Source organism: Malania oleifera, chromosome 5 (assembly GCF_029873635.1).
Source record: "Malania oleifera isolate guangnan ecotype guangnan chromosome 5, ASM2987363v1, whole genome shotgun sequence".
Classification (NCBI taxonomy): domain Eukaryota; kingdom Viridiplantae; phylum Streptophyta; class Magnoliopsida; order Santalales; family Ximeniaceae; genus Malania; species Malania oleifera.
In genome coordinates this window covers 47090205-47234383 of record NC_080421.1, presented here as the reverse complement: position 1 = coordinate 47234383, position 144179 = coordinate 47090205, and the positions used below count along the sequence as shown (strand labels likewise).

Here is a 144179-nt window from a genome sequence, read left to right as displayed (position 1 = left end):
CTGGTTTACTCGAGGAGTTTTGAGGAGCACGAGCATCATTGGAGGCTGGTATTGCAGACATTGAAAGAGAGAAAGTTGTATGCAAAATTCAAGATATATGAATTCTGGTTGAGGCAAGTTTCTTTTCTCGGTCATGTGATCTCTGAGGGTGGGTGTATTAGTTGACCCGAGTAAGAAAGAGGTAGTGATGAATTGGGTGAGACCAGGGAATGTCCAAGAGGTTAGAAGTTTTCTGGGTTTGGCAGGCTACTACTGACGCTTCGTTGAAAGTTTCTCGAGATAGTCAGGTCTGCTGATGTGACTCACGAGGAAAAATGTGAGGTTTGAATGGACCAATGATTGTGAACAGAGCTTTCAGGAATTAAAGCAGCAACTGGTCACTGTCCCTGTGTTAACAATTCCAGCAAGAGAGGACGGGTTCGTGATATATAGTGATGCATCCCTGAAGGGACTTGGGTGCATATTGATGCAGTACGGTAGGGTCATTGCATATGATTTTAGGTAGCTTAAAGAATATGAAAAGAACTATCCTATGAATGATTTGGAACTGGCTGCAGTAATGTACGCTCTCGAGATTTGGAGGCATTATCTGTATGGAGGGAAATGTGAAATCTTTATAAACCACAAAAGTTTAAAATATTTCTTCACTTAGAAAGAGCTAAATATGAGACAAAGAAGATGGCTGGAACTTATTAAAGATTATGACTGCACTATTGGCTATCATCTAGGGAAAGCTAACGTGGTGGTTGATGCATTAAGCCGAAAGTAAGGGGAGCAGTAGTATCAACAGTAGAGATTCAACATCCTATTCTGATGGATTTGGAGAAATTAGGCATGGAGCTAATAGAGGATGATCACCCGTCATTCATTGCTAACTTGGTGATTCAACCTACGTTGCAAGAAAAGATTAAAGTCGGCCAAAAGGTTGACCCAAAGTTAGCAGAGTTGATAGAGAAAGCGCAAGACAGACACAAGGAGGATTTCAGCATATCAGATAACGGAGCCCTACGGTTCCGTACTAGACTTTGTGTTCCTACAGATGCCGAGATCAGGAGAACTATATTGGAGGAGGCTCACAGGTCCCTATACATCATACATCCGGGTAGTACTAAAATGTATTGGGATCTACGCGAATCCTTTTGGTGGAGCAGTATGAAGAAGGATATTGCTGAATTTGTAAAGCAGTGCTTAACATGCCAGCAGATAAAGGCTGAGCACGAGAGACCCATAGGGCAGTTGCAGCCACTCTTCATTCCAGAGTTGAAATGGGATCACGTCTCTATGGATTTTTTTACTGGACTACCACCAGTGCGACAAGGATTGAATGCAATTTGGGTGATCGTTGATCATTTGATGAAGACAGCTCATTTCATCCCTATTAAAGTTGGCTATTCCATGGATCGATTGGTAGAAATATATGTTCAGGAAATAGTTCGCATCCATGGTGTACCAGTATCTATAGTATCAGACCGAGATCCTTGGTTTACCTCATGATTTTGGAAAAGTTTTTAGGAGGCTAATGGAACACAGTTAGCATTTAGCACTACTTTCCACCCTCAAACGGATGGTCAGACTGAGAGGACAATCCAGATATTTGAGGATATGCTTCGTGTATGCAAGCTAGATTTTGGGGGTACCTGGACCTAGTTTATGCCGTTGGTTGAGTTTGCTTACAATAACAGCTATCATGCTAGTATCAGCATGGCACCTTATGAGGCACTGTATGGTAGGAGGTGTCATTCTCCTCTTTTCTGGGATCAAGTAGGCAAGAGGCGAGTTTTGGGTCCAGAGATAGTACAACAGGCATATGATAAAGTCCAACTAATTAAAGAAAAGATTAGTACCGCTCCGAGTTGACAGAAGAGCTATGCAGACACTCATCGCTGGGAGTTAGAATTCAAAATGGGAGATCGAGTATTCTTGAAGGTAGCTCCTTTGAGAGGGATTGTGAGGTTTGGAAAGAAGAGCAAGCTAAGCCCTAGGTATATTGGCCCTTTTGAGATACTGAGAGAGTGGGGTCAGTATCCTACAGGCTATCTCTGCTACCAACTTTGTCTAGAATACACGACGTATTCCACGTAGCGATGCTGAGCAAATACGTTCCAGACCCGTCCCACATAATCAATTATGTAGAAATAGAGCTTAAAGATTCACTAGCCTATGAGGAAGCACCAATACAGATCTTAGACCGAAAGACACAAGAATTGCGCACCAAAGAAATTTAGCTGGTGAAAGTTTTGTGGAGAAACCATGCTATAGAAGAAGCTTCATAGGAACTTGAGGAAGAAATTAAACAGAAGTACCCCCATTTATTTAATGAACTATAGTAGTAGTCAGTGTTGTTTAGATAAAGATAAAGTTTGTTTAGCGTAGAGTGATATATATATGGTTGTATTTTAGATTATAGGATGGGTAATGTTTTGGTTTTAGGAGAATTTTCTTTTTGAGTATGGTTGTAATTTCCCAAGACCTTGAATGTAACCACAGTATTCCTCCGCAAGAAGTGAGGGTAATTAATAAAATAAGTAGCCAATTTTCTTCAGAGAGTGGTGTATGATACCGATAGTAAATTTTGAGGATGAAATTTTATAAAGAGGGGAGAATGTAATAGCCTAGATAATTATTGGAATTAAATAACAAAGAAAAGAGAGTGGCCGCATTCGTCGACGAATTGTCAGCTTGGGTTCGTCGACATGGACGTGTGTCTTGTCGACGAGAATTTACCAAGAGGCTATTTTTTAGGGTCTAAAATTCGTCAATGAGGGCACCATTTTCGTTGATGAACTACCTTCATGGACTCATCAACGAGGTGACGTGGCTTGTCGACCCCAACCAGCTATAAATACGCAAAAACAGGTTTTCAGTGAAAATTTCTTCTTCTCTCTCATTTTCTCTCTCTAGAAAACGCACCCTCTCACTTCTCTCTAGATTTTTGACTCCAATTCTCCCTAGTTTGACGATCAGAAGCTACCACGATGATCCTGGGGAGATTCTCTACAACTTAGCTGGAGCAGAAATTCAATTTGAGCAGTTTGAAAACCATCCTAAAATTTGGGTAAGTAGATTTTTAGGTATTTTCAGTATTACTAGTATTATTTGAGACCATATTTTGTATACTGTGAGAGTATATTGGTGGTTTGTGGAATAAATTTGGGGTGTCATATTTTCAAAAATAGGGTGTTTTGGGCCCCTATAGTCATGGGTTGAGGACCCCAGCAAGTATTTGTTCAGGAATCCAAGTAAATTATGGGTTAAAAGAATTATGAATAGGTAATTTTAAGAATTATGGGTGTTGATTTACTAAAAAATATGTGAATATTAATGTAGGTTTTTGAGATTGGTGCACCGAGGGTGAGAGAGTGGAGTGTTGAGTGGAGGCTAGCCTCTCAGTCAGATAGGTAAGGGAAATATGTTATGTTAGGAATTTTAGAAAATTTACCATAAAATTATGTATGTATCAATATTATTGTTCAATTTTCCAGAGTTTTATTGTTATATCAGGAGATGCAAATTTTAGGACATGGAATTTAATTACTTTATTATGTGGCATGAGTTTATTACAGTTTAGTATAACATTTATACAGTTTTACAAATATCATGTTTTACAGTTTATTAGCAGGAAAATATTGATATCAGTTTTCAGAAAATATGATTTAAAGTATTATTCAGAATGCCAGACTCCAAATCCATAACACTTAGTTATTCAGTTTATTCAATTATTCAGTCAGAAATTCAGATTATGCATATCAGTTTAAAGATGTTATGGTTATTTCAATATCATGGTAAAAACAATAAGATAATTATATATTCATATATATATATATATATATATATATATATATATATATATATATATATATATATCAGTACTAAATAGTATTAGACTATGTGAAAATATTCAGTCAGATTCAGACATCAGAGCATGGTACCGTTACTATTTTATATCAGAGTGCAACCACATATCTCAGATGGTGTGTGGATTTTGTCTAGCCGTGCCAGGAGCGATTACAGTGGGCCAGATTATCGATTGATAGATTCAAGTTGACTTACCTCATAGGCCAACCAGAGTAAGTCCCGTTTACGGGCCGCACAACCCTGTCATGAGGGGGTTAAATTATGACATTCAATTCTTAAGGTATTATCACCGATGTTTCTTTATATATACAGATATACAATGCAGCGGCAGTTTTATTATAATATTAGAATTATGTGTGACTAGAAAACTCAGATATCCAGTTGTATTTTAAACTATAATAATTGTGATCTGTACAGTATACTAGACTAGCAGCTTTATAGTTTCAAGTACTATATTCGTAGATTAAATGTGTAGCTCAGTTGCCACACATTAGTAATAGCATATTTCCTCTTACTGAGCGTTGTCTCATCTCAGTAACTTATCATTTTTCAGGTGATCCAGTTAGGCGAGCAGATTAGGCTTGCGGGTAGAGGAGTTCTTACGCTACCATGTCTGGAAAGGTAAGTGCTTCTGTGATGTTAGTGGTTGGGGGTAGATCCCAGAATTTTGGATGATGTCACTGGGTATTTGTGATGTATATTTTGGGACTTTTTAGATTTCTAGTACGGTAAATATCGTTTATAGTTTTATGTTTACCACTGCTTAGGAATGTATTGCGTATAGAGTTTTCCTCAGTGCTCCCTTGGGCCTCAGATGTTTTTAGCAGGTAATTCAAAGAGATTGGCTATATATTATATACATATATGTATAAAAAAATGGTTTTTAAAAGCAGGTTGTTACATATTCTTTCTTTCAACAACTCCATTTTGTTGAGGAGTTTGAGGTGCTGAAAAATTGTGATTTATTCCATGTTTATTACAAGAATTTTCAACTTCTTTATTGTTAAATTCTCTTCCTTTATCACTCCTTATATTTAAAACACCATATCCTTTTTCATTTTGAAGTCTTTTGCCCAAGTTAATTAGCATCTTGCAAGCTTCATCTTTGGAGGCTAAGAAGAGTACCCAGGTAAACCTAGAGTAGTCATCAACTATGACAAAAGCATATTGACTTTCTCATATACTTTGTATTCTAGTAGGACCAAATAAGTCTAAATGGATAAGTTTTAAAGGTTTACTAGTTGAAATATGTTTCTTCTTTTTAAAGCTTATTTTAGTTTGTTTTCCAAGTTGGCATGCATCCCAGATTTTGTCTTTTACAAACTTAGTACTGGGTAGTCTTTTGACTAAGTTCTTTTTAGCTAATTTTGATAATAGATCCATACTTGTATGTCCTAATCTCCTATGTCATAGCCAACTAGCTTCATTCATGGCTGTTAAGCATGTGATTTCTTGAGATATTAGATTTTCAAGGTTTATACAATACACGTTATCAACTCTATTTTTTGTGAATAAGATATCATGATTTTCTCTATTTTCAGCTATGCATTTGTCTTGTTTAAAGATTACATCAAAGCCTTTGTCACTTAATTGACTAATGCTAAGTAAATTATGCTTTAACCCATCTATTAGTAAAACATCATCAATGGTTAAGTATGGTTCTTTACCTACTTTACCGATACCGATTATTTTTCCTTTGACATTGTCTCCAAAGGTGACATATGCACCCTCCTTAAGCATTATTGTGGTGAACTTGAACTTGTCTCTAGTCATGTGTCTTTAGCACCCACTATCCGAGTACCACTTGTCTTTTGATAGGTTGGTCCTAAAGCATACCTACAAGAAGGGTTCAAGGTATTACTTTTTTGTATCCAAACCTTCTTAGGTCTTTTAGTTTTAGTTTTGGTTTCAGCTTTTACTCTCCATACTTTCTTGATTTTAACATTTTTTCTTTTAAACAGATAGTCAAACTTTATGTATCCCTTGTTCATGTAGTATGTTCATAAGCACTAGTAGAAGATGTGCTTGCATAATATTTTGATTCCTTTACAAAGTATCCTATATAAAGTTTCTTTTTTTTTTTTTTGTATTTTCACCTCCATTGTATCCAAGTCCTTCTTTTTCTAAGGCTATTCTTTGGGTTCAAATCAATTTTTCAAAGTTTTCCTTTTCTTTTGTAAAATTGTAGATGATTTTTTTATTTATCCTCAACTTTACTTTTAAGGTTACTTATTTCTAAGTCCTTCTTTCTTTCACCATTTACTTGTAACTTAACTAAATCTTGAGACATCTCATTTATTTTCTTCATAAGATCATCAATAAGTGAGTCTTTTTTCTTTTTCAGCAGACATTGAGGTTTCAAGTTGGTTCTTTAGCTTTTGATTTTATTCTTTCAAGGCTATATTTCTTTTAGTTACTTTTATGAACCTATTATGTAAGGCAAATAGTTCAGCTTGAATCTCTCTATATGAAGGCATGCTATCACATGAATCATTACAAGATTCATCACTAGATTCTTTGAATGAATTAAAGTAGGAGTTTACCTCAGCATCTTTAGCCATGAAGCATATGTTTGCTACTTCTTGATCACTTGATTCATCCTTTGATTCACATGAGCTTGTGTCATCCCATATAGTGGCTTTCATTGGCTTCTTTTTCTTCTTCTTGTCTTTCTTGAGCTGTGGACAATTAGGTTTAATATGCCCAACTTTTTTTACAATTATAACAAGTAAGAGGTTCATTTTTAGTTTCCTTTTTACTTGTTTCCCCTTTGTCAGATTTAGAACTGTTAAATTAGGTGTAATCCCAAGAGGGGGTGAATTCGGTATTTTAAAAATTACTTAAGATTATTGTATCACTTAATCCCTATTTTAAGATTTAACAAAATAATCACTAGTTAGGGAATACTTAGACTTCAATTTATTGCACTATCTAATAAAATTAATTAAAACTAATATCTCAATAAGCTCCGTGATACCCTATTAATTCTCAAGTGCACGTAATATTTAGCAACATACATACATATAAGATTGACAATTAAACGTAAGCCGAAATTAAAAGGAGATGAGGGAAGAGAGATGCAAACATAGATTTTTACGAGGTTCGGCCTTCCCTGGCCTACGTCCTCACCTTGAGCAACCCACTCAAGGATTCCACTAATCTGCTCATTTAATTGGGACGAAACTTACCTTTAAATTCCGCTGCTTACAAGAGGCGTAGCTTCTTCCTCACCCCACTTCACAACCCAAACCATCAATACAAAAAAATGATTACAATTCTCTGCAAGCTCAAATGCTCCTCACAAGCTAATGAGTACAATAAAATCCTAAAACATACTCAAATGCTATAACTTGAAGCTCAGTTGAGTGTATGTAATATGTTCAATGAAATCCTTTGCATTAAATGATGAATAACCGTTGTATAAAAATATGTATGACAAATATGCTCCAAATTTCTAATCAAATGTATGTTTATAAAAATATTTGAACGACACGTTTGCTTCAAAGATCTAATCAAATATTTGACCTTTATAAAAATATTTAAACTATTAGTTTTCTCCAAAGATCAAATATATTTAACAATAACAAAGCTGGGATGAAATCTTTGAATAAAGAATAAACATGTTAGTGTTGAAAGATTCAAAACTTTACCAAATCCTTTTCTTAAAGAAAATATTCACGTAACATATATATAAGAACTCAAGATTTGGCCCTCAAATAATATTTCACAATTAGTTTGTGAGAGAATAAAACTTTAAGAATAAGATTGAATATCAAAACACACACACACACATATATATAGATATAAGAACTCAAGATTTGGCCGTCAAATAATATTTCACAATTAGTTTGTGAGAGAATAAAACTTTAAGAATAAGATTGAATATCAAAACACAATACTTTATTTACCAAACCTCCAAGAACACGATCTTGATTGCAACAATATGAATGAATGCCCTTTGATTTTTAAAATCAACATAGAGAATGCCTGAAAAGAGTTTGAATTTGATAGAGTGTAGGCAAGAGTGTTCAAGATTTGTTTTATAGGGTTTAGGGTTTGGTATATATAAATACTTTGGACCTTTGATTAGATTTCAACCGTTGGATTATTTAATTAAGAAGTTCTCGTGCATTTTTGCATTGAAGCGCTGTTCTCCACCATGGATTCGTCGATGAGTTGGACACATTCGTCGACAAGTGTTCAACACTCATTCGTCAACGAGAACAAGGGTTCGTCAACGGGTGGACTGTCTGAGATTTTTGAGCTCTCGGTATTTTCTCATCGACGAGAGCAAAACATTTATTGCCAAATGGCCTTTATGAATTCGTTGACGAGGCCTCTATTTTTCAGAATTATTTGCCTTTAAAATTTTCATCCAACCTAGAACTAATGTAAATAGATTTTTTCATGAAATGCGTGAGTCCTAAGGTTGGACTATGGTCTTTTTGAACTTCCAACTACATCATATGAGATATGTAAATACAAGTAATACTAAATACCTATTACAATTGAAAACTTGAAGCTTCTTCATCCTTTTGCTCTTCTAATTCCACGGAGTGTGCCAGGTTGTATACGCTTTAACTTCCTCATGGCTTCCATGACATCCTTACCTTCTGTGCATGCTAAGTAATGATCTTGTTCACAATCTTAATGCACAACTAAGATACTATGCAAGTTGTCATTATCAAAACGGGATTAGACTCATAGAGTCAACAATTTCCCCATTTTTTATGATGACAAATACACGAGTAAAAATAGATTAAGTCTAATAATATGGTAATGTAATCCAGAAAATATTACTAAAAAATTTTGCTCTAATAAATTTCCTCTCCCCCTTTTGACATCAATAAAAAAGGCATACAAAAATATACAAAGTTAAATATTTCTCCTCTTTGTTAAAAAAATTTATCTCTCCCCCTTTCTAAATATATAGTTGTTTTATGAAATCAAATTTCATGTTTAACATACAACAACATTTCAATCGACATTGATATAGGTAATCAATTCAGTTCATTAAAGTCCAAATATCACGTGCATATCAACATGTATCATATATCCATAAAATATTTAACATGCAATAGTCATTACCAAATTTTAATTTAAGTTGCTCCCCCTCGGTTATGTATTCTAATATATCTCTAGGCAACTTCTCTACTGTGCATTAGGCCTAATTCACGTCTAATTTGGATAAACCTATCATTCAGAAGTAGTTTTGTGAAAATATCTGCCCATTGTTCATCTGTGCACACAAACTGAAGTGCCACATCTCCCTTTTGGACATGGTCACGTAGAAAGTGATGTCTAATTTTTATGTGCTTAGTTCTTGAATGTGATATGGGGTTCTTTGAGATGTTTATTGCACTCATATTGTCACACTTTATAGGAACAGATTCATAGTGCAATCCATAGTCCATTAGTTGTTGCTTCATGTATAGCGTTTGAGCACAACAACTTCCAACCGCCATGTATTCAACCTCGGTTATGGATAATGCAACTAAATTCTGTTTCTTGGAAAACCAAGAAACTAAGGCTTGTCCTAAAAAGTGACAAGTGCCGCTCATGTTTTTTCTATCCACTTTACCACTAGCAAAATCAGCATTAGAATAACTAACAATTTCAAGAGAAGTGTACTTAGGATACCATAATCCAAGTTCAATAGTTCCAATAAGGTATCTAAGTATTCTTTTAATTGCTAATAGATGTGACTCTTTAGGTGTAGCCTGAAATCTTGCACACAAGCATACGCTAAACATAATATCAGACCTGCTAGTAGTCAGGTATAACAGATTACCAATCATTCGACGGTAGAGCTTAACATCCACTTGTATACCTTGCTCATTTTTATCTAATTTGGTAGAAGAGCTTATAGGTGTTCCTAAAATTTTACCATCTTCCATGTTTAACTTTTTGAGCAAGTCTCTAATGTGTTTTGATTGGTTTATAAAAATTTCATGTATTGCCTGTTTGATTTGAAGTCCTAGAAGGAAGTTAAGTTCACCCATCATGCTCATTTCAAATTCACTTTGCATGCATATGACAAACTCATTACACAACTCTTCGTTTGTTGCTCCAAAAATGATATCATCTACGTATATTTGTACCAGGAGCAAATTATTATTTCTAGTTTTTATGAAAAGTGTTGTGTCAATCTTCCCTCTAGTAAACCCATTATCTAGGAGAAAACCACTAAGCCATTCATACCAAGCTCTAGGAGCTTGCTTCAATCCATACAAGGCTTTAGTCAAATTATAGATATGATTTGGAAATTTGTGGTTTTCAAATCCTCGAAATTGTTCAATATAAACTTCCTCATTAATATAACCATTTAAAAATGTGCTTTTGACATCCATTTGATATAATTTAAAATTCTTAAAAGCAGCATATGTCAATATCATTCAAATAACTTCCATTCTAGTTACAGGAGCATATGTTTCCTCAAAATCTATGCCTTCCTCCTGGTTATATCCTTGAGCTACTGGTCTAGCTTTATTTCTAACTACTATTCCATTTTCATCTTTCTTGTTCTTATATATCCATTTTGTTCCAACGACTATATGATTATCAGGTCTAAGAACTAATACCTAGACTTTATTTCTCTCAAATTGATTTAATTTCTCTTGTATAAATATCACCCATGTTTCATCCTCATTTGCCTCTCTCACATTCTTAGGTTCTTCTTATGATAATAATGCAAAGTGGCTAACCAAATTTCTAAGTGAAGATGGCTAACCAAATTTCTAAGTGAAGATCGTGTAGTTACTCCATGCGATGGTTCTTCTATGATTTGATCATTGGGGTGATTCCTTACATATTTCCATTTCCTAGGTAGCCCATTAACCTCTCTTTCTACTTGATTATCTTCAAAAGATGTTTCCTTAACTTCATTGCTCTTATCTGAATTATTTTCAATAGATAGTTTTTCTAATCCCTTACTTATCTCAATTTCATCCTCATCAGGTTTTTTGGAGAAGGGATTTGACTCATCAAACACTACATGGATGGATTCAATTACAGTCAACATTCTTTTGTTATATACTCTGTACGCTTTACTATCTAATGTATAACCTAGAAAGATAACCTCATCTGATTTGGCATCAAATTTTTCTAGGTGTTCATTATCTCTAAGAATAAAACATTTGCAAGCCAAAGACATGAAAATATAAAATATTTGGTCTATGACCATTCCACAATTTGTAGGGAGATTTATTTAGAGTGGGTCTAATTAGAACTCTATTCAATACATAGCAAGCGGTGTTCACTGCCTCAGCCCATAAGTACTTAGGTAGTTTATGTTCGTTAAACATGGTTCTAGCCATTTCCTGTAATGATCTATACTTTCTCTCAACTATCCCGTTTTGTTGTGGAGTCCTAGATGCTGAAAAATTATGAGATATTCCTAGTGAGTCACAGTATTCTTCCATACCTTTGTTTTGAAATTCTTTACCCCTATCACTTCGTATATGTGTGATCGTATAACCTTTTTCATTCTGAATTCTTCTACACAATTTACTAAAATTTTTGCATGCTTCATCTTTATGTGTAAGAAACAGTACTCATGTGAATCTAGAATAGTCGTCAACAATGACGAATGCATATACTTTACCACCTAGATTTTGAGTTGGATTAGGACCAAATAAATCTAATTGCAACATTTGAAGTGGCCTAGTGGTGGAGATAACTTTCTTCTTCTTAAAGCTAGATTTTACTTATTTTCCTAGTTGACATGCATCACATATTTTATCTTTCACAAATTTTGTCTTAGGTAATCCCTTAACTAATTCTCCTTTAACTAGTTTAGATAATAAGTCCATGTTTGCATGTCCTGATCTCTTATGCCAGAGCCAACTAGCTTCGCTTATAACAGAAAAGCAAGTTACATGTTGAGAAGTAAGATTATCAAAGTTAGTGGTGTAGACATTTTCATGACGATCAACAGTAAATAATATTTTATTTTCAGATTTATTCTCTACAGTGCATTTGTAATGTTCAAATGAAACTCTATAACCTTTATCACATTCTTGACTTATACTTAACAGATTATGTTTTAAACCATCTACTAATAACACATTATCAATAATAAGGGAAGGTTCCTTACTAACCTTACCTACTCCAATGATTCTACCTTTTGTGTTGTCGCCGAAGGTAATGAATCCTCCATCATTAGGTGTGATAGACGCAAACTTGGCTTTATCTCCAGTCATATGTCAAAAGCATCCGCCATTCATATACGATTTATCCTTTGAAGAGGATGATCTCAACCACACCTGCAATGGACATTCAATTGACTAATTTTGGTACCCATATTTTCTTGGGTCCATGGGGGTTAGTGCTCAACTCTCCTTTGACTTTCTAGACTTTCTTAATTTTAACATCTTTGTTCTTAAAACGACAGTCAAATTTTATGTGACCTAGCCTATTACATTTAAAACATGTAGTATATCTATAAGAGTCTTTAGTTGGAACATAAGACTTCAACTCTCTCACAAAGTATCCCATGAAAAGATGTTTCTGTTTAAGGTTTTTTTTTTTTTTTTCCATTAAAACCAAGACCTTCCTTGTCAAGAGAAATTTTTTGAGCTCCAAGAAGTCTTTCAAAATTATTTTGACCCTCTGTGAATTTATAAATAATTTTAGATTTGTCTTTCAAATTTCTTTCTAACTCCTCAATTTTCAAATCCTTGTCTTTTATTAAAGATGCATAAGATTCATTTTGTCTTTCGAACAACTTTGAAAATTCCTTTAATTTCAATTTCAAATCATAATTTTTCTTAGTCATTTTCTCAAGCATTTTAAGAGTATACAAATATTCCTGTTGCAATTGATCATACGAAATCATGCTATCATCATTATCATAATTACTAAAATAATATGATGAAGCGGAACAAAATGATTGTACCTCATGGTCTTCGTGAGCTATTAGACATAGATTTGCAATATGGTTGTCGCTAGATTTAGAGTCTGAACTGTTGGTGTTGTGAGTGTCCGAACGGACCTTTAGTGCTTTCATCTTCTTTTTGGACGCTTTCTTTAGCTGGGGACAATCCGGCTTGATGTGCCCAACTTCTCTACAATTATAGAATGTAGGAGGATCATCTTTTTACTTCTTTCTACTTGACTTTCCCTTTTCTGTTTTTGATTCCTGGAATTTTATGGTATACTTTCTGTTCTTTTTCAGGAACTTTCCAAACTTCAATGGAATTGCTGGTGGATGCTTTGACGGATGTTACTTTCTTAGTTTTATTCTGCTCACTCAATCTTTCATTTATTGTCATCTCGTATGTGATAAGTGATCCGATGAACTCATTTAGTCTCATTGCTTTCAGGTTTCTTCGTTCTGCTATGACTGTAGCCTTTGCCTCCCAGACTAGTGGTAATTCTCTAAGAATTTTCCTGATCATTTCATAAGTGGGGGTCAGTTTTACCAAGAGCATGCAATGAATTCATGATGTGAGTGAACCTGGTGTACATGGATTGGATTGATTCACTAGAAGACATTTTAAAAGCATCGTATTCACTTGTTAGCATATCTATTCTACTGTCTTTTACATATATAGCGCCTTCATATGTTGTAGAGACCCGAAGAATTATAGTAATTAAATAATAAAGAAAAAAGGGAAAAAAAATTTAAAAAGGGGATTCAATAGGGTTTCATCGACGAGTGTAGAGTGCTCGTCGACAAACAGGCTTCTTGGGCTCGTTGATGTGGACGCGTGTCTCATCCACGAGACATTACCAAGAGGGCTGATTTTGGGGCTTGAACTTCATCGATGAGGGGTAAGTGTTCCTCGACGAACTCCCTTCATGGACTCGTCGACGAGGTGACGTGTCTCGTCGACAAATTCGCATTTTATAAATACACTAACCTTGGGATTTCAGCGTGAATTTTTCATGCAAACTTCTTCTCTTGCTCTCTAGAATTCGTCTCCCCCTCGTTCTCTCTAGATTTTCGACTTCGTTCTTCACCGGTTCAACGATCGGAAGCCACCACGCTACTCCTAGGAAGATTCTGTACAAGTTTGCTGGAGTAGTTTGTTGGTTAGGCCAACTTGGGCACCATCCCAAAATCTAGATACGTTGGTTATTTTGAGTTTTATAAGGTATTTGGTATTTTTGGACTGAGAAAAGTGTATTAGATTAAATAATACTAAAGTTTTATTGGGGAAAATGTAAATTTTAGGGTATTAAGCTGGGAACAACATGGGTGTAGATTTGGGTTTAATTGTAGACTTCTCAATAAGTCAGGTAAGGGGATAAATTAAGTCAGTATTTTCCATGAAATCATTTATTGTCATACAACATTTATTTTTAGAAAAATACGTATGTTATAGAATTATGTTTGGAATACTATTGTTGAACATGGAAATGGTTTTAACACATTTTATAAGAAAGTATGATTTTAGAACAAATTATGAGTTTAGAAGGCTACTTACATTTGTGTGGCACGAGTATGATATTTCCATGAAAATTATGTTGTATTAAATATTATGATTTTTCCAAGATAAGCATGTTACAATAGTTTTTAAGAAAAACCATTAAAATAGTATAGTAACTAAGGTTTTAAGAATATTATGTTAAATAGTGAAACATTTTCATGATTTTTACGTTATGAAATATGTCGGCGTAAATGCCATGATTTTTACGTTATGATATGACGGCGCAAACGCCGTAATCATGTATGTTATGTCAAGATTCAAGAAAATATTATAATGCCATGTTTTACTCTGAAATATAAAACTCTTATGTTTCAATATCAAGAAATGTACTATATGTTATGAAAACCAGGTTAACTTAGTTTAGTTTTACGAAGCACGGTACCATAGCTATATTGTAACAACCTATTACTTATATCATTTTTTTCCATAATATATATATATAAAACATATACCCGATCTGTCTGCAATACTACTGAAACATCTCAAGCCCAAAAAGCATTGAGGAAACTCTGCACACCATACATTTCTAAACAGCGGTATACAAGAAACTGAAAACATCTATATACAATACCAGAAAACTATGATTACCAAAATACATACATATATATATATATATATATATCACAGAATACCTAATGACGTCATCAAAACTTGGAGTCTACCCCAAACTACTGGCACCAAAGAACACCTACCCTTTCAATAAGGGCAGCGTAAGCAATCCTCTACCCGTGAGCCTGATCCGCTCGCCTAGCTGGAACTCTTGAAAAATAGTAAGTCACTGGGATGAGACAACGTTCAGTAAGAGGAAATATGTTATTACTAGTGTGTGGCGGCTGAGTTACACATTTAATATACAGATATAATACTGATGCTGTAAAACAAATATGCTGGTATACTGTAAAAAACTCTCGTAATATAATTTAAAATACAATTGTGTATCTGAGTTTTCTAATCATACATACTTCTAATATTATAATATAACTGCTACTGCGTGATATATCTGTACATAGGAACTTCTGAGATAATACCCTGGGATCTATATGTCATAATATAACCCCTCATGACAGGGTTGTGCGGCCTGTAGGTGGGACTTACTCTAGTTGGCCTACCAGGCAAGTCATCTATATCTCCTATCATTCACCAATCTAGCCCACTACAATCTCTCTGGGCAATCTCCATATCTATCTCGTTTAACTGGCCACCTCATCCCAGCTTACTGCGGAGACTGCAATCTCTCCTGGCGCGGTTAGATGGAATCCACATACTATCTGAGTTATGTGGTTGCACTCTATCTAAAATAACATCGGTACCGTGCTCTGCTATCTGAATCTGTCTAAAATTTCTTTAGGGATCTAATACTGTGTAATACTAGTATATATATTTATATCGTTTCTTTTAACATGATTTCAAAATAACCATAACACTATAGATCTGAACTAAAATATCTGAAATATATGACTTAAATATCTATAATATCTATTTGAAATATCGATAATTTTTTTCTGAAATATCTATAATATCTGTTTGAAATATCTATAATATCTATCTAAGTGTTATGGTTTTAGAAATCATGTCATTCTGAAAAAGAAATGCTATAAATCATACTTTTTGCTAATATACTGTATAACTGAATACCTATAAAGTTGTTTAATCATCATACTAAACTGTAGTAACCTCATGCCACATATTTGAGTAATTAAAATCTCATGCTCAATTTCTATAATTCTACTGTAATACTAATAACAATAATATTCTGGAAAAATTGATCAATAAGCTGATATATATACATAAACATAATCTTCTGACATACATTCTAAAATCCTTAGCATAACATATTTTTCTTATCTGATTATTGAAAAGCCCCTACTATGTCTGGTCCTACACCCGTAGGATTCCCCGATAAACACCTTGAAAATAACATCCCCCAGAACAAAACTTCAGTATTTCTCTATGTACTACATTTCTTATAACTATTGTAAAGCCAAATATTGGATAAAAGGTTTTACCTTGAATTTGGGTTGAAATCCAAGGAAGTCCCATCAACGATCCACTCCAACAGACTTGAAGAGAACTTCCCCAGGAGTGTCGTGGTGGCCTCAGATTGTCAAACCGGGAAGAATCCGGCCTGAAAACTTAGAGAGAAGATGGGAGAGACAAACATGAGAGAGAAGAGGGGTTTTGAGCGTGAGATTTTGGTTGAAAATCCAAGTTTAGGCTATTTATACACTGGCCTTCGACGATGAGCCACGTCACTTCTTCGATGAGGTCAAGAAGAAAGTTCGTCGACAAATGCCTACTCCTCATCGACGAAATTCAGAACTGAAATATAGCCCCTTGGTATCTTCTCGTCGACGAGACACGCCCCCGTCGATGAGCCCCTCATGTGTGCTCGTCGACGAATCCCCTGTGTTCATCGATGAGACCCTATTTAATTTTCCAATTTTAATTCCTTCTCTAATTCTTCTTTCCTCTCCTCCTTCTGTTATTAAATTACAATAATTATTCGGGTCTCTACATATATGTTCACAATTATGTTTATGTTAGTGCTACCACACATTTTATGTAGAGTGTGGGAGATGGCAGTCGATGTGGCTATATGGGAGTGTCGTAGTTCTCGTGGTAGTTTAGAATAGGTGGAATAGGCCCATCGTACTTACACACCTATGTTTGACTTAGCATGGTCGGCCAGCCATTGCTAGGTCCCACCTATGGGCCACACAACCCTGTCATATGGGGAATAAGACATGACAGCAACTAGTTATCTATCCTTGGTAATATTTCAGTACGGTATAGTTCTATGAGATGATTTTCCTGTACAAAAATTCAGTATGTTAACCTAGGTTATGACAAATCATGTTTTATTCAGATATGATACGAGCTATTTTTACTAGATATGAACTATGTACTATTTATATGTATAACACAAAAATACTCATGTTGTCACATACTGATATTAGTTTATCTCCCTTACTAAGAGGTGTCTCACCCCAGTCATACAAACATTTCAAGAAATCCAGGTAGAAGGGCGGATAAAGCTCCGCAATGGTAGGAGTTGACCAAACTATCTTGTTAGTAGGGTAAATAGGTGAGATAGGGTCAAATGGGTTTTTGTGATTATGACCCTAGGATACTTTTTGGGTCTTTTTGTGGATGACTGTATATATATGACAGATGTAGAACCACTCCGGTATGGTTTCTGGTGTTGTATGACATATATGTAATTCTATGTTTTCCATTGCTTAGGTATCAAAGTTGTATGATAGGTATATCCCTAGTATTCATGGGTCCAGGTTGATCATGATTATGACAGTTTAACAGGATGTTAGAATTATTAATATTGTAATAACGTGAAAAAAAATAATATGGTAAAATAGGCAGGTCATTACAGTTTAGTATCAGAACCTAGGTTCTTAGATTCTGTAGACTCTAGAGTGCAGTGGAAACAATACCAGAGTATAGGAAAAGGGATTTGAGATTTTGTTCTGCAGTTTGGAAGTAGGACTTCCATGGTGGTTTATGTGTCTTTCCTGGGGTGACGATCTCAGGAAAGTCATAGTAAACTATTGTCGAGTAGTGTTTTTAAAGTGTAGGGCTGAATCTTAAATTAGGATATGGATGTCAAGATAGAGGGAAAATATGAGATTTTGGTTAGACACGTAAATTATAAGGAGGGTCCCTAAGTTATGTTTATTGTCTTTCAGGATAGACCCTAGTGGTGGGAATGCTCATGCGAGCAGTACTGACGGTGCAAGGCCCTCAGGTGCAGGCGAAGCTAATTCAAATGCGGTCTAACACAGTGTAGCTCACTAGGTCATGACTGAGATTGCACGGAGCTCCAGAGAGCAGGGATGCCCATTTACAAGTCATGGGTGTACGATAGAAAAATTTACTAAGACGAACCCTCTGGCATTTTTAGGAGGAGCTGATCCGACAATTGCCAAAAATTGGATGCAGGAAATAGAGAAATTATTGGCGGTGCTACAGTGCACAGAGGAGAAGAGACTTTTATTTGCCACCTATAAGTTAACAGGAGAGGCCGAAAGATGGTGGAGTGCCGTAAAACAATTGAAGGAATAGAGGGCGGTGCCTATAACTACGACTTAGTGCCGGTTTAAATTGTTCTTTGATAGATATTTCTTAGCCACTACTAGAGAAGCCAAAGTAGAGAAATTTCTAAATTTGAAGTAGGGACAACAAACAGTCTAGTAGTATGTGGCGAGGTTCATAAAGTTGTCTCGCTTCACCCCATATATCGTTCCCGATGAAGCAAAGAAGACGAGACAGTTTGAATGAGGTCTAAAGCAAGAAATTTATAAGCATGTAGCAATGTTGAAAGTGCAGGACTTTGCTGAGTTGGTAGATAGATCAATTGTGGCTAAGGCCAGTGAGTGGATGGGGGCAGAGGAGCAGGGACAGAAGAAGAGGTCCATGCCTTCAGGCCTTTAGCAGGGATCTAGTTAGGGCCAGTGGAGGAGAGGAAATTATGGCAGAGGACAGAAGTAGGAGACAGGGGGCCCTGAGGTTCAAGGAGTGCAAACCTACCTTATATGTCAGACATGTGGAAAAAGACACTTGGGAGAATGTCGAGTGGGGAGAGGCACCTGCTATCCTTACGGTAGACTAGGACATTTGGTACAAGATTGCCCTATACCACCTGGTACCGCTCCTACTCCCAGACCTTATCAGGGAGGTTATCAGGCGCCTCGTGGAGGCCAGCAGAGGAACGTAGCTCTGGCGAGGGTATACGCTTTGACACCAAGAGACGCTGAGACCGCGGGTGACGTCGTGACAGATACCTTTACTACTTTATCATATCAAGCTATTTTTTTATTTGATTTAGGTGCCACCTATTCCTTTGTGTCTGCGGGACACGTTAAATTGTCTAGTATTGAGATACAGTTATTAGATGTTGAATTATCGGTAGCAATGCCAATAGGGTCAGTGGTAAGGTGTCGTAGGGTGCTTAGGGGCTATCTAGTAGAAATTCAGGGGAGAGTATTACCGGCTAACCAAATTGGGCTAGATATGCATGAATTCGATGTAATACTGGGTATGGACTGGCTGGCTACTAACCATGCTACTATTGACTGTCATCTGAAAAAGGTGATATTCAGACCACTGGGAAAACAAGAATTCATATTTATGGGATCACGGGTGCATTCCCTACCTCAGATAGTGTCAGCTATACAAGCAAAAAGACTACTTTTGGATGGATGTCAAGGGTTTATGGCTTACGTAAAGGAGGTGTCAGGAAATGAATTGAAGCTTATCAGTAGACCAGTGGTAAAGGAGTTTTCAGATGTTTTTCTAGGGGAATTACCTGGGTTGCCTCCCGATCACGAGATAAATTTTACTATCGACTTACTTCCAGGGACAAGACCGATCTTTAAAGCTCCTTACCGAATGGCTCTAGTAGAATTGGGAGAATTAAAGGATAAATTGCAAAATTTATTGAATAAAAGGTTTATCAGACCTAGTGTATCACCTTGGAGAGCTCCAGTTTTATTTGTGAAACATAAAGACAGGACTATGAGGATGTCTATGGATTACTTAGAAATAAACCAAGTAATGATTAATAACAGGTATCCTCTACCCGTATAGATGACTTATTTGATCAGTTTCAGGGTACACAGGTCTATTCCAAGATTGACCTCTAGTCAGGTTATCACCAGGTGAAAGTTAGAGCAGAAGACGTTTCGAAGATAGCTTTCAGGACCAGGCATAGGCATTATGAATTTCTAGTTATGCCATTTGGTTTGACAAATGCTCCTACTGTATTCATGGATTTGATGAATAGAATTTTTCACCAGTATTTAGACTAGTTCATTGTGGTTTTCATTGATGATATACTAGTCTACTTGAGGAGTTTGAAGGAGCATGAGACACACTTAAGGTTGGTACTTCATATGCTTAGGGAAAAGAAATTGTATGCCAAGTTTAGTAAATGTGAATTCTGGTTAGAGAAAGTTGCATTTCTAGGGCATGTTATATCAGGAGATGGAATCTCAATAGATCCCAGCAAGATAGAGGCAGTGGTGAATTGGGCCAGGCTGAGGAACGTTCAGGAAATTATGAGTTTTTTTAGACTAGCGGGATATTATCATCGGTTTGTAGAAAAAAGTGGAAAGTATTCTAGGATAATTATCTAAGAAATGAAGGTATATTTTCAGTAAATAAACGTTAAATGTTGGTTGACTTATTTTACAAGCAATGTATGAACTTTTCTGCTAAAATGTGTAGCATGAGTGGATAGTAATGTTACTTGAACATATGTTATATGTATGAGATGTAGCCATGTAAGAAATGCACTGTTAATGAAATGTTATAAGGACCATGTTGCTTGTGCTTGATAATGCAACCATGTATACAATGACAACTAAAAGGAGTTGTAGACTAATTGATGACAGTTAAAAGGAGTTGTGTTTGTAGATTCTAGCGCATATCTATATGGACTAACTGATGTACAGTTAAAAGGAGTTGTAGTACAAATGAATGAAATGAAAATGAAATGTAATGTAAATGTGAATGAAATGGATATGAAATATGAAATGTGAATTATGTAAAATGTGAAAGGTTACGTAAAGTGAAATGTAATGAAATGCTAAAGTTATGAACATGAACAGTTATGATTAGTTGAATAACGACAAATAGAATAATGTATTATGGTATTATCTAGTATTTATGTTAGTAGAACATGTTACGTTAGGGCAGGGCAAACTCTTCGTCTGAGGGCTTGCCGAGAAAGGCGAGTGCACTAGTAGTATCAGATGTCGCAATAGGCTGCATAATGCACTAGGGCAAAGGGAAACTATTTGTATGGGCGAGTAGATTTCCCTATTCTTGGGGGCCTTCGCTGGTAAACTTTTGTATGAACTGTGTGAGTATGAGATTAATCTATCACTTGAGAGTTTACTCAGTAAGGTGAGTACCCTGGTATGCTTTAGTTGTGATTTTTGGGTTGCCTAATGTATCAGGACAGAAGGGTGCTACTTGTATAGGTGGGTAATCACCCCTATCCTTAGGTAGTCTCTTGGGTGAATATTTTGCATGTGTTTGATAGGATTAAGAAAATGATTTCAGAATTATGTTGATGGTTTTGCAAATGATATTAAAATATTATTTATGATTTTCATGTTGTCCACATGCTATTTTAATATATATTGCTTCTTCCTTACTGAGATGTGTCTCACTCGTATACAAATTTATCTTTTTAGGACCACCATGTAAACGAGCTTAGAGAAGCTCGAGGTTGGTATCATTTTTGTGGTTATAGAAAGAGAAAGGGTATAAATATTTTGATGATATTTTGGGATGTATATAAGTTATGTTTTATGTTTTATGTTTTAAGTTTTTCTTGATTTTATGGATGGTTGTGAAACATACTGGTGTCGTGAATACTGAATATTTTGGAGATATGTGTATATATGGGAGTACAGGTGATGATGGCTATTGTGGTATATGGATAGAATTAGTAAACTCTGGTATTATTTATTTTTATGATTGAGGATCATATTTATGTTTTTCGCTGCGTATGTATGATTTATTTATGGAATATCAGGTATAACACGCCAGATCGAGTTGAAGGGTTCGGGGCATTACAATTTGGTATCAGAGCAATAGATTTTGGGTTTTATTAACTTAGGGATGATTTATACCAGAGTATATGAATTAGTTAGGATAAGAATATTAGATGAATAGGTTAGGTGTTGAGAAGTAGGTTTGGTGTAGGAAAGTATAGGATTTTGTTTTGTAGTTTAGAGGCGGACGTACGTCGATGATTTCATGTGATTTTTCTAAAGTAGTCGATGGCCTCAGAAAAGCCACGATAAACCTTAGATGATTTCATTTATGAGCTGTGAGACTGGTCCTTATATAGAGAACTTGGATGTATATTGGATTAAAATTGTATAATATTGTTGTTAATATTATGATATGGAATTCTTATCTCTTTTCTGTCCTATCTTCAGGATGGATCCTGGAGATGAGAATATAGAGGCTGAAGGAAGGGAAGGTTCAGATACTTCCAGTGAAGAGGACATTGACACCTCAAAGGTGTGCGAGGTATAGCCCGTCAGGTGAGGGCAGAGATGAAGAAGGATCCAAGAGAATAGAACTATCCATCTGCAGGTCAGGGCTGCAGCATTAAGAAGTTTATAAGGATGAACCCTTTGGCCTTTGTAGGAGGACCTGATCCAGTGGCCGTAGATAATTGGGTATAGGAAATAAAGGAGATCATGACTGTACTCGACTCCACGGACAAGCAGACCTTGTTTTCATGTCATTTAAATTATTTAAATGACCAGTTACATTATTTGTGTGCTTAATTGCTTTATGCTTTATGAGCTTCCCATTTTGATCCATATTGGACTGTTTAGCTATTGTGGGTAACTGTAAATTTAAACTCAATCAGGCCATTTTTATATAGATTGTTTTGGGAATTGATCTATGTTCAAAAGGCATACTGCCAAAATTTCTCAAAAACACTTTCACAATCATATCTTGTATTTAAATGCTTCATACTTCATGCCTTGCCTATCGGTTTTAAACTTATTATAGCCCTTTTTGCTATTGCCAAAAGAGGGAGAAGTTAGGCAAAATTGGGTACCTTAGGAAAATGTGTTTGAACTTTTTGAACATTTAAAATCTTTACATTTCTCTTATGCATAGGTTCAGGGGGAGCTTTTCTTGGCTGTACTCACTTTTGCATAAGGTATTTGTCATCATCAAAAAAGGGGAGATTGTTGACCTTATAGGTCAGATCCCATTTTGATTATGACAAATACCTTGGTACCTAATGTTTGATGAGTTTGTGTGCAGGATCAATTGGAGGTTTCTATATGATGCATATGAACTTTAAGAAAATAAAAACCCGGAATATTTATCTATTGTATTTCTATTTTAATTGGGTTTGTAATATTTAAGGCATTGTGGTCTATAATAATTAATGCATATCATGCATGATAGGGTTTAAGCTCAAAAAGACCTAGACTGACCTTAAGTTCCCCATGCATAAATGAATGCCCTATCAAATTTAAGTTAATCATCATATGAATAGGGGCAGCATTTCAAAGAGAAAAGGACTGAAAATGCCGAAATTGGCATGTTTAGTCAACCGAACTCAATTACACTGAGATCCTTGGTCGATTAAACCCCAATCGGGTCAACATGTTAACCTCTTGGTCGACCGACCAGAAGTATATTGGCAAGACCTGGTCAACCCAACCTCCCTGGGTCAACAGGTTGACCGCTCGGTCGACCGACTAGAATTATATGAGCAATGCCCTGGTCGACCAAATCCCTATATGGGAAATGCTAACAGCCCGGTCGACTGAACCTCCTAGTTCAAAATGACCTGGTCAACCGAATCGCGCGTATTTGGAAAATCGCCTCTGAAACCCTCAAGATGGTCGACCATACTTTCAGTTCATTGTTTCCCTAGTCAACCAAACTAGACACTACGGTCAACCGAACCTCAAGTTCAGTCGACCGAGCCTCTCGGGTTGTTGAATTTTTACCGAGAGTTAAACTAGGTTAACTTTAATTAAACTTACTTAATCTTTTTCAAAAATACCCAGCGTGTCCCCAACGACTATATTTTTTCCAAAGTTTATATATAGCCCTTCATTTGCAAAAAATTAAGCATGATTAGGATTTGAGATTATGAAAAATTCTCCGAAAATATCTTTGTCCAAAATCTCTATATCTTCATATCTCTTCAATCCTATTGCAAAAATCTACCTCCTATACTCATTTAGTCATTAATCTTGAGAGAAGGTAGTGTTCTTCATACTCTTTGTATAAGCTAAACTCTCCTTTGTTTGTATTTGATTATGTGTTGATTTTTGGAGAGTTAGCTAAGGTTTTTCCCATAATATTTCATTCATAAATATTTGATTGGGAAAAACCCTTGTGTGGCTTAAGATCTTGCATCCTCATTGCAAGTTTTCATAAGCTTGATTTGTGCTTTGATGAAAACATTTTTAGCAAGGTTGAGAACCCTATTATCTACTGTGCTTGATATTTGAGAAATATTGTTTGAGATATCTGTTAGGGTTATAGAAAGCTTATGATTAATCACATTACAAGCATGTTAGCTTGACATCAAAAGCCTCACTCTCACATACACACATTGATTTACATCCAGTTTGAGAGTTACCACATCGGTTAACAAAATCTCACTTGAACTTGATATCCTATCATATGTGAGTGCATTACTTGGTTGAGCATATTGGTATACATCTGCTTCGTTTAAGAAGCATATTTGGTCATACACAAAAAATTTGTATTTCATTATTGTATTCCAGGCAATGGCCTGAAAATGGAGACTAACCCTGGCAAATAGTCCCGGATTGACTTTGACTCGGTTAGGAAAGTTAGGTGCACCATCTTGTTAAGGTGTGTTTATGTTGAGGTCAGCCTTGCTAATTGACCTGGTTGTAACCGGTGCTGCTCCACCCGTTAAGTGAGCAATAGTGGTAATCATTGTGCTTGTGAACCAAGGCGAGGGCCTAAGCTGTATTGACCTAACCCCGATAATATATCGTGTGTGCTTTTATTTTTTCGCAAATTTATTTACTGCACATGTATGTTATAATGTGAATGTTGCACAGGATTTACTTTCCGCATATTAATCTTATCTGCGCATTTGATATTGCTTAGAAAGACCCTAGGTTGCGAAATAATACTGATATCTTACTTAACCTAGGATAAAAAGTTTAAAATTCCAATTCACCATCCTCTTGGGAATATACCAATCCTAACAGAAGATTGTGCTTATAAATCTTATTTTTGCTCGATGAGGCATAAAAATTTGTATGGGATTTATTAAGTGATTTTGAACCTTTTTTGAAAAGATTTTTCTTTTTAAGACGTAAGGATTCATCATCTCCCACTTCTCTCTCCTAGCAGAATATTTTCAATATCTTTTCAATCTTTTTCTTTTCAAGAATGACATTACACTCTTTTAATTTGTATAATTGTTTAGCCAACCTTTTGTTTTGATTTTTCAGGAAAGTTTTATGATAAGACATTCTAACTAGAGACTTATGAATTTTAAATGAAACATTTTCTAGTCGTCCATTCAATAACATGCTTTCATCATAAAACTCATTGCATGATTCAATACAAGATTTATCTCTATAACTATCATATGAATCAATGCATACAGTATCATCATCAGACACAATCAATGATTCATCATAACATATATCACAAATTTTTTCATAAGAATCATCACATGCATTATTAACAGAACTATTATTATATTCAATAGATGATTCAGCATGTAATATATTACAGAATTCGGCATAAGAATCATCACATGCTTCATTGCACGAATCAGTAAACGAGGTAGAGTAAGAATCATATACCTTAGTGTCTATTGATATTGCTAGCCCATGATTTAACTCCTCCTAATCACATAAGCTTGGAGCATTTGGAGGAGTGATCTCCTTCTCTTTGGGCTCTCCATATTTCTTTTCTAGCTCATCCCAGATTTCTTTTGTATTGGAACATGTCACAATCTCAAGTAGAATATTAAATTCTAAAGCATAATACAGTAAATCCATGGCATGTGAATTTGCATGCATTAAACTATTATCATTTTCAACTACTGGCATACAAATTCCTTTATCAATCACCTGCCAAGCCCTCTAGTCCATAGATTTTATAAAAATGCTCATTCTAATTTTCTAGGTAGTGTAATAAACACCACAAAACAATGGAGGACTGGAAGGTGACCATCCCTCTTCAAATGGGGATACACCAATTTGAGTCATCCCGATTTTTAGCAAAAATGTTTAAGTCAATGCTATGAGGCTCTGATACCAATTATTAGAATTGGTGTATTCCCAAGAGGGGGGTGAATTGGGTATTTAAAATTTATTCTTAGATATATCCAAATCAGCAGCAGTAATACTCAACCTAGGGTTTGTCTATATACTCATAAACCCAAATGCGTAAATAAATGAAAGATGCGGAAATTAAATCATGCGCAGCATTCACACAATAACATACATGTGTAGAAACATAAATTGCGAAAATATAAAACAGGGCACATACGATATGTTATTGGGGTTCGGCCCATACTGCCTACATCCCCGCCTCAGCTCGCAGGCCAGAGAATAACCACTATTGCTCACTTAATGGGTGGAATGACACCTTTTACAACCAGGTCAATTAACGGGGCTGACCACAACCTACAACTACACCTTACCACGATGATGCACTTAACTTTCCTAACCGGGTCAAAGTCAATACGAGTCCTTTACCAGGACAAGTCTCCCTCTTCAGGCCCACACCTGGAACACAATAATCAATATGAAATTGTGTACGATTTAAATGCTTCTCCAATAAGCAGATATATACCGATATCAATCAATGCACAGCACACAGATAAGAACTATAAGCTTAGTGCCGAAGAAGTGTAATCACACTCAATCTAATGTCAACAGACAATCAAGTGCAAAAGTGTATTCTCAGACTATCTTTGAAACAATATATCAATATACCTCAATCACAAGTAGGGTTTCAAAAATATCCAAATATAATGATCAAATATCTTAAAAATGATTTTTGAAAATATTATGCACAAGAGATATTTAAGTATAAGCTTGTAAAAATATTTTGTTTCACAAATCACAATACAAGCTTAGGAGTCTTGCAATAAAAATGCTAAGACTCTCAAGCTACCAAGTTTTCCCCATGCAATAGATTTATTGATTAAATTAGGGGGAAAAACTTTGGGCTAAACTCTCATTCGAAAAGCAATCGCACAATCAAAACAATGAGAGTTATAGCGTTGTAGGATCTCTCAAGATATACTCACTCAAAAAGATTTTGCAAGGGAATAGTAAAAGGATGAGTATTTGACTTAATATATGAAGAAAAGACTCTCAAAAATTCAGAGGATATTTTTGTTAATCAAACTCCTAATCATGTCTTAATTTTTGCAAATAAGCTCATATATATAGACACCCCCAAATTTTTGACTGTTGGGATATAGTGGAAATTATTAAAATTGTTTTAATCCAATTTAACTTAAATAACCCCGTGTTACTATGGTTAAAAATATAGTAACCCGAGAGGTTCAGTAGACCCAATTGCTAGGTTTGGTCAATCGAGGCTTTTTTGAACTGTAGGTTCAGTCGAAAAAACTTGAGGCGATTTCAGAACCTGCGAGGTTCGGTCGATCGGACCAAGTTTGGTTGACCGAATTGGGATGTTTGGTTGACCAGGTCATTTTTCTTCTTCAAGTTCGGTCAACTAGGGTGTAGGGGTTTTCCCACGTGCCAGTTTGGTTGACCAAGGCATTATAGTTCAACCAACAGGTCAACTTTTTTACCCTGGAGAGGTTCAGTCGACCAAAGTGTTTCTATGTGTTGGGGTTCGGTCGACCGAGCGAAGTCAATAGTTGACTTCTACCCGGTTCGGTCAACCAAGGCATTTACACTGCCTAGGTTCGATCGACCGAAACTATTCAAAAATCATTTTTGGCCCAAATAAAACCTAAGTTAAATCCCTGTTACTATAAGTTATTAACCTTATTAGTTGGAGGGATTCCTATAGTCATTTTATGGTCTTTGAGCTAACCCTAAAAATCCAGTGTCGGTCGACCGATCCCTAAGGTCCATTTGTGGTCTTGAGCTTATAGTTCCTACCATGCATAACATGCATTAATTATTATAGACCAATAGATAATTATTACAGACCCGAATGATAAATATAAAAATACAACTTAAAATAAATGAAAACTTCATGCTTTGCTCCTTTGCAATTTCATGGAATGCGCCGAAATATGTGCTCCTTTAATTGCTTCTTAGCTTCCATTTCTCATCTATCATCTGTGCTTAAAGGTAGACATGTTCATACACTAAATACACAGATGAGATACTGTGGTTTGTCATAATCAAAACAGGAGACAGACTCAAAAAGTCAACAGAACGGCTGTGTCTCTTTGTGTCTCAACCTCTGCAGCAGCAGCAGTGGTTGTCTTCTCTAATGGTCCACCATCGATTCTCAAATTTCGTCTCTCTCTGTCTCGGTTCTCTCTCAGCTCTCTCAGTCTCTCAGATTCTCTCAGTTCCCTCATTGTCTTTGTTCTTCTCCGGCATCTTTGCTCTTTCTAGCGTTGAGGATCAAGATCTGAACAACAGCTTGCTGTTGTGCGAACCCGATGACTGCTATAGTGTTCTCTCTTCTCCAATTCCTCTCTCTCTCTCTCTCTCTCTCTCTCTCTCTCTCTCTCTCTCTCATCTCATCTCATCTTTCTCTTATCTCTCTCATCTTACATGTTATTTTTTAGTATTTCTTCTTGAAGTATCTTAAGGCTTAAATTTTCTCTTTAGTAGTATTAATTTTTAATTTGTGTCCCACTTAAAAATAATTATGCTTTTGAATTTTGTTTGGGATAGTTCAATTTAATTTGTCTTTCTTTTATTTAAATACTGTTTTAAGTTTCAAACAATTTCTTCGGGCATTTTATTAATAAAGTCAGTGTTTTTATTCAGTAATCTTGTTAGAGTTTAATCCTGTTTAATGTTGTCATTAAATTTTGTTTATTTATTTAGTTAAGCTTTATTTAATATCTAGTTTAGTTTGCTTTTATTTAGTTGAGATATTGCAGGGTTTATTTATTTCATCATTCTTGTGTTGAGTTAGGTATTTAGTTTTACATTAAGGTTGAGTTTGATTTCGTTTATCCTTGTTTAATAGTGAGTTGATTGGTTAGTTTCATGCATGTTAATTCTTTAGGGTTTACGTAGTTCTCTTGCAAAAAATCTAAAAAATTCCAAGAACTAAATCTAAACTGTGTTCAGTAAAATTTTCTTTTCTTATTTTCTTTTGGGTTTACACAAAAGTTTGGAATTAAGCTGCATTCCTTGAGAAGATGATCTGACTCTTGGACTAATTATTACACGACTAAACTCTTACACTTGGGATAGCCTTCGCGCTGCTCATTTTTAGAGTGAGTCGGTCCACTTAGGACTTGTCAGGGCTTCATGAATATTGGTGGGAACACTATCCGGGGAGAGTTTGTATACGAATGTCTTGAGTGGTTCTAAAAGCCTCTTTTGTAGACACATAGTTAGTAATTGGATACTTTGAGTTTCGTCCTCCAATGTCTAGAGAGTATCTGTTCGATGGTTTTTCACGATTATGCCTGAAAGGTAAAGTGTAGCCAACATGGATATCTATATCATTAGAGTTTGAAGGTCTAGGAGTGTTTACCTCAAGGATATTCTCAAGAGATGGGTCGTCGGGTACCACGTCGTGAGGGGGGTTTTCTATTTCAGCTTCAACTTCAGGTGATGTAGACATATCTCTAGAACCTATATTTGCTTTTGAACTCACACCTTTTTCTGTATTGGGTTCCTCATTGCCATAAATTTCAATGTTGTGTTCATTTGGCCAGTCAAAACTCAACTAATTTGGCTCGTCATTACTGATCTCCCCCTAACGAGGAGAATTGGGCAAGGAAGAGAAAAATGTCTCGGACTCCAAAAAAGTGACATCCATGGTCACATAGGTGTGTTTGGTGGCCGGATCATAGCATCAATACCCTTTTTGGTGTACTGCATATCCCAATAAGAGGCATCGAATGGCACACGGATCCAATTTCGTGCGCTGATTTTTATGAATGTGGAAAAATGCGACACATTCGAAAATCCGAGGAGGAAGCATCAAGATCATAGGTAAGGGACCATAGGTAGATAAGGTCTGTAACAGAGACTTGAAATTCAAAACTTTGGAAGGCATCCATTTGAGGAGATGTACACCCGTAGTAGTAGCATCAGTCCAATAGTGACTAGGCACATGAGCCCCAAGTAATAGGCCCAAGCAGTTTCAAGAATATGATAGTTCTTTTGCTCAGCGACACCATTCTACCGAGGAGTCTGTGTGCAGGTGGTTTCATGGATAAGGCTATGATGCTGAAAATAAGCCTGAAACGGTTGATTCGCATGCTCACCACCATTATCTGATCGAAGAATCTGAATCTTAGTTGAGAATTAGGTTTGAACCATTGTGTGGAAGGACTAAAATACAGTCAGTACTTCGTTTTTATGTTTCAGTATGTAGAGCCAAGTCATGTGAGTACTGTCATCTCCAAATATCACAAACCAGCGGAAACCAAATTTTGTAGAAATTGGGGAAGGATCCCATACATCTGAGTGAATTAAAGCAAAAGGAACAGTACTTTTAGTCATACTTAAAGGATAAGTAGCTCTATGGCTTTTAGAAAGAATGCAAGTCTCACATTTCAAATCACATATTGAAATATTGGAAAATAAATCTATAAACAAATATTTCATATTACTGAAGGATGAATGCCCTAACTGACGATGCCAAAGCCAAATCTATCACTCGTTTTTGTCAACCGGAGGACACATATGATGTGCACGACCCATACTGAAATCGTGAACATAATAGAGCCCCCCTTTCTTAGTACCATGCCCAATGATCTCCTTGGTAAGAATATCTTGAAGTAAACAAAAAGTAGAATACATTAGTACAACACAGGTTAAAGCTTCAGTAACTTGGCTCACGGATAGCAGTTTATGGGAAAGAGAGGGAACAAGTAAAGTATTAGATAAGGATAAAGTGGGTGACAAATCCATGATTCCTGCCCCTGTAACTGGAGACATACCCCATTGGCATAAGCAATGCAAGTGTGCCGAGGTTGAAATGTTTTGGAGAAATCATTTTCATCGAATGTCATGTGATCGGTAGCTCTCGAGTCAAGTATCGACAAACTTCTGTCACACTCGTGTGACGAACTACAAAAGCAGTACCACAGTTATTGGGTTCCGAGATCGGTGGATCGCCCTAGGTGATCTCCATGTGGGGTGAGTGAGGGTCGTTGGATTTGGATATGGGACCAGCAGGAGGGGAAACGACAGTAGCTCACACAAAACAGTAGCAGCAACCTTCTCAAGCTGACAAGCTACTGAGAAAGAGGAAGAAATGGTCTCGGTATAGATGCATAATTAAGCTCAACCTTCTCAGGCTGACAGGCTTAGGAAAGGTAGCTAAACAAACAAGCTTCACCAAAGTCGTTCCAAGGTAAGCAAGGGCAACTTTAACAGTAGTACCAATTGAATCATACTTAGATATCGGCGTGACGGAGTAGTAGACGCCGTGAGAACCAAAGGTGAGAATCCCATAGTTGAAGAAGTGAAACACCGTCAAGTTCAGATTCGCTGCCAAACGAATTTAAAATATGTTTTTTTTGGGTGCAATGTAAAACTAATTAAAATTTATTCAAGAGACAGATTTTCCAATCACAGTGTAGAACCTAAGAACTCTTCATCGGGGGAGGGGGGGCTGGGTATTGCTGTAACGCCTCGAACCCTTAAACCTGGGTCCGATGTGTTATACCTGATAAAATCCTGATAATCCATGAATCAATATATATGCATCGTAAAACATAGCATAATCTTCATATAACATAGTTCTACAATACCAACATTCCATAACACCAGAGTTTGCTATAATCTAACTAGAAATCCATAAAATTTATCCATCACCTGAATTTTCCATAGATACATACATCTCCAACACATTTTAGTATATTCACAACCATTTCTCTCACAACATCCTTAAAACATAACAGCATAAAACATAAAACATATATATTTACATCCAAAACGTCATCAACATATACCCTGTTTCTCTATATTCCTAAAAACTAAGTACCCTCGAGCTCCCTAAGACCAACCTCGAGGATGTCCTGAAAAAGAAGCAATCATATTCGGGTGAGACACATCTCAGTAAGGGAAGAAACATACATATTAAAACAACGTGTGACCAACATGAGGTAAATATATATCATTTTAATTACATTTGCAAATCATCACGTAACATTGAAATCGTTTTCTAAACCTAAACAATCACATGCAAATATTTAACCCATGAGATTGCGCAAGGATAGGGGTGACTACCCGTCCATACAAGTAGCACCCCTCCGCTCTGATACTTAGGTAACCCTAAGGTCACCACTAAAGCATACCAAGGCACTTACCTTACTCAGTAAGCCCTCAAGTGTTAGATTAATCTTGTACTCACACAGTTCAACAATAGCTTACCGGCAAAGGCCCTAAGGATAGGGAAATCTACCCGCCCATACAAGTACGTTCCCTCTACCCTAATACGTTATGCGGCTACTGCCACATCTGAAGCTACTAGTACACTCGCCTTACTTAGCAAGCTCTCAGGTGAAAGGTACACCTAGCCCAATCATGTTCTACGTACACACATACTTTTAAAATCATAATACATCATTCTTTCTATCATTATTCAATCATACACATATGTTCATATTCATAGCTTAACATTGCATTGCATTTCACTTTAAGTGACTCTTTCCCATTTATATCATTCACGTTTCACATTTCATTTCATTGCATTGTCATTTCATCACATAACGTTTTCATTTCATTCCTTCGTACTATAGCTGGTCTTTAGCTATCATCAGTTAGTCCACATAGAAATGCGCTTGAATATGCTAATATGACTGCCTTTCAGCTGTCTTACATTTACATGGTTGCGTTTAACATACACAAGCAACATTATCCATATATTTATTCATAAAACTTTACTTACTTAACCTGCATCTCATACATTTAACATATATTCGCACTGAATCTCATGCCACACAGTTTAGCAGTAAAATTCATATATATATATATATTCCTGTAAAATTGGTCAACTCACATTTAACATTTATATGCTGAAAATACATTTGATTTCTCACATAATTCCTCGGAAAATATCTTTCACTTTCATTCATTTACTTTCACATGTACATAACTATATAACCATTCCTAGGCTCAGAAAACATATTTTAACATGGTTGGCATTTCAAATCCACATAAAAATATATATAAATAAATAACACATAATCCATTTTAATTCATGAAAAACCTGATTTAATACATAAATTTCTCCCTTACCTGACTTTCAAACTATGTTGGCAGGATCCCCGAACCAATACCCACAACGTTCACTTGGATCCTGAATTCAAAAATCCTATTTTAATTAGAATAAATTCCAACTAACTCAAATCTTAAGAAAAGCACTTATTTACTACTTCCTAAGCTCCAAATAATAAAATTCGTTAAGAAAATCCCAAAATAATTCACTTACCCTGATTTTGGGATGTTTCCCAAACCCCTCAAACCAACGATTAGCTCCTATAGCCTTACGGAGAATGATCCTACGAACCTCGTGGCGGTTCCGGATCGTCAAACCGGGTCAAATTCGACCCAAAATCGAAGAGAGAAGGTAGAAAAACGATTTTTAGAGAGAGAGAGAGAGAAGAGAGAGGTTGCGAGTTTTTAGGCTGAAAATGAAAAGCAACCTATTTATAGGCAAGGTTTCGTCGACGAGATACGTGGATTCGTCGACGAGGCACTGTAGAAACTTCATCGACGAGAAGATACCTTCGTTGACGAATTTCAGAGTTTCAAAAAATCTCTCTCGGGATTCCTTTGTCGAAGAGGAATTTGTGGTCGGTGATGCTCTTAGAAAGGCACTCGTCGATGAAGATAGGACATTCGTTGACAAGGCCTGCTTTTCTTTTAAAAATCCCTTCTTTTTTTTTCCCTTATTATCCATTGATCCATTTTATTTGTTGTATTTCCTAATTATTTTAAATTCTAGGTTATTACAATTGCTGTTGGGCACCCAAAAATAGCAACAGAATGCTATTGGGTGCGGTGTAAGGAACACATATGCTTCGTCGGAGGGTGGGACACATAGAAACAGTAACAGAGCTCAGTTAGGTGTGGCGGAAAGAACACCAGTGCTTCATCGGAGGGCTTGAATGGGCTACCGGCGAGCAATCCCTGAAGTTGGGGATCTAATAGCAAAAAATAGTCAGGAATCAAATAGCAATAGATCAGCCCAGTTCACTAGGATTTCGGGAAACTGGAAGTCGAGGCACTCAAAGGGTTTGGATTTATGATCTTCAGGAGATGAAGAACACTTGTTGAAGCAGTGGACAACTAGATTCTTGACACACACCAACAATTTTGTCTCCTTCCAAAATCATAAAAAATTTTAAATTACAATCTTATTGCACTCGCCATATAGATACATGAAAAGTAAGGTGTATTCCCAAGAGGGGGGTGAATTGGGATTTAAAAAAATTTCTTTTACATATTCTTTTAATAAGTTTCGTTTGTTAGTTTTGAATCCCAATTTATCTTTCTTTTCAGCTATCATACACAAACACAATGATTAATAAATCCTTTGAACTTTAACCAATCTTAATCACATAAGAATAATTTATTTGCAATGATCAATACTCAATCCAATCAATAGGATAAACTTGTTTTCACAATAAAGTAAAAACTTTCAGCAAGCTTCCAAAATTTATATTTTGATATCAAACAAGTTACTTGTGTTTAAGTTGGTTAATAAACTTTGATGTTTATCAACGTACTTCCTTTAATCAAGATTTCCGCAATCAACGTACTTTCTTTAATCAAGATTTCTGCAATTATCAAAGCCAAATTAATTTCCAGCAATTAACTAATCATCCACGTAATTTATAAATGCAAAAAATTAAAGAGAGTAGGGTAAGGAAAGTGACACCGTATTTTTACAAGGTTCGGTCAAAGACCTACGTCCTTACCCCAAGCAAATTGCTGTGAGGACTTTCCTTTCTAATTTTTTTATTAGGCCAAAGTTACGACCTCTCTAACAAGAATCCCCTCTCGTTAGTACAACAATCCAATCCCTTGAACCGTCAACAAGTCTCCCTAGCAAGAATCCCCTCTCGCTAGTCCAACGATTCAACAACCTGAACTGTAAAAAACAACAAGATACAGTTTGTGTATAATGACACTCTCAAAAGAACTGATTAGTACAATTGAATGCACAACAAAAAATACTTCAATTAAATATCAACATAAAAAGAATTGAAACTCAGAAATTTATCATCGGATTCTCTGTTAGATTTGAATTTCTTAGTAAGTGAACCGTGTGATTTGATCAGCAAGAATTTCAATAAGAAAACTTTAGCAGAGTGTATACAGTAAGAGTTTGAAGAGTATGAACAATATTGCTTGAATGCTGATTTTTATTTGCTACTTCAAATGAATTTAATTAAACACTAGCAAGATTCAAACATAGAATTAAGGAAAGTTGATTTTGGACTTGTAAAATTGAAAAAGTAGTTAATTTTTTATTTTGTAATTTATTAAAAAACAAAAATAAAAAATAATATTTATATCTATATATATATATATATATATATATATTCTAAACTAAACAAACTCTAAATTTTTCCGCACTATTGTCAATTTTACTAATTTCTTATTTGTTTTCCATTCATGGGTATTATTATTTTAATTTAAATATAGAATTTCCTTTTGCATTTTTTCTGCGCCAAACATAAGCCTCTCGCTCTGCAACGTCTGGCTAGCATTTACTGTCACTGCGCGGAAGAAACGACAGCGTTTTAAGAATTTTTTTTGTAGCTACTCTGAAAACGCCGTCGTTTTAGTGGCATAGCTTGCACGTCGTCGTTTTAAGTCGGACACGTCTGTCCCTCTCGCTTCTGGGCTTGCTCTGAGTCTTGTCTTCCCATCGATTCCGATCCTCCCACCAGCATATCGTCACCCATGTACTAGGTTTCCTGCCTTCATTTGGAAGCCCTTCTCTTCTCACTGCAGTCTGCACCTGATTTTTGCGCTTTACAGCCACAGGGACGATTGCTATTTGAGTTATTGGGTTCTTTTGCCTTTTTCGATCTTCAATTTGAGGTTTTGGGTATTAGGAATTTATGGATTTCTCGTAATATTTTGAGTCTTTGCCTCTAAAATTTTGTTCCAGCTTTTATATATTTGGGCAAGTGCTGTGTTGAGGTTTCAGTTTTTTTGCTTTCCGGGCAGCTCTGGTTTTAGTTCTTTTGCTTCTTGACCTTCTACTGCTCTCACTCATTCATTTGGTGTTGTGTGTCGCAGCCCTGATTTTACTTCGAAATTTTTGTATTACTCGCCAAGTTTCAAATTAGTTTGACGTATTTGGGTCAGTACAGCTTGGTTTTCGGTTCTTCAGTTCTCTATTTTCTCTGCTGCTTTCAATCCTCATTTCTAAGGTTTTGGGTTTTTTGACGCTGCTCACTCTGAATTTTGGGACTATAAGCTAAATTTTGAAATCAGTTGGGCATTTGGGTCACTGCTCTTTTGGATCCTCTGGTTCTGAATTTTGCTGTAGCTTTCAAATATTATTCAAAGGCTAGCTTTGCGGACAGTGTGTTGAGATTTTTGGGCCTGTGTCTTTAAAGTTTTGGCTTTAGATTATGGTGGATGAGGTACTGTTTTTGATCGGTTTCAAAACTTAGGCTGTTATGGAGAGCAGGAGAGATGGGAATATTTGATTATAAGAGGGGAAGTAGTTAAACCAGATCGTTGTAAAGCTGGTCGAATTTTGCCACTGATGGAGAATCCACAAATGATGCTCGGCCCAACGGGCCTAATAAAGAAGCATGAATTTGTTAGAGTCATTATTCAATGCCTATATTCTTTTGGTTATGCAAAGTCTGCATCTTGCTTGGAATCAGAATCCGGTATTTCATACAAATCTACAGACTTCAAAATGCTTGAGTCGCAAGTTCTTAGTGCGAATTGGGATGATTGCATTCATACCTTTAATGGAATTGAAGATTTGATGGATGACACAAGATGTTTGGCATTGTCTCTGGTATTTAAGCAATGCTTGCTGGAGTGTTTGAATCGTGGGGATGATTCTTTGGCATTGGCAGTTCTACGGAAACGGGTTTCTGCATTAAAATTGGGCAGAGAGAAGATTCACAAGCTTGCTCTTTATATTCTTTCCATAAAGGAGACGAGAATGGACAAGCTGGACGACAGTGACATCTGTGAATTGAGAAAAGGGCTGTTGGTAGAGTTGGAAAATTTGCTTCCTCCGCCTGTTGTGTTGCCTGCAAGACGGTTGGAGCATTTGGTTGAAATGGCTGTTAGTGCACAGATAGATTCATGCATGTATCATAATTTGGATGATACCGTTTCACTCTATGAGGATCATTGCTGTGGTAAGGATCAGATTCCGATGGAGACTGTTCAGGTGTGCTTATTGTTGCTTCTTATTGCTGCCGGAGTTCAGATATTTTAGTTTACAAGTAAATTAAATGAAAGAATTCATATATTTAACAGCAAATAGTTGGAATAAAGGTTTATTTGTGAGCTGAAATGAGTTTTTCTAGTTGATTGAATTGAATTAAGGTATGGAATTTGAATATGGTAACATAATCATGCATGATAATGGAATTTATTGAACTGTAGTCTGTACCAGCTAGGGTCTGTTTTGTTCATGGCAATATATAGTTTTTTGGTAAATAGTGATCCTATTTCCTTTGTTTGGTGTCACATGCCAATTTTTTATTTGCAGGAAAATAGATTCCATCTAAGAGTTGAAACAACTACCCTTAAAAGAACCCCCCCCCAAAAAAAAACTCTCTCCTAACAAACAAAGGAAAATTAAGGAAGAAAAAAGTTTTTTTTTTTCCTTGGAAAATAATGTTTCATTTTATATGAAAAAATATCTTCCATCTAGGAGTAGAAAACAACTTCCTAAAGAAAAAAAAAAAATGATGATCTCTCCAAACAAACAAAGAAAAATAAAGGAAAAATTACTTTTATTCTTGGCAAACATTTCTCTTATTTTCTGCTGAAAAATATTCCTCCTTCAACCAAATGGAGCCTTACTTTGGGTTATGTAATTGTCAGGTGTTTCATATTATCATTAGTTTAGATTCTTGCATGCTTTACTTCATATATATGTATATATATAATTTATTTGAGGGAGGAGATGCACAAAGCACAAAGCAGAGGATAAGATATCCTTGTGAATACCGCAACGAAGAAAAAAATAAAAGATTTTAAAAAAAAGAAGGAAGCAGAAAACATCATGTCAACAAAGCCATCATCTCTCTTTGAAAGTCGAAAAAACTGAATCCCATTATAGCAACTAGATGAAAAAACCCAAAGAGTCGCGGGAAACTGAATTCTGTTCAAATTCTTTTGAGTTTGCCTTCTTTTGTTTTTTGTTTTATAAGTTGGTGATAATTCAGAGGAATGAAAAAGAAACTATAAGTTGAAGTTGAAAATTCATTCTGAGTAGTGATTATTATTGCTCAAATATCATTAATTCTGAAGAAGAAAATTTGGGAATCTGTCTTGTTTATCACAGCTTTTAAAGTTAAACTAGTCTTTGGAATGTATAATTTTTAAATTACTTGACAATAATAGGATTTGATGATTTGTTTTTCTATTTGATTAGTAATTTCTAACTGATAGATTATAGCCTCGAATTCCATAAAAAAGTGATTTGATATTGATTTGTTTCATTGCCATAAGGTACTCCAATAGTATGCAAACTTTCATATTATATGGCCCTTTTGTGATGAAAGAAAGAAGATGCAAGTGATATTGTCAGTTGAACTAATCTATTAGTGCATATTCCTGCCTTATTCACCACACAAAAATAGAAAGAAATAGATAAGGAAAGCGGTATGCATTAGATATTTAATGAAATCACCCACCCTCGAGCAATTGTGTGATCATCAATAAGTAAATCATAGTCAACTGGGTTTATTGCAGCAGTTTGAAGTTTCTGTGAAATACTGGATGTGTTCTCTCATGCCTGATTTTCTTTTAAAAATAGAGATTGAAGAGAAGTTTCATTCAACAACTGATCATTGGTTCAAGTAAGACAAAGAAATAAACAATAGATGGCAATTGGGTTAAGTTGCGTTGGTGATTTTGTTCAGATGATGTCCCCTAATATTGTAAATGAAATTTATAAATCTTCCTCACTGTGAGAATTCTTTATCTAATATGGAAAACCAGGCCCGCTGAGCACCGATTAGCTAGAAACACTGGGTTCAAAAACTTTAAAATTTAGTTATCCTACATACAGTTGATCTTGTCCTTCCCTAGTTGTTTTGGAAGCGCTTCTGTTTTTTCACTCTTTCTTTTCAAAACAGAAAGGGAGGGGGTTGGGTAGGGATAAATTAGCATTCAACCAACCACAGCCACCACTTAGCATTTTTATTTCTACTGCCTTTATTTTTTAGATATGCTTTTTTATTAGTTTCCCAAACACATAGCATAGGCATTCTTAGGGGCATCTTATAAAACTTCCCTTTTAATAATGATATTCTACAATGACACAACATGGCCAGAGCACTTGTCCATTTTAGGCTTTTAGCTAGTCCAAATTAATTCAATGTATGCATTCTCAATTTCTCTTTTAGCTTCTATAATAAATCCAAGGTACTGAAATATGCTCATAGTAGGAATTTCTTGACCATCAAGTTTAATATTTTATTTTTCACCATTATTTACCCAAGATTGACTGAAATTACATTTTTCGTGTACTCTGATTGTACTTATCTTCTCTGGATAAGAGAGAAATTTTATTAATAACCAGGTCAAAGTACAAGAGGTCAGAGGACTAGGTGTCCACATAAAGCAATGAACAATGGTCAATAACCAAAAATATTATAGAAGAGCTGCCTTCCAATTCCTTTTTTGAAGTTCAGGCAATGATAATCCCTGCAAGAAACATAGAGAATGGACCCAAAACGAAGCCAAGAATATTCTATCTCATAATGGATGTGGGCAAGTTAGGCGTCCCCTTTAACTTCTTGAATTCCTCTCAAGCCAAAGAGTTCAATTGATTGCAAAGCTTCCTTGTTCCGTAAAGTGTGTGTCCCTTTCTGCTTGAACCAGTTCACTAGCAAGAGTTCTCTCACATTCTGAGGCACAACCCATGCTTCTCCGAGATATGAAAAGAGAGGATTCCAAAGGCATGATGCCACCTTACAATGAAGAAACAGGTGGGTGTTTGTTTCATTGGGATCACCACACATCAAGCACATATCAGGATTGAGAGACATGTGGGGCCTTCTTATTTGTAACGTGTCATAATACTATCCTACAACACAACCCAAATGAAGGTTTGAATCTTCAAGAGAACCTCAAGCCTACCAAATGATTTGGCTCCAAGGGAAGCATTGGGAGAGGGTGCTTTTAGGAGACGTGAGAAAAAAATCTAGTGGAGAACAACCTTGAGGAATCACCCTCCCATCTCTCATCTTTCCTCGGAGGGTCTGATATGGAAAGCAATTTGGTAAGATCTTCAACCTCTCCTTTATTGAGATACTTAAAAAAGTTGAGATCCCATGAAACACCCCTCTCCCAGAAGGAAAGAATGAATTGATTGGTGCATAGTGAAGAAACAACCGATGCACCTACAGCTCCAAAGAAATCTCACCCACTCAAACATCCTCCCAGAAAAGAACTTTGTTCCTATTGCCCACTTTGAAACGGATTATAGGGAAGAATTGACATGCTACCTGGGGTAAGAACTTCTTGGGGCATGCATGAGAGATAATACTACTTTCCTCTGGCCTCCCACCCATTTCGATGGGGCCCATATTTTCTTCTTGTGCGATAGGGAGTTCACTCCCAAAGGAAGCCTTCACAACCATTTACCAATTAGGGAGATTTTAAAGTTTCTTTTCATTATTCCAATTTAGATTCTATTCCACCTTTTGATTCTAATTCCTAGCATTTGGCTTCCAATTTCTCATTCAGATTCCCATTTCATATAGAATTAGATTCCTTTTATAGCCCAATTTTCATTCTAGCCTCTACGACTGGAATTTTGGCTCCTTCCAAAATCATAGAAAATTTTAAATTACAATCTTACTGCACTTGCCATATAGATACATGAAATGTAAGGCGTATTCCCAAGAGAGGGGGGGGGGGGGTGAATTGGGATTTAAAAAAATTTCTTCTACAAAATTCTTTTAATAAGTTTCTTAAGTTAGTTTTGAATCCCAATTTATCTTTCTTTTCAGCTGTCACACACAAACACAATGATTAAGAAATCCTTTGAATTTTAACCAATCTTAATCACATAAGTATAATTGATTTGCAATGATCAATACTCAATCCAATCAATAAGATAAACTTGTTTTCCCAATAAAGTAAAAACTTTCAGCAAGCTTCCAAAATTCAGATTTTGATATCAAACAAGTTACTTGAGTTTAAGTTGGTTAATAAACTTTGATGTTTATCAACGTACTTCCTTTAATCAAGATTTCCGCAATCAATGTACTTTCTTTAATCAAGGTTTTGCAATTATCAAAGCCAAATTACTTTCCAGCAATTAACTAATCATCCACGCAATTTATAAATGCAGAAAATTAAAGAGAGTAGGGTAAGGAGAGTGACACCGTATTTTTACAAGGTTCGGTCCAAGACCTACGTCCTTGCCCCAAGCAAACCACTGTGAGGATTTTTCTTTCCAACTTTTTTATTAGGCCAAAGTTACGACCTCTCTAACAAGAATCCCCTCTCGTTAGTACTACGATCCAATCCTCTGAACCGTCAATAAGTCTCCCTAGCAAGAATCCCCTCTCGCTAGTCCAACGATTCAATAACCTGAATCGTAAAAAACAACAGGATACAATTGTGTACAATGACACTCTCAAAAGAGCTGAATGGTACAATTGAATGCACAACAGAAAATACTTCAATTAAATATCAATATAGAAAGAATTGAAGCTCAGAAATTTATCACCGGGTTCTCTTTTAGATTTGAATTTCTCAATAAGTGAGCAAGGAACCGTGTGATTTGATCAGCAAGAATTTCAGCAAGAAAACTTCAGCAGAGTGTATGCAGTGAGAGTTTGAAGAGTATGAACAATATTGCTTGAATGCTGATTGCTATTTGTTGGTGTGTTAAATCCTTTGGTTTCCCATGTATTTATAGGAAAAAAAAAAGTTTCTATTTCGTGTTCCCCAAGTTGCTTTGAGTATTTTCCAAGTTTTCAAAAAGTTTGGGGTCCAAGAAATCAAATTTGGAAACTTTTCTTTGTTGTTTAAATTTGACCGTTACGAAGTACAATCGACTGCACCTATTGGGGTCAGTCGCCTGTGTTTTTAAAAACCAGCAAAATTTTAAAGTCAGAATGGGTTCAGTCGCTTGTACTCATGGGGTCAGTCGACTGTGCCTATTCTGTGTTCCCAATTTATTTCAGCATAAAAGTACAGTCGCCTGCCCATACAAGTTCCGTTGCCTGAACTTACCCCAACATATGCTTTTTCAAGTTTGTTTCCAAAAATTTTTGTTAACTTTTATACTTGTCATATTGCTTTAAGACTTTTGAAATATTTTCCGAGGTTTTCCAAAATTTGGTCTCTAAGTCAATAATGAAACCTAAGAGCTTCAATGCATCCATATCAACATTAAATGAAGTACTTACATAAGACTCTTTAAAACTTAAACGTTCTAAGCAGAAGTCTTCATGCTTGTCTTTCTTGAGTCCATCTTGTCTTCAAGCTTCAATATGCTTTAAGCTTCATTAGATTTTGCTATCTTTGAGTCCATGCTTTAAGTATGCTTTAAGCTTTCATTTGACCACTTGTCTTTGGAGTATAATCTTTCAACAAAGCTTGTGAGCACTTGATCTTGATCTCATATGCTTGATTCTTGAAATATCATCACTTAACCAAAATATATTAAGTTCCCTTGATTTGTTATTATCAAAATAAGATTTGTAAGCCTTGTTAAGTCAACAATCTCCCTCTTTTTGATGATGACAAATAAGGAGCAAAAAAATGAGTGAACCTTAATAAGACTCCCTCTTACAATAAGCATACTCTTAACAATATTTGGAAAGTAAAACAATCATTCTTATGATGGTATATCAGATAGTAAAAGAGATAGTTTCAAATTCCATGTAAGTACATTTTTCAAGATCTATGGTCAAACAACAATATATGTCTCAGCTGTGCCATATTTATATGTCTTAGGTTTGTCGTAGTTTTGCTCAAAAAATTCTCGCCCTTTTGACATCAATCAAAAAGAGATAAAGCAATAAGCACATACATACTAAGACAAATATTAGAATTAAGCACAAAAACAGAGAATACCATTTATCATGTGATAATCAATAAGTCCTAAACATAACAACATGACATATCAATAACACATGCTTCAAAAAGATAAGCAATAAGAGTAATAAGCAAAAATAAGTCACAAAGTTGTTTTTAATACAAATTCAGTATAGTCAAATAACAAATAGATCTAAGTGTCTCCAGCATTATCATCAGACTCATCATCTCCCCCTTCATCTTCATCTCCTTCTTCACTTCCACCAGACTCAGCTTCCATTGGTGCCTTTCCACGTGAAGAGGAAGTGTCGGTCATATGCTGCTCAATCCGATCAAGTCTCTGGTCTAGAGAAGTATAGTTTGCCTGAAGAGTGCTGTAGTTAGCATGCATTTCTGTACTAAAGTCCGTGAACTGCTGATGATAAGACATAAACCATGAAGGTGCATCAAGCAGAGGTGCTGATTGCTGATCATGAGGTGCAGCTGGTTCAGCCGCTTGTCTTGGTCGTCTTCCACCTTTTTGAAACCATCCTTGCTCGTGTTTTTCATATCTTATTTGCCTAAGAGTTGTGGAGGAGAAAAGATCATATCGAGTACGTTTGATAAACAACTCAGTGGGAGAGGTGACATCGAGACGAGCAAAGAGAAGGTTAAGAACTCAACCAAAAGGCAGAGTTATATGAAGAGCTTCTAATCTTGAGAGCATCCACTTTAGAATTAAACTTGATAAATCAAGCTTCTTTTCTTTCAACAAGCACCACATAACAAAACAATTCAAATATGTCATATGGTCATGAGAACCAGTGTGAGGCAAAATATTATATGTGATAATCTTTTGAAGAATTTGTGCCTGGAGGTTCAATTGCTTGTATAGTGAAGGATTTCCAAAATAAACTGGAGCTTTAGTCATGATAAGTGGCAGAAATTCTTTGGGAGTAAACCCTTGTTCCATAATCCATGGTTGCCCGAAATTAGGACACTCAAATTCTCCTCGGCGAGTACGGAAAATAGGAGCCAAGGTTTCTGGAGTAAGGGCAATGGATTTCCCCATTACTTTGGTAGAACTTACCGACTGGCCTTGAACTAAATTGGCGTAAAAGATTTTAACCAAGTTTGGAAAAACACCCTTAGCTTGATAAGTGACAAATTGCTTCATCCAAGGGTCTCAAACATAGGTAATATGACATGATATTCAATGTTGAAGTAGGTGGTATCCAGAATCTTACCAAGGATAGGTTCCGTAGATGGAAGGTGATTGCGATACCGTTGTTTGGCGTGAGGAGCAACAAGCCACTTCTTGATGTTATCGTCATCTTTTCCTAAAGTAGCACCACAATGTGTAGTGTTTTTCGTTTGTGGCATTTTGATTTCAAAAGAAATAAATGGTGAAAAACCCTAGAAATCGTGAGGGAAGGATGTGGGGAAATGATATTCTCGATTTAATCGGTGAATATTGAGTGTAGAGACACTAGGGATCGAAGAAAAGTGAGTATGGGCGAGTGAAGAGATAGGGTCAGTTGATCGTGGATCTGAAGAGTTAGGGTTTCGCGCACTTTTAAGTATTTAAACACCCGTTAGACAGTTGACTGTACTTAAGGTGCAGTCGCCTGCCCTTTATCATATTTTAATTTTTCATAGACAATAGCATGTCAGTCGACTGAGGCTTAAGGCACAGTAGCTTGTCCTCACCTATCTTTCAAATTTTCTCTTAGCACTCATCATGAATCCTTCTAAGCAACTCTCCTACTGTGTAATAGGCCAAGTTCTCTTCTTATATATATGAATCTATCTTCCTTCTTTTATAATAGTGGCCTTAGGTTCCCATATTGGAGGAAGTCCTCTAAGGATTTTTCGAATCATCTCATAGGTTGAGTAATTTTTTCCTAAAGCATTGAGGGAGTTTATTATATGAGTGAACCTAGTGTACATACTGGTAATAGTTTCATCTGGATTCATCCTAAAGGCCTCATACTCGCTTGTGAGCATGTCAATTCTACTATCTCTAACATCAATTGTTCCTTCATAGGTTACCTCTAATTTATCCCATATTTCTTTGGCTGATTTACATGCCATGACCCTATTGAATTCATTTACATCAAGAACACAATATAATGCATTCATAGCACTTGAGTTTACTTGCAACATCTTATGGTCATTGTCGGTCATCTCTTTTTCTTTTTTAGGTATTTCTTTACCATCCACAATTTTAGTGGGTATAAGGTCACCTTGTGTGACAACTTTTCATGCTTTCCAATCCATAGTTTGTAACTAAATTCTCATTCTTTGTTTCCAAAAGGTGTAGTTTACACCGCAGAAAATAGGTGGTCTAGATAAGGATTGACCTTCAGCAAAGGGAGATACACCTAGGTGTGCCATATAGATCTTTATGTAGCTTCTAATTTAAGATTTACTACAACCCCGCTCTGATACCAATTGAAAAGTAAGGTGTATTCCCAAGAGGGGGGTTGAATTGGGATTTAAAAAAATTTCTTTTACATATTCTTTTAATAAGTTTCTTTAGTTAGTTTTGAATCCCAGTTTATCTTTCTTTTCAGCTGTCACACACAAACACAATGATTAAGAAATCCTTTGAACTTTAACCAATCTTAATGACATAAGTATAATTGATTTGCAATGATCAATACTCAATCCAATCAATAAGATAAACTTGTTTTCACAATAAAGTAAAAACTTTTAGAAAGCTTCCTTCCAAATTCATATTTTGATATCAAACAAGTTACTTGAGTTTATGTTGGTTAATAAACTTTGATGTTTATCAATGTATTTCCTTTAATTAAGATTTCCGTAATCAACGTACTTTATTTAATCAAGGTTTCCGCAATTATCAAAGCCAAATTAATTTTCAGCAATTAACTAATCATTTACGCAATTTATAAATGCAGAAAATTAAAGAGAGTAGGGTAAGGAGAGTGACACCGTATTTTTACAAGGTTCGATCCAAAACCTACGTCCTTGCCCCAAGCGAACCGCTATGAGGATTTTCCTTTCCAACTTTTTTATTAGGCCCAAGTTACGACCTCTCTAACAAGAATCCCCTCTCATTAGTACAATGATCCAATCCCCTGAGCCGTCAACTAATCTCCCTAGCAAGAATCCCCTCTCGCTAGTCCAACGATTCAACAACTTGAACCATCAAAAACAACAGGATACAATTTGTGTACAATGACACTCTCAAAAGAGCTAATTAATACAATTGAATGCACATTAGAAAATACTTCAATTAAATATCAATATAGAAAGAATTGAAGCTCAGAAATTTATCACCGGGTTCTCTTTTAGATTTGAATTTCTCAGTAAGTGAGTAAGGAACCGTGTGATTTGATCAGCAAGAATTTCAGTAAGAAAACTTCAGCAGAGTGTATGCAGTGAGAGTTTGAAGAGTATGAACAATATTGCTTGAATGCTGATTGCAATTTGTTGGTGTGTGAAATCCTTTGGTTTCCCATGTATTTATAGAAAAAAAAAGTTTCTATTTCATGTTCCCTAAGTTGCTTTGAGTATTTCCCAAGTTTTCATAAAGTTTGGGGTCCAAGAAATCAAATTTGGAAACTTTTCTTCGTTGTTTAAATTTGACTGTTACGAAGTGCAGTCAACTGCACTATCGGGGTTAGTCTCCTGTGCTTTTAAAAACCGGCGAAATTTCAAAGTCAGAATGGGTTCAGTCGCCTGTACTCATGGGGTTAGTCGACTGTGCCTGTTTTGTGTTCACAATTTATTTCAGCATAAAAGTACAGTCGCCTGCCCAGACAAGGTCAGTCGCCTGAACTTACCACAACATATGCTTTTTCAAATTCGTTTCTAAAAACTTTTGTTAACTTTTATACTTGTCATATTGCTTTGAGACTTCTGAAAATATTTTCCGGGGCTATAAAAAATTTGGTCCATAAGTCAATGATAAAACGTAAGAGCTTCAATGCATCCATATCAACATTAAATGAAGTACTTACATAAGACTCTTTAAAACTTAAACGTTCTAAGTACTAAGTCTTCATGCTTGTCTTTCTTGAGTCCATCTTGTCTTCAAGCTTCAATATGCTTTAAGCTTCATTAGATTTTACTATCTTTGAGTCCATGCTTTAAGTATGCTTTAAGCTTTCATTTGACCACTTGTCTTTGGAGTATAATCTTTCAATAAGGCTTGTGAGCACTTGATCCTAATCTTATGTGCTTGATTCTTGAAACATCACCACTTAACCAAAATATATTAAGTTCCCTTGATTTGTTATCATCAAAATAAGATTTGTAAGCCTTGTTAGGCCAACAATACATACACATATGCATCTATACACAACACATACATATATTTATGAATGCACGCATTGCTAGATAAATGCATCATATGCATAACAAATCCACATATATATATGTATACAGCGCGTGGAGAGATAAACAATCGATAGATGGCACCCATTATAGAGAATACAATAATTTTTAAACACCACATAATAAACTCGGGTAACAAGACTAGAACCCAAGACCTCCTCGTTATCAGCTCCCATGTCAGAATATCACTTCACCTCAAAGCTTAAGCTATTAGGTTGTGGGCCAACAATGCATATCAAGCTTTAACAGGTTTTGATTCCAATCATGAGCCAATCACCAATTCACCACTTTAGTTTCATCATAAACACAATATCATCTACAAACAAAATGCAACATGCAACTGCATTTTGGATTTGTTATGTCTAGTAAGTTCATAACTAAAGGAAAAGGAAAAATACTTAAGACATACCTTGATGTGCACCTTCTGTGATTGAACAATTCCTAGGTTTTTGCCTGAATAGTGTTAATACTAGTTGTAATCTGTTTCCTAGAATTTTTTTTTTTAAGTCAGTGAAGAGATAATTCATAAATGGGCACCAAGGGAGTGCCACCCATGCACAAGACAATTAAAGGGGGAGAAATAAAAAGATGGGTCAACAATGTGATAGTGCATCCAACTATCCAAGAGATAAAAAATTGTGCGTCCAGCATCTACTGCCCACTAAACCATACTGCCCACTAAATCAACTTGAAGAGTGCGCCATCTATCCTTGAGTATTGTGGGAGAAGAAGTTTTTCCGTCAAAAGGTCTAGTATTTCTCTCTCTCCACACAATCCATAAGATGGCGATTGGGATCAAGGACAAGGCCTTTTTCATTTCTCTTTTTTGTAGAAATATCCTTCCATGCCAGATTTCCTTTTCCCACAGTTTCTGCAGTGACCCAGTGCTACCCCATAACAGCACTGGCCAGATCCAAAATTTCCAGTCCAGGGGCAGTGGAGCAGCAAGTGATCTACAGTTTCAACATCTTCTTTGCATAGAAAGCATGTATTGACTAAGGTAAAACTGTAAGGTTCTTGAGAGTGAGGATCTTCCGAAAGAGCAAAACAAAACAACTTCCGTTGGTGCATGAGTTTCCCAAATAGCTTTTTTTGAGAAATTAAGCTTGGCCTCAGAGGGGCGGTCTACTGCTTGTAGAAGAAGCTGACCGTGAAGAAGCCATTTTTGTTGTGATTCCATAAAGGCACATTCAGATTGATCCAATTGGGGACATTTTTGTAAAGACATCCGTTAAAATGAGCAAAAAGATTGAGCTCCCAATCATGGGCATTTCTAACAAAAGGGATGTTCCAAGCTGCCGCATTGACAGAGTGCTCTACATGCATATTCTCTATAGCATCTTTATTGCAAGCAAGATTGAAAGTAGCAGGAAATTGAGAACCGTGATGAGATGAGTCGCTCAAGCTGTCATGCCAAAACAAATTATTGTTCCCATTTCCAACATGGAAGTGGATGATTGTGAAGAAATCCTGCCACATTTACCTGATTGATTTCCAAATGCTTACCCCATAGGGTTGGTAGGGCTCTTTGGATTCCCACTCATTGTGATCAAAGTCGAGCTTTGAGGCAAAAATCTTTCTCCCTAGTAACTCCCTCTCATTTGTGCATCTTTCGATTCATTTACCAAAGAGGGTTTTGTTGAGAAGCGTGAGAGATTCGAGACCCAAACCACCTCTTGGACTTGGTTGCAATTGCAAACAACATCCATGTGACTAAAAAGAACTTAACAACCTTCCTCATATTTTCCAAACGAAATCTTTTTTCTAGAACTTACCATAGGACTCCCTCAAGTGCATATCATGATCTTCTCTAGGTCATAGTCAAGATTTCAAGGGGTTCTGTTTCCAATGGGATGGGTGTTGTTGTCGGAAGGGGTTTGGAAGGCGGTGTTTGAAAAATGGGGACATGACTGGAATTTTGAATTTGTTCAGAACTGCTTTTTTGGTTTTTTTTTCCCGAATACTGAAAACCTTCAGAGCAAGGAACCATAAATTAGAGTCAGCGAGTAAGAATGACAAGAGAAATAGAGGGAGAAGAAGAACAAGAAGAAGGATGAATAGGGAGACGGGAAGAAACCTGCAGAGGAAGATATAAGAAATTAGAGAGAAGAATTGAGAGAGAAACTGAGTAAGAGGAGAAGAAGAATTAAGAAGGGAGGAAACTGCTGTAAGTAGAAAAGGCAGCAATTGGAGAACAGAACATTAAGAGAATAAGAAGAAAGAGAGAGACAGAGAATTAGAGACAGACAGGAGAAGAAGAGAAGGAAAAGAAAGAAAAAGAGAGGAGGAAGAAGAAGGGAAGAAGAGAACAGTGAGGGGATAATGGGTAAAATGGAAGAATGAAGATCAAATTTGGGCTTTGATTCCAAATGTTGCAGGGGCAGCATCAAGGTTCTGCAACCATGGGAGAGATTAAAAGAAATAGAAGAGAGGAAGAAAGGGGAAGGGAGAAGAGAGGAGATGCAAGGGGGAAGCTCATGTTCACTTCAATTCAAATTCAACAATTGCCTACAACATGACTTTCACACTATTTATAAGAAAGCCTCCAAACACATGAAATTACACATATACCCCTAAAACTACATTAAATAAACATAATCCTAGATGCACAAATATTACAAACAAGCCCCCAAATACACGTAATACTATCGTAATTAAACTAAATACATAGTAAGCTACTAATTCCCAACAATTCTCGATCCAATCCTTTTGAAGTATTCTCCAACAAAGATCTTCTCAAGGTCTTGCTTCTTATCTTACGTCACCAACTTTGTGGGGGCTGCAATTTTCCAAATAAGTTTCCAAGGGAAATGGTTGCTGCACTGTGCCCGTGAGCTAAGGTGTTTATAATATGATCTGACTGTGAAGTTTCCATCCTTGTTCAAAGCCCATTTGGGCTTATTGGAGGGTGGCTTTGGATTTTGTTAAGACTGCTGTAGAAATCTGTTAGTATCAAACTCCCAATCAAAAACATTCCTAATCATGGGAATATTCTAGAACATCCCTTGATTAGTGAACTCTAGGTGTTGGTTAATGAGCGCATCTTTGTCACATGCTATCCTACAATATGGAAACAACGTACACTATGGAACCTCATTTTGAATACTCCTAATAAGTTCATCCATCACTAGAGCAAAAAGATAAGGGATCAAAGTAGATATTGTGATTGGAAATTTCCTTACCACCAGTAGTCCTAATGCTAGTCATAAATGACTGTAGTATACTTACTGCATTCTCACCTTTTCCCCCCTAAAACTCATAAAAGAACTTTCCTAGGTACCCTATTGTAGGCTTTCTCTAAGTCAATAAAAACCAAATGCAAGTCTGTTTTCTCTTCCCTAGACTTTTCTATTAATCTTCTTAAAAGATATATTTTCTGTAGTTGATCTCCCATACATAAAACCCAAATTGATTTTCTTAATACCCCTATTTCTAACCTTTTTATCCTTTCCCACAGTTTCTTTGTATGACTCATAATTTAACTCCATGATCGTTATTACAATTTTGAGTATCTTCTTTATTCTTATATATAGGTATTAACCATTCATATGGCATTTCTTAGTTTTTATAATTGTGTTAAATAAATTATCTAACCATATAATTTCATTATCACCTAGGCATTCCAAACTTCAATTGGATTGTCATTTGGTCTCATAGCTGTTCTGCTTTCCATCTTATTAATGCAAACTTGACTTCATTAACTCTAATTTTTTGAATTAAATCTCAAAATTTCAGCTTTTTCGTCGTTTGTCAATTCTAAGTTCAAGCCTTATCCTTGGTTTCATTAAATGGCTTGTTAAAGTAACTTTTATGTTGTCTTATTTAAAAAAACACTGTTATCCTCATTTTACATTACCTAAGTTCTTGCTTTTCTTTTTGTAGTTCTAGCATGTTTAAATATGTCTTTCCCCTTCTTTTGTATCTAATCTAGCATATAAATTATTAGATGGCCTAAGTTTAGCTTCACAATTTTTTTTTTTGGCATCTTTTCTGCCCTCTTTATACTTTCCAAAGTTTTCTATATTTCTATATTTTTGCCATTTTTATTCCAAATTCTTTGTCATTACGACCTTTTGGACATCTTGATCCCACCACTAACTACCTTTGCTAGCCGAGAATCTTCCATTCACCTAAAATCTCTTGCGCTATCTTTTTAATAGAGCTAGCTATCCTACTCCAAAGAGTGTTTGTGTCTATAGTATCCCCTATTGTCCAATCACCCGCTTTTATCATTTTATCTTTAAATTTTATTATATTTTTTCCTTCTGGGTTCCACCACCTAGCTCTCTTGCATTTCTTTCTGTTCCCCTTTCTCTTCCATTTTTTTTAATACATATATCTAACTCTAGAACCCTATGTTGTGCAGTTAATACTTTCACTTGAGATAACTTTACAATCCTTACATGATAAACGATCTGCCCTCCTAGTTAAGAAACAAACCTGTTTGACTTTATTTTCTTCACTCCATAGTTTTTAAAATTGGCCGATAACAGCTATTATGGCAGATGCATAATAGTATTGATGGTTTTGAGACCATTATAGGGCGCAATATCTTGGAGGTCTTTTGATTAACGATCTTTACCGTTACATACCCTCATAGGCTGTTATGGGCCGTTGTAGTGTGTTAATGACTAAAAATAAGTTTTTGAGTCCTTTTTTTTTTACACTCCCTTTTCCCTTATTGAAGCTTGAAACTCAATTTTAAGTTGGTTTATTTTAGTTAGTAAAAAAATTCATTTTTGTGTTTATTTTCTTTGACATTTAGTACACATTTTTTGATAACTACTATTCAAATAAACCCAACTTTTTCTTGTTCTTATTCTAAGTCCTTTAAATTTTAATTATTGTGTTTTTATTACACCTAATTTGGAAACAAAAATACGAGCTATGCATTTTTTTCCTTGTTTAATTTATAGACTCTATATTTTGTCTTTTGGATAACAAAAATTCCATCAAAGACTAAGAGAGTACAAAATATGGGATTCTATATTTTATATTTCTTTATATTTAGGATTTTTTAGTTTAAGTTTGACTTATAATCAATAAAATAGTGAAAAAACAGCAAATGCATGCTTTTTCTCAATGAGCATGACATCCCATATTTGTAGTATATGTTACATTTAAATTGATTAAAATTTTTCAAAATCATCGAAATATAAGATTTTGGGATTGGAACTTGTGAGTCTATTGTTTTTAATAACTTTGCTGATGCCAAAAATGAATTCACAGAAGTAGTATCCATTACCCATTACATAACATCTGCAATGGCTGCAACTGTTACCGTTAGGCGGACTGTCACCGTTATTTAAAACCATGGTCCATTCTTGAAGGTTGTTAAGTTTTCTTCTCTCTTCTTAGAATATCTATATCATATGACATGCAGAAGTCTAAGATAATATATCCACTCATTTTTATCTTCATATCCATCTCCTCCATGTATTCTCTCATAGATAACCTTTATTGTGCTTTCCTATGTGTCCATATCCACTCATTTTTATGTTCATATCCATCTCCTCCATGTATTCTCTCATAAATAATGTTTATTGTGCTTTACCATGTGTCCATTCAAATAAGCTCCAATGAAATTATATATATGTATATATATACATGTGTATATATATATATATATATATATATATATTTATTTATACATACATACATACATTAAGATTCCAGAAAAAAAGAACACCTTCGCATAATATTTGCATATTCCGTTACCATGATAAACTGAAGCCTAGTGCAATGATGGATGCTCAGTAAAATATTATTAAAATTCAATGACCTAAATATTCTAATTTTGGATTTTAGAAACAAAAATGCTAAGATTCAAAACAAGCCGACGCTAGTTAGTAGAATCAGGTAGTTTAATTTAGAGTTGGACTTTTTGGTGTGTATTGCTGTCCTGCATGTGCGAAGAGCAGCTGTTTTCTTAGGGGCAGCATGTTGTTTGTATATCCCCCTCTCCTTTCTCTTGTGCATTCTTTTTTCTTAACAAAATTATATTTTCATGCTTTTGTTTCAAATTTTTGTATAATTTTCCTTACAAAGTCATTAACAATATTAATGGGAGAAGAGTAATTTTTTTTTTTTGGCATCATTGAATTCCCATAAAATTTAGATTTTGTCCAATAAAATTTGAAATTTTAACCAGCATATAAATCAAATTAAAATAAAGAAAACATATGTCCTACTAACAAAAATGAAGTAGTGTTTACCAAATTATTTGGAATTGGTTGGACTTTGTGTGTGTATTGCTGTGTTGCATGTATGAAGGGCAGCATTTCCTACCATCTTCTCAGGGGCAGTTTGCTGCTTGTACATCACACACATGCACACACACACACACACACACACCCACAAAAATCTCTTTTAATGAATTCTTAATTGACTTCATTGCTTTTTTTATTTATACATGGTATGTCATCTAAACTAGCAGACTTGTTTTCAATCTTAATATTGTTTTTGTTATTCAAATTGGTATATGCAGGTTATTGAACAGCAATATATATGTACTTTTAATATTTTATTGAGTATTTATCATTACACTTGAGCTTTAATTTATTATGGTAATTGGATGTACATTTTTTTTTTAATTTAATATTTTTCTACTTTTGTATAGTGAAGGCAGGATGTTAGTTGATGGATTATATGGTTGATAATGAAATATGAACATTTAGGTAGCTTCCACCTTTTTTTCTTTGGTAAAAAAAGTCCTAGGCAACAATATTTTTTCTAAGAAGAGAGTTTATTTCTTGTGAGTAGTATATTTGTTTTTAATATTTTGTTGAATGCTTAATATTGCACTTGGACCTTAATTTATTAGGTGAAAAGTATATATATTTTATTTATTTAGTTAGTTGGTGTGAGGTTTGTAGGTCAAAGGAGGGAGAGCTGGGTCTAGTAACATGGCTTTTTTAGCTTAACGGCTATGGCGCATCCATCTAGAAGAATCATCCCTTTGCATGGTGCAATAAGAAGCAAGTTCGGGTTGGATGAGAATGGGTGGGATACCAATGTTAATATATGATGTTCTATGGGGAGTCCGTGGAGGTCCATATCTCAGATTTATTCTTCTTTCATCCCTCACACTAAACTTGAGGTGTGGAGAGGTTCTTGTATCCGTTTTTGGAAAGACCCTTGGCTGGGTAACACATCCACTTCTTTCCCTCATCCCTTTTGACTGAGTTTCAAGCAAAATAGAGTCATATCATTCTTTGTTGGGGATTTGAGTAGCCCATTGGTTTCCTAGAATCTTCATTCTGGGAGACCTCTTGACAATAGGGAGTTGGTGGAGTTGTCTTCTTTGTTATCTCTATTGAATGGGAGTAATCTGTATTTGAGGGATGTATGGTCTTGGTCTTTGGTTCAGTCGGGAGTGTATTCTTACAATATATTTTTGGATTCTTGACTCCAATTCTACTTTCCCACTTATCATATCATCTGGAAGGCCAAGGCTCCCCCAAAAATTAAGGCTTTCACTTGGTTGTGCTTAATAAGATTAATACTATTAATTTGCTGCAAATCAGAAGACCTTTGAAGGTTCTCTCTCCCAATTTATGTGTGCTCTGTTACAAAATTTCGAGACAGTTTCTCATCTTCTTTTGCACTGAATTTTCTTGGAGGATTTGGAATAAGCTTTTTGGTTTTTCAGGAGAGAGCATGGTATGCCCTTATTTGGTGGGAGAAAATTGTTAGTTGCTTCTTTTGCAGGCTTTGGAAGAAGGCAAAGGCAGTTCTATGGAAGTTTGGAATACTTGTAGTTTTATGGGGGTTATGGTTGGAGCATAATGCACGGATATTCACTGGGACGATATTAAATTGGGTGCTGGTTTGGGATAAAATTCTTCACTATGTTATGTTGGTTTGGAATTTTTCAGAGGAATTAGTTTCCAGGAGTTACGAAGAGATTGGAGGAACCCATGAAGAGGTTGGAGGAACCGATTGGCTTGTTGATCTTATGTTTTTTTTGTTATTTATTAGTTGTTTTGTTTTGGATTGTTCCAGGGCCTTTTCAGGAGATGTTTTATTCTCCCTTGTATAAATTATTCCCATTAATGAAATTTTCTTTTGCTTTCAAAAGTGAAAAAAAGGGTAAAAAAGGTAATTTTATTAATGATGCGAATTTTTTTTTAACATTGGTTAAATGTTAACTTACAAAAAGGTTGTTTTTGTCAATGAATTATAATATCAGGGGTTCTTTGGTTGTCAGAAACTCAGGGACGCAAATATCATATTCAAGAAGGTTGAAGTGCTCTCAAGCCAATGCTGTTTCCCGTCTCCTCTTGCGCTTCTGCTCCTTGGTGGTATGGCTGCCATATAGTATGAAAGGAGTAGATTACTATCAATCCATTGAGATGGAAGGGAAAACCTTTGATCTGAGACTGGATAAAGTGGGTGAGGGAGATCTTCTGTTTGTTCTTGAGCGTAATCTGAAGCAAAATTGATGGGTGAGGCTTTCTGTGGAAGTGCCAAAATGGTTTTTCGATGGTATGGCTTCAGATTTTTGCAGGCAGGGAAGGGGGTTTTCAATGCACTAAATTTGGTTGTGTAAGGTATTGGTTGGCGACTCAACCAGAAAAAGTTGGGAAGTTCTTGGAGATTGGGTTGGGATGGAAGGGAAGACATAATTTAGTTTCATTTGGAGGACCAGAGGGGGATGGGTGGGTAAAAATCATGCAAGAATTTCATGCAGTGGTTAGGGTTCTCCTGAATGAGAAGATTGGTGTGGGTGAAGATTCACAGAGGGGTGGTCATTCTTGGAGCCAGGTAGTGTCAGCGGTGAAGAGCGGGATCTGTGATAAATGTCATTGGATGATGCAGATGCAGCTGCAACATGTGATGCAGCAACAGATGAAGCAGCAGATGCAGCAACAGATGAAGCAGAAGACGCAAGTGCAGCAACAGTTTGATCATCCATCGCTGGCAGGACATCTCTGTAAAGGGACTACAGATCTGATGCCAGAGGCGGTTAGGGTTTGTTGGGGGATGGGGATGCCTGGAGGTGGGGATGGAGTGGCCAGGGGTGCCTGACCATCAATTTGGACTTGGGATGGATTTTGGGTAATCCATGTCTTGAGGACTTTGGGCTGACTAAGTGAATTGTTTGCGAGTGCAAATGCATTATATAGTGATCTGGCCCAATTTCAGCCCAATAGAAGTCGATATAAGCCAACAGCCTTTCGAAACTTATAGCAGCTTATGGGCTTCCTGGCCAGGCCCAAAATTCTAATTGTCATGGAGAAGGTAATGAGCCCACTACAGAACTTAGAGATGGACGGTATAAGCTCGTCACTGTTAACTCTCATATGGAGTCCGCCCTTCTCCTTTCGCAGAACAGGTTTATGCTTTATTGCAGGAAAGGGACTCCAGGCCTTCCACTGCGCAACAGAAGGGGATTGGTTGGATGAATCCAGCAAGTCAACCTCCACCTAGGGTTTGTGGTAACTTAGTTAGAATTAGGAACTCAATTGGTGATCCTGTGCTTCCAATTCAAGAGGGTTGCTGCCAGGATGAGGGTTTGATAGAAAAGCTGCCCTCAGTGTTCTCTGAGGGAGGGGCTTGTACTAAGGTTCACAAAGGTGGGTTGTACAACATGCAGAAGTTGACTGAGATCTGAGATCAGTGTGGATATGTTTCTGAATCATCTGATCTACTCGGGGATTTGTCCTACGTGGCACCATCTCCAGTGGTAGGCTTGGAGGGCACTTTTATAATTGAGGAGGAAGGTTTGGCAAAGCAGCAACAGTGTAACGAAGGGATTTTGCCCACTCCAGCTGTTGAGGCTGATCTGGACGGACTTAGATGCTCAACAATTGATGGATGAGATGGGGTTGTGGGTTTCTAGTCCTGGAGGTAACGAAGTTTGCTTGGACGGACTGGGGCAGAAATTGAAGAAGGGGTAAGATGAATTAGCTAACTTGAAGCACTCGGTGAACTATGAGGGCAAGGGCTTAAGGAGGGGGTTCCTTATGTGGCTTGTTAGTTAGGTTATTTATTTATTTATTTAATTTTATTTGATTTTATGTTCTTAGGGGGATTGCCTCTCCTCTTAATTGTAATATCCTTTCCTCTCCTTAATTTATGTTCTTTTTCCATAAATACATATATATATATATATATATATATATGTATATGTATATCATATTCAAGAAATCAGGGTTTTTTCTTTAGATTTTACCCTTAAAAATAAAACTATTTTACTACGATTTAGTCCACTTTTGAAGGTTATTCAGTGTTCTTCCTTTGTAAAAGCTCCTATGTTTTTTTTTTTTGGCTTAAAGGGCATCAATGGGATGGCACCCAAGTACAAGCATACAATGATACAAAAGGAAATCATCTATACTTCAGGCTGTCAAGAAGGTCAATAATCACATAAAGGTCAATAAAAAACAATCCACCATGCCAACTAGTTAGCTGTAACAATCCATTGGTCTTTGACAACATGTAAGGGTGTGGCAGATCCTTTGAAAGCTCTTTTATTTCTTCCCACCAACGTGGCAAGGGGAATGAGGGTGAAAGCTTTCCTCCTTGCTTGAGTGGATACCCTCTCAGGCCAACACTTTGTTGTGCAAATCAATGCGCAGCGTGTGGAAACTGATCGTATAGTGCAGCAGCCAACGATGAATAATATGGAAACACAATCACACATATTATATGAAAGCAATAAAACAATGACACAAGGGATTAATGTGGTTCGGTAATGCCTACGTCCACGGGAGCTAACGGCTGTAATTATTACTATCTTGTCAAACAAGGGTTACAACAATTGTATATATGCTAACCTCAGAGGTTTTCCCCCTAAAATCCGAACCTATTCAACTTCTCAATTCAAAATTCAAAAAAACAGCGCTGAGTAACTGAGCAAGAAATCAGGGTTTTTTCTTTAGATTTTACCCTTAAAAATAAAACTATTTTACTACGATTTAGTCCACTTTTGAAGGTTATTCAGTGTTCTTCCTTTGTAAAAGCTCATATGTTTTTTTTTTTTTTGGCTTAAAGGGCATCAATGGGATGGCACCCAAGTACAAGCATACAATGATACAAAAGGAAATCATCCTTACTTCAGGCTGTCAAGAAGGTCAATACTCACATAAAGGTCAATAAAAAACAATTCCCTATGCCAACTAGTTAGCTGTAACAATCCATTGGTCTTTGACAACATGTAAGGGTGTGGCAGATCCTTTGAAAGCTCTTTTATTTCTTCCCACCAATGGGGCAAGGGGAATGAGGGTGAAAGCTTTCCTCTTTGCTTGAGTGGATACCCTCTCAAGCCAACACTTTGTTGTGCAAATCAATGCGCAGCGTGTGGAAACTGATCGTATAGTGCAGCAGCCAACGATGAATAATACGGAAACACAATCACACATATTATATGAAAGCAATAAAACAATGACACAAGGGATTAATGTGGTTCGGTAATGCCTATGTCCATGGGAGCAAATGGCTGTAATTTTTACTATCTTGTCAAACAAGGGTTACAACAATTGTATATATGCTAACCTCAGAGGTTTTCCCCTCGAAATCCCAACCTATTTCAACTTCTCAATTCAAAATTCAAAAAAATAGCATTGAGTAACCGAGCAAAACCGTCAACGGCTTCTTCTCGAAACCAAACTGCCGATGTAATCGTTGATGGTCTCTGCCAAACCGTCAACGGTTTCTTCCTGAGCTTGAAACCGTCGATGCAACTCTGCAAATCGTCAATAGTTTCTTTTGCAAACTAGCTTCTTCGTTTTTCTAAACCATGTTTTCTTTGTACATGTGTTCCACTCAATATATGAGCTACATATTACAACAATCTTCGCCTTGGAGCACATACACCCCTTAGGAGAAAAACGAAAAACATAACCCGCAGCTCCACCTGGGACAATAGGTTGAGACACCTCCAGTCTAGCATCTTGAGACTTTGATCAAGTCCAAGCAATGCTTGAACTTATCCATGGTAATAGACTTTGTCAACACGTCTGCTGCATTCTCAGAAGTGTGAACTTTCTCAAGCAATAGCTCACCAGAAGAAACCAATTCCCGGATCTTGTGAAACCTCACATCTATGTGCTTGGTCCTCGCATGATACATCTGGTTCTTCAACAAATAAATGACACTCTGACTATTACAACATAGCTAAACTCTACCTTGCTAAATACTCAACTCCTTGACCAATCCTGTAAGCCACAATGCTTCCTTGGTAGCTTTGGTCACTGCTATATACTCCAATTCAGTTGTAGATAGTGCAACTAGAGACTGTATCATGGACCTTCAACAAATAGGCCCTCCCACAAGGGTGAACACATACACTATTGTAGACCTCCTGTCATCCAGGTCTCCTACATAGTCTGCATCTACATATCCCAGAACTAATGGATCACTCTGTAGCCTGCCGAACATGATGCCATAGTCTGTAGTACCCCTCAAGTATCTGAAAATGCACTTGACTGCATCTCAATGCTGTTAACCCGGATTTGAAAGAAACTTGCTCACCACACTAACAACTTGTGTTAGATCCGGTCTTGTATATACCATAGCATACAGTAAAAACCCCATTGCACTGGCATATGGAACCTTTGACAAGTCACGAACATCATCATCCGTCTTTGGGCACTGGGCGGTAGACAATCTAAAATGATTTGCCAACGGTGTACTCACCGGTTTTGCATTATCTATGCTAAACTTCTCCAACACCCTTTCGACATAGCTACCCTGAGATAACCACAATCTCCCTGCAGCTTTGTCCCTGCGAATTTCCATCCCAAGAATCTTCTTGGTTGCACCCATATCCTTCATGTCAAACTCTTTGCTCAATAGTGTTTTCAACTGATTAACCTTAGTCATACTTTTCACAGCAATCAACATGTCATCCACATAAAGCAATAGACAAATAAGTGAACCATCATCAAGACTCTTCACATAAATGCAACAATCGTACTCACACCTCTTGTAGCCAATCCGGATAATGTAGGACTCAAAAACGTTTGTACCACTGCCTCGGAGACTGCTTCAGTTCGTGAAGTGATTTCCTCAGTTTACAAACCAAGTGCTCTTGTCCAGGTTGACTAAACCCTTCTGACTGTACCATGTAAATCAACTCCTCCAAATCACCCTAAAGAAACGCTGTCTTTACATCCATCTGCTCCAAATGCATATCGAAATGTGCCACCAATCCCAATGCTACCCTGATAGAAGTGTGTCTGACCACAGGGGAGAAGGTCTCATCATAATCAACTCCTTTCCTCTGTGAGTAACCCTTTGCTACTAACTGAGCCTTGAACTTCTCTCATTCTTTTTCTGATACCGCTTCTTTCTTCCTATATACCCATTTGCATCCTATCGCTCTCTTTCCTTCTGGAAGTTCCACCAACTCCCACATGTGGTTCTTATGCAATGACTCCATTTCCTCCGCTATAGCACCCATCCATTAACTTTTCTCTTGGCTGTGCACCACCTCTTAAAAAGTAGTAGGATCCTTGCTACTAGTAATGAGTGCATAAGAAATCAGATCATCAAATCCATACGTGGGGGATGACCTGATAGTGCGTCTGGGTCTATGTATAGCTATACTATGATGTTGTTGGTTTCCTGAGTTAGAACTCCTTGCATTCTGAACATTTTCATCTTTGCCCTGAGTCTCTAACTCCACCTGCACCACATGCTCATTGTTGCTATAGTTTTCTAGCACTTGCTTCTCTTCTTCTTCTTCTTCTTCTTCCTGAGTACGCTGCAACATGACTTTCTCATCAAAAACCACGTCTCTACTAATCACCACCTTGTTTGTCTTTGGATCCCACAACTTGAACCCTTTCACACCTTTCTGATACCCTAAAAAGATACACCGTCTAGAATTTGCATCAACTTTCGATCTCTCCTCACTAGAAACGTGCACATAGGTTGGACATCGAAACACTCTCAAACCAGAGTAGTCTATTGCGTTGCCTATCCACACCTCCTCTGCATCTTTCCCATCTAATGAAGCCCTTGGTGATCGGTTAATCAAAAAACACGCCATACTCATTGCCTCTGCCCAGAAATTCTTTGCAAGCCCTGCATTCAACCTGAGCACCGAGCTCTTTCAGCTATAGTTCTGTTCATCCTTTCCGCCACACCATTCTGTTGTTGTGTCTTGCGTACTGTAAAGTGTTTCCTTGTGCCATGCTGCTCGCACAACTCCATGAACGTCGAATCAGCGTACTCAGTTCCATTGTCTGACCTGAGGCATTTAATCTTCCTCCCGATTTGGTTTTTCGCCTTTAAACCTAGCAAATGTCTCTAACTTGTGCTACATGAAGTACACCCAGACCTTTCGTGAGTAATCATTAATAAAACTCACGAAGTACATATGTCCACCCCGTGATGCTACCCTTATCGGCCCCCAAACATTTGAATGAATATAGTCAATAATCCCCCTGTCTTGTGTGTGACTGTCTTGAATTGCACCCTATTTTGTTTTCCAAGAACACAATAGCTGTAGAAATTCAGCCTACATGTTTTGAACTTTTGACACCCTTCAAAAGATTTCTCTTATGGAGCTCCATCATCCCACGCTCACCCATATGCCCTAACCGCATATGCCGCAAGACAGTATTATCTGACTCAGATTCTGTAGCTGCAGTTTCACGTACATCTGTGATACCCAACAATGCATAGATATTTCCTGCTAATTTCTATCCTTTCATCACCCTTAAGACTCCTTTACACACCTTCATTACCCCACTTTAAGACTTGTAACTAAACCAGTTACAATTTAAAGTGCCCAATGAAATCAAATTCTTCCGTAGATTCGGTATATGCCTAACATCACATGATGTTCTCACAACACCATCAAACATTTTAATTCTGATATTCCCTATTTCAACAATTTTGCATGAAGCATCAATTCCCATAAGGACAGAACCAAAATTTACTGACCTGTAGGGTTGAACCAACCATGTGATAAGAGCATGCCGAATCTAGGATCCAAGAATTCGTGAGGCAATCTGAACCTGATGAAACAGAAAGCATATCACCATCACCGCTCTCTGAGTCTCCTTCTTCCGCTACATTCGCAGATTTTGATGAACCATCTTGATTTTCTGCATTCCCCTTCTTCCTCTCTGGACAATCTAGTTTTATGTGCCCCTTTTTCCCGCACTTAAAACACTGTATGTCCGTATTCTTGGTTACCCTTTACCGCAAGCCCTTCACCTTGTAAAATCTCATCGTTGGCTTTCTTCCTCTAATGAAAACCTAACAGAGCGCTTGTGACCTCTTTCAAATTCAGGTTTCTTTTCCTCACGCCAAAGTTGTAACCAAATTTTCATATGTATGAGATGCAGGTAGGAATTTAGTAGCATCAACGCCTTGTCTTCTTCCTCAAACTTCACATCAACCCGCATCAAATTACTGGTGATCTGATTGAATACGTTGATGTGCTGGTTCAAATTCGAACCCTTTGTCATCTTAAGTCAATACAGTTTCTGCTTAAGATGCAACTTGTTCGTCAAAGATTTGGACATATACCGAATTTCTAGTTTTTGCCAAACTGCTATCGGAGATTCCTCATCCATGACGTGACACAATACATCGTCAGCCAAACAAAGCCTGATAGCTGCCACAACCTTCGCTTCCAATTTCTTTCAACTTGTTTCGTCCATGCCTTCCGGTTGACTTCCATATAATGCCTTCACCATACCCTGTTGCACTAATAGATCCTTAACCCTCCTTTGTCATAGTCTGAAATTTCCCGATCTATCGAACTTGATAACGTCGAACTTTGCAGAAGAAATCCCAGAAGCCATTGTAACCAATTGCTCTGATACCAATTTTTTGTGCAAATCAATGCACAACGTGTGGAAACTGATCGTTCAATGCAGCAACCAATGATGAATAATACGGAAACACATTCACACGGATTATATGGAAGCAATAAAACAATGACACAAAGGATTAACGTGGTTTGGCAATGCCTACGTTCACGGGAGCAAACGGCTGTAATTTTTACTATCTTGTCAAACAAGGGTTACAACAATTGTATACATGCTAACCCTCTTCAACCTTTGGAGGTTTTTCCCCCGAAATCCCAACCTATTCAACTTTCCAATTCAAAATTCAAAAAACAGCGCTGAGTAACCGAGCAAAGTCATCAACGGTTTCTTCCTGGGACCAAACCGTTGATGTTACTGTCGATGGTCTCTGCCAAACTGTTGACAGTTTCTTCCTAAGCTTGAATTTTTCGATGCAACTCTGCAAATCGTTGACGGTTTCTTCTGCAAAGCAACTTCTCTGTTTTTCTAAACCATGTTTTCTTTGTACCTGTGTTCCACTTAATATATGAGCCACATATTATAACACACTACTTCCATTATTCTGGCAGTAACACACTCCTTTCCTTGGACCATTATATTGGAGGATGAGAGAGTGTGGGAGGGTGATCCTTCGGGTATGTTTTCTTCAAAATCTTTTTTCTCACACCTATTGAAAACCTTGTCCCCTAATCTTTTCCCTTGGAACCACATTCTTTGAAGGGCTAAGGTTCCCGGTAAGATTTGGACCTTAGTTTGGACCACGATCTTGGATAGGATTAACATGCATGATCTGCTTTAGAGAAAGCCCTACAAGGCCTATTAGTCCCATCCCCCCACATGCGTATCGTGTTCTGCAAACGCAATGAAATGAATGCTCGTCTCTTGTGTGTTGCAGGGTGGCAGCATAGCTTTAGAATGCTCTATTTCCCTAAGCAGGGGAAGATTGGGTGGCGCCATGGATTGTGGGAGAGCTTTTACTGGTTAGGTATAGCTTGTTTAGGGGCTTTGGCAGAAATAGAAATGATAGAGCTCTTTGGAGTGTAACAGTTTCCGCCATTCTTTTGACCTTGTGGATTGAGAGGAATGCTGGAATTTTTAAGGGTTGCACAACCTGCTCACGGATTTATGGGATGGAGTGATATTACTCACCTAGTTTTGTGTGTGTTTCCTCAGTTTTTTTTAAGGGTTTTATTGCTTTCTGATCTTAGAAGGGATTGGAAGGCAGCACTTTTGTAATTTAAATACCTGTATTTTTCTGTTCTTTGGATCTTTATCGAGGACTCCTTCTCCTCTACATGGTCTTAAATTTCCACGAATTTATCAAAATTTCTGTCCAAATTTCCACTTCCTGTCGCCCTTGAAATCGTATTGGCAGTTGATTTCTATCTTATAAATTTTCTGTCAAAATTTTATGCAAATCATCCAAAAAAACTTGGATATTAGTGATAACTTTTTATTTAACCATTTATATATACATTATCTATATTTGTATAAAAAATATTTAACTGAGTTTATGAATTTCTCATTTAATAACTGAATATATTTAATAAGAATATTATATTACAGTTACTGCGCCTCATACACAACATAGCCATTATTGAGGTATTTAATTTTATAATATGTTAGTTCTGGTCCTTGCATTATTATATCTGTTAACCTTAAGTGTCATAAAAAGATTCCATGTTTTACTACTAATTTCCATCATTTCTTAATATCAAAATTGAATTGACGTCAAAATCGAAATTGCCAAACTTTTGAAGCTTCGACATTTAGTCAAAATTGAAATTTAAGACCTTAGTCCTCCAAGCCTTGTACTCTGTTTTTTTGGATATTAATAAACTATCTTCTCTTATTCAAATGAAAAAAAGAAAAACAAACTGCTGCCTGATCATAGAAGCGGCCTGGTTCCAAAGTCAAAGATCATTTTTGTCTCCATATCCATGTCTTCCATGTATTCTTTCATGACCTTTATTATCCTTTCCTATATGACCGTTTAACTCTGTTCCTAGAAAAATTTGTCACCCCTGATAATCCTTGTATATTGCCTTCCATTTCTTCTCGAAATTGCCTTTCCGACCTCTACATATCATATTTTAGATTTTCTCCACTATGCGAGTACCCATTCTTTTGCTATTCTTTTTTTGGTGCATCAAAATTCTAAATCCAGACCTTACAATTTCTCTAGATTTTTCATCTGCCCACTGTTTCTCAAAGGCCAATTATGTTCATAATAATATTTCTTCAAGTAATTATGTGAAGTGTCAATTATCTTCATGCTTTTGGAAATAAGAATAATATGTTCCAAGTTACTAACATAACTCTAGTATCCTGGACTAGCTTTTTGACACGTGAAGAATGGTTTGGGAACTTTTGCATATTTGACACATACTCAGGCACCAGCATGGCAGGGTGATGACCTAGCACACCTTTCCCTATTATTCTCTATATCTGATTGGTGATATTGCAATGCATTGCTTGCAGGGTACACCCTAACAAACAATCGGTAACAATCCATGTTATAAATATTTGACAAGTTTTATGATTGCTGTCATTTACCTAACAAAGCCTGATGTAGTGCCTCACGTAAGAGGGACCTTTCAGGGCATGTGGTTCCCTAGACAATTTGATGCAAAAAAAGGAACCTCTGCATATGAGATGGAATGCATTGTTTCTTTTGATTATGTGTTCTTTGTTTTTTTCGAAACATATATTTAGCAGTTGCTTTTTTTTTTTTTTGGGTTGCTGCAGACTTTAACGGATCATAAAAATGAAGTTTGGTTCGTGCAGTTCTCTAATAATGGTAAATACTTAGCCTCGTCATCAAGTGATTGCACTGCCATTATATGGAAGGTACCATTCTATCCTTGTTCTTTTGCTTGTGCTTTAGGAGTGAAAGAAAGTTTTTAATGTTGCTGGGTTGCACTAATGGCTAATTCTTTGTCTCTAGAACTGGGTACATGGGAAGGCATACAAAGAGAAATATAGATCTTTTTTATAGAAAAAGAAGAAATAATTAAAATGAAAAAAATGTACAAAATGGAGCACAAGAAATGCTCTTAAGAAGGAAAAATAACAAAGAAGAAAAACTTACAAGAAAAATTATAGAACCTTCTAATTTCACTGTAAATCTGAAAATACACCCCTTTAAAGTGCCCTCCTGCAAAACCCACAATGATCCCAAATACTGAATCCTATCCCAAAACAAAGACTAAGGCATCTTCTTCCCTGTAAAAATATGTGCATTGCTTTCCAACTAAACACCCCACAAAATGGAAAAAATCCCAAACTCATCAAAGCCAAACCATTTCCTTTCCTACGTCTTGGTAAAGGAAGTAGAAAACAAATCCTCCACTGAGTGTGGACAAATCCAACTCTCCCAAAAATGCCAAACAACTTATTCCAAACCCTCCATGAAAAAGAACGTATGTGACTTTCTTGGAAAATTTGTGGAGATATGCATTAGTTGTTTCTGGGTGGGGGCCAGGGGGGAATATCACCATAAAATTGGCTGCGGCTTGTCAGTAGTGTTTTGTAGGTTTACATGAATTATTATTATTTTTTACAAAAAAAAGAAAAAAGAAATTAGATTAGTTGATTAGGTGGATGAGTGGTATAATATTAAAGGATAAATTAAGGAACGAATATATTTGCAATAAGTGAGGCATAGCATGATAGAAAAGAAGATAAGGGAGGGGTGGCTTAGATGGTTTGGGCATTTGAAACGCAAGCCAAGTAATGCACCGGTGAGGAGGAGTGAGCTAGTTCGTATTACTGGTAGTAGAAGGGATAGGGATATACTTAAAATGACAAGGAATGAGATAGTGAGAAAAAATTTAATAGCTTTTAAGCTAGCCGAGGAAATTACCCTCAGTTGTGTGAATTGGCGAAAAAGGATTCGTGTAGCCAACCCCACCTAGTTGGACGGAAGATTATTTGTTGTTTTTGTTGATTAGGATAAAGAGGAATGTATTAGGAAGATAAGCGAAAACAAAGCCAAAATAAAACCCAAAAAATGAAAAAGAGAAAAACCTGCACTAAATGCAGAATATCATGCTAACAAAGCCAGCCAATCATGCTGAAGATTAGTGAAACAAGAACCACTAAAAACAACCAGAGAAGAATCCTCACAATGGTGCGAAAAAGACTATCTTGTCCCAAATCACTTGAAATCAAGAAATGTACAAAGTACAAACATTCATCTCTTTAATCAAACCACCCAAAAAAAAAAGGAAAAACTTGACACTACCATAACTTTCTTGCATCCTTATGCCTCTTAAAAGCTCCTACGTCAATAAGTTCTCCAAGAAATAGGGCACATCCATCACTCACCAAACAACCCAAAAAGCTTATTCCATAACTCTAATCCACAAAGCAATCAAAGAATAGGTGAGCATTGAGACTTATTACTAGCATAACAGATGACACAAAAGGGAAGCCTTCACAATGATTGGTCACTCCCTCTATTTATAACATATGTCAAGCACATTACCATAATACCTTACTAACTTTCACTCATTAACATAACACTAACACACTAATAATTCTAAATGACTAAAATAACCATTAAGACTCCCTCTCAAGCTGGAATATGGATATCATATGCTCCTAGCTTGTTACAAGTTTTAGTAAACTAGCCAAAAAGTTGCATATCAGACTTCACATAAGTGGTTGTAATGAGTTTCTGCACAAGCTTCTTCCAAACAAAGTGGTAATCAACTTCAATGTGTTCTGTTTGTTCATGGAAGACGGGCTGGTGGCAATATGGACAACAACTTGATTATCACACATAACCTCCATACACCGAGAATGTGGAAATCTTGTTCTTCCAAAATGTTCTTCACCCAAACAAGCTCACATGTAGTGTGAGCCATGGCCCTATACTTTAATTCAGCTCTTGACCTAACTACTACAGTTTGTTTCTTATTCTTCCAAAAAACAAAAGTACCACCAACAAAGATACAATACTCGATTGTAGATCTTCTATTTGAAGGCGATCCAACCCAATCTGCATCTGTATATCACTGAATACAAGCGTGACCATGATCTTGATGCAAGATGCCTCTCCCAAGTGCATCTTTGAGATATCTCAAGATGCGAATTACCACTAGGGGTGTACAAAATTTACCAATAAACCAAAAACTGACCCGAAATCGGATTGAAATAAGTTTTGGTTTGTTTGGTTTTCGATTTTGATTTTGGTTCTTGAAAATAGAAAATATCGATTTTCGGTTCGCGGTTTCCAGCCCAAGACTGAATTGAAAAATTGAAAAACTAATCATCCTATATAAATTAATATATGTTAATTTTGTCTAGCTAATGTTCCTCTACGTCTGAGTTGGCGCCAATGCCTAGCCCTTCGCCAACATAGGAGCCCTCATCACCTATGTCAAGAACTTCTAGGAGAGCTAGGGGTGGTGCTTGGCCTCCTGAAGAGCTTTTTCGGCCTCGGCGGTGCTATCATCACCCAGTTCTACCATGCCGTCTACAGTGACGACTCTAAGGCTTTCATACTCCTCATTAGGTGGCTTTTGGCGGCCATCTCGTTTTTGTTCTTGCGGATGATAAGGATTATGAAGTTGGTCCGGCAAGCAAACGAGCTCAAGGTCATCTACAATTTTCTCTATATTTCTGTCATTTTTGCTGTATTTCTCATTCTGGCTGTATTTCTCATGGCTATGATTGTAATAGAGAAACAGGTTGTTCCCTATCCATTCTTGTCCCACATCGGATATGGTAGGGATGTTCAGTTGCTCCCTCTATTATAAATATAGGTTGCCCCCATTAGCCTAATCACCAATTTGACTAGGCTTGCATTTAGTGTTCTGGGCCCACATTAGACTCCCAAATTTGCAGTCAAGTCCTTGAAATTTTAGTATTAATAACTTTAGAGGCTAAGAATTCTAGAGGCTTCTAAATATTGGTTAATTATCCGAATCAGATCATAGAACCACTAAACTGATTAAGTTAGAAAATTCCTTTTCCGGTTCGGTTTTGGTTCAATAATTTAAGAATCCAAATTTTGCAGTTTGGTGTTCAATATTGACTAAAACCAACTGCACAGAGTCAAATTCATTCGTAATTACTGCAACCCAATTACTTGTTCTTGAGGAATCCAAAAACTAACTCACAACAGTTGTTGAAAAAGATATATTTAGTTGAGTGACTGTGAGATAATTCCACTTTCTAACAAGTCTCTAGTACCATCCTGTGTCAGGCAACAAATTACCCATAGTTGGCACTAACCTATTGGTAGCGTTCACGAGTGTAACAATAGGTTTGAATACCAATAGCTTGGTCTCATCATCAAGAACATACTTTCTATGTGACAAAACAATTCCCATACGTGATCTAAATACTTCTATACCCAAGAAGTACTTCAATGGTCCCAAATCTTTTGGTCTGAAACTTAGCATGTAGAAAATATTTAGGCCCCAAAAGACTGATCATTTATCACATGTAATCACAATATCATCCGCATAAACAATGAGTAGAATCTTACCTGATGGAGTTGACGATAAAATCACAGAGTGATTCATTGCACACAGTTGAAGGCCACACTCATGTACTACAATAGTGAATTGACCAAACCATGCTATGTGAAATTGTTTTAAACCATGTAATGACTTCTCAAGTTGACACACTAAACCTGACTCCTGAGCAACAAACCTAGGTGGTTGCTCCATATAGACCTCTTCCTTAAGATCACCATGTAAAAAGGTGTTCTTCACATCTTATTGATATAGAGAGGTCAATGAAAAGTGGTGGCTAAGGAGGTGAACAAATGTAGGAGGTGAGTTTGGCGACTGGGGAGGCTGTGTTTGAATAGTCCAAACCATACACTTGAGTATATCCCTTAGCGACAACGTGTGCGTTCAGACGAGTTACAGAATCATCTGGGTTGACTTTCACAATATATACCCAACGACAACCAGCCTCAAATTTATCAGAAAGAAGAGATACCAATTCTCAAGTATCATTTTCTTATAATGCACTTATCTCTTCAACCATTGCATTCCTCCGCCTACAGTGGGCTAAGGCTTCAGAAACAAAGTTAGGAAGAGCAATAGAGGATAGAGTGGTAACAAAACAATAATAGAAGGGTGACAAGAAATAATAGTGAACAAAGTTGGAGATGTTGTGTACATGTGTGTTTACCTTTCTAGACAGCAATGGGAGGATCAACATTGTGGGAAATATGATCATCATACGTGGAAACCAAAGGCATAGCAATAGAAGTTGGAGGAGACTCTCTTCCTTGGAGCCACTATCGTGAAAACACCTATAGACAAGAATAATCGTGATGATGAGGACTCAAACTACATGGAGGCATAGGTGGATGATTGGATAAAGACAACAAACTAGAATATGGAAGTTTAGGCAGAGGAAGAGACACATTGAGGTCAGAAGCACTCGGGGACTAAGAAGGTAACATCAGTAGAGATAGAAAATTGGTGCATCATAGGACTATACATTTATAATCCCTTGAGTATAATAGTATATGAGTATTCAAGAAAGACACATTTTATAGCATAAGGATCCAACTTATCCATCTTGGGGGTTAGCTAATGAACAGAGGAACACAACCGTGTTTATGAGGAAGCAAAGAGAATAAAGGATCATTACGGAAGAGAATGGAGTAGGAAATATTACTACCAAGAACAGAGGATGGCATCTTGTTAATAAGATAGCAAGCAGTGTGTATGACATCACTCCAAAACACTCTAGGAACATACATTTGATAAAATAAGGTGTGATTGACTTCAAGGATATGTCTATTTTTCCTCTCTGCGATCCCATTTTGTTTAGGAGTGTGGGCATAGGATGACTAATGAATGATACTAAATTGAGTCATATACGTAGTGAATTAGGTATGAAGTAGTCATTAGCATTATCACTCTAAAGTATCCAAATAGGAAAACCAAATTGAGTCTTTATATCAGAAAAAAAAAAAACACAAAAGATATGAAATAACTTACAACAATCTTTCATTAAATAGAGCAAAGTTATACTCGAAAATCATCAACAAAGTTTACGGAGTATCGAAAACCCAACTTGGACACGACTAGGACCCTAAACATTAGAATAAACTAACACGAAAGAGTTTGCTGCCCGTTTATTGACTTGGGAAGCAAAAAGGACACAATGATGCTTTCTCAACTAACAAGTCACACTCAAGAGTAGACGCAAGACTCAAAGTAGGAACTAGTAGTTTTAATTTTTCCAACGAAGGATGACCAAGGTGACAATGGATTTGAAGTGCCGTGGCAGTAGCAGTGCAGACAGTAGAGGAGATAATGGCTCAAAGTGGTTTAGTCCACCTGCTTTGCATCCTTTGCTAATCGTCTTCCTTGTCTTCAAATCTTGAATGACCATAGAATCAGGGAAGAATGTTATTGAACATTTCATGGATTTAGTAATCTTGCTAACTGACATAAGATTGAAAGGGAACTTGGGAATATATAAAATGGAAGGAAGAGAAATAGTGGACGTGGGCCTATTCCCTTAATAGTAGTATTGGACCCATCAGCAAGAATAACAATAGGCAAGGTATTAGGATATTGGAGAGTAGAGAAGAAATTAGGTATACCTATTGTTATATGATCAGTGGCTGCTGAATCTATAACCCAAGGATTAAAACGAGAAGTACTGGATGATAGGCAAGCTGTATTATCACCAATATGAACAAGAGATGCAATGGGAACGGAAGCTTGCTGGGATGCTTGATACTGCTAGAATTTGGAACACTATTCCTCTGACATAGATACAGTACACTGCCCTCTACTTGAGCTTGAAAGTGTGGAATTTGTGGTGGCTGCATTGGCGACGCGAGGAGGTTTACCATGTGGTGGCTGCATTGGCGACATGAGGAGGTTTACCATGGAAATCTCAACGCTGCTCAATAATATGACCTCCCCATCCACAATGAGTGCGCTTGTGAGAAGGGCTACCTCGTCCTTCTCTTCCACCATGGTCACTTGAACCATCTCAAGAATTTTTGTGGCTGCATGGTTGAGAAGTAGGATCATATGGTGTAAAAAAAGCAGTCCTCTGAGAGCAAAGGGTTGGGTACTGTATGCTGGAGGAAGCACGAAGTGCGCAAGAATAAACATCTGCAAAGGATGGCAACTTTGTACTACCAAGAATTTGGGACCGGTCTCCCTTAAACTTGGATTTTAATCCCGCTAAAACCTGAAGAGCTATCATTTGCTCTCTATGCTTTTGCATCTCTTGAACATCAGTATATGGGTTGCACGATGTTAAGCTCCTAATGGGTACGCTTCATATCTGCAGAGTATTTTGTGACACTCCTATCTCCTTGTTGTAATTGAAAGACTCTGTGGATAGATCGTAAATACATGTAGTAGTACTAGAATATAGGAGCTTGACCCTTGACATAATCCTAAATATGCATTCATGCAGTCTGAGGTTCCATCGAATCCCACATGATGGAAATAGTAAATGCATTCTCCTGAATCCACACTTCTTTCCTTTTATCATTAAAAGGCCCAGACAGGAACAAGTATTCAGATTTACCTAAGCCTATCAAATAGATCTTAACAGTCTTAGACCACTAAAGATGTAATTATTTCCATCTAACTTTTCAATTGTTATTTGCGGCAGTGATGAAAGGAACATACTTTTGGGATTCTCTCCATCCCAACTCTCACAAATGAAACAACAACAAATAAGATGAACTCCTGAACAACCCGAACAACCACAAATAAGGCTAACCACTAATTCAACCATGAACAAGTTACCAACAAATGGGCATAGCAATGCCACAAACTCCTAAAGGAGCCAACCAATCAACTTAATAATGCCAAACAGCAACCAACGAATTGGCATAAGCAAACAATTGAGAAAGGTTAGATCTTTGACCAGAAAACATGACCAACGACTTGATATTATGATCTATGTAAGGATTTAGAACATTTTGGAAGAAATTGGAGGCAAAACTTGCTAGATAAAGCTCTCACACGCCCGCACATGGGGGCGGAGCTGTCGGTGATTTGTTGGCATGTGGGGCCACGTGGGTGGTCCTCCAGTGACCAAATTTCACCCACCTACAGATCAGAGGGTTCTATGAATGGGTATGGTGTTGGTTCTACAAAATAAGGAAGGGTTATTGAGATTCTGAAGAAGGCAGTGCTGTCCAAAAAGTTTCCGGTGACTGCAGTGTTTTCCGACAACTTCTGGGCTTGTTTTTAACCTCTAAAGGTGTGGCTGATCCCCCTATAACAGCAGTCTTGCGTAGGACGATTAGGGTTAGGTTTTGGTTTGGCGGTAGGGTTAGGTTGGACCTTGCTCTAATACCATGTTGAAGTATTGAGTAAAATGGAAGACCTAAGACAACGAAAGATCTCTCACTCTATTTATAATATATGTCAAGTACATACCAGTGACCATAATACCCTCACTAACTCATTCATTGGCAGAACACTAACACAATGATGATGCTGAATGACTAAAATAACCATTAACAACCCCCTGAAATGAAAATCAAATAACCTTTACCTTTTAGTGTCAGACCGACTTCCAAAACTTTTCCAGCTCAAGTTGGTGGTCTAATCCCCACAAAATTCAAAATAGCTGTCTCCTCTGTATAAAGCTAGCCAACTGATCCAAATCAAAGGCAGACTCAAAAAAATCGATCCAGAAAACAGCCAACATGGACAGCTTCAACCAACGATTCTGTAGCCAATTCTTCTTGCAAAGAATGACAAACTTCTCTCCCCAGTGTTCTGTAGCCGCATATTGGAGCAGTGTTTCAAGGGGCATTTCTGTGGTGCACCTTGCCTCCATGCATTTTCTGGCTAAAGCATCCCCGGGCATGATGTAAATGCTCAAATCCTGATAGGCATTTGCTCAGCCCAAAAAACATGCATTCCCACCTAAACCAGCAGGGCACATTTTTTATCCCCATTAACTTATTCTTACAGTATAAAAATAATAAAGAAAGTAGAAAATAACCAGTTAGGGGACAAATGCTCTGTTCATGCTGTTAGTAACAGAGCACAAGCAGCTGTGCCTCCCTCGACGAATATTCTCACTCCGAAAAATGCCCTTGGTCGATCTTCTCCAGAAATGCTGCTCATCCAACAGGATAACTGGACTTTCATCTCTCTCCGGCCGATCGAAGGACCATATTCTGTCTTTGAGAATCTCTCTCTATCTCCCATTGTAACAGTTTCCCTTTCGTTTAGTACCTCTCTCTTTTACTGGAATTTTGAAACACCCTCGAGTCTCCCCGGGTTGTTGCTTCTTGTGCTGCTGTTTTTTGCCCCCTTCAGTTTGAAGAGGTTTGCTTGTCCATGAGCTGCCTTCAGTCCAACAGATGAGCTGCTGTGTTATAAGAATTAAGTTTTATTTACTTTCTTTACTTTTATAAATTTTTTCTTATTTTTTCCACTATATACAAGTTTATTTTATTTATTTTTAAATTAAGAGAATTCAGTCCCAAAAAGTTTATGCCTCAATGCCTTGAGGCTTACACCTTGCCTTGTCAGCAGTAAAATGCCTTGTCGCCTTGCGTTATGCCTTCTCCTTTTAAAGCACTGGATTGGAGTCTTATCTTAGATCCAGACTTTTTGCCATTGAGGAATTTTCTCCATCATATCAAATTGTCATCCCTAGAACAGGATATATGTAAGAGAAAATTTAGAGTGAGAAAGAAGAAAGGATGAGAGGGGACATCCTCAGCTTTTCATTTTTTAAGAGCATAATCGTGCTTAAGACAGATCTGAGAGATGATGAAGATCTGCTACACAGAGAAGAGTATGCCACGATTGCCTCTTGTTTCTCTCTCTCCCTAGTCTTGCATGAGTACATGCCAGAAACTATATTCAATTTGAGCCCAAAGATGATCTCCTTCCTGTGGACTAAGACAAAAATATGAGAGATGATGACGATCCGCTACACAAAGAATACAATGCTACAATTAAGCCCTAGATTTCCTTGTCAATGTACTTAGTTTGAGCCTAGCCTGGCAGTGTCCATGGGCAGAAACTATATTTCTGGGCCCTATATAGGAGCTGGGTCCAATCCTTGCACAACGTCGACAGCCAGAAATGCGGGCTGTAGCTTTGATTGTATCTTGGCACAAGAGAAAGGGAAGGAAGAGAGGGTCATCAGTCATCACTGATAATTACTGAAAAAGTAGCAGAAGAAACACAATCCCTAGTCTAATCTATTGATGTTGAGCCCAAGCCCTATCCCAGAAGCTCCAATTCACCGTCCAAACTTTTAAATTTTGGACTGAAGTTTCAAGGCTTAAAAAGTTCGGAAATTTAGATATTGATCTAAATTTTGATTAATTTGAAAAAGAAAAAAGAAAAAGAAACCCTGGGTGCTTGTCAGAATAAATCACATGGGAAAGAATGCTAGACAGGTTGTTCTAAGGGGAAGAATAAACGGAGTGATGAGTGAGACTGAGAGCGACATTGAAAGCAAGTTTTCTTGTGAACAGTGGTTTATTATTTGATCAGGTCTGGTAACATTGGTATGCTTCATTTTTATCCGATTCAGGTGGTGATATCTCCTATGTGCAACCAATGCCCCTTGAAGGTTTGGAAGGTATTCCTATTTTTTGTAAGATGTTACGTGTAAAGAACAGGATGGCCTAGGGTTATTAGTTGGAGGAGAGGTGGTGGACATGTCCCATTTCCATTTTGTTGACGGCACTATTTTATTTCTGAGGACAATGTTGCAAAATTCTGAAAGGAGTTTTCTTGAAAATCTTCGAAAGTATAATGGGAAAGTTCAACTTACCCAAAAATGGAGTGGACAGCATTATTATGGGGGTTAGGGAGTTAGAAAGTTTTACGGTCTTGCTGGATTGGGCCGTCACTTTCCTATCTTGGTCTCCCACCTGGAGGCAATCCTAATTCTGTGGCCTTTTGGAAGCCTATGATTGAGGGGGTTGGTAGGAGTTTGGAGGGGTGGAGGAGGACGTGCTTATCTCTTTGAGTTCATATCACTCTCATTGACGCCTCCCTCTCCAACATGCCTGTTTATTTTTCTCTTTTTTAAGAGCTTCCAAGAGCATTGTTAGGATTCGTGAGAGGTTGATAAGCGGCTTTCTTTGGTCCGGATTTGGGGAGAATAAGAGAAATCACCTGGTTAGTTGGGAGAATGTTAGAAGAGCCAAGTTGAAAGGGGGTGGGATTCGATGTAATTTCTAAAAACATCTATCTAATTAGAAAAAAGTTGTAGAGGTTCCATTAGAAGTTAATTACCTATGCCACAAGGAGATAAAAAAGTTAAGTATGGAGCCCATCGGAATGGGTAGGGCACTAGAGGAAATGGCATTGTTTCTACTGCAAGTCCTTGGAAGTTTGTTTCCTGGGTTGCTTGTTTGTTTTTTCCTCTCACCCTTTTTAGAGTGGGTAGTGGAAATAAGGTTTGGTTTTGGGAGGATTTTTGGATTGGTGAGAGGTAGTTGGACTTGTTGGTTCCTTGGCTTTTTAAGATTTTCACTATTCACAATGCAAGCTCTTTCTTTTCTTTGAAGAGGCCCTCTCTTTCTTAGGATTTCATTTTTTAGGTATCTTAATGAAAGAGAGGTTGATGAGCTTACTACCACGCTTAACTTTTTGGAGTCTTTTGTTCTTTATAGTAAAGGAGATGAAAGAATTTGGAAGGGGAATTCTTCAGGTTCTTTTTTCCACCAAATCCTTTTTCCTCACCTCCTTAAAACTCCTTCCTCCAATTATTTTCCTAGCCCTTTTCCTTGGAGCCACATCATTTGGAAGGCTAATCTTTCTTCTAATGTCAGGGCTTTCATCTGGATTGTACACATGATGTACTACAGTGCAGAAGACCCTGTATGGCCTTGAGTCCTAATATGGGTTCCATGTGTAATCTGTCCAATGAAACACACCTCTTCCTTCATTTCCGGGTGGCTAAATATCTTTCGCTGCTCTCTCTTCTCATGTTCTGGAGAAGCTTGGGGTGCTCTGCAGTTGCAGGGGACTTCCTACAAGTGATCTTCAGGGGTTTTAGAAAATTCAGAAAGGGTAGGTTTTTATGGAGGTGTGCAGTTTTTGCTACTTTGTGGACCTGTTGGATCAAGAGAAACTCAAGAATCTTCAAGGACTGCAAAACTTCTCCTGGTCTGTTATGATAAGAGTTGTCCTTCTGGTCTCCTTTAGGGCTCACTCTTTTGGGTTTTTTCTGGAAACCTGCGAAGGGATTGGGGGGCAGTTCATTTGTAATTTGTTTATATAATGTTATTTTGTTTCTTTGGAGGACATCTTGTTCTCCCATTATGGTACCTTCTTTCTCTGCTAAGTTATTTTCTTTTATCCAGAAGAAAAACAAAAACAAAAACAGGATACCCCGCAAGATATTGTTCAGACTAGGGATAATATTTTACCTACACTTATTTCAATGGTGGTTAGAGATAATGGAAAAGGATATTGAAGCATCAAAATTTGTGATCTGATGGGACTCTGTTTGTCTGATCAGCTGGGCAAGTTGTTTGTGTGGATGGAAGCAAGAGTAAGGTGATATAGGTCAGTAGGAGGTAGGTAAGTTGAAGTGCTTGAATAATTATGATGGAAAGGTCTAAAGACGGGTTTTCTGAGTTCTAGAGTTACGCTTCATTACTTTGTTCTTTTTTCTGTTTTCTTTTTGTGGGGCCTCCTGGGTCTGACCTATAATTCTTCTCTTAATATAATTCTATTGTCATCTAATTTTTTTTCTTTTTTAAGAATGATGGAAATTAGTAGTGAAGCATGAATTTTTATTTTATTTATTTATTTTTTAATAAAACGTCAAGAACTGTTAAAAGACATAAGAATGCATGATTTAGAGCTAAAATATTGTAAATAAAAATACACCAATTGAAAGTATGTAGTTTGTAGCTTGGAGGAAATAGTCTTATTTTTCCTTTTCCAGTTTTCCAATAATTACAAGAACACCACCTTGTTCTTCAGTTTTTGAAATTTGTAGAAGAAAGTTGTAAAACATGTTTTTATTCATTTGTTGTTTTCTAGCTTTTTTATATAAATCTCAGAAAACTGGAAAACAAGGTGAGATTTTTGTAAGTATTTGAAATTCTGGAAATGGAAAATTAAAACTGTTCTTCATAACTATGCCGTGCCATAGCTCTCCAAAACAACTGCAAGAGGAAAATGAGTAGAGGGGAATGGATCTGTTGGGAGTAAAAAGATTTACAAAAGAAAGATTCTTGAGCAGTTCAAAGTCCAAATCCTATAATCCCTTGTGAAAGAAGGTTGGGAATAGTCCAACAAACTGAGTGGCAATGAAGGTTCAACATCCTCCATATCATCTAGGTTTTTACAAAAATGAAAACCCATGAGATAAATTACCCATCAAAGACCAAGAAGCCTCTGCACAAGTATCAAGATGAATGGACATATTGGGAATATTGGGGCCCATGGAATTCTGCGACAATATCTTCCTGTTCCCACCTCATTATTTTTTTATCATCCACCTCAGTAGAAGCATTTGTCAATTAACATTGGACTATTGTTGATAATTACCTTGACCAGCTAAGAATACCCTTGTGGCCTTGGACCATTGTATAATTACAATGGTTTCATTTTTGGGTTGTGATCTGTTGAGGCAGCCCAGAAAAAAAATATTTGGCCAACTAGTGCAAACAATCATCAAGAACATTCACAACCACAAACATGTACTGGATGCCAGACACTCCCGAACTTCACTTATATTGATGAAAACTGCAATGAAAGAGCACGTCAAAACTGTCCACACCACACAAACTGATGCAAGAAACATTTCAAAACAGGCTACAAGACATCAGAACAATTCATGAAACAACTTGGAATGGCTGCAGTGTGCTGCACACAAAAAAATGCGCTCTTACTGCACACAGAAAAACAAAGCAGTCAAACTTTTTAGATAGCATCTAAATACCTGGTGTAACAGTTAAAGATGTCTCATACTTGCATTGCGCGGAACTAAACCCAGACGCGGCATCTGGCAAGCTAAAAGGTCGCCTAACAGCAGAAATACAAACAATTATAAAACAAGTACCTTAAAACATTCCATAAGAAGCAGTACTTCCCTTTTCTTTTTTTTTTATCACCCAGAATTCCAACTTAGATGAGCCCTTCGGACCCCCTTACCGGCACCAAACTGGAGGAGGACGTGATCAGCCCCACAGCTCCCTCCTGATAAATCAAGAATTAGCCTTCATGCGGAATTGAACCCAAGGCCGCCTATTACCTGGAAACCTTGCAACCAGCCCAGGCCCATAAGAAGCAGTATTATGGCATAATTTTGAGCTTCAACCCTAGGAAAAGCAGCATATCCATAATTTTGGAAGGGGCTGAACAGAAGGTATTTCTGACCACTGTTGACATAGCGCTTATGGTTGCTGGAGTCATCTGCTGACGAATATTTTTACAGGATATTATTCCAAGAGTTTGATGATTATTGTGGCTAAAGAAATTCTGAAGAAGAAGAGAATATGGGGAGAGCTGAATAAAATAGAGGAAAAGAAGAGGTGAAAGAAACCCTAAGAGAGATGGAGTTGCTCTGATACATCAAACCTTAGATTCTGTTCGTTTCTGCTTTCTGTTTTCATTTCTGTGCATCAAAGAGATAGATTATTAAAAAGAGTTGTTTAAGTTGCTGGTTTTGTGTTTCTATTGTCGATTTTCATTTGTTTTCAAATAAAAATAAAAACCAAATTTTATGGTTTTGAGTTGTTTGGGCAACTAGTTGTTAAGCCATTCATAGTTAACTTTGAGGAATAAACCATTCATTTTATACATAAACTTTTGTTAAAATTAAAATAAAGTAACATGTGAATTTAAAAATAATTGAAATAAAAATATTCATAAAATTTCTAAAATTTTGAAAATATAATAAAATTCATTTAAAATAGACCTTTATAAATTTTCAATTGTTATGTACAACAATATTGTTCTTGTACCACTAAACAATGAGTTTTGAAATATTATAACTATAATAATTTCTAGTTATATCATAGTTTTTTTATAACAAAATAGCATAATATTTTTTTAATTTATATTCTTTTTGTATTTTTATTATTTTATTTGTATTTTTTAATTGTTATTTGGTTCAAAGATGAAAATGAGCTTTTGTTCAATCAAATGTTAGGTTTTTAGTTTCTACTTTTTAATTTATGCTTTTCTTAATTTTTCAGTGATCCCAAACAGCACCTTAAGTGTTATGTGGTAGAACAACATCATATATCTACCTATCCAACAAATTCATTTGGAAAAATTTGAACTAAATGCTAGAGATTGGTTTACTTAATGAAATATGAAGTAGTGCCTAAACATCTCACTACTTATATAGAAGGTGCCTTATTTGTTTTGCAAAACCTTTATTTGAATTTTTCCAAGACAATTTTGCCCCAGTTCTCCCATGGAGTACATGATCCTTCTTCTCTCTCTGCTGCATGGTCTCCATGCTCACTTGCATGATCTCTCCCCCTCTTGAACACAGTTTCTCTCACTTGTATGAATCCTGCTTTCTCCTGTCTTTCTCTACCTTCCTCTCTCTCAGATGAAGTGAAAAAGTGCAGCCTGTATTTCCATACTCCAAGACGCTCTGATACTGGATTCTCTTCACATATCTGATCTCAATTGATTTGGGTACGAGGATACATTCTCTGCTTTTCGAAACAATTGTTGGTTTCACAAAACCAAGAGAGCAAAAGCAAGACCATGACTAACCAGTCTTGTCAGTGGCATTAGTTTAAGACTCGTAGTTCTAAAATTGCACCAGTATGGGAAATTGTTTTGCATTACTAAGTTTGGAATTTGTGGGTTATGAAAGTGCTTCTGATTTGCATTATTTTGGGCTCTGTAGCCTATATAGAATTGAGGATTTTTTTAATGGATATTGTGAGGTTGTCTCTTAGTTCTTGATAATCTATTTGTGAAAAAAGAAAAAAGCAAAGGGAAAAATTAATAGCGCATGCTGTTTTTGAAATTTGAAATTCACATATACATATATACTTAAAAATAACTTGAAATATTCAAAATAACTGTGAGTATTTTGTAAGTTATAGAGTAAATGCAATTTAAACTTAGGGAAACTGTCAAATGGACTGTACCCATGAAAATTTATGGAAATTGATGAAGATACTTTTGCATGTTCTTGTTCCTGCTTTTATCCTCACATCTAGTATGTGCTGCCACTGAAAAAGAGTTATTAGTGTCTTGGGACATTCCAAATGCCAATTTAGCTAACACCTGGATGCGTATTTGTCAATTTGGAGATATTCGGTGATAATTGACGAATATTGCTTTTACTGCATGATTCCAGAATTTAATTTGATTTCAGAGCTGGAAGAACTGTGTTATGACATGGGAATAGGCTGTTGAGGAAACTGCAGTCCTCTGATTTATCTGAAAACAAAGTGAGTCATATTAGTTTAACCCCTAAAGCAAACATTCCAAAACTTGGCTACCCCTTTTTTCTCATTGCCTGTGTTGTTCGTAGGTGAGTGGGAGTGGTGTTGGTTTATATTGATTTATCTAGTGGAAAACACTTGCGCAAAAATATGGCATGGTAACATGGCTGGCTGAAATTTCGAGTAAGCTATAGGAACTTTTTACAAACACAAGAATAAGCACCAATTTTGTAGTCCCATGAGTTTATGACTTCATATCTATACTACTTATAAAAAGACAAGGAAAAGGTGTATGCTTTCACATCGAGGTGTCTTCTTAAATTTTATTTTTAAAAAAAAAAAATTTAATAACTAAAAGATATATATATTTACAATCGTCTTTTCACATTAAATGGTCGTGAACCGCTGCATTCCAACATAGAGATTGGCGATGACTGGCCAATATCTACTCCACAAAACTTGTGTAAACCGTCACAATCTATCACCTTTTGGCTTTTAGCTTTCTCCCAATTTCTCTCTCATGCGCAGCCTATGATCGTTTCAAACCATCCCCAACGTTTTTCTCTCCCCCTCCCCCCCCAAATTGCCTGAGTATCACAACACTTGCTAGAGTCGCCCACCATCTTTAAATCTACTCCTCCCTCATCCCATTTTCTTTGTTCGCATAGTTGTTTCCATTGTTGATTTTACAAATATGAACAAAAACCTCAAAATAGGGGAATAATCTCCAAAAAAAAAAAAAACTGATCCACACATCATCACTATCCATGTCAGGCCGCAGTACCATTGTCCCAATCTGCCCCTGCTCACTGCTAGAGCAGATCTGAAAACCCAAAGAAATACAAATTGAGAGAGAGAGAGAGAGAGAGAGAGAGAGAGAGAGAGTGTGTGTCTTCTACTTTAGATTGCTTCCTTGGGAAGCTTTCCCACATCCACTAAATTCCCCCCTTCCTTTTATGCCCTTGTCATTTATTATGTTGTTTTCAATATTTTTTATGCAAGGAAAAAGGGTGGAAAATGTTATTGAGGTAAGTTTTTAACATGCTATTATTTATTTATTTATTTATACTGTTTACTATTTTTCTAATTTTATTTTTGTTTGACCTTTAGACTTCATTATAATAAATTAACATAAAACTGATTTTAAAGGTACTGTTCTATTATATTAAGTACAAAGTGAATGGGGTTTTGGGTAATGCTCAAAGCATGCATAAAGGAAGGGGGTTTGGGAAGGAATTATTTGCTTATTATTTCAAGCATTTAATGTTTTATTAAAAACTTAATTTTGAAGTAAATAATTCTAAGAGTGAGAATTTGTTTTGGGCATTTTTAAGAAATAACATGGGATGGGTTCTAAGAATGTTTCACCCACTAACTTAATTTATTATATTCCTTTGCTTATTACCTTCATTTGACTTATCTTAAGCATTAATAAATATATTTTATAATTATTTTAGTCCAGATGTTTAAAAATAAAAATATAGATCCAAACAAATTAACTAAACATATGTAAACACAATCATCCAACAATTCATATGCCTTTTGTGCATATTCATATTGTATGTTTCAATTGATTTACTTTTTCGCATGCAATTTTGGACACTTTTTATACTTTGTCTCTACTTATGATGAGGTAGATCAATAATTTTGATTTGGGTCTTATTTCTCTATTTTAGTTTGAATAGGTTACTTCCCAATCATATATTGGATTGTTGAGAGATAAATGACTACTAACAACAGGACATAGATAAGTTAGCAACCAAATATATTCATTCAAAACATTTTAGGTGATAATAGTTCATTTGAACGAGTAACTATAGAGGGATGCTGATTAATATTAATTACCTTTTGGCCTTCCCTATGCACAAAGTACTCCTAAACCAATTCTTCTTCTTCTAGATCATTTTTTCTTTCTTAAAAAGGATTTTTTTTTTTTGGGTTTATTTTTCTTTTAATAGGATGAAAACTTCAATTTCATCTTTTAGCCCATTTTCAATGCAATGCCGTGGGCATTGTGCATGTTCATTTACATTTGGCAAAAACCTTTCAATTGATATAAGATGGAAATACTCACTTTCATGGTAATACATTTACATTTTGTTTACAATTGTATTATTATGTTGAAGTAAAAGCAGACTCAATACTTGGACTTTGGTCAAAATTTAATAGTTATCACAATGTAAAAAAAATGAAGTTGTACACATTTTTTTTTTATGATAAATTGCTTCTTATAATACATGTTTGACCAAAATGATTCATATATACATACATGTGTGCAATTATATTTTTATTTATTATGTCTTGTCTTTTTAGTTTTTTAAGGAATTAAAAAATCTCTTTATATTTTGTTATACAACTAGAAGGAGAGAATACTCCTTTACATGAGAGGATATGCATAATTATTTGGAAGTGGTAGGATTCAAATCCCTTTGGACGCATGCATAGGGGCAGTATGTGGAAGGAAGGTTTGGGGGGGATATATACGAGTGCCTGCTGTTTGTAAAAGTTATTGTATAGACCTGCTCAAGTATTAAAGGAATTTCAAAAAATGGTCAAATAAACATTTCATATTGAAAATATTTAAAGAACATTAAAATTGTTTTGTACTTTTTTAAAAACATAGCAAGAAGATATAATAAAAATGATATTGAAGAAAATCTACATCCAACCATATCCTAAGTAAATATCTTTAAAAAATTCTCACATGCAATGCACATGCAAAATTACTAGTATAAAAAAAAAATTGTACTATTTCATTCTACATCTAATGTTCTTATATTTCTTATATTGTATTGTAAATTTGTAATTGGGCTTAATTTTAAGTCTACACCTTGAAACTTCTTTTTGTTTCCCTTTCTGCAAGAGTAAATTGAGGAAATTTTTGTTAGTGATTTTGCTTATGACCACTTCTGATACTCTCGTGCTAGGTTCTGGAAAATGGTTCAGTAACGTTGAAACAGACCTTGCAAAGTCACCACAAACCAGTATCCTTCGTAGCATGGAGCCCTGATGACACCATGTTGCTTACTTGTGGAAATGGGGAAGTCCTCAAGCTATGGGATGTGGAAACAGGCACATGCAAGCGTACATTTGGCGATCATGGCTTCATTATCAGTTCGTGTGCATGGTTTCCCGATTCAAAGCAATTTGTGTGTGGCAGCTTTGAACCTGAAAAAGGCATACGCATGTTGGACTGTCATGGGAATGAGATAAAGGCATGGAGAGGAATGAGGATGCCCAAAGTTTTGGATCTTGCTGTGACACCAGATGGGGAAAATCTCATTAGTGTATTTGCTGATAAAGAAATTCGGATACTGAATGTGGGGACAAATGCTGAGCGGATCATATCAGAGAAGCATTCAATAACATCCCTTTCAATTTCAGGAGATAGCAAGTTTCTTATGGTCAACCTTAATAGCCAAGAGATCCATATGTGGGACATTGCTGGGAAATGGAAGGAGCCGTTAAAATATTTGGGCCATGAGCAACGACAATATGTGATACGGTCCTGCTTTGGCGGCTTGAATAGCAAATTCATTGCCAGTGGTAGTGAGAATTCAAAGGTATGCACTTTTTACCAGTAAGCTGTGCTATGGTTTGCCTAAAAACATTTACCATCCCACAGTGCCCATTGCATCCTCTCCTCCATTCATCAGTAACCCTACGATCATTTTCGTTCTACATATAAAGATCATTTTTAAAAATAAAAAAAAAATAACTAGCTGCTCATATTTTTAACACCCTCTCTTTCTCACTCTCTCTAGATCATACAATTGAAAACCTAAATTTTTTTGCACTTGTTTCAGCAGGTCTACATCTGGAACCGACAGAACTCTAAACCTATTGAGGTTTTATCAGGCCATTTAATGACTGTGAATTGTGTCAGCTGGAATCCTAAGAGGCCTCAAATGTTGGCATCAGCAAGTGATGATGAGACTATCCGCATTTGGGGACCTAGACGACCCATATTTGAACTACCAATTTAGACAACCCATGTAAATAACTTTGTATCTTAACCATTTCTTATATGCTCATCCATTATCACTTACATATACAAGGCAGAATGGCGTTCTTTCTTTTGTTCCAAATTTTGCTTCGAGTCTCTCCTGTAAATCTTCATTTCTTCAAGCAGCTGTCTCTCTTGCACCATCCAATTCACTGCTGAAATGTTAAGGCACGTTAAGGACTTCGTTTAGGTATGTAGATTGGAGTTCCAACATTTATTTATTTATTTTTATAGCTCTTAAATTGTTGCATACGCATCAATTTACCAGTCATAATCGTTGTACTAAGAATGAAGCATTTATTGATTGACCACTGGTAATTTGTTTGCATAATATTTGCAGTTTACCGTCTGTCAAGATGCCTCACATGATAAACAGATTTAGTAGCGTGTATTTTTATGACCTGTCATTTTGATAATTTATTTGGCGTGCAATGTGGGATGAGTCCGATGAAATTTCAAAAAAGTGAACCGTTGGTAGGTGGCCTGCCCTGGTGATGCACCATACCGGGTTGCAGTAGAAGATCCTGTTCAAGATAAGAATTGCTTTTGCATGAACATACGTGCATATTCATCTTGATAATTTAATTTAAATGACCGTTCATTTGCTTAAAATAATTTCACCTTGATAATTCTTAAACCCTCGAAGCTAAATAAATACTAGGAATTTCAGTGAATAGAATATTGAATAAATAAATTAGTCTTTTTTTTTTTTCCAATTAACTCATCAAATTACAAACCTCAAACTAATATAAGGATTACATAGGTTGTAGTTAATTAATTAAGATAAATTAAATTTTTATATGAAATTATACATGTAGGTTATTGAAACAATAGTTTCAGTACATAACCTAGCAGACACAATTTGCCAAATAAACAAATAGAAAGGCATATGCGTACAGATATGAAATATCAAAGATAATTGAGGCAGACAAAAGTCCACACTCCAGGATCTTAGGAGCAAGTTAGCAATAATTTGTTTCTACAAATCGTTGTATAATTATAGAAATTACAATTTTTCCAAAATGATGTAGTTTTTGTTAAGATAAACCAGTTTTCATTAGTTTGTGAAAAATAAATTTGGATTCATAAAAACATAAATGACTTTAGAGAATAACTTTATTATCCACTCGCGAAGTATCGGTAGACTTTGGATCATCAGTTAGATAACTACTTGCACCTAAGGGTATTGTTAGACTTGGGATCATCAATTAGATAACTACTCACTAACACAAGGAAATTGAGCACAAGTAGATCAAATGCCACTATATAAAAGGATGACATTTACCTTCCCTAAGGTTTGGCAAAAAAATAAGGACCTCTCTTGATGTTTCAAAAATTTTATTAATCTACTTTAAGATTTCAAATATGTCACATACCGTTTGTCGAAAAGACGCAAACCTCTCTCAGAAGACTCATCTTTTTGCAAAACATAAAGGGCGGGGGTGGGGGGGGGGGGGTTGGGTTTGTATATTTTTGGCAAAGCTCGGAGAAGGTCCTTGAAATTCGAGATATTCTTGAAATTTTTAAAACCTTAAGAGAGGTTAGTGTCTTTTTGCCAAACCAGGGGAGGTTAGTGTCTTTTGCCTGATTCCTATCATATTAATAAGACGAACCAAAATTTACTCTGTAGACAACATAATTTTAACCAGGTCCTTCTAAGAAGATCCAGTATTAATAAAGTTTGACTTTGAATCCTGAATTATCCCGAGTTTTAAAATTAAGATCCCAAGTCCCCATTTCCAAAAATTGAGTCCTTTTGAGTAGTTTGAGTCTCTTTAATTTCAGTTTTAAAGCCCAACTTGTATAATCATAGCATCATTTTCGTTAGTTGCAAAATTATCCTTTTTCATAGGTTTCAAGAAATAAGTCCTCTTAATTTTAAAATAGGGTCCTTTTGACTTAGATCAGTCGAATTCCTTAGGAATCCTTTTTTCTTATTCAAAATCGAGCCTTGCAAAATAGAGTCTGTAAAATCTTCAAAATCAAGTTGTTAGATCATGTTTTTAATTTAGTTGCAAAGTTAATCTCCTTTCTTAATTTGAGGATCGTAAAACAAACCGTGCATTTTCAAAGTCTAGTCCAGATGTCAGGCATTCTTAAATTGAGTCCTTTCGATTTTTAAGTCAACTTCATTTTTCGAAATAAGTCTCGATACTTCAAATGAATTTCAAATCTCTTTTTTTTTTTTTTTTTTGTTGAGGTCTAGTAATTTCCAAATGAAAGTGAAACTTTTGAAAAAGTTGGGCCCTTTTTTTTTTTTAATTTTAATTCTTCCCGTTTTGTTTAAAAATCGAGTTTTAAATTTTAATTTGTGAAATTGAGTCTTTCAGACTTTTAATTAGATTTTAAATTGAGTGAGTCCTTTAATTTTAAAACTGAGTATCTGTTTGGAGTCCTAAGGTCATTTTGGGAAAATAGGTCAATTGTGGGTCAAAATTGAAAAAATGTATGAGACCACAATCTTTATTTCAAGAGAGACACGTGTCCAAAATAAAGGGGAATACTGCATGTGCACGCTGCCAAGCATAATAAGAAAAAGGAAATATAGAAAATGAAAAGTACAAGAATGAGAAATAATACATGCAGAAAATAACATTTTACAGGGAATGTTACATGGTACAAAAACAAGTTGCAGTACAAGAGGGGATGGAGGTACATGCAAATATATATTCACAATAAAATTTTACAAATTACAAAATGCAATAATAAGAGAAGATTCCAAGCCCTCCACTCTCCAGTCGCCAACTGGAAGCATTTCCCTCGAATTCACTTGCGCACAAGAGAAGAATGACATAGTTAGGGAAATTGGTTAGGAGGAATCGTTCCCTTGCCAACATGGGAATTCTGTTGGGGGCAATAAGTTTTGGCGCCAAGAAGGTCACCCTAGCTCGCTATAAATAGGGAATTGTCGCACTGTAGCTAGACACACAGAGAAGGGTAGAAACACCCTGCCAGAATTAAAAGAGGAAGAAAAATAGAAAGCATAGTGAAATTCTGCAGAATTTGAGAAAAAATGAGAGAGAGTTGGAAAGAGAGAGCATTGGGGAGGTTCTGCCAATTTGCAGAAAGCAAAGAGGCAGAGGGGGCTATGAGTAGAGGAGCAGGAAGAGAAAGAGAACAGAGATGGTAGAAGAAGCAGAGGTAGAGAACCAGCCCAAAGATTCAGACACCAACTCGCACATAGACAGACACCTAGAAGAAGACTGGAGGAGAGGGAAGCCTATGGTGAAATTTCTAAGTTCCCCTCTTTTTTTGCTTGATTCATATAATGTTAATATGGATGTAAATTGAATGCAGGTGCCCTTCAATCCTCTTAGGTTTTGAACCTGAGTTCCCCCAGATCTGAACATGAGTTTGGGTCAGAACGTTGGATCTCTGGATGTCCAGCTCGAACCTGAACCTAAATTTGGGTCTGAACCAGTCCTAAGAAACTACCCGAACCCGAATAGGGTCTCCCCACACCTGGGTTTGAGCCCAAACCTGAGTTCGGACTCTTAGGACTCCAACAGTCAGCCCAACTCCCTAACTGATGCCCTGAAGCCCAAACCACTTTTGAAATAAAAATTGTGGGCTATTTTTTAAAGTAATAATATTCAAGCCCATTCGTTTTAAAAAAGTTAACCAGGCCTCACCCTCATTTTAAAAAACCCATAGCCTATTAAACTTTTTTAAAAACCAAACCCTTGAGCCTAGTTTTTTTTTTTTTTTTTTTTTTTTTCTTTTAAGAAAACACTAAGCCCATTTAAGTTTCTAAAACCCAAAAGCGCACACTGACCAGAATCTGCACGTGACTGAGATCACGTGACCCACTCAGGACAAACCCAATCCACAACTCGCCCATGGGTTAACTCGCACGAGTCAACCCATCACTCACTCACTCACCCCCTCACTGGGTGAAGATGAGTTGACTAGTCTTCATTGTTAGCTTTGGTACAACCCTAAGAGGAGGGGGTGAATTGGGTATTTAAAATTTATTGCCTAGGTCAATCCACTAATCAACAGAATTACACAAGCCTAAGGCCAATCTAGTGCATGTAAAATAAATTAATGCAAATATACAATGAAATTTAAACTGCAATAGAGATTTAATCAAGCATGCACAATAAAGCAGTAAAGGAGACGACACCCAGAAATGTTATCAAGGTTCTGCTAAATTGCCTACGTCCCCACCTTCGCTAACAAGCACAAAGATTACCACTATAGGCTCACTTAACGGGTGGAGCGGCACCTAAACAATCAAGTCAATTAGCACAGGGCTGATCTTAACCTTTACAACCAGGTCAATTAACACAGGGCTGACCTCAACCTACACAATCCTTACCGGGTTGGATTACCGCCCCTTCGGGCCATGCCTGGAAATACAACAATATTCACTCACTCAAATGGTACAGTGATTGTGCCTTCATGTAAAGTAGATATGTACCCAGTATATGCAAGTAATAATCAATTCACACCAAACATATACGAACTATAAGCTCAATGGTGTATATGTGCAATCTACACTCAATATAATATAATCAGTATGATGCTCAAGAGTGTTCAATACAAGCAATATCTTGGAATCTAAGCAAAGTACTTCAATAGAAAATCAATATTCCAAAGATACGAATCAGATAATCAAACTAGTTCAAAAGGGTTTTCTTCAATGTAATATGCACAATACTAGTTTGAAAATATTTGCTTGTTTGAAAAAATATTTGCACAAACAAAAACCAAGCTATTGGACACTTGCAACAAGATGCAAATATCCTAAGCTTACTTAGTTTATCCCTACACAAGATTTATCAAGTTAAATCCATGGGATAAACTATGCCAAACTCTCCAAAATCAATATCAAATATTCAAGCAAAGCAATGGGAGTATTAACAATACCTAATAAGTACTAGCACACAAAATATACTCACATTGCTAAGATGTATCAAGGGAATGAATATGCGTGAGTGTTTGGAGTGGAATAAGCTAAAATAGGTTTTTGAGATTGAGAAGATTTTTGCTAATTATTTTGGCTAATCTCTTACTAATCATTGCAAATGAAGTCCTATATAGAGAGATAGGAAAAATTATTGTCGTTAGGACATGTAGGGTATTATTATATTTGTTTTAAAACATTTTAATCATGTTTTAAAAATTAACCCGCAGTAAAAAATAGGTCCAACCCGATAGCACCGATCGACTAGAAACACTTTCGGTCGACCCAAGTTCTTGGGGTTCGGTCGACCGGGCTAAAAATGAACTATCCTCTCGGTCTACCAGACATGTATGTCTGAGGCGATTTTTTCGTATGTCCGAGGTTCGGTCGACCAAGGTGAAAATGAACTAAGCTGGTCGGTCGACCAGACCGTTGGGTTCCCACACGTGGGAACTCGGTCGACCAGGTTGGTGGTATACAAATTCTTCTCAGTCGACCAAGAGGTTAAAATGTTGACTTCCTAGGAGTTCGGTCGATCGGGGTCAATTGAGTTGTCATAACTCGGTCGACCGGGCTGTGGTCAACCGGTTGACCCAGACCGGGTTCGGTCGACTGGGGGCAGAATGAACTGCACAGGTCGATCGACTGAAGGTGCACATTTTGTGCATTTTGGTCCTGTTTCATTCTACAATCACCCTATTCAAGTGATCATTCACATACGTGCATGAGTGAGTGTCCTAGGGTTATTTCTAGGTCCTTTTGAAGGCACCGAAAAAATCCGGTGTCAGTTGACCAAACCCTAAGGTCTTTCTATGGTCATTTAATTTTCAAGAGATGTGTAGGGACCTAGAGTCATTCTATGGTCTTTGAGCTTTGTAGTTCTACATACATGATATGCAAATTATTACAGACCTTTTCTTAATTAAATATTACAGACCCGAATAGGAATTACAACAATTAAATTATAACTAGGGTCTTCATTTTCCTCCGGGTCTCCGAGTGCCATCATATGATACCGCTAAGATAAACCTGGACATCAACTCGGTAGACATTAAATACCTGATTATTTGTCATAATCAAAACAGGGTATAACCCATAGGGTCAACATTCACCACTGAGACCTGCAAATCAACACACAAAACACAGCATCCACCTTCCACACAAACCTGGCCCTAACCCAAAATAGGTTCTCACCCAGACTCAAATCTTGGCCAGTATTCACATTTTAGATCACATTCACTACAAGAAAAAAAAAAAAAAAAGGAGAGGGGGTATACTTAGCTCTAGATCGTGATTTGAATCCTTTGACAATTCGATCAGATTTCAGACTGAAACTCTCGAGCCTTGTACTTGTTCGCACCACCAAGTTAGAGTCCATACCCGAGCCAAGGAAAGTAGAGAGAGTGAGAAAGTGGGTTTTGGACTTCATTTCAAGATCATCAGATTTTAGAAAAAGGGGAAAGGAAAGAAGGATGATGAGGGCTTTAGTGGAAAGGTTTAGGGATCTTAAGGCCTGACCATTCTATGATCAGAGTCTAAGCTAGGATCTGCATGAGCTTTGCAAAAGAGCTGGGGTTTCATATTTTTAGTGGCAAGGTATCAAAGAGAAAGAGAGTTTGAGAGGCTAGAGTGAGGGTGATAGAAAAGGATTAGGGTTCTCAGGTTGGGGTTACAGAGGGAGGAGATCTAGGGTTTCGTCTAAGAAGAGGGTTTGAGAAGAGAGAGAGAGAGAGAGAGAGAGAGAGAGAGAAAGAGAGAGAGAGAGAGAGGAGAATGGAAAAATGGAACATAAATAAAAAAGTGAGTTTAAGTATGTTTGGCCTTGAAGTCGTAAGATGTTGCCATGCTGAACCCCCATAGCCCTAGGATCAACTTATTCCCTGTCATATCTTGATCGTTCATCTGGCGTTAGTATTGAATGCCTCAGATGAAGACATGTGGGCTATTCGCGTGCTTTCCCACCACAACCATTGGGGTCATCAAAGTGAATCAACAATTAGCATTCACCCATGTCAAGAGCAAAAATTGTGGCTCACTTTCTTGTGAGCGCATGCCTACTCCATTTGCCTCCCACGTGACACGTGGCCACGATGTCCCCCATATCTGCAGAAGTAGGCACGCTTCATCTCAGCCGTTAGATGCTTCTACTCAGTGGACAGCCGGGATCAAACCACCCCACGGATACTGTCCACGCTCTCCTGTCCACTCGCAGCATGCCACATGGCATATTGGTCTTAACCAAGATGTTAAACCAGGTTCCCCCTAGACCGATCAAGGTTTGACCAGTCCATTTCCCCCTTAAACTGGTTTACACAGGTTTTCTTTTCCCTTTCATTTTTAAACATTTCAATAATTCATTTAAAATTCATAAAAAAAAAAACTGAAAATTTGCCAAAAAAAACCTAGAAAATTGGGAAATTTTCTATAAAAAAAAATATTTTAAGGCAATTTTCAATGTTTTAAAAAAATTCATGTTAAAAATAACATAAAATACCAAAAATTCACAAAAATATTTTTGCAACCCAAAATTGTTTTTACACTTAGAAAAATCACAAAAAAAAAAAATCAAAGAATTCAGGAGAAAAAACCTAAAAATAGTTTCGACTCGATTCTTATTGTTTTTGCTTAATTGACTTTTTGTCATTTCAATTAAAAATAAAAAAAAAGGGTCATAAATAATATTTTGGAGATCAAAATTGCTTTCATACTTGGAAAAAATCACATTAAAATTCAAAAAAATTCTCAGGAAAATAGGAAAAAAATATTTTTGAGTTAGAAAATTCATCTTTACAAATTTTTCATCTCCAAATAAATTTAAAACCTCCTGGAATATCATTTTCATACTTATAAAAAAACCCTACAAATTTCAAAACCCTCAGGAGTGTATTTCATATCATATTTTATTTTCATATCCTAATGTTAAAAGGGAGGTATGAGCTCTTTGGAGTACGATATGTCGGTTCTGAGGGAATACTACCTGGGTGCTCCAAAACCTAAAAACCGAAGAACATTACTTCACTATAATATAGACTACTACGTAACTATGAAATCGAAAAAGAAATCAGATCCTTACCTCGATTTTAGAGAAAAACTCGAAAATCTTCAAAACGAAAATCTGAAGAACATTACTTCACTATAATATCGACTACTACATACTGCCTTCGTTGACGAACCCTATTGTAATTCCCTTTTTACCCTTTTCTTATTTATTTTCCTTATTTACGGGTTCGAGTCTCTACAATCTCCTCTCCTTATAAGAATTTCGCCCCCGAAATTCACCATCCAATACTAAACTCACTCTACCTTATGTCAGAGGCCTACAAAAGAGTCAGCAGTTACCCACAAAACCGCTCCGGCCCAAATTTATTACCTACCCTCACTTATGGCAGAGGAATACCATGGTTACAACATAAAGTTTCGGGAGATAACAATATACATATAAAATTCTCCCGAAGATCATAACTACTTACTAAACACACTAACATATACACATTCACTTACCTGACGAACTTAACCATCTCTAAACAACTGAGGATATTTTTGACGTATCTCGATTTCTAACTCCCATAAAGCTTCTTCCACCACATGGTTCTACCATAATACCTTTACTAGCGGTATTTCCTTAGTTCGCGGTTTTTGTACCTTCTGATCTAATATTTGCACTGGGACCTCCTCATATGATAAGGCATCACTGATCTCTAGAGGTTCATAACTCAGCATATACGATGGATCTGACACGTACTTCCTTAGCACTGACATGTGGAACACGTCATGAACCTATCCTTTCCAGGATCTCGAAAGGCCCAATATACCGAGGACTTAGTTTCCCCTTCCTCCGAACCTCATCACCCCTTTCATCGGAGCAATCTTCAGAAACACCATATCTCATACCTCAAATTCCAGCTCTCGTCTACAAGTATCAGCATAACTCTTCTATCGACTTTGAGTTGCCTTGATTCTCTCCCTGATTAACCCGACCTTTGCAGAGGCCTTCTGAATCAGTTTGGGACCCAGTATCTGCCGTTCACCCACCTGATCCCAGTATAATGGAGATCGACACCGACGACCATACAACGCCTCGTAAGGTGTCATCTCTATGCTGGCCTGGTAACTGTTATTATACGCAAACTCAACAAGTGGTAGATACCATATCCAACTGTCACCAAAGTCCAGTATGCAAACCCGCAGAATATATCCTCCAACGTCTAAATAGTCCTCTCAGACTACCCATCTGTCTACGAGTGAAAATACGTACTGAATGTCAATTATGATCCCAAGGCATCTTGTAGACTCTTCTAGAAATGAGATGTAAAACATGGATCTCAATCCGAAACAATAGAAACGGGAACACCATGGAGTCGTACAATCTCCTGCATATATAGCTCTGCCAGCTTATTCAAGGAATAGATGACTCTGATAGGAATGAAATGTGCAGTCTTCGTTAGTCGATCAACTACAACCCATATAGCAGTTTGCCCATGCACCGCCGCAGGTTATCCCATCACAAAATCCATCGAGATGTGCTCCCACTTCCACTTGGGGATGTCAAGTGGCTGAAGTGGTCCTGCTGGCCTCTAGTGCTCTACCTTGACCTAATGACATGTCAAGCACTGCTCTACGAAATGAGAAATCTCTATTTTCATGTTGGACCACTAGAAAGATTCCCTCAGATTACGGTGTGCCTCCTCTAGAATAACCCTTTTAATTTTGATGTCATTCGGTACACATACTCTGTTATGGAATCTCAAAATCCCATCACTAGAGATACTGAAATTCGGCTTTAACCCATTCTAAACTCCTTCCATAACCTCAACAAGCTCTGGATCCTCCTTCTGCGCTACTCAGATCCTCTCTTGTAAGGTCGGTTGTACCACCAAGCTAGTAAGAACAATCTGATGATTTCCTTCTACTACCTCCAAGCCCAACCTTTCCAGGTCCATACAGATCTGATGTTGAACTCCCACTGTAGAGACTGACGCATCCATAGACTTCCGACTCAGAGCATCAGCTACCACATTTGCCTTCCCTAGGTGATAACTAATAGTACAGTCGTAGTCTTTTATCAACTCAAGCCACCTATGCTGCCTCATGTTCAGCTCTTTCTAGGTGAAAATGTACTTAAGACTTTTATGATCAGTAAAAATCTCGCACCTTTCACCATATAGGTAGTGCCTCCAGATTTTTAATGCAAACACTACCGCTGCCAATTTCATATCATGTGTTGGGTAGTTCTTATCATACTCTTTGAGTTTACGAGAAGCGTAAGCAACTACTCTTTCATGCTGCATTAGAACACAGCCAAGACCCTTCTTAGAGACGTCACTGTAGATAACAAATCCACCATCCCTAGATGGAATGATCAAAACTGGAGTAGTAACCAATCACCGTTTCAACTTCTAGAAACTTAGCTCGCACTCATCAGTCCAATTGTACCTCACGTTCTTCCTCGTGAGTCATGTCAAAGGACCTGCTACACTGGAGAACCCTTCAACGAACCGTCAGTAGTAACTTGCAAGACCCAGAAAACTTCTGATCTCCTAAACATTCTTCGGTCTCGCCCAGTCCACTACTGCCTCTATCTTACCCGAATCCCCAGATACTCCTTCTTTGGACACTACATGCCCTAGAAAGGAAATCTGCTCGAGCCAAAACTCGCACTTCTTCAGTTTAGCGTATAACCTCTTATCCTTGAGAACTTGCAATACCAGTCTCAAATGAACTTCATGTTCTGCAGCACTCCTAGAATACACTAGGATGTCGTCAATAAATACCATTATAAACTGGTCTAAGTATTCGTGAAAGACCCTGTTCATCATATCCATAAATGCTGCAAGTGCGTTAGTTAAGCCGAATGGCATAACCATATATTCATAATGGTCGTACCGAGTTCAGAAAGTTGTTTTTGGAACATTCTCCGTTTCCACCTTCAACTGGTGATACTCAGAACATAGATCGATCTTAGAGAAAATCTGTGTGCCCTGTAGTTGGTCAAACAGATCATCGATCCTGGGTAACGGGTATTTGTTCTTTATCGTTACCTTGTTAAGTTCTCTATAGTCGATGCACATCCTCATCGACCAATCTTCTTCTTCACAAATAGCACAGGTGCTTCCCGAGGAGAAACACTCGGTTGAATGTACCCCTTATCTAGCAGCTCCTGAAGTTTTTCTTTCAACTCTCTCAATTCAACTGGAGTCATACCATACAGAGCTTTCGATATCGACGCCGTACCTGGAGCTAACTCTATAACGAATTCCACTTCACAATTTGGAGGTAATCTTGGCAAGTCCTCTGTAAACACGTCAGGGAACTCGTGGACTACTAGAATGGTCTCCAGTTTATGTTCTTCTACCGGTATGTCTTTCACAAACACCAGATACCCTTGGCATCCTTCCCAAAGCAATCTACCCACGTGCAAAGCTAAAAGTATCCGTGGTGTAGAACTCACACACAACCCTATAAACTTGAATTCCTGCTCCTCTGGAGGTCTAAACATCACTTATTTTTTGTGGAAGTCAATACTGGAATAACTGGAAGACAACAAGTCCATCCCTAGGATGATATCGAAGCCATACATGTGAAATACTATAAGACCAACTGGTAATACCCTTCCCTGGATCACTACTGGAAAGTCACGAACTACTTTGTTACATACAATTGTCGATCCTAATGGTGTAGCCACCACCAGTTCATAACTCAATTGTTGCGTCTCTAATCCACACAGTTTAAAAAATCCCCGAGAGATAAAGAATGCATTGCTCCCGAGTCAAATAATGTAACAGCTTTATTGGAAAGCATGTAAATATTACCAGTTACCACATCTCTGGCATTTTCTACATAACTTGGAGTTAAAGAGTACACCCTAGCCTAGGCAGTATCGCCCTGTTGTCCATCTCGTGGCGCCTACGCACCACCTCTGAAAGGCTGCTATGGAGCTCCACCGTATCTCGGCATATTAGAATCCCTTACCTAATGTCCCATCTTGCCACACTGTAAACAAGCCCCCATAGCCCTCCAACATTGCCCTGCGTGAAGTTTCCCACACGTAGAACAAACTGAAGCGGACGTGGTACTCTGAGAAGCACCACTACGGTTCTTATTCTTCCAGTTGCCCTGCCTTGCCCCTCCATACGAACTGGAAGGCGTAGGTCTCTTCTTCGAGATCTGACCCCCGACATCCTCTTACAGACTCTCCTTTACTACAGTGGCTTTGTCAACCAGAGTAACAAAGTCCTGCATCTGCCAAATAGTCGTCTGCCTATGAATCTCAGTTGACCTGATTGGTCACGCCCTGTTTTGATAATGACAAATACTCTTGGTACTAATGGTTGTACTGAAAACTGCATGTAGGTTCACCTTGTGCACACTTCAAGACTAAAAGACTTATCATGATGGCGTGCGGTGTTTGTGCCGATGAATGAAGAATCTTGTGATGCATTTGTATTTATTATTTAGTTTCTTCATTCTGGGATGTAATTTTATTATCGACTATACACTCATATGGCTTGTAATAATTTGCATCATGCATGATAGCTAGGTATGCTCAAATCGACCATCCAAGCCAGTTCATTTTGGCCTGGTCGACCGAGACACACTGGGTCAAAGTTTGACCACCCGGTCGACTAGCAAAGGTAGTTCAAAAGGCCCTGGTCGACCGAAACTCCCTTGGGTCAAAGTTTGACCACCCAGTCGACTAGCAAACGTAGTTTAAAAGGCCCTGGTCGACCGAAACTCCCTGGGGTCAAAAGTTTGATCAACTGGTCGACTGAAACTGGTAGTTCAAAAGGCCCTGGTCGACCGAAACCCTCCTGGGTCAATAGTTGACCATCTGGTCGACCGAGAACATTTGTTCTCCAACTACCTGGTCGACCGAAGGGTCCTCGGGAGAATTCTTAGCGGTCTGGTCAACCGAACTAGGCAATTCAAAATTCCTTGGTCGATCGAAACTCGAAAAATTGGAAAATCGCCCTCTCCTGGTCGACCAAGACCTCAGTTCAATATTCCCCTGGTCAACCGGACCATTTGAAACTTGGTCGACCGAAACCTTTCTAGTCGACCGGACCTCTTGGGTTGCCCTGATTTTTACCGCGGTTAAACATATTTTAAACAGGGTTAATTATTTTAAAATGATTTAAAACTTTCTTAATAATGCCCAATAGGTCCCCAACGGTCAAAAATACCTCCTTGCCTATATATACCCATTCATTTATCATTATTAGCAACGATTAGCAAAACTTGATTAGGGCAAAATTCTCTCAACTCTCAAAATCCTATATTAGCCAAATACTTCTTGTAAACACTCACATACTCTTCAATCTTGATTTCTCTAAGCATTGTGAGTATTTCTATAAGGCTATAGTGCGTAATCTCTCTAGCTAATACTCTCTTTTGGTATAAAGTTTGACTGATTTTATTTGAGAGTATAGCCTAAAGTTCTTCCACGGATTTCATTTGATAAATCTTGTGTGGGAAGAATTTGAGGGTTGTGGTTCTTGCATTGTTGTTGCAAGATACCTAAACCTAGATTTTGTGTGCAAAAATCCTTTTGCAAAAAGCTAGTTTTTCAAACAACTCCCTTGTGCTTTAGACATTGAAATATTGTATTGAGTTTGTTTGATCTATCTTGCTTAGCATATTTGAAACCCTAATCTGATTTTGTGATATTCGAATATTGTGTGTTAAATCTTACTTAGATACACACTCTAGATCTTGATTGATTATCATACTTGATTGAGTGTCTAGCACACATTAGAGCACTGGGCATATCTTCATATCATTCGTGCTTGCTTTATTGATTGAGCTGTATTGGTGCACACATCTTCTTTTCTAGAAGCATATTTCCATGTACAAATTTTATACACATCTGTTGAATTTCCAGGCATGGGCCTGAAGAGGGAGACTAGCCCTGGAATAGTCCCGGATTGGCTTTGACCCGGTTAGGAAAGTTAGGTGCGTCGTCCTATTAAGGCGTGTAGGTTGAGGTCAGCCCCTGTGTTAATTTAACCTGGCTGTAAACGGTGCCGCTCCACCCTTAAGTGAGCTATTAGTGGAATCCTTTGGCTTGCGAGTTAGAGGCGGGGACGTAGGCAATTTGGCCGAACCTCGATAACATTTCTAGGTGTCGTCTCTTTTATTGCTTTATTGTGTATGGCTGGTTAAACATTTATTGCAGTTTAAAATTCCATTGTATACTTACATTGATTTATTTTACATGCACTAGATTGAACTTAAACTTGTGTAATACTGTTGTTAGTGCTTTGACCTAAGGCAATAAATTTTAAAATACCAATTCACCCCCCCCCTCTTGCGATTGCACCAAAGCTAACAATCTCCTTCCTCGGGCCCCTCTGAAATTTTCAGGACTTTATTGCCTCATCCAGAACCATGAATGGAGAAAAAAGGGATAGCTCCTGAAAACTGAAAGCGTACTACTGAACTGTCAGTTGCCCCTGCTCTAGACTCATAAATTCCTCCATCTTGGCATTCCATACTGTGGCTGGAAAATACCTTTCAAAGAATAATTCCTTGAACCTAACCCACGTCACTACTACAAGGATGGATTGATGCTCTTCAAGCATCTTTACAGATTTCCACCATCTCTCCACTTCACCTGACAACTTCAACGTTGCAAAAGCTACTTTTTGTTTCTCAGTGCAGTTCAGGACGTCCAAAATCTTCTCAATCTCCCCAATCCAATTCTCAGCTTGAATCAAGTCTACACTTCCCATAAAAATAGGAGGCTTCAATCTCGTGAACTAATCAATAGAACAACCCAACTCAATCGCAGGACGATCCTGCCCCCTATTTGTTCAAACCACCTCAGCCATCAGCTGCTGAGCGAAATCTTGTAGAACATTCGTGGAATCACTTCCAGCCTCAGGGCCAGCTCCCTCATTGCTACTGCCTCCAACATTGGCAGTATTATCCCTGGATTTCATCCTGAAAAGCAATTGAGGAAACCAATTAGAAGCTTAACCCACTAACACTACAATACTACAAACTTACTTCCCATAATAACAGTCCTAGTGCTGACATACCCTAATGACTCATGTGGTCATTCTAACTCAAGTTCTACCCTTCCACTTAGAAATAAAACCACAAATAGATTCTCGTGATTTTCTGAACCTTTCAAATGATCCAGAAAAACACAGAATTCTGTCAATCGATTTCTGTCTCTAGGTATACAAAGCAACACTCGCTAATCTTATTCACATCCCAAACTCTGGTATATTCTAAACTACAGAACCTAGTAACCTAAGCTTTGAGTATACCCCTTACCAAACAGTATGAATCGCATCACACTTCCGACTGGTTAAGGACTCTAATGCCATACTGTAATGCCCCAAGTCCTTTATACGAACCTAGAGTGCTACTACACAAACTTTGTTATACCTGTATCTGATAAGCATATATAAACAACCCGCCCTAAACAGGGACAAACATGTGTATCTCATATATATTTGTATTCATGCACATTGAAAAACATAAACATTCCCATTCGGGGTTCTATTAGTCATATACCAGAGTTCTATCTATATTCCTCACTACAAAGGATTTGTGTTTAAAACATAAACATATTACACTCTCTTACATTCTACCAGGCTAACAATCCAATACTAATACAAAAAATTATGTCTACCAACAAGACTATATGCACCAAAGTCCCTCTAGAAGAACTAGGACCGACATTCTATAGGACCTGAAACAAAGGTTGTAAGATTTGGGGTGAGACACTTCTTAGTAAGGTGGAAGATTTTACATCAGCACATGACTACATGAATTTATTCCAGTTAAAAATAGTTGCATGGTATTATATACACAGTACAGTACTATCAGAGATATATAAACATAATACGACATCATTACAAGTGAGAGTTCCCAAGGTTAGGGTAGGGTATAGGCTCATACACTGTACGATTCCCTCCACACGGTACTCAACCCTGTGAATTTGCCCATTTCAGTTTTTAAATCATGTATATGAAAATTTAGGACAATGACCAGCTTTGGAATTTTCAGTAATATGCCTAATTACCCCGTGGCATGGGTTGTGCACGATAACTTTGACAGAGCCCTATTCATGCAGGCACTGTCAAGCATCACGGATATAGTCCAGCTACTCCACCTGGTCTATTATTTCACCAGTGGCCCCATACACTCATGCAAGCCGACTATCTCGATACCCACACTGATTCACATGTGTGGTTGCACTGTATCTCAGTCAGCAACGGAACTGCGCCTCTAGCTATTTAAAGCCTCAGATAACCTAGAGTATCTTTCAACTCCTTCGGAGTGTCTTTCAACTCCTTTAGCAACAAGTTGTGGTCCCAATCAATCATATATATAATTTACAATAAAACATAACAACTTTTACAGTTCCAGTATTTTCACAATCACAATCATGCAATCTTTCATGCATTCATTCTTTCTGTCAGATAGTGGTGTTAACCAGCACAAATGCTCTCAGTTCAACCCTTTCTACAAATTAAGGTCGGTGATTAACCGACACCTATTTTCCACATTTTCAGATAACAAAAATGGAATTTTAGTGTTCACAGTCCAATTACCAGTATACAGTGCAGTATGTTCCATTTCATATCATATGTCACGTTCGTTTCGTTAAAATCCGCTATAAACAATGTATAACTCGAAAAATACCATTTGGACCGCAAACATGGGTATCAAGTAGTTCCTACTTTAGTTTTAAAGCAAATAGAGTACTTTTGGAAAGTTTAAAGTTCATATACCAAAACCTCTATTTTTACCAAAAATCGTAAAATCGTAAGAAATAACATTTGTACCTAGTAAAATTTTGCAGATAAGTAGTCAAAATGTGCATAAAGGCATAAGCCAACTTTCTAGTGGTTCAGTTTTCTAAAAATACTTATGAAAACAAATCCCCATACCTTAATCTCAAAAATAGAAATACAAACAGATCTGTCCAAAATAATGACCCAGGATCTCCGAAACCTAAAAATCGAAGAACATTACTTCACTATAATCTCGACTACTACGTAACTACCGAATCAAAAATGAAATCAAATCCTTACCTCAATTTTAGGAAAAAACCCAAAAATCTTCAAAACGATGATCTGATCCGCTATAACTGTAGAGTTTCTTCCCCTAATCCACACATAAACCTTCTATCGTAGAAACAGACGACGAACTACGAAGGATCGTAGAGAGAGAGAGAGAGAGAGAGAGAGAGAGAGAGAGCTTTTAGGTTTTCTTCACCCTTAAGCAACCAAAAATGATATTTATAGAGCCTTTGACCGAGTCAAATTCATGGACGAAGCTCTACCTTCATCGACGAACCCCATCCAGATATTGTCTTTGGTTTTACTCGGTATCTCTTCGTCGACAACTCTCTGAATTTTGGTGACAAAGAGCTGAAGGGGCTTCGTCGACAAACATACTACCTTTATTGACGAACCCTGCTATAATTCCCTTTTTGCCCTTTTCTTATTTATTTTTATTATTTATGGGTTCAGGTCTCTACACTCACAAGATAGATCCCATTCCAATGATCTATGTCGAGTTATTTCCCTAAGTAAAGGAAAGAGGAATGGTGGAAGCAGTCTCGGTAATTCCTGTATCGAATCCACCCCCACATTGGTATGACCCTACAGCCCACTGTGAGTATCACGCGAACTCCCCTGGTCACATCATTGACCCGCGTTGGGAATTTAAGCATAAGGTTCAGGACTTTAAGGATATAGGTTGGCTAGTATTTGATGACAAGCAGCCGGGGATACAAGAAAACCCCATGCCCGACCATGGGGGAAACAATATCAGAATGTAGAGCAAGAGGCAGAGGAGACTCCAAGAATAGCACTTGACAATATGTCGTTGGGTTGGATATACAGTGAGCTTGTAGCAGCTAGCCACGTAGAACCAGGGGCCATTTGTCCAAAAGGCACACTCTACGCATGCTGGGAAGCAGAAGGAAAATTTGTACAACATTGTGAAACGTTCCGGACTTACCTGCAAGGATTAGTGGACAGAAAGTGTGTGGAAATTGGGAGTATTCAAAAGATCAGTGAAGTCTCGGCTATTGGGGAGAAATAAACAAAACACCTCTAGTATACACATCGGCCTTTTGTGCCTGTTGTAAGCAAGACCCCCAGTACCACTGAGGGTACTCATTTTTGAAATTGTTGAACTATGAATTAAAAAAGCATGAACTAGCATGACATTGATGATCTTGAAATATGAGCTTAAATTGAATTTGATAAACTGAAGCTGAGTTTGATAAAATATGATATGCAATCACATTAATAATGTTCTATTTTACATTTTTTTTGTTAAAATTATGCTTATTATAAAGGGGAGCCTTATTAAGGTTTACTCATTTTTGCTCTTTATTTGTCATCATCAAAAAGGGGCAGATTGTTAGTCTAATAAGGCTTAGAATCATATTTTGACAATAACAAATCAAGGGTACTTAACATATTTGGTTAAGTGAAGTTTCAGGACTCAAATGCTTTCATAGAAGATCAAGATCAAAGTGTTTGAAGAGTGTCATTAAAATCTTGGACTTAAAGATAGAAGATTTGATAAAGCTAAAGTCTATTGAACAAAGAAGTTAAGGCAGACATAACGAATGGAAGAAAATGCATGAAGACTTAGTACTTAAAAAGCAATAGTTTATAAGAGGTCTCATGTAAGTGCTTCACGATTTCAATATAATTGTTTGAAGCTCTTAGGATCAATATTTGACTTAGATACCTACTTTTGAAAACCATGGAAAATATTTTTTAAAAGTCTCATTTAATTTATCCAAGATCAAAGGTTAAAGTGTTGAAATCAAAGTTTTTGAAAATTTATAAAAGTTGTAAGCTCAGACGACTAATGTTGTTTGATTAGAAGACTGACTCAGCACTGTGTTTTAAAATACGCGGAATTGTAAAAGCTCAGGCAACTAACCATTTAGGCTCAGGTGACTGACTCAGCATTGTATTTCGAAAATTTTCTGAACTATAAAGACTCAAGCGACTGACCCTCGGGTCACAGTCAACTGACTTTCGTATTTTAAATTTTTAAACAGCGAGGGAAAGTTTCCAAAATTGATTTCTTGGACTCCAAACTTGGATAAAACTTGGGAAATACTACAAGAAACTTGTGGAACATGAATACATGCTTTATTACTCCATAAATACATGTTATTTTCACAAATCAAACACAACAACCACAACAATCAAGCATACATATCTTGCAAACTCAAAGCTCTATTGCTAAAGTATTTTCTGAAGTTCTTGTTGTGCTTGTGTTGATACAACTCATGATTTTTGATCGTTTCTATTGAGATTTTCAAATCAAATTAGAACCCCAGTGATATTCATCTGAGCTTCATTCATTTATATTGTTTATTGTTGAAGTATCTTGTATTTCACTTGTACAAATCTGCTCTAACTGAGAGTTTCTCTTGTACGAACCAAAGTTGTTCTTATTTCTTGATTGCTTGACGATTTAGGGTTGATTGGATCATTGCCTAGCAAGAAGGGGCATTCTTGTTAGAGAGGGGTCCCCACATCATAAGGAGAGAGGTTGTAACTTTGACTGAAAAAAAGTTGGAAAGGAAAATCCTCTTAGCGGTTGCTTGGGGCAAGGACGTAGGTTGCTATCCGAATCTTGTAAAAAATTAGGTCTACAGCTCTTCCTCCCTACTCTCTTTAATTTATTGCAAGTATATAACCTTCGTGTATGATTATTAAATGCTTGTTGCATATTGGAAGCTGCTAAAATACTAAGTATGGTTCATATTTAAAATTAGCACACTATCTTATTGATTGTTGGTTAGTTTAGCAAATTCAAAAGTAATATTGAATACTAATTTTGATTATCACAATGTGAAGTTGATTTAAATTAAATCAATCAAAGGAAAGTTTAAATTAAATCAATCTGATTTTGGATATTAAAACTCTAAGATTTTAATCAAGTTGATCTTTAACATCATTCATTCATTAAAAAAAATTTTAAAAAAATCAAACTTGGATTGATTGTTGACTAAACTTCAAAGGATTGTTGATCAATATTATTCTGATTGTGTGATTGCTAACTAACAAATTGTTGGGTTAATACTTAGTAAATAAATTTGTAAAACAAAGTTATAAAAAAAAGTTTTAAAACCCAATTCACCCCCCCCCCCTCTTGGGAGTACACCTTACTTCTCACATACTTCTCACATGCACGTGCAAAAATTAAAGTGTGGAAATATAACAAGATAGGGAGAGAGAGAGAGAGAGAGAGAGAGAGAGAGAGAGAGAGAGAGAATGACACCACGAATTTAATGAGGTTTGGCTATACCCGCCTACTTCCTTACCTTGGGCAAAACCCCCAAGGATTTTATCGTCTAGCTTCCTTAACCGGGTGAAGTCAAACCGTTTACAACACTCTTTACAGGGTGGAGCCCCCCTTTACACACTTTTTATAGGATGGAGCCCTCCTTTTCAACCGATACCTCATGCCTGGTCACCAGTCCTTCTAGGCGGACCAACCTCTCTAAGCGATGTACCCTTGCTCAGTGCAAATCACAGTGCAAACCACTCTTTCTAGGTGAAGCCACCTCTCCAAGTGATGTGCCCTCACTTGGCCACGGTTCACAACCCAAACCGCGAAGGGCTATTTTGAAAAACAATTTTTGTACAATTGAAAATGCTTCTCAAAAAACTGATTTGTACACATTTAAAATCTAAATGCACTCTCAAATGATTTATAAATAAAGTTCAGTAGAGTGTGGTTTTCCTCTCAAAATATTTTTCAAGTAAAACAGTGAGTGTATGTAAAATGATTTTTCTTTCAAAAATGACCTTCTAAAAATTTAAATGCAAATAGGCTTTCAAGAAAGATATATGAAAATGAGTATATGCTCAAGCCATTATGAAGAAGTTTTTCAAACAAAATATATATCAATGAATATATGCTCGAAGTTTTTCTTGAATAACCCAAAAAGTTATCTCCAAAAAATATTTTCAAATAAAAGAATAGGAGAAACTAGTGTTTTCTCTTAAGGTGATTGAACTTTGTAAAATTAAATGCAAGAAGGCTCTCAAGCAATATATATAAGTAAGAATATAAGCTCATGCCTTCAAGACAATCTCAAAAGAATTTTCTCCAAAAAATATTTTCCAAATAAAAGGTATGGGAGAAAATTTGATCTTTGAAGCATATGAGAATAAAAAGGCTATCAAGCAACATATATGTATATGTGAGATATATGCTTAAGCCTTACTTGAATAACTAAAGAAATTTCTTCAAAAATAATTTTCACAAAGAAGATTATAGGAGAAATTTTGTCTTTGAAAAACATTTAGAATGAAAGGGCTATCAAGCAATATACATAAGAAAGATGATATAAGCTCAAGCCTTTTCAAATAAAACTTCAAAAGATTTTCTCCAAAAATGATTTTCAAGAAGAGTAGGAGAGAAATGAAATTTGATGCACAAAAGGGGCATAAAAATGAGGGAGAATAAAAAATATTGTCAACTAAATTTGCAAAGAGATTCTCCAACCTTCTCTAAGTGTTTTCGATTGGTATTTATAGAAAAAATCAAATTATATCTATTATATGACCGTTGGGCATTTTAATAATATTTTAAATTCAAAAAATCTGATCGTTGGAGGTTAAAATGCCCTAAACCCAAGAGGTTCGATCAACTGGCCCTAGGGCGATTTCCCTTTTCGCAAGAAACGGTCTGCCAGGCTCAAGATTCTATCGACTGGGCTTCAAGCATTTTAAAATGGCTGGTTGGTTGGGCATTCTAATTCTAGCCAAATGAACTGGCCGGTCGACTAGGCTTATAAGGCTTTAGAGAGCCGGTCGACTAGGCCTATAAGGCCGGTCAATTGACTCTTAAGAAAAACTGAGTTTTTGCCTTCTTTTAAGTTCAAGCCCCTTTAAACCTTTTGTAAAAGTTTTGCATTTTAAATAAAAGGTTTTTATGAAAAGCTTGGAGGTTCCTAAGGTCAATCTAAGGTCATGGTTTGAGCTTTAAAATAAATCATATGATATGCATGCACATTCAGACCTAATTACTATTACAACTAAAAAATAAATAAAATCTTCAGTCTTCTGCTCTCTAAATTCCTATGGACGGCTTCCTTATTGCAGCATTATCTGTGCTTTCAAAAGGATGAACCTATTCATACACTAAGCACACTAATGATATGTTGTGGTTTGTCATAATCAATATAGGGATCAGACTCAAAAAGTTAACGCACACATGGTAATAGTGGTAACCATTCTTAGAACAGGTGTTAATAGAGTGCTAGCCGATTAATTCTCTATTTTAAGGAACCAATAGGTTACCTACCATATTCACAAATATAATCTTGAAGTAAAACTCTAAAAGCTTTTTCTTTGTTTTTTATCTTTTCAAATATTAAAAAAGAAGCAGCAAGTTCATTTTCAAGAAATAAAAGCGTAAGTCAGAAAACCAACAAAATTGTTTTCTATACTTGCCTTGTTTTCAAAAAGGTTACCAAACTTGTTGGCTAAAAAATAGGCCACGTAGGTCTGTTGTCGAAAGGATGCATTCAAATGGAGTGAGGAAGCTAAACAAGCCTTTTTCAAGCTTCCACCACACTAGTTCTTGCCTTACTAGATTTTAACAAGGTGTTCATCATTGAGTCTAATGCATGAAGAGTTGGCATTGGTGCAACTATAATGCAAGACGAATGCCCCATTGCTTTTACTAGTAAGGCTCTTTCTTTATCCCACGTAATGTCTGTTTATGAAAAAGAAACGTTAGCCATTGTGCATGCACTACAAAGTGGATACCATATTTAATTGGTTGGAATTTCCAAATTTGAACTTATTGCAAGACCCCAAAGATATTTTTGAGCAATAAATCTCTTCCATGGAACAACATAAGTGGGTCAATAAGTTGTTGGGCTATGATTGTGAGACTATTTACAAGAAAGGGTTGAGAATGTGGTGGTAGATGCACTCTTATGATTTCCTAGATAAATTGAACTTTTATCAATTTCAATACCTACATGTACTACTCTTGATCAAATTAGGAAGAAATGATGGCAAACTCTGAAGACTAGAGATATTATCTAGAGGCTATAAAAAAAGCCAACTTCAGACCTTTTTTTATTTTTGGGACCCTTTAAATATACTATATAAGGGGAGGATTTTTATTAGTGCCTAATTTAGCCCACAAGTACACCATACTGCAAGAATTACATGCATCATCAGTTGTAGGTCATACTAGATTCCTTAGAACCTACACAAACATTTGTCAAGAGTTTTGCAAAAAGGAATGGAAGGTGAAATAAAAATTTTGTGGCAAAATCTGATGATTGTTAATAATAAAAGGGTGAAATAGTGGCAAGTCTAGGCCTTCTACAACCTCTTCATATTTTGAAAGAAGCTTGGATTGACATCTCCATGGATTTCATTGAGGGACTATCATTTTATTATGGTAAATCTACTATCTTTGTTGTTGTTAATTGTATCACAAAATAATGCTCATTTTTGTGCTATAGATCACATTTACAGTGCTACAAATGTTGCTCGTACTTTTGTCAAGAACATTGTCAAGTTGTAGTGAATTCCTCAATCTATTGTTAGTAATCGCGACAAGGCCTTTCCCAACAACTTTTGGAAGGCTATTTTCTGTCTTCAAGGAACACAATTGAATATAAGCATAACATACCATCCATAATCAGATGGGTAGACTAAAGTTGTTAACAAGTATTTGGAGACTTATCTTCTTTGCTTTACTGGCGACAAACTAAAGGATTGGGGGCAATGGCTTCTACACGTAGAATGATGGCACAACTAAAATACCCCTTACCTCTTATTACTAATTTAAGGTCTGGCCCTATCATATGGAAATAGAATTTGACAATAGTTCACAACAGTTTTCCTGAAATCGTCACCCCCGGAAAAACACAGAAACCACTCCGAAACCCTACCTCCATACCGCAGAACAGAACCCTAAATTCTCATCCTAAATCCCCAACATTAACTCATTGTTATCCTGTTCCACTCTTCTTAAGATTTCATTCCTATATTCCGGTATTGTTTTCCACTGTACTCTAGAGTCTACAGAACCTAGCAACCTAGGCTCTGATACCAAACTGTAAAGACCCAAAAATTACACCCTTTTTTTTACTTATTTACTCTGATACCCCAGTAATGCCTACTATAATATCTCAAGGCCCAGATGGCACTGAGGTATCCCTGTACATATATCGACACACCTATGCAGCAGAAAACATAAATTCATACATCCATATTTACAATACCAGAATTTAGTGTTGCCAAACCATACATACATATTTACACGTCACCCCAGTATCATCTACTCAAAAATACAATCTCTTGAATACACTTACTCTTTAAATAGGGCAATACAAAAGATCTCTCTATCTGCGAGCCTGATCTGCTCGCCTAACTGGTTCACCTGGAAAATGTTAAACCACTGAGATGAGTCAGTAAGAGGAGATATGCTATTACTAGTGTGTGGTGACTGAGTTTCATAAATATTATAGTGACAATATATGAAACTGTAAAAGCTGGTAAATCAATATACAGTATATCTTGCATTTATCATAGTTTAAAGTATAACCATAATATTTGAGTTTTCTACTTTTTCATACTTCTAGTATCATACTATATTTGCTGATATGCTGTAAATATGTATACATATACATAACTGAGATGTTTACCCTGGAAAACTGTACATCATGATTAAACCCCTCAAGGTAGGGTTGTGCAGCCCATAGGCGGGACTTAATCCTGGTTGGCCTACCAGGTAAGTCAACTGTACTTTACCAATCCTTAGTCTGGCCAAACTGCAACCTCTCCTAGGCTCGGAACTGGTAACTATCTCGTCAAACTGGCGACCTTAACTCAGTCTTCTAGGGAGTCTACAATCCCTCCAGGCACAGTTGACGGAAATCACACACACACTATCTAAGATGTGTGGTTGCACTCTAATCTATACTAGCTACGGCACCGTGCTCTGCTAACTAAAAATAACTTGATTCATCACGGTCTGATACTGTATATACTATTTCTATAGATATCCTACTGTTTTCATCATGATTCCAAAATAACCGTAACACTATAAATTTGATATGAAAATACTATAATATCTAACTAAAATAACTGTAATATCTAACTGTAATATCTGACTGAATAATCTGTAATGTCTAAGTGTTATGGTTTTGGAAAGCATGACATTCTATAATTACTGTAAAATACTTGTTTGTATAATATTTGTAAAATAACTGTTTGTAAAATATATCTGTCCATATATACACTGTAAATCAAGATATTCTGAAAAACTATATAAATTATGTACTAAACAAATATCTACTCAGGCCACACAATTAATAAAACTCATATTCTGAAATTTGTAAAACTATATAACTTATACCCTATAAATTAATAAACAAATACTATAATTTACTAATAATATTTTTGAATTTACTAGCATAGCATATTTCCCTTACCTAACTGGCTGAGAGGCTCGCCTCCAACTTAATTCTCACGCTTACAGCGTACAATCCCCAAAATCCTAAAATAATACATACATACATATATATATATATATATATATATATACATATTTCCAATTAATCAACTATATTTCTCCGAACCCACATACTTGTAATTTTCTGAATTGTAATTTATCTGGGCTCCTAGAAATATTCACTGGGGTCCCCAACCCATGTCTGCAGGGTCCCAAAAACATCTTTGTCCTGAAAATATAATATCCTAATTTATTTCACAAAACTCCAGTATATTCTCATATTTCTCAAAATTTAAACTCAATAAGCCTAATAAAACTGAAAATACCAACATAATTTACTTACCCTGATTTTGGGATGGTGCCCAAGTTGGCCAAACCAACAATTTACTCCAGCAGACTTGTAGAGAATCTCTCTAGGATCAACATGGCGACTTCGGATTGTTGAAATGGGGAGAGACAGAATGAAAAATGTAGAGAGAAGTGAGAGAAATCGAGCACAAGAGAGAGAGGAATGAGGAAAAATAATTTTCTCTCGCTAAATCCCGACTTTTTGCTACTTATAGACCTTTTGCCACATGGCCTCGTCGACGAGCCACGTCACCTCATCGACGAGTTCAAGAAGGAAGTTCGTCGACGGCACCTAAATCTCGTCGATGAGTTTCAAGCCCCAAAAACATCCCCTCGATAAACTCTCATCGACGAGACACGCATCCAAGTCAACGAGCCCAAGGTGACTTTTCATCGACGAATGCGTCCCCCTTTAAAATTCCTTTTCCCTCTCTTTTATTTATTATTTAATTCTCATAATTATCGTGGTTACTACAAAGTTAGTGTACAACGCCATTTGCCTAAAATTACACCTATCGATAAGGTTCAAGGGTAACCACAAGCAATTCTAGATTGTCGAGTGCTCAAACATAGAAGTTAAGATATCACATACGTTTTATTTCATTGTTCTCACTAACCAATTGAACAAGTGTTAAAAAATATGTTTATTTTTATTTATTTATTATGGCTTTTATTACAGTCGTTGGATCTTCTCTAAATCCAACAGTTGTTTGGTGTCATATGTATATGTTTGTAAGCCATGGGAAAATATAGGGATTGCTTGTCATTTTGTGCAAGGAGAGTTAGAGAGGGGCTCTCTTTAGGAAGAACTTTTCTTCAACGGGACATAGGTGAAGGGGTGTACAGGGGATCTGGGATCGGGGAGAGACTGATCAGATCTTATACTGCCATCGTTTCATAGTGGATTGTTCTCTAGGTGCACGCTCTATGGACGTAGGCAACCTTGTTGAACCATGTAAAATCTCTCATCTCAATTTTTCTGTGAATGTTCTTTATGCGATTTATTTTGTTGATCGGAAGATTAAAATCGCTGCACGTTAATAGGTGGTATTGGAGCACGGTTTTGATTGGGTGCAGATCTGATAAATCAGATCAAATAGAAAAAAAAAAAATTGGGTCGGAAGTTTTTCCGCAGAAGTGCTCAAGATCAGAGTGGTTCGTTCAGATCGAATTGAGGTACACAAAGATTCAAATCAAGTGTCGGAAATCATTCCAGAATTTTTCAATTGAAGGAGGATCATTTTTCAGTTGAAGGTGTGAAAAAAGAAATTCAAAAGAAAAAAAATTGTTGGCCTTACAAGGCTTAACATCCTATTTTGATGCTAACAAACAAGTGGAACGTAATATATTTAATTAGTGATGATATTTCAGATCTCACATATGTGAAAGCAAGGTCAATGATAAATTGAAGCTTATAATCCAAAGGAACATGATCATATGAAGTTTAAAGAATACTTAAAGGAATGAATGATATATTAAAGCTTGACGACTATGAGAGGATAGAATTTATATGAAATCTTGAAGAAATGATGGACTCAAAGCATGGACATGCATGAAGACTTCAAGAGATAAAGGATTTAGAATCTTAAGGAAATTTCATGTAAGTGCTTCAAGTAAATTCAATATGGATGCATGAAACTCTTAGGATTAATTACATGGGCCCAAATACTTTTTACCATACTTGGAAAATATTTTTATAAGGTCAGAAGTTGTTTTAAAAAGATTAGAATCAGTTTTGGAATAAAATGCACTAAAATGGGATTTTTCCAAATTTTGTTAATTTTTCTACATCCATATTGATGAGCATTTTTACCTATCAAAAACTCATTATTTTAAAAAGTGTTCAACATAAAAGTTTTAAAATTTTCTCTTAGTTTTCTTTTGACACCAATAACGTTAAATTTGGAGCTATATAGAGAACGTTATGATCAAAATACTAAAAAAGGGGTCAAAGCTGTCAGCGACACAGTAAACTGGTCTAGTAAGTCGGCTGACTAGAATGAACTGTGCTCAGTCAGCCGACTAACCAGTTAACAGAACTGAAATTTGGGAGTCAGAAAGCACCCAGTCGCCTGTCCAGTCGGCTGACCCTGCATAAACACCCTCCCAGCCGCCTGATCAGCCAACTGACCCTACGAAAATTTAAAATTTGGCCTCCAATGGGAAAATTCTAAAAGTTAGTTTTTTAAATCTAAATGTTATGAAAACTTGGGGAATACTCCAATTCACTTGGGGATCAAGTAACATACTTTTTAAAGTCTATAAATAAGCCTCAAAGATCATTGAAATAAAGAACCAAGAACCAAGAATCAAAATCAGCCATCAAACCCTCTTAAGTGCTCTCTTCATTGAAAAGCTTTCTTGCTCATACCTTGTGCACGAATTCAACTGAGTTTTTGCTGATCTTCTTCCACCGAAATGGTGCTACAAATTCTAAATCTTTCAATCATTGAAAGAATTAATCAGTGATATACTTCCTTGAGCTTCAACTTAAAATTCCATATTGTTATTTACTTTGAAGTATACTAGTTTGTAAATTGTACTAATCATCTCTTCATGTGATCACTCTTCGTACACATCTATTGGTTGTATCTTTTTTAGTTCTTGGACGGTTCGAGGGGTTCGGATCATTGGCTAAGCAAGGGGATATTGCTTAAAGAGGCGAGCTCTAGCCTAATTAAGGAGTGACCTAACGAGGAGACATCGTTCGGAGAGGTGGGCTCTAGCCTACTCAAGGAGTGTGTAAAGGGTTTGTTCCTCCTGGTAAAGGAACTGCGATAGTGGAACCCTTTGGTGGTTTGCCAAGGGCGAGGATGTAGGCTGTGTTGAAGCCGAACCTCATAAAATCTTGTGTTCCTCTCTCTTTCCTTTACTCTTTACTTTCAATACATATACAATTGCGTGGATGGTTTAATTGATAAACATACAAACTACGTAATTTGGAAATTAAATTAAATTAAGGTTCAATTTTGATTTGGGATTGCATAAACCTAAAGGGAGTACGTTGGTTAAACCTTACTTTGCGGAAACCATACGGGAGTACGTTACTTGGTTAAACACCCAAAGATAAATTTACCAAGAGTTTATTTGAATTCTAAATATTTGGAAAGAGTGATTGGATTTTATATTGAACATCATATTGAAGAAGCAAATTCATTAATATAGGGTTTGATTCAAATTCACTACAGGACTGCAAACCAAACAAAAACTGAAAGTTAAATTGTTTAAAGTTTGATATTGATTGGAGTGTGTTTATATTCCAAAAGTACTTAATCTTGAATGCTTTCCTCAATCTAAATAGTGATGTAGTTATCTTAATCTTGACGTGAATGTTTTGCTTTCCAATTGTGTTTGATTGGTTTGGATAGTGTGGTTGAAGATTGGATGTTTAATTAGTTGTGTTGTTGAATGTATAAAAGAAACCAAGTTATTGTGTGTTTGACAAAATAAAAAAACAAGTCAAAGAATTGGTTAAACAATAAAAGAAGTTAAGTATTCTTAAAATGAATTAAAAGAAAAATTTTTAAATCCCAATTCACCCCCTTCTTGGGAAGCTATCCTAATTTCAATTGGTATCGGAGTGGGGTTATAGAAAATTTTAATTAGTAGCTATAAAAATATCTTAATGACTAACTTAGGCGTAGCTCCCTTTGGAGAGGGACAATCTTCAACTAGGCCTCCTATATTTTGTGGTATAAATTACACTTTTTGGAAAAAGAGAATGCAAATCTATCTCCAAACTATGAATTAGAAAGTATGAGAAGTTGTTATAGATGGAGAACAAATTCCTACTAAGATAGTAGATCGAAAACAAATTCCCAAAGAGAAAAGAGATATGACCGATATAGACTATAAGATGCTGCACGTTAATTCTAGTGCTTATGCTTTAGATGCAAATGATTTTAATAGAATAATGACTTGCAAATCAGTTAAGGAGATATGGGACAAATTAGAAGTAACTTATGAGGGTATTATAGACGTTAGGGATAATAGGATTGATATGTTTACTAGTGAATATGAAGCTTTTAGGATGAACTCGTATGAATCCATAACTAATATGTTTACTAGTTTCACTCATATAATAAACTCCCTAAATGCACTAGAAAAAACCTACACTACTTATAAGATGATAAGGAAAATTCTTAGAGGGCTGCCAACCATATGGGAACCAAAAGCCACTGTCATAACCGAAGGAAGAAATTTGAAAAACACTTCCTTAGATGAACTTATAGGTTCTTTACTCACATACGAAATGGCAATGAATGAAAAGAGTGGTAAAACCAAAGCCCAAGAAACAATAGCCTTCAAAGCCTCAAAAGAGAACTCAAGTAGTGAAGAAGAAATGGATGAAGATGAAGTAGCCTTCATATCTAAAAGGCTAGCAAAGAAGAAGAAGAAGAAGAAGAAGAAGAAGAAGAAGAAGAAGAAGAAGTTAGCAAGAAATCAAAGAATAAAACTCCTATGTGTTACAATTGCAACAAAGCTGGACATATTAAACCAGAATGTCCACTACTAAAGAAAGAATCTAAGAAGAAGAAAAAAAAGACCATGAAAGCCACTACTTGGGACATGATGAGTACAAGTAGTTCAGAAAATGAATCAAGTGACCAAGAGGTTGCTTATACGTGCGTTATGGCTTGGGACAATGAGGAAAGCTCCTCATCCAAACCCTTAGATAATTCTTGTAGTAATTCATCCAGTGAATCCAATGATGAGGGTATGTCATCTTATGATGAACTACAAAATGATCTATTCAAAGTACATAAGATGCTTATCAAAGTAAATAAACAAAATGCTTCATTGAAAAATAAGAATGAAGGATTAATGAAAGAGGTAGAATCCCTTAGAAATGCTGAAAGAGAAAAGGATTCAAGGATCGACAAAATAGAAAATAAGTATGAAGCTGCAATAAAATAAAAAGAAGCTAAAACTCTTGCTGAAAAAGAAAATGACTTGAAAATCAAGAAATTAGAAAGCAAGAATGAACAAATGATAGAAGACCTTCGATCCCTATCCTCTACGGTATATGAGAAAGATATGTATATTTATGAATTAGAGGATAGAATTAGAAAATTATCTTTAGAGTTAGAGAAATCATTAAAGAAATTTGACAACAAGAAAGAGATGGAGATAAACGATCTCAAGAGTCAAATCAAAGATAAAGATAAGATCATTTATAACTTCACCAAAGGAAAAGAAAATCTTGATAAGATGATTGGCTCACAAAGAATGTCATTGAACAAAGAAGACATTGGTTTCAATGGAGTTGAAAATAAAAGGAAAAAGAATATGTACATGGGATATTTCTCAAAAGGATCCAAAGACTATGCAAACACGTCTTCTAATGCCTACACTAACACCATATGCTATCAATGTAAGAAAAAGGGACATATAAAGTTTGAATGTCCATTTAAAAGAAAGGATGTTAAAACAAAACAAGTATGGAAGATAAAATAAACATCCCTTGTGAAACCTACCGGACCCGAAAAGGTATGGGTACCAAAAGTGAAATAATAACTTCATACAAACATAAAGAAAATAGCATTGTTGGTCCAAAATCATAGGATCATTTTTTACAAGGCTTAAACTTAAGAAAATATTAAGAAAATATCAAATTAAGCTTATTACATAAGTATCTTGATTAAGAAGAAGATATTTGAGAATGAAAGCCTATATACTACATGCTTACATGCCTATATGATATGCTCCCTATTTATGTGATGTGCTGATATGCTATATGCTACATGACTTGACTTATATTGATAATTTATAGCTCACTATGTTGAAAATTTGAGCATGAGATTATTGCGTATAAACATGGATTTTGATATGAGATTAATTCTTGACCATGCATGCTATTGATGAATCATATGGATAAACTTACTACTTTTACTATTGATATCTATGAGCTATGAAAGATATAACAGTAATATTGGTATCCATAAGCTATGCATGATGTGATAATGACTTTGGTATCTATAAAGTATTTTTGGCATCACAATTTAAAATTTTTAATTGGTATCAAAATTTAAAAGCTCACTTAGTATCACAATCTAAAAGATCAATTTGTCTTTGAGCATGACAAGTATGATTATGTCTATGAGCATGGTATGACATTGATGATATTAGCATGATGTTGATATTTGATACATGACATGATTAAATGTTTTGAAACATAGGATGATAAATGCAAACTTACTGCTTATATTATGATAATTTTCCTAATAATCAATTGATATCATCAATTAAATTTTAAATTTTAAATTAGTATCACAAAATCATCAATTGATATCTTGAATAATATCAAAGGGGGATATCATGACTCATAACTTGTATTTTGTTTCTCCCTAATTTTTTTGTATTTTTTTTTTTTTTTTTTGGTATCATGAATTATTTTTTATTGGTATCATAAATCACAAATTTTCAATTGAGTTTGGTATTAAAAATTCAAAAGTTCAATAGGAATTAGAATTAATGAAAATCTAAATTGGTATCATATACTTGATATACATGATTGATATTCATATGCTCAAAAATATGATTTATTTTATTTATATCCTACTCTTTTTTATTGATGTCAAAAGGGGGAGAAGTTTTTGAGCAAAAATTGAAAATTGAGTTTGGTATGAAATATTTTGAAATTTTGCAACATGAATTATATTTCAAAAGGGAGAGAAGTATTTGACGAAGAGGAGAAGTACATGATATTGAATGATTTTGAAATTGGTATTGATATGCATGATATTGAATGATCTTTACAAATATGTTGAAGATGATGCTTATTGAAAGGAGGAGTCTTTTTAAGACTTACTCATATTTTTGCTCATTGTTTGTCATCATCAAAAAGGAGGAGTTTTTTGGCCTTACAAGGCTTAACATCCTATTTTGATGCTAACAAACAAGTGGAACTTAACATATTTGATTGAATGATGATATTTCAGATCTCACATATGTGAAATCAAGGTCAAGGATAAATTGAAGCTTATAATCCAAAGGAACATGATCATATGAAGCTTAAAGAATACTTAAAGGAATGAATGATATATTAAATCTTGACGACTATGAGAGGATAGACTTGATATGAAAGCTTGAAGAAATGATGGACTCAAAGCATGGACATGCATGAAGACTTCAAGAGATGAAGGATTTAGAATCTTAAGGAAATTTCATGTAAGTACTTCAAGTAAATTTAATACGGATGCATGAAGCTCTTAGTATTAATTACATGGACCTAAATACTTTTTAGCATATATGGAAAATATTTTTATAAGGTCAGAAGTTGTTTTAAAAAGGTTCGAATCAGTTTTGGAATGAAAAACACTAAAATGGGATTTTTTCCAAATTCTGTTAATTTTTCTACATCCGTATTGATGAGCATTTTTATCTATCAAAAACTCATTATTTTAAACACTGTTAAACATGAAAGTTTTATAATTTTTTCTTAACTTTCTTTTGACACCAATAACGTTAAATTTGGAGCTATATAGAGAACGTTTATGACCAAAATACTGAAAAAGGGGTCAAAGCTGCCAGCGACACAGTAAACTAGTCTAGTCAGTCGGCTGACTAGAATGAATTGTGCTCAGTCAGCCGACTGACCAGTTAACAGAACTGAAATTTGGGAGTCAGAAAGCACCCAGTTGCCTGTCCAGTTGGCTAACCCTGCATAAACACCCTCCCAGCCGCCTGGTCAACCAACTGACCCTACGGAAATTTAAAATTTGGCCTCCAATGGGAAAATTCTAAAAATTAGTTTTTTAAATTTAAATGTTATGAAAACTTGGGGAATACTCCAATTCACTTGGGGATCAAGTAACATACTTTTTAAAGTCTATAAATAAGCCTCAAAGATCATTGAAATAAAGAACCAAGAACCGATAATCAAAATCAGCCATCAAACTCTCTTAAGTGCTCTCTTCATTGAAAGGCTTTCTTGCTCATACCTTGTGCACGAATTCAACTGAGTTTTTGCTGATCTTCTTCCACCACAATTGTGCTACAAATTATAAATCTTTCAATCTTTGAAAGAATTAATCGGTGATATACTTCCTTGAGCTTCAACTTAAAATTTCATATTGTTATTTACTTTGAAGTATACTAGTTTATAAATTATACTAATCAGCTCTTTGTGTGAGCACTCTTTGTTCACATCTATTGGTTGTATCTTTTTTAGTTCTTGGACGGTTCGAGGGGTTTGATCGTTGGCTAAGCAAGGGGATATTGCTTAAAGAGGCGAACTCTAGCCTAATTAAGAAGTGACCTAACGAGGGGACATCGTTTGGAGAGGCGGGCTCTAGCCTACTCAAGGAGTGTGTAAAGGTTTTGTTCCTCCTGGTAAAGGAATTGCGATAGTGGAACCCTTTGGTGGTTTGCCAAGGGCGAGGATGTAGGCTGTGTTGAAGCTGAAACTCATAAAATCTTGTGTTCCTCTCTCTTTCCCTTACTCTTTACTTTCAATACATATACAATTACGTGGATGGTTTAATTGATAAACATATAAACTACGTAATTTGGAAATTAAATAAAATTAAGGTTCAATTTTGAATTGGGATTGCAGAAACCGAAAGGGAGTACGTTGGTTAAACCTTACTTTGCGGAAACCATACGAGAGTACGTTACTTGGTTAAACACCCAAAGATAAATTTACCAAGAGTTTATTTGAATTCTAAATATTTGGAAAGAGTGATTGGATTTTATATTGAATATCATATTGAAGAAGCAAATTCATTAATATAGGGTTTGATTCAAATTCACTACAGGGCTGCAAACGAAACAAAAATTGAAAGTTAAATTGTTTAAAGTTTGATATTGATTGGAGTGTGTTTATATTCCAAAAGTACTGAATCTTGAATGCTTTCATCAATCTAAATAGTGATGTAGTTATCTTAATCTTGACGTGGTTGTTTTGCTTTCCTATTGTTTTTGATTGGTTTGGATAGTGTGGTTGAAGATTGGATGTTTAATTAGTTGTATTGTTGATTGTATAAAAGAAATCAAGTTATTGTGTGTTTGACAAATTAAACAAACAAGTCAAAGAATTGGTTAAACAATAAAAGAAGTTAAGTATTCTTAAAAGGAATTAAAAGAAAATTTTTAAAATCTCAATTCACCCCCCCCCCCTCTTGGGAAGCTATCCTAATTTCAAAAATTTCACAGATAAAGAGCATAATGAATAGTGCTAGAATTGGGTAACAAACTTTGATTCAGAATTAGGTCAGAGCGCGGGTTGAGGTGTGGATCCTCCCCGTGGAGCACTAACGTCACCCTAACGCAGAAGTTGATGCAAGCGCCATTGTTGATGTCATATTAACAGGTACTAACGTCATTGTTGACATCAGAGGAGAGAAAAAAAAAATTAACGGCGAGTACTTCGACGGCCAAGTTCGAGGTGGAGCCCTTTAATGGGAAAAATAATTTTAGTCTGTGGTAGAGAATTGTGAAGGATGTGTTGGTCCAACGGGGACTGATTAAGGCACTGTATGGGAAAGACAAGAAGCCAGAGACCATGTCAGATGATCAGTGGGAGGAGCTGGAAATGAAAGTGTTAAGTACCATTCGCTTAAGTTTAGCTCCAAAAATTAAATATAGTGTGTTAAATAAAACATCACCAGCTGAGCTTTGTAAAAAATTAGAAAATATTTATATGTCCAAGTCCCTAGTTAATAGACTGTATTTGAAGAAACAGTTGTATCAATTGAGGATGACTGAGGGCATAGAAGTCAGAGACCACCTCAATTATTTCAATAAGATAATCAAGCAGTTACTGGGCATTTGAGGTAAAAACTGAGGAAGATAAAGCACTGATTCTGTTGTATTTGTTTTTTAGTTCACTTGATACCTTGAAAACCACTCAACTGCTAGGTAAGGAGACTCTTACATTTGATGAGGTGACTACTGCCATTCTGGAGAGTGAGAATTTTTACAAACCAGATCATCCAGGACATGGAGAAGGGTTGGTGGCTAAGGGTGAGTCTAGCCAACAACGGGGCAGGAGTTCTAGTAGGGGCAATTGGGATCGAGGGAAACCTCGATCCAAGTCCAGGGGTAAGAGTTGGAACTGGAGGAGTGGTTTTTTTTATTATGGGAAAAAAAAGGCATATGAAGAAGGATTATCTAAGGAGGAAAAGGGATTTAGAGGAAAAGAACAGGAAGAAGACTGAGTAGGCTACTGTAGTGGAAAGCATTTCATCAGTTTTTTATGGGGATCTTTTGGCTGTTACTATAGGTTCCAATTACTTAGCCGATACCTGGACTTTGGATTCAGCGTGCTCATATCATATGTGTCTATATAGGGGCTGGTTTGACTCCTATGAACCAATCTCTAAAGGGATGGTGTTGATGGGTAATGATGCTTCCCGTGATATTCTTGGTATTAGAACGGTCAGAATCAATATGTTTGATGGTGTGGTTAAAACCATCAAGGATGTGAAGCATATTCCAGATCTGAAAAAGAATATGATTTCCTTGGGCTCTTTGTATAGTAATAGTTTCTCTTTTTCAGTTAGGGATGGTGTGCTGAAAGTGGCTAGAGGTTCACTAGTAATAATGAAGGGTCATCTAAGGAACAATTTGTACACTCTGGTGGGTGGCACAATGACAGGTGGTGCTGCTACTAGTACCTCTTCAGATACAAATACAGATAATACTACTCTGTGGCATATGAGGCTAGGTCACATGAGTAAGTGTGGCTTACAGGAGCTGCACAGGTGGAACTTACTAGGAGGTAATTCTTGTTGTAAGCTTAAGTTTTGTAAATAATGTTTGTTTGCTAAACATTGTAGGGTGAGTTTCAAAACAGGAAAGCATACAAGCAAGGAGGTGTTAGAGTACATTCATTCAGATGTATGAGGTCTAGTATAGGTACAGTCTCACAGTGGTGCTATTTATTTTGTCTCATTTATTGATGACTATTCCAAGAAATTCTAGGTGTATTTTATGAAGCATAAGTTCAGGGAATGAAAAGCTTAGGTAGAGAAGCAAACAAGGAAACAGGTGCAGTTTCTGAGATCTAACAATGGACTAGAGTACAAAAACAGCCAGTTCATTGAGTTCTGTACGGAAGAGGGGATCACTAGGCACTATATAGTTCCATATATGCCACAGCAGAATGGGGTGGCTAAAAGGGTGAACATAACATTACTAGAGAGGGCAAGGTGTATGAGGATTCAGGGTAATCTGCCTAAGTCATTCTGGGCAGAAGCAGTGAGTATGGCATGCTACCTAGTAAACAGGTCTCCTTCTATAGCTATTAACGCAAAAGTTCCAGAGAAGGTATGGACAGGTAAGCCAGTAGATTACTCTATGTTGAGAATATTTAGTTGTCCATCATATGTGCATATGCAGGAACATGATAGATCAAAGTTGGACTCTAAGTCCAAACAGTGCGTATTTCTTGGTTTCCAAGAAGGATTGAAGGGATATCGGTTGTGGGACCCTATAGCACGTAAGGTGGTCATTAGCAGGGATGTGGTTTTCGATGAGGAAGCCATGTTGAAGGAGAATGTTGATAAGAAGGTAGAGTCTTATTCAGCGGGAGTACCTATTCAGGTGGAGCTGGACAGTATTCAGAATTCAGGTATGGATAATACTCAGACTATTGTTGTTGATTTTGTTGGACAAGAAGTAGTGAGACAGACTACAGTTCCTCAGGAAATTCCTCAAACAAGTGATATACATGAGCCTATAGGGCTAGCCACCAAAAGAGAAATAAGGAATGTTAAGCCTCCGATCAAGTATGGGTTTGAGGACTTAGTTGCATTTGCTCTTATTACTAGTAGTGGAGATCCTTCTGATTTTCAGAAAACAGTTCAGAGTTCTGAACGAGATTGTTAGCTTGGATTCATGGTTGAGGAGATGGAGTCTTTTTATAAGAATGACACTTGGGTATTGGTTCAAAAGCCTAAAAACAAGAAGCTGATTGGTTGTAAGTAGGTTTTCAGAAAGAAAGAACCTACTTCACAATCAGAAGGGATAAAATATAAGGTCAAGTTAGTAGCAAAAGGATACAAATAGGAAGAAGGTATAAATTATAATGAAATCTTTTCTCCTGTTGTTAAGCATGCTTCTATTAGATCCGTGTTAGCATTGGTTGCCATGCATGATTTAGATCTGAAACAGATGGACGTAAAGACAGTTTTCCTTCATGGTGAGTTGGAGGAAGATATCTTTATGAAGCAACCGGAGGGGTTTTTGGAACAAGGTAAAGAGCACCTGGTATGTAAGTTGAATAGGTCTCTTTATGGTTTAAAGCAATCTCCTAGGCAATGGTATAAGAGGTTTAATTCTTATATGTTGAGGATTGGGTATGTTAGAAGCAGTTATGATAGTTGTGTTTACTTTAGATTGCTTAACAGTGGTGTATATGTGATCATTATGCTATATAAGGATGACATGTTGATTGCCTCTAACAGTACTAATGGGTTGAATGTGTTGAAAGCCAGGTTACAAGATGAGTTTAAAATGAAGGATTTTGGTGCAACTAAAAAGATCCTTGGCATGGAAATCAGGAGGGACAGATAATAGAAGAAGTTGTGATTGTCACAGGGTAAGTATATTGAGAAGGTGTTGGAAAGGTTTAACATGGATAAGGCTAAACTGGTAAGTACACGTCTAGCTGCTCATTTTCAGTTGTCTACTAAACTGTGTCCTTCTACTGATAAGGATAAGTTGGATATGGCTAGTATGCCTTATGCCAGCACAGTAGGGAGTTTGATGTATGCTATGGTATGTAGTAGACCAGACTTGTCATATGCAGTTAGTTTGGTAAGCAAATATATGGCTAATCCAGGTAGAATGCAATGGAATGTGGTGAAATGGATTTTCAAATATTTGCATGGCACTTATGATTATGGTATCCTGTTTGAAAGTATTGATGATTGTAATGTTCAGGGTTATGTAGACTACGATTATGCAGGTGATTTGGATAAGATGAGGTCTACTTCTGGCTTCATTTTTACCATGGCTAGTGGTTCCATTAGTTGGAAGGCTATGTTGCAACCTACTACAGCTTTGTCTACTACAGAAGCTGAATACATAGCTTTGGCAGAGGCAAGTAAGGAAGCTTTGTGGTTAACTGGACTGATTCAAGAACTTGGTGTTATGCAGGATAGGTTACACGTATTTTGTGATAGTCAGAGTGTGATCCACTTGACAAGGAATCGGGTCTACCACTCTCACACGAAGCATATTGACGTGCGGTACCATGCAGTTAGAGGTTGGGTTGAAAGTGGTAAGTTCCAGTTATTAAAGTTCCACACAGATGGAAATGTTGCAGATATGCTCACGAAGCCTGTTACATTAGCTAAGTTCAAGCACTGTCTGGACTTAGTTAATGTAGTCTCTTGTTGATTGTTGACAGAGCATCCCAGAGTGTGGGGATGGAATGTTGTGCTCGGCTATGATTAAAAGCCAAGCTGGAGATTGTTAAAAAAATATGTCTATTTTTATTTATTTGTTGTGGTTTTTGTTGGATCATCTTTAAATCCAACGGTTGTGTGGTGTCATATATATGTTTGTAAGCCATGGGAAAATATATGGATTACTTGTCATTTTGTGCACGCTCCGTGGACGTAGGCAACCTTGCCGAATCACGTAAAATCTCTCGTCTCCATTTTTCTGTGAATGTTCGTTTGTGTGATTTATTTTGTTGATCAAAATATTAAAATTGCTGCCCTTCAACAAGAAGCAACTTAAGAAACCTATCAATCCTTAGAAGAGAAATTTTCGCAAATTATTGTTGCTTAGCCTTGAGAACAAGTTTGATTTGAAGGACGCAGGAATGTTAGGATTTAAAAAAAAAAATATATTAGGATTTCTAAATGAATTAGGATTTCTTTTTAATGCTTGGATTTCCAAATCAATTAGGATTTCTATTTAAAGTCATGTTGACTTTTTCCTTAGTTTTCTTGTTACTTTAATAGTAGTTGATGAAGTCCATTAAAAAAATTGAATTGGGATTTATACTTTTATTAGGAATAGGATTCCCTACTAAACTCCAGAAGAAGTAATTGCTATCATAGCTGATTTCCTCAAACAGGAGTTCGTAGGGTATTCGTTAGTTGATAGAGGGGACGAACGGCTTTTATTACTAGGTCTCTCATCCATCCTGAATGAACTCCCTCTCTTCATGTGTTCCTGAACTGGAATTGGGCGTCCTCTTTTCTAAGAAACGGTTTTGCTACTTTCTTCTTCCTTCCTGGATTTGAAAGATATTTGCCTCTGTCTGTCAACAAATCTGGCAACTAGGCAATCTGCCACCTTATGCCTTTCTTGACAAATTGGGCATCTGATATGGCTGCTACTGCTGCTGCTACTGCTCGTCATCTTTTCTGCAAGAATTTAAGTATCTGGTTAGAGTATCAGTAATAATATTATCTTTTCCCTTAATATGTTCTACATTAAAGGAATAATATTGTAACTCATTCCTCCACCTAACCAATCTTGCTTGAGTGCATCGTTTTAACTTAATTCCCATGAAATGCTTTACATAGGAACTATATGTTTTAACGATAAATGGTTTACCCAAGAAAAGTTCATTGGCCCTAATTCCTTTAAGGACTGCCAATAATTCTTTTTCATGAACTAGGTAATTAAGCTCTGCTCCATTAAAACATCCACTCCAGTATCTGCTGAGATGTTCTGTTTTATCGATCTTCCTAATCTTTAAAACACACCCCCATGCTCTATCTGAAGCATCGGTTTCCAGAATTATATCTATTCTGTTCCGTATGGATATTTTAATTTTTCGCAAATTTTTGGCTTCTTTTTTTAAGGCTTTAACAACTTCAGTATCCTCTGAAGTTCAATTCCAAGGATTCTTTACTGAAACCTTTTTCTGAATTGGCGCTACCTTTTATGCCAAATCCTTTATGAATTCTCTAATGTAATTCAATACTCCTAGAAAGCATTGACACTGCCTTCTATCTTTGAATTCATCAGGAAATTCATGTAGCCTTTCTGCTATGTGTGGTTGAAGCTCCTCTTCATTACCTTGAATTTTTAAACCTAAAAATTCTATCTGAGGTTGCATCCAAATGGTTTTTCTTTCTAAAAGAACCATTCATTCTTTTCTGAACACTTGTGCCACCTGCCTCAAATGTTCTAAATGATCCTTAGTATTTTTACTAAATACTAAAACATCATTGATGTGAACTGCAACAAATCCAGTCATTCCTCCAAACGCTCTGTCCATTCTTCTCTGGAAAATGCCTGGGGCATTCTTCAGTCCAAATGGCATTACTAGCCATTTGAAATATCCAATGGGCGTTGTGAAGGCTGTAAGAGCTACTGCTCTTTCTTTGACCTTTATCTGCCAACACCCTGATTTGAGATCGAATTTAGAATAAACTGAGGGTTTCTCCCTTCTTATTCTATTTATAAAAGATTCCTGATTATGTAAGTCATACCCATCGTCTCTTGTTTCCTTATTCAGATCTCTATAATCAATAACCATTTTGGTTTTTCCTCTTACTTGCTCGGCATGATTTGTTACCATGAATGCTGCACTTCTGTGCTCACTCGTACTGTGCCTAATGAGTCCCAAATTTAACAATTCTGGAATTTGCTTCTCAAATTCTTTTATCATTTCATTTGGATAACTAATCCCTTTACTTCTGATAACTGTATCGGGATTTTTAAGCACAATATCAGCTTCTGGCATAGCTTTCTGCCATAATGCCTGTGGATTCTCCAACTAATTTTCTAAAAGCATCTTCTTGATTTCTTCAAGACTACTTTCTTCTTCTTCTGTCGACTGATTTACCTTTAGAATACTTCCTGATATCAATTCTTTCCAATTATCAAGTTTCTCTTGATAATTAGATTTTTCTTCCTCTACTAACATGTAATTCTTTACAGTAGTACCTGAGGGCTTCGGAATGAAATGATTATCTAGGATATTCCTTCTGAAAATATTGTAAATGGCTAATATTTTCTAAGGAATTTACTTCCCAAAAGGAAATCGTCTAGTAAATCTGGAATTAGGCCAAGAATTTGTTCCTCATATTATTTGCCATTCATCCTGATTTTAACATTTCTGGAAACTTCTCCTATCTAGAGAATAGCACTGTTACCAATTATAACTCTAAGACTTTCTGATTCCCAAGTCACTTCTGGAAATCTAACCCTAGTACATGACCATGTACACCCAATGTCAACAAAGGCTATGCATTCTATCTTCCCAATAGAAATGTTAACCAATGTTGCCCATTCTTCAAATTTGGCACTTAAAATGGATGCTCCCATATATGCTATATGAGACTGGTCTTCATCTTCATCTGCATAGATAGGGATTCTTATGTTTCTCTGACCAACTACCCTTCTACTGCTTGATGGTCTTAATTCAGATGGTCCAAATCCTTCTGATCTAATTTCTGAATTAATATCTTCCTCTCTAGATACATTCGCTCTACTAGGAGTATAATCACTTAGAGGTTCTGTGATGATTAATCTATTTGCCTCTTGTCTTACTGACTCTGGCAAAATATTTTTCAATCTTTCTTCTATCCTTGGGGTTACCCAAATCTGAGGCCAGCTTAGCATTCTTGGATTCACAACTTCAGGCTATAATCCTCTGACTAAGTCCACTTGATTTGTCTCAAAGAGTTGAGTGAACCTACTAACTCCCCTTCTAAGGGCTGGTTTCCCCGTATTATAGAACTTTAAATATAATCTGGCAATAATTCTAATGCACCTCCTGTTTGGGCTATATTTTAACATATTATGCCAGTCACGCGTATTAACTCTAATCTGTAGAGTTTTCTCCACACTCTTATCTTAGAGGTCAACATGTAAATCTGGTATAACTTTTATCCAGGTTGCTCCTGACTTAGCTTGAGATCATAAGGAGATTCAGCCTCTAAATCTTCCTCTTCTTCTTCTGATTCAGAATATTCTGAGAAAATAGAATAAACACTCTCATCATCTGAGTCTATCTCCTTACTCCAAATCGGTTCATAAAGCAGTTCTAAGTGTTCTCCATCAAAATACTTTTGAGGCTACCCTTCCTTTTCTCTGCTTCTGGACAATTATTAGCCTTATGACCTTTTTTGCCACAAAACCAACAACAGTCACAATTTTCCAAGGATTTTCCTTGTGGACATTTGGGATATCGTCCGTATTTCCTTTTGAACGATTCCTTGACATCTTCTCTTACCCTACTGGGTCTAAGATATATTTTTTCTGGGTATTTCTGCCCTTTTTTAGAGCTCTTTCTCTTCCCAAATTTCTTCCAAGTCTTTCCTTTGACTTTGGATACTTTAGTTTTCTTATGGCAAACTCCATCTACACAACTAGTTTTTACTCGTTCTGGGTATTTGGTTGGTCTCTGGTTACATCCATATCTTCCTGCTACCCCACTTATCTTGGTGCAACAATCTGAATTCATATAAGGCATGTTTCTTATATCTTGAAACATATGCCTCTGCATACAATAAAGTCTTATCATTTGCCTTACTGTTTCTGCTCTGACTCCGAGAGTATCTGATACTTCTGTATCTCTCTTTAGTCTCTGCTTAACATCTTGTTTTACCACTTCTGGCCAACTACCAGGTAATTTATTGATGAAGACTTCTTTTGCATACGCTTGATCTTATGGTCTGAGCTTGTAATACCAATACTGGTATTCACAAAGAAACTCCTCAAAGTAACACATGTCACGGATTTGAATCTTTGTGAGAGCCATCCTGGCCTTCTCAACTAGCTCATCCCCTCTATCAACTAGCGAATATCCTACAAACTCCTGTTTGAGGAAATCAGCTATGATAGCAATTACTTCATCTGGAGTTTTGATGGAGTTAATAATAATGGTACTCACATCTGAGTTCCTTTGAAGTATTTCCCAAAAATCTCCAGCATTTCCTCTTAGTGTGGCTACTGCAAATTTATATGCTTGCTTCATCGACCAAGATTCAATTCCTTTGCTAAGGATATGATATCTAATATCCATAGCCCAATCATCAATTGCAATTGTGGGAATTGCGGGATCCTTCTCGCAATTAAGCCTAAGGATGGTTCCGTTCTGGGGTACTCCCTCTGGAACACAATTCCTTGGTCTGAATTCCTCTTGAATTCTTCCTAGGTAATTTAAAACAGACTCCTGTTGTTTTGCCATGGTTTGGAGCATTTCCTTGAAAGATAACTTCTTTCGCTCCCACGGGTATGGTTCCATTCTTAGGAGCTGCCATACTAGCTTAGCATCCCAAGATGAAACTTCTGGAAAACTTACTGGTACTGCTTCCTTGAAACTTGATGGTCCTGCTCCCGCAATTCCACCTTTTCCTAAACCCTTACTGGTTCTTGCAAGAATTTTTTCGGCACTGGCTAATTTCTTAGCCTTGAGGTCTTCTACCTCATTAAGCCTTTTATTGATTCTCTTCTGAATCTCTAAGACTTCATTCTCTGTCCATTTTTCATAATGAAGAAGCTTATCCATCTCGTCCTAAGCATTCTGGATATCATTAGTTATGTTTGACAAAACCTTTGTTTCATCAATGTCTCTAAGAGCACTCTGAACCTCCTGTTCCTGTGCATCTTCATAGTCTTTAGCAGTGTATCTTCCTAACATGCTACTTTTGACTTGAGACATTTGAGTGTCTTCTTCCCTGCTGAGAGATCGTATTTTGTACTCATAACTTTTCATTATTTCTCTAATTTTATTCGTGATGAACTGACTATCCTTCATTTATGAAGATGGATGAGATTTTGGTCGTCTGATTCTGATCCTAGAGTTCTGTGGAGTTGCTCTAACTGCCACTCACACTGCCTAATTCTAGATTGATAAAGGTTAATTTGCCTTTCAATCTCTATTAATTGTGATTCTAGACCTTTCTTAACTCTTTTTAGATCTATCACAATAGGATCTGATTCAAAATTGGCTTTAGAAGTATCTAGTTTGAAGTATTTTTCTCTCCAAACTTCTTCTATTAAATTCTCATAAAATCTTATGTTGGATTTTAATAAAGCCTTCTGATAGAAAAGTGACCCTTGTTCTCTATCTCTTCTACTGATCATAATACCATATTTCTCCTCCTGAGAAACACTGATATTAGGACACAGGCTCTGATACCAAATTCTCGTGAAGAGATCAATCTTGTAATGTCTTTTTATTTTCCATCCTTTTAATTTCTCCAATTTCCCTATAATAACACCCTGGTGTCTTATCATACAACAACCATTTGAGAGGAAACAAAGCACATTTACCTACTTTATGTTAGAGAGGCAACAATTATTTAGCACATTTGCACCATCACCTCAGCTTTAGGATTAATAATACCATATTAAACATCCCAATGTAAAGGTGGCTTTGCTAATATGATTAAGGGTTAGGTAGTTGTAATGGTATTTAAACAATATCAAATGTAACTTGAGGTTTTTTATTTAATTAGTGATTTAATAAACAACAAAACATGGCAACAAAATAAAATAAAATAAAAATAATTTTCTAAAAAAAAAAAAAGCTTTAAAAAATATAAGACAAAAAAAAAACTAGCAAAGTTCACCCCAAATTAAGAATACAATTTGCAACAAAAGTAATATATATATATATATATATCTCATAAAACAAATCTAGAAAAGAACCAAATAAGATTATAAATCACATTAGAAATAGAAAAAATTGAACAAAAGAATAATAAAAATACAAACATATAGCATAACAACAAGAGAAAATCACAATAAAAAGACAACATAAAATAACAACAAAATTAGGGGAGAAAATCTAAGACTATCTTTAATTATAATGTAGATTATTATGTTCAGTGGCAACATATTTCACCAAAACTCATCCAAATGAATATAATTCACCAATATACAACCAAACCAATAGAATTTAGGCTATTGAAGCTTACCTCTTAGCTAATCTAAACACTTTTTATGCTTGATTAATTTATTAATTTTTTATTATCACCATGTTAAAATAGTTATGTCTTTTTGGTAATCATCAATTACATGAAAATGATGTGATTGTTCAAAATTTTAATGCTGCTTTGATAATTGTGGGATATTTTGTAAAATTAATTGGGTTCAATAAATTTACTTAAAATTTGTAAAATACAACATTATACAATTAAGGAAAAAGAGAGATTATCCGACTCTCTAACTTCAAATCAATAGCATTATGACTTGCTAAAACACAATGATTGTTGAACCTCAAAATTTTTCTCATATGCATTGGAAAATCCATGAGAAAAAAAAAAAAAGGAGAGGAAGGGAGAGAGAAATTTTGTTAAAGTTTTCAAAACCCAAAATCCTAACTTGATTAGGCTGAAGATTGGCTATAACTAGTATTTTCACCCTCTCAACTTGAAAATTGACATTCATTTGAATTGATAAAATCATAAGAAAATGATCTCACTAATTTTTTTTGGGGGGGGGGAGGGAGAGTGTTTGAACAAAAGTAATTATTGTGAATCCAAAGTCCTAAAATATGCTTGCTTGCCCAAAAAATTGTGTGTGTGTGTGTGTGTGTGTGTGAGAGAGAGAGAGAGAGAGAGAGAGAGAGAGAGAGAGAGAGATTAGAAGAAGGAACTATGTAGGTATGTCTATCTGTGTGAAGAAGGAACTATGTAGGTGTGTCTACCTGTGTGACAAACGGAAGTTGAGTTGTTGTTATAGAATTTTAAATTTAAAATTGATTTATTGTTGCCCTTTTTGAAAAAAAAATAATAAATAATTTTTTGATTTTTCCATAGTTTTAAAACTCGGACCAATTAACAAGTCGGTGACGCCACCTAGTCTACTAGACCGATTGGACTAGTGGGTCAAATTTGTGGTCAAACCAATCACATCAACATGATAAGATAAATATATATTAGTTTACTATTTATGTGTATTTATAAAGTACTACGTGTGATGATATTGTTCCAAAATATTATCACACCAATTTCATATAAATTTTTTCCAAAAATGTTTTAATTAAAATCATGTATATCAACATATTTATGTGAAAAAAATATATATATATATATATAACTTTAATAGCCATCTCAATCAAATTCGAAGTTTGAACTAAATTTTATTTATTTTTATGAATGTATATTAAAATTATTATTTTTGTCAAAAGACAAAATAAATGTTTGAGTTGTTTGGGATAGTATATACAATATATATGTACATAATATATTTTTTACTTAATTTAACGCAACCAAGTTGTTGGTAACAATGTTTACTCGATTATAAATTGTTAGATCCTAGGTTCAACTCGAGGCCCAACGCATTTAAACATGTTTTTTTTTTTTTCTATTAAAATCAAGGGGCAAGTTGACCGACCTCCAACCTTAGGTTTGATTGAGTCATTCTCAATTTGCAGCAATTTCAATCTTAATAGGCTAACTGGACTGACCTAGGTACTAGTTTTAGTTGAAGTCAGTTAGAGTGATCGATTTGGTTAGAATTTTGAAACTACATATTTATCTATTACTATCTATGTTGTATACGAATTCTAAAGCATGACGCGAACTAAGTGCTAACACATGGTACTAGACTTTTTTTTTTCATCCACTTTGTGTGTGTGTGTGTTTTTTTTTTGTCCTCTCTTTCACTTCGTCAGGCAAGCCAATGGGAAGGGGCTCCCATGGACCCCACTAAAATTTTAATTAATTTTTGAAGCTCCTCTATCTTTTTCATAAAAATAAATAAATTAAATTCCCAATATGGCAATCTGAATGGGTCCCATTAAATTTTTTTTTTTGTTTTTTTACTTTTCTCTCTCCCCATGTGATTAGTCCATCTCAACAACTTTCCTTCCCAATACTTTTATATTATAAAATTAATTTAAATTATTAGTTTTCACTTTCTTTATTCTTTGTTTATATTGACATACTCTAAATTTATAGAATTAATTCAAATTTAAATTATTAAAAATATACAAATATATATATATATATATATATATCATGTTATATTTCTGTTTACATACATTAACAATTATAAAATAATAAAATTAATTCAAATTCAAATTATTTAAACTAGCCATTACATGAACTATTTGCGTTTTCTTTGTAAAATTTATATTTTTTTGACAAATAATTGTAAAAAAAAAAAATAGGAGTTGAAATGTATTTAAATTTATTTAAAGGAGTGGTTATGATGAATTATGAGGGCACTTTAGGGTAAATACAGGTAGCTACATGGGTATTTTAAATTAAGATTTGGAATTAGCATTGTGTCATACTTTAAAGGGGTTGTGTTTTTCTTTTTTGCATTAATATCATTAATTATTTTTTTTTTGAAAAAAAATATTTATATGAGGTAAATTTGACATTTGTTAAAAATGACACCAAATGCAGAATCTCTTTTATAGTATTAGAGAAATTATAGAATCATGTACATCATCTTACTTTTACATTTATATACGTTAAAATTATAAAAGTGTTTGGAATTATTTTAAAAAAACTATACAATATAATACAAATTTTTTCACTTACTTTTCACCAAAATTTTCCAATGACAAATACACATTTTAGTTATATACAAATATATATTTACGTATATAAATAAATGAATGCATGTACTCCTGATGAGTGTTCAACCTTCCATATCTCATAAAATAAGGTATTTTAATTTTACTCAAAATTTATATTTAAAATTTTATTTTGATATTAGTGTCAATAGTTATTTTCGATCGAGTCTTGTTTGTCTTGCTTAATATGCATTAAAAAGGTTTTTAAAATCCTTTTTTGGTAGCTCTCAATTTTAATTGCATTTTAAACGCTCTTAGGATGTCAATTTAATGATCTAGACCTTTACCCTAATTAGGCTATCTTGTCTTGGTTAAGTTTAGTCTCTTTAGTGTTTTCAAATAATTTGAGGGGTAAGGAAGTAGTTTTCCTTACTTTCAAAGGCATTTTTAAAATTATTTTATCTTTTAACCATAGCCCCTTGTCTATAAAAAGAAGGCTAGGGTGAGGGTAAGATACGTTTCTTTTTTCAAAGGGAGAGAGAGAGAGAGAGGAAAACACTCACACTTGGAAGGGAGGAAGGTTTATGCTTGTAAGAGAGAGATGGAAAGACTCAGGAAAGGAGAGGAATTGTACATTGTGCTTTGCCAGAAGAGAAAGCTAAAGAGTTCTAGTTTTCTTAAGTTTCTTCTTGTTGTGTAAAACCCCAAATATGCATAGGCGAATATATATTTGTATGTAAAGAATCAAACACACAATGCAACACTTTAATGGTGAATATATAGAACAATTCACAACCACAACATGTAAATGAAAGTAAGAACAATCACAATGACACAAGGAATATGTGGTTCGACAATGTCTACATCTATGGGAGCAAACAGTAAGGATTAATTATCTTCTTATATAAATTATAAGAGCAATACAAGAACCCTATTAATTCTCTCAACAATCATCAACCAACACTCTAAATATATCAGATATTACATATATATATATATATATATATAGAGAGAGAGAGAGAGAGAGAGAGAGAGAGAGAGAGAGAGAGAGAGTTCTCAAAGGTTTTCCCTACAAATGTCAACCATACTAATGTTCCCCTTTCAAAATTTGAAATCTGTGTTGGGCGTCCCGAGCCAAACCATTGACAGTTTCAGACAAAATGTATTTTGTTTGAATTTCTGCTCCAAACCGTCGACGATTTCTCCTGCTGCTGCTTGATTGCCTTCATGCTTTCCCCTTGTGTATGTCATCCACTCAATATGTAAGCAACAATTCACAACACTTCTCCTATCAAGGTATGCTCTTTCTTGTCTTTAATCATCTTGGATTTTCTCCATTCTTTATCTCTTGTACTTTTACTACTATTATTTTTTGCTTCAATGGTTTGATCTTGTTGACTTTTAATGTGATTGTTGATCTACTTTGGATAATTGGTTTGTCCCTTGACTGCATTATCTACCTTAAGCAAGAAATAGGTATGATTACTAGAGCAAAATTCTTCTGCTTTCTTTTCAAACTAAAATCGTATCCTAATAACGTGTGGCCAGAATTCTAAGAATTTCAGTAGGGTAGAGGTTTGAGTAGAAGAAATGATGGGTGGGGCCAACTTGGGAGACAACCGTGGTTGTTATGTAAAAGAGAGAGATCCATGGAGAGAAAGAAAGAGTGAAGAAATAAAATGAAATTTTTTTTGTTTTTTTGTGATATGTATGTTAAAATTTATTTCCTTGTAAATGTTTGCATGATTTCTACTTTTTTGTTTATTTTCTTTATTTTATTTTTCATTAGCGAAATTTTTGCATGGGTCTTTATGATGGACAGTAATAGATATAACTTCATATTTTTTCTTACAAATGTTTGGGTAGTTTTTAAGGTTTTTTTTATTAGTTTCCTTTATTTTTCTTTTTATTGTGAAAATTTTTGCATAGGGTATTTATGATGGAAAGTAAAACTATGAACAAATTTTGTGAATATAAATAAGTTTTTGCCATTATTATTATTATTATTATTATTATTATTATTATTATCATCATCATTTTGATTACTTAAAAATATATTAGGTTTTATTTTTATATTTTACTTTATTTATTTTTATTATTTGTAATTAATTGTTAAAAATACTAAAAAAAACAAATAAATCATTAAAAATTCCAAAAAAAATTTAAATTCCTAAAAGATAGAAAAGTAAAAAAAAAAAAAAATACTAGAATTGGCTTTGAAATCAAGAGAAAACTCCTCTCTTACGTGCATTTAGTCTAGATTGTATGTGTGTATAATAATCTCAATTATATTTTTAGATATATTATCCTATTTGCTCAATTTACTCATGTAAAATTAAAATTTTAAGTACACTTTTGGTTTTATTTTAGAAAATAGGTGTCTCCTAGGTAGCCATTGTGAATTCACCCTAACTTGTGATGGGATGAATGAGAAAATCATACTGTATGGTGTTTTTTTCTTTTCCCTCGCTAAGTAAAATGAAAGTACTTTTCCTTTTAAGCTCGTATGGGTGATGGGAGTAGGTGCTTATACCAACATGATTGAACCATGAAGGGTAAACTTGAAATTCTTTCTTTATTTTTAAAATTCCACCTTTTCAAAAAGAGTTCTTCAATATTATTACCAAATCTAATTATCGAATTATTTATATATGCTTGTCATGAAGTGTGGACCCATTTTTCTAGTATATATTATAACTATAACAAAAAAATGGTTATCAAATATGTATAACCATAGTCAAGCATATGTTGTTATTTATATCTTAATTGCTAGAGTGCATTTTTTGCATTGCTAATAATGCAGGCAGTTGCTGGAATTTGTGGTTAGATGAACACCAATTATGAAGAGATGATAGAAAATTGCAAGTGGCTTACAGGCAACATTTTTTAAGCTTGTTATGTTGTTTCTTTCTTATATGCACTTTGGTATGATTGTAAAACCCTTGGCATTTATATCTTAACCATCTTTTTTTTTTACAAAAAAATTGAAATTAAAATAAAATGATCTTGTAAATTTAAATATAATTAAAATAAAAATATACATAAATTTTTTAAAATAATAATAAAGCTGACTACAAAATATTTTTACTATTTTCAATAGTCATTTCCAATAAAATTTTAATTATAAAGTAAATTTTGAAAGTATAGTCAATAAAATTTTAATTATAAAGTAAATTTTGAAAGTATAGTAACTAAGCAAAATGATTATAATAATTTTTATTTTTTTAAATGTGCATTGTCTTGTAATTTTATTATTTTAATTATATTTTATAATATTATTTGATTTAAAGATGAAAATGAGTATTTTATAATTAATTTTTTAAAATTATTTTAGTTTTATAAATACTAACCAAACAAGTTGCTAGTTTTTTATTTTTAATTTTAATTTTTGGTTTTTAGTTTTCATTATGTAAGTTTTGATAGTAATACTAAACGACCCTTAATTTAATGTTGCATGTTGTTATGGGGGTTGTTGACTTTTCGAATTTGATTCCTGTTTTGATGCTGACGAAGCATCAGTTTCTTATGTGTGTTTTTAAGTGCTTGAACATGTTTACTATTCAACACACACATAAGACAAAAGAAAAATGGAAGTCAGAAGACTTAAAGTTTACTTTAACTAGCGCATTCCATGGAGTGAAGAGCAAAAGAAGAAGATATTTTGTTTTTAATTGTATTGCATTTAATTTTTATGTTTTGGTCTGTAATAATGCATGTATCCTGTATGATATGTTTGAATGCTCAAATGACCATAGACTGACCTTAGGTTCCCAAGCATTTCATGGAAAATCCTCTATAACTTAAAAAGTATACCATTATTAATAGGGGTGAATTCTAATAAAAAATTAGGACCTAAATTGAGCTTTGAAAGGACTTCGACCGATCGGACATAGGGCATTAAAAATGCCTTAGCTGACCGAACTGATAGAAAGTCAACACGCTAACTGAGGCTCAGGCGATTGGTCTAACGATGAACTAAAATTCCACAATCGACCAAACCTGAATGCTAACACTTTTTACCAGCCCTGACCGCCCGAACCTCTAGTTCAAAATGATCTCAAGTGACTAAATAGCTAGAACTAGCAACCCGAACCAAAAATCGGGCACTCGAACCTATGAAGGTTGGGAAATTGCCTTGACTTTAGCTGACCGGTCGTTGCCCATGGTCAATCGAACCTAAAAAATTACTTTTACTCTTTATGAGTATTCAGGCGACCGACCCTAGGTGTCAAGGGACCGAACCTCTCGGGTTGGGTTTATTTCCAACGCCTAAACACGCTTAACTTTTAATTAAACCTTTTTAAAATACCGAGTGTGTCCCTAACGGTCATATTTTCTTGAAAATCTATATATACCCTCTCCTTACTCCAGATTAGCAAATTTGATTAGCCAAATTTTTCTCTCTAATCTTTTGGGCTAATTTTTATCAAAGTTCCCACAAACTTATTTTTCATTGCAAAATTCTTTCTTTGGGGCAATTGTTTTTATACTCCCTCAATATCTCTTTTGCTTATTAACTTTTACAAAATCATCTTTAAAAGATAAATTTTCGTGTGGGTTTTTACTTTAGATCATCCACTCTTACATAAGCTTTGTTTTCCATAAAATCATTTTTGAGAGTTGGATTAAAATTTCTCTTGATTATTTTCATGATAAATATTATTGGGAGAAATTATCTATTGCACAAAGATTTTTCTTGAGCTTAAACTCTAAATTCCCCAAACGTTTTTATCTGAAAAAATATTTGATTAGAGAATATATCTTTTACACACACACATATATATTTCATTTGTGCAAATATTATTTGATAAACACCATTTTTCTACTGAGCATAAATCATATCATATTATAGTGTATGCATTTGAGCTTTAATGTGTACATCTCTGCTTGTATTTTAGAAGCATGTTTTATGTACAAATATGTTTTAATGTATCAGTTGGGTTCAGTTCAGAATTGAACTAGGGAGTCTCAGCCCCGTAAGTGAGATCGGTTGGGTTCAGCTCGGAAATTGAACTGGAGAGTCTCAGCCTCGTAAGTAAGACCGGTTGGGTTCAGTCCGAAAAATTGAACTGGGGAGTTTCCACCCCGCAAGGGAGACAAGTTGGGCTTGACCTTGTAATTGAGCTAAGGTTCACCTTGCCCCGTAAGGAAAGGTTGTAATGGTTTCTGTTCCGCCTATTTAAGTGAGCAAGGATAGTGCAACCCTTGGGGGGTATGCCTAAGACAGGGACGTAGGCGGGTTTGGTTGAATCTCGATAACAAATATTGTGTGTCTCTCTCTCCTTATCTCATTTAATTACTGCACTTTTACTTCTGCATGTGTATGCTTTCATTTATCGATATTATTATTTGCATGCACACCTCTATTTAAATGAGATATGTTCCATGTGTATGTCTGCATTTATCGTTTTATTAATTTACATACACACATGAAAATGAGATATGATATGTGATGAATCGGTAAATGTTTAAATTAGTTAAAAAGTTTTAAAACCCAATTCACCCCCCTCTTGGGATCAAACCAATGTCAACAATTGGTATCAAAGCCCGGTTGCAATAAGCTTAACCGCTATTTGCATAAAAATTGTAACGGCTCATATCTGGTGTATCCTTGTTTTGAGGGGGTCAATACTTTGCAAATCCTCCACTACTTCTATTATATAGATTTTACCATTTGGATTTTGAAAATGAGTTTGTAAAATCAATTGATTTGAGGGTTTGGAAATGGTATTGGCAAAGTATTTCATATCCCATTGAAACTGATTTTTAAAATGAAATGTTTCCCAAACTTGAAAATGAATTGACTGTGCATGACGTGTTTTAATGCATATCATTTGAATGTCATGTATATTTCACATTGTGCCTTAGCTACTAATGTGTTTGCAAAGTTTACGTCATATTGTAGTACTAAGGTTTTTGGGAACCATGAGGTATATAGAAACCGAGAGAGAGAGAAACACCACTCCGAACTTAAACGATTAAGAAAGAGTAAAATGTAAAGGTATATCTTTCTCCTTCTATTTCATTGAATTTCTTATGTCATGATTCATGATGGTTATATTGAGTTAAATTTTATTTGAATCATGAAAATTTATTTATGATTGCATACCATCTTATGAGGTGCACTTTCAAAGAAATTTTATTAATACTCATAAGATTTTTATTAGAATATAATATATAAGGGGTTATATTGTGTTAAATGCAAAAAATAGTGTATAATGCTTAAAATTCTAAACCATAATATACACTATTGTTATACAGAGAATCCTAAGAAAATCTAACCAATACATGAGTCTTGTGATCTTATCCAGTCAAAGCTTAATGCATATACATATCATTATGATTGGATAATATATGAATATATTGACTATCCCCTGTTTACTGGACAAAATTATATTTATTTGCTGAAATATATATATGTTTTAGTATGAATATATTAAATATAGCATATCTTTGTCCAACACATGAAATTGAGCTTTAGGGAATTATTCTAGCACTATATATCTTATTACCCTAAATTCATTTTGAAGTTTAACAATTTAATCATCTTCAATTGGCCGCATAATTGAGGGGGAGTAGCCTTGTTTTCCAAAATTCATCTGATATGCAATATATTATGTTATGCTTATCTTATTTTGTTTATTGAATGACTTGAGTAATAAATGCATATGTCCGTCCTCCGCTTAAAGTTCAACTATATTTGATGGATAATTTATTTGAGTTGAATGCCACTGTCCATTGCTTACAAATGATTATATTATTCAATGGATAGTTTATTTTGATTGTCTACTAAAATGCATGCTTGTGCTAAATGCCTCCTGCATGGGCTGATGCAGTGATGTGAATTGCACGCTGGTAGTGGATATAGGTTTTCGCATGCTCAATATGAATTGTATCTGCATGATGCAAATTATTTTGAATTGTTTAGGTGAATCTATCAGGTTTTTGGTACATGGAAAAATGGAAAAATGTTCAATTTACAGACGACATGCAGGCGAAATTTCGGTAGAACTTTTCTTAAAAATGAAGTCATGTACTAGAACAATTGATGATAAAATGCATGCAAGATGAACTTTATGATTATTTTTATAATGCATGCAAAATTGTTAAATAGTTAGCTAGTGCATGTTGAATTTTAAATCGTATGTGCTAAATTGAAAAACATGCAGTCTTAATGTTTATTTCCTAGGTTGCTAGATAATTAAATATGTTAGTACATGTCAAATCCAAAATAAATTAAAACATGTACACATTATGTTGTCCTATGAGGGACTAGTTCATGGACACCGTTTGGTCCAAAATCTTTTGGTCATGAACTTCATATTGGACCTAAATAGTTAATAATCACATCATAAATTTCAAGTCCATGTAACTGGGAAAATTGCATGACGTAGGGGGAGCTCTCGTATTGCGTGTATTTTGAGTTATCTCATCCTCTTTTGAATCCCTATTGCATAACTTTTGAGCATAACCTTGATTAACTATTATGTATTAAAATGAAATGCAATATGTCATGCACATGTGCTGAATGCTTGTTATTTGCTGCATACTAAAATCCCTTGAAAAGGATGAATATTTGATGAGTGTCCTTTAATGACTATCATCCTTGAACTATAATGCAAGTATGTGTGCACGTAAATATACAGGGGGAGGTTAAGCCCCACTCATAATAAAAATAAATAAGTACTTAATATCAATAGTCTCTTGCATACTGAGTTTTGTCATAAAGGATGACCATATGTTGAATGTGCTTAACGGAAAATTCGTCCTTGCTCTTAAATGCACTTATACGTGTTTGAGATTATACCCGGGAGTTTAAGCCCCATTCTTGAGAAAAAGATTTAAGTCACCTGCCACATGGAGTCACGTTCTTATTGTTTCTACTTTTTGAGTCTGAAGCCTTTTCAGGTACCCTGAACATCATATCCTATCTTTATTGAATCATATTTGATATGAATTGTTCCCAGTACGCATGCACATTGCACATAACTTAATGTTTGCATTTTCTGGTGCATGTGTTATCCATAGTATCTAAGCACATATTCAAATTAATAGGGGGAACATCCAAACATAAAATCCTATCCTGTGTTGCTCACCAACATTTTTAGGCTTATATTTGTTTTTGAATTTTCTGTCACATGTGCTTAGTAAAGATGAGCTTATTGAAAATTTTGATTTTAAATAGATAACTTAGCCACAGTGTCTTAGGTTTGGTTATATGATCCTTGTTTAAAATTTTTTGATATCTTTGGGATCTATATGGTTGTTTTTTCGGTCTTATCTTTTTGGAATATGCTTAAATGTTAAATTAGAAAAACATTGCTTGCTTGGTCTTTCAATTAAAGTTTTTTTTTTTAGCAAACATAGCCCCCAGTGTTTATTGAAAATCATAAGGGGATATATATTTTTATACATATATATATATATATATATGTAGATATATACATTTTTAAAAGCAAGAATTAAACTTATATGAAATATATCTTATGTCTTGCTTGCGTGCTTAAATGCCTTCATGACATGTGTTATTCTATGTTAAAATTTTGTGTCACGAATTTTCAAATTTTAAAAGTGTGTTGCTCAACTGGTTCATTGATCTTATTTGAAATGAATGTGAACTAGCTAGATAGTTTCATGCTCAAACCTACTTTTTCATATGCCATATGTTCTTAAATTCCAATCTTTGTGGGGACTTACGTTGTGATTAAATTGAAATGATTTGTATATAATTCTGGCCTGACCATGTTTGCCATTTCATTTTAAACTTAAATTACTAGTTATACTATTTCTTATGCCCATAATCTATACTAAAAATGAGAGAGTTTTTCTAAGAAAATAAATATCTAAAAAAAAAATGAGTTCTCTTTGCTGAGTCTGTTTTTAAATGATCAAAATGTTTTCTACTTAACTTATCCCTTTTGCTGATGACAAAAGGGAAGAATGTTTTTGAGCAAAATGATAATGACCGAAAGAGAAAATTTTAGGGGCAAGTCATAGGAACAAATATATGAGCATGCGCTTTAATGCAAAATAAAATGCATAATTTTATTTGTTATGTCTTCTTTCATGAATATGCTTGAATTATTATTGTTATTTTTTTATCATGCATATTCTCAGGGGGGACATTTTCAGGCTGTACCCATTTTGCTTTTAGGTGTTTCTCATCATAAAAAAGGAGGAGATTGTTGACTTTTTAAGTCTGATCCCTGTTTTGATGTTGACAAAACACTAGTTTCTTATATGTGTTTTTAAGTGTTTGAACATGTTTACTATTCAACGCACACATAAGGCCAAAGGGAAATGGAAGCTAGAAGACTTAAAACTTACTTCAACTGACGCATTCCATGGAGTTAAGAGTAAAAAAAGAAGACATTTTGTTTTTAGTTGTATTGCATTTAATTTTTATATCTTGGTCTGGAATAATGCATGCATCCTACATGATATGTCTGAATGCTCAGATGACCATAGAGTGACCTTAGGCCCCCAAGCATTTCATGGAAAATCTCCTATAACTTAAAAGTATACCATTATTAATAGGGGTGAATTCTAATAAAAAATCAGGACCTAATTTGAGTTTTGAAAGGGCTTCGGCCGACTGAACATAGGGCGTTAAAAATGCCTCTGTCGGCCGAACTGGTAGAAAGTCAACACGCTGACTTAGGCATAGGTGACTAGTCTAGAGAAGAACTAAAATTCCACTGTCGACCAAACCTGAATGCTGACACTTTTTACCAGCCCCGACTGCCTGAACCTCTTGCTCAAAATGATCTCGGGCGACCGAATAGCTACAACCGGTAACCCGAACCAAGCACTAGGCACTCGAATCTACGAAGGTTGGGAATCCATCTTGGCTTCAGCCGACCAGTCATTGCCCACGGTCAACCGAACTCGAAAAATCACTTTTACTCTTTATGAGTATTCGAGCGATCGACCTTAGGGGCCGGGCGACCGAATCTCTCTAGTTGGATTCATTTTCAGTGCCTAAACACGCTTAATTTTTAATTAAACAATTTTAAAAATACCGAGCGTGTCCCTAATGGTCATATTTTCTTGAAAATCTATATATACCCCCTCATTACTTCAGATTAACAATTTTGATTAACCAAATTTTTCTCTCTAATCTTTTGAGGTAATTTTTATCAAAGTTCCCTCAAACTTATTTTTCATTACAAAATTCTTTCTTTGGGGCAATTGTTTTTATACTCCCTCAAAATCTTTTTCACTTATTAACTTCTACAAAATCATCTTTGAAAGAAAAATTTTCGTGTGAGCATTTACTTTAGATCATCCACTCTTACATAAGTTTTGTTTTCCATAA

At 36.0% G+C, this 144179-nt stretch overlaps 1 protein-coding gene across 2 annotated transcripts; it reads left to right on the top strand.

Annotated features, from left to right (window-relative positions):
- The first annotated feature begins 35844 nt into the window (after positions 1–35844).
- On the top strand, positions 35845–86052 carry LOC131155157 (WD repeat-containing protein WDS homolog). Of its 2 annotated transcripts, none has more exons than XM_058108100.1 (4): positions 35845–37379; positions 66088–66189; positions 84643–85278; positions 85522–86052. In XM_058108100.1, the coding sequence occupies exons 1-4, from the start codon at positions 36732–36734 to the stop codon at positions 85699–85701; spliced, it is 1566 nt and encodes a 521-aa protein (XP_057964083.1). In that variant the 5' UTR covers positions 35845–36731; the 3' UTR covers positions 85702–86052. The 2 variants fall into 2 exon arrangements, with proteins under 2 accessions (XP_057964083.1, XP_057964084.1); XM_058108101.1 differs by having other exon boundaries at positions 35851–37379; positions 85525–86052.
- Positions 86053–144179: the final 58127 nt, after the last annotated feature.

Excerpts from the sequence above, each read along its gene's own strand:
- LOC131155157 (XM_058108100.1), top strand. The coding sequence starts at position 36,732 with ATGGAGAATCCACAAATGATGCTCGGCCCAACGGGCCTAATAAAGAAG. Across the intron at positions 37,380-66,087 it reads TTCCGATGGAGACTGTTCAG|ACTTTAACGGATCATAAAAA; the intron begins GTGTGCTTATTG and ends GGGTTGCTGCAG. Across the intron at positions 66,190-84,642 it reads GCACTGCCATTATATGGAAG|GTTCTGGAAAATGGTTCAGT; the intron begins GTACCATTCTAT and ends CTCTCGTGCTAG.